Source organism: Hyaena hyaena, unplaced genomic scaffold (genome assembly GCF_003009895.1).
Source record: "Hyaena hyaena isolate Hyena2069 unplaced genomic scaffold, ASM300989v1 scaffold_42, whole genome shotgun sequence".
Lineage (NCBI taxonomy): Eukaryota > Metazoa > Chordata > Mammalia > Carnivora > Hyaenidae > Hyaena > Hyaena hyaena.
Genome location: NW_024080674.1, coordinates 789319 through 933497, shown reverse-complemented (window position 1 = coordinate 933497; position 144179 = coordinate 789319). Strand labels below are relative to the sequence as shown.

Genomic DNA, 144179 nt, shown 5'->3' with positions numbered 1-144179 from the left:
CCTCTGTGGGAGCCTCCATTCACAGGGGCTGAGAGCCATCAAAGTAGCTGGGGAGGGGCGCCTGGGGGGCTCAGTTCAGCATCCGACCTTGGCTCAGGTCATGATTTCATGGTTCCTGGGTTCCAGCCCCACATCTGGTTCTCTGCTGGTCAGCACAGAGCCCACTTTGGATCTTCTGTTTCTCTTTCTGTCCCTCCCGTGCCCCCTCTCTCTCAAAAATAAATAAACATTAAAAAAAAAAAAGAAGATGTACTGGGGAAAGGAGGGGAGGATATTTAATGGGCATTTAGCATGGGCCAGACACCCTTTAAACACTCTTTCTGTGTTAACTATGCATCCGTCCATCCATCCATCTATCCATCCATTGAAGACCTGCATCTTCGTAGCAGCCCTGGGATCGAGGTCTTACTATGTTCCCACTTTACGGATGAGAATGTTGAGGCACAGAGCCTTTAATTAACTTGCAACTAGTGAATGGCGAACACAGACTGGGACCTAAGGGAACCTGTGTCCACACAACCCATAAAGGCATTGTACGGACCGCGGTTTATGTCACCACCTGTGTCGGTGCCAGGCTGCAGGTGAACACGCATTGGTCGCCCCCGCCCGTGTCTAGCCCCTGACAAACCACACCTTGCTTTATTTCCTGTGTAAGATGGAATTCAGATGACCCTGACCTTCTGTGAAATTGACCTCATGCCAAGAAGGGGCTCATTTGTTCAGTCCTGTGACATCACAGGTGCCTGTCCCTGCCAGGTGCAGTGCCAAGGGTCCAGAAACAAGAAGGCAGTCAGGTGTGGGGCTCAGGTGGGTCACACACACACCTGAGACCTACATCCAGCCCTGGCACGCTCCGCTGTGGGGCTTTCGGTTCAAAGGCTTCCGAGCATCTGTTTCCTCATCGGTAAAATAAGATTATGATGACTGCTCATAGCTTCCCCTCCCTCCACCCCTAATTTACTTTTTGGAGAGAACTTTTTGGGTGAGTGTTTACTTCATAACACCTCCTTGGACGCCTGGGTGGCTCAGTCACTAAGCATCTGACTTCGGCTCAGGTCATGATCTAATGGTTCGTGAGTTCGAGTCCCACTTCTCTCCTTTTTCCTCTTCTCTCTCCCTCTGCCTTTCACCCATTTGCACCCTTTCTTTCTGTAGCGCAAAAAAAAATTAAAATTAAAACAAAAACCTTCTTACTCCATTTTATTCTGTTGAGTAGAGGAGTTTCTTAGATTCTGTTTGTTTGTTTGCTGATTATAAAAGTAACGCAGGCCCACAGTCTTAGGTCTTAGAACCTAAGGGCCAGATGCATTTGGCAAGTGAGATTTTTTTCAGATTTTAGAAGTGTTTTATTTATACCGAATATCAAATTAACAGTTTAATACTTCTCCTGAGAAATGTATGGATATTTGCTCCACCTGAGATCATTGAAAGCCCTCAGATACACTCAGAGGTGTCCGGATTTGCCATCAAATAACCGAGGATTCTGGAATTGTGGGTGAGGGATTAAAAAAAAGGCCCTTGCATATGTTATACTAGAAAACTTAGGAAAACACAGTGTGGTACTAAAAAGAAAATAGTCATATTAACAAGAGGTAACTACTAACATTTCCATGTGTCTTTTCTAATTCATTGAATTAATTATTCGACAATGTTATCAAACATCTATTAGATATTCCAGGCTAGCGGTTCTTGATGGGGCAATTGTGTCACCCAAGGAACATTTGGCAATATCTAGAGACATTCTGGTGTCACAACTGGGTGGGGGGAGGGGTACCACCGGCATCTAGTGAGTAGAGGTCAGGGATGCTGTTAAACGTCCTGTGATTCACAGGACAACCCCCACAACAGAGAATGACCCAGCCCCCATGTCAGTAGGGAGGTGACTGAGAATCCCTGGCCTAGGTTCTAGACATACGGCAATAAACAAAACAATAAAAAATTAATCTGTTCACTTTGCATTTATAAAATACATGTAATATGTATACACACAGACAGATATGTGTTTTTCAGATTTGGTATTATTCAGTGTACAGTTTTTTCCTTAACATTGCTTCATAAACGTTTTATTATATTATCAAAAATTCTTCAAACACATGATTTTTATGCCTATAATACATTCCTTCTGAAAGACATAAATTTCCTAGCCATGCCTTTATATTAAAGTGTATTCTTCCCATTTTTTCCTGTTATTTAAAACAATAGCATGATGAATATCCTTACGGCCGCATCTCTGATTATTCCATTAGATTCTAAGGCTTGAGGCTCATTCTAGAGGTGGGGAGATTGAATCAAAGCGTATGTGCTTTTAAATCATCCTCAACGTACATGATGAAATTGCTTTGCAGAAAGGTTATCCCAATTCTACTTGGTGTAAGAGTTTACATTTAAAAATCAGGAATCTTATGGTACTAAATAACAAACAGAGCTAATTTAAGTTTGCAATAGCATTTCTAGAAAATTCTGATAGCTGGGAGAGGCCTTCAGAATGAGGAGCATACAGTATGTTGGGTTCAAATTCTGTTTGCCGTTTGAACCTGAATGGGCCGGGTATGTTTCCTCTCAGTCAGTCGCATGGTACTCATTGCATTTTAATCCTCCCAGAATGCAAACAGATTGGATACAGTTCAAAGACTGGGCAGCAAAACATAATTCAGAAGTGACTGACTTATGGGAAAAGATGAAAAGAGCTCCAAGTCTGAAAGCCATGCTGTAGAACCCCCTGGAAGGAGGTGATCACCATTTCCAAGCATGGAAACTCAGTAAATAAAAGACTGGGAGAGGAACTTCTGGTAGAAGGCCAGGAGTTCAAAAGGTAATGGGATCTACTCGAACAATGAGAATTCCAGAGTGAAATCTCAAGAGGAAACTTCCCTGTGGCTCTTTATAAGAATAATCTGTCAAGGAAATGATAGAATTCCTTTCAAAGAGTAAGTTGGTAAACCAGCAAGGGAATGGAGGTCACTTAGATAGTGGGATTTTTTTCTCCAGAGGGTGTTGCGTGAGAACCTTCTAGATCGGGAAAGATTCTCCCTTCCTCAGGAGGTGAATGAGTGTACACGGTGTCTGTGATAAATCACGGTTGAGTGGAGAACCTTGATTTGAAGGGAAGAGAAGGCACATTGCTTCTGAGGCTAAATACGAGCACCACCACCCACAAAACGCTCATCATTTAGCGCAGGGGTAGGCCAACTTCTTTTGTAAAGAGATGGGTCATAAATGTTTCTGGCTGTGTGGCCTCTGGGCTCTGTGTCACCTGCTGTACTCTGCCTATGTTGGCTGAAAGCAGTAATAGATAATATGTAAATAATATGCACGGCTGTGTTTCCATAAAACTTTATTGACAAAGATAGTGCTCAGGGAGCATGGCCTGCTGACCCCTGACCTAGAGATGTGGCAAAGAGGTGGTGTAAAAACACAAGGAAGTTCTGGAAATGTGAGTTGAAATGCCATTTCTACGCCCTCCTGGCAGTGGAGCCCCAGACAAGTTAATTGACTTTTTTAAATATCACTTTCAACTCCAAAAAGTGGTTAATTGGAGTATCTACCTTATAAATTTGTTCTCAGAATCAAGTAGAACAATGCCTGTATCATATTTAGCAAAGGCCTGAGCACAATGAAGTACTGTAATGAGAAGAGGGGAAGAAAAAAGAATGCAGGTTTTACTGAGGCCTTCTCCATGGTATTTGAGTTTGTGTAGATGTTTCCTCCAAAAGCATAATTTCCTGAAGTTCATCTTATTTAATGCGTGTCCCAGTGTCTACGCCTCGGTGCATAGTGGCTGATTTGACTTGCAGGGCCTCTGAGAGCAGGGGAGGGATGAGAGCTGGGTGATCACGGGTGGCCAGGAAAAGGGGCCCGGAGATGGGGAATGAGGGGAGCAGAACAGGGCAGGGAAGAGACGAAGTCCAGCCCCAGCCTGACCCCACAGCAATAGCCTCACCTGCGGGCAGAGAGGTTGGCCTTTCCCTCTGGGACAGTCGGTTCCTGGAGGTAGGCAGACCACGTTAAGGGTGAGGGGCAGTCTCCCAGATGCATGGGTCCCATTGTGCCAAGGGCAACTCTGAGAACGAACTTGGCTACGGTTTTGTTAACCGTAGACCCAAAACAGCCCGGGAAGGCATTCTGCCCATTTGGGGGGGGGGGGGCATATGTGCCCAATTATGGCAGCTTATGTAAAAGCCTATGTGTTCTGAGGTCATGCTCCAAGCCACCCATGAGACATAGCTGGCTTCTAGAAAAAGAGAGAAGGGCAGAGCCAGGGTGATGAAGTCATCATCTGTCAACTCCAAAGACACATTGTTTGGCTTAGAGGTTGAACCCAGGGGTGATGAGGCCCTTGATGGTGATGTTCTCATTCTGCAGGAGCAGGAAGTGGCTTCTTTCCCAGTGACCTGTGGCATTTCCTTTGCCTGGAGGAGTGAGTGGCATCACGCTGATGATCCAACACTGCTTCTTGGCCCAAGAGCACCAATGTCACAGTTAACACTTGCCTGGGACCTTGGCAGCCAGTGGGAGTGGGGTCACATTCTAGCTCTGCCACTTGAGTCATGTGACCCTGAGCCAATTCCGTAGCATCACTAAGCCTCAGTTTCCTCATCTATAAAACAGGAATGACAATCTTTCTTAATTCATAGGGTTTTTGTGAGGATTTGAGTTAATGTTTATAAAAAGCTTAGTACAGTGCCTGGCACCTAATTAATGCCTAATACATGGTAATAGTTTTCTTTCTCACTTTGTGGTGATGGCGTTTTTGTTTGTTTGGGTTTCTGGTTTTCTGCTTTGAGAAACGGGATTTTCTGGTGCACCGCCTCTCAATTATATTCCCTTGGATTTTAGCCATATCTGTGGCCACCTGTACTATTATGTCTTTAATATACAGTAATTGACTCTAAACAAAAGAAGCCTTAGACACTGTACACTTGCAAATGAGACCAGTGTAGGAGTGGCTCAGGTGAACCAGTGCCTGGCACATGGCAGGTTGGCTATAAACGAGAGCTACCGTCACCATTAACATTGATACCCGGTGACTACCAGTTTTGTAATTGTTTTCTTAATGTTTATTGATTTATTTTGAGAGAGAGAGAGGGTGGGGGAGGGCCAGAGAGAGACCGAGACAGAGAACCCCAAGCAGGCTCCGTGCTGTCAATGCGGAGCCTGACACAGGGCTCAGTCCTACAAACTGTGAGATCATGACCTGAGCTGAAATCAAGAGTCAGAAGCTCAACCAACTGAGCCACCCTCCAGGCGCCCCTAGTTTTCTCTTCTACCTGAGAACCTGCGTTGACCCGTTTCATTCCTTCCTTTTAGAATCAACTCTTTCCCTCCACGGAATGAGGTCACAGCTCTGCTCCTGCATGAGCTCATTGATGTGTTCTTATACCGGCTTGCTTGGCTAGGGAATTTATGCATAATATCAGGGTTATTTTTTTTCCTTTTAAATATCTTGGGCTCTGACATATTATAAGGAAGTGGTTACTCAGAGCGGAGTGCTCACGACTGATTACAGGGAGCCATGGAAATCCCCCTTCCTTGCCTAAAATAACTGGGACTGCAACACGACAATATGAGCTTTGTCCAGGCTTGAAACAATATCCCTTCCAAGTGAATTTTGTACGGAAATACTTACCAATCTATGGTGGTAGTTCTCACTGACAGGCTAGAAAAAGGTTAGTCATTCCGTGTTCCGTAGCTAAAAGGGCCATTGTTAGTAGAGATGAGTCCCAGAGGAGTGAAATTTAAGTAGGCGGACACGGTAATATTGGATTCACCCAACTTCTCCCTGCCCCTTATCCCGTTTGATTTCTCTACTATTGCAAAACTCTAATTCCAGAAATCGACGTGCTCTCCATTTATTCAATTACTTTTATTGCAAATCTGTTGGTGACAACCTTTCCCCGGACACTCCTGGGCAGATTCTGAGGGAAATGAGAATAGGAAGTGCCCATGTTCTAAGGGTACAGCAGGGTTCAGAGTGGCTGAGTCAGGACGAATGTCTGTGAGTTCAAATTCCACAGCAATCCTTAATCTCACGTCTTGAGGTGGATCAGAAGGCCCATAACCAGAATGAGGGCAGGTGTCCAGCCTGTGTCTGACTCAGGATGGAAAGATGTGGGATTTGGTTTGGATGAATATCCTGACACTGACATGCTCTTCTGACTCTGGCAGGCTTAAAAAAGAAAACAAGAAAAGACTGGGCAGGATCTCGAGAAATCCTTCATGCTCTGTTTTCTGAAAGTTTTATTTGTTATCGTTTACAAAAATTCATGTCAGTCTAAGAGGAAAGGAGGGACAGGAATAAAAATGGGAAACCATAAATAACCCCTTTTTTTTTCTTTTTTGGGCTCCAAGAAAATTATTGTTGCTGGTCGTATTAGCCAGTGTTAAAGAGTTTCTCGAGGCCTGAGCTTCTGGCCTGTGATTTATGAAGACAGAGCAGTTGTATCAGGGAAGATTTCCTTCTAAAGAAGGAAGGAGGCAGGGTGTAAGGTCTTTTTGACTCACTGTTCTTGGCTGAAGTCTCTATCTGTCCACACTCTCAACGCAGGGAGGGTCCCCCTCTCACAGGCTGGGATGGTGGGCGGCGGGGTTGGGGCGGGGCGGGAGGAGGGGGAGAAGGGCGAACGACATGGATTTTCTCCTACCGTGCCAGGGCGGGGGGATTGCAGAACTCACTCAGCTTTTGCTTTTTCCCCCCTCTCCTCTCATATTTTCTTTCCAATGCAGAGGAGTTAGATCGGTATGCACATTGAGCTTACAGGACCCCTACTCTGCATCCCAAACTCGGCCAGGGGTAGTAACAGGAGAGAGAGAAAAACAATAAGGTTGGTGACGATGGTGTCTGCCCATTCTGAGTCTCCGAAGAGCCTGAGTGGGAAGACCCGCCTCCTCTTTCCTTAGTGCGGAAGAGCCGTCTTGCCCCTTAGTGTGTAAACAATGTTCACCAATTCATTTTTCCCCCTTAAACCTTGGCACCTAAATGTCAGCCAATGATTGCACCCTGTATTCAAAGTAATAGTCACCTCTGCATTCCAGAGTAATCTGACACAAATGCTGAGGGAAACCTGGAGATTTATCATGGCAGCCTGGTTTGTAATAGTTGAATGCTATTGAAACAACTGAATACACATAAGATGGCCAACTAAGAGAGAATGTATTCTGGGTTGGGTATGCACCCTAAGAATAGTCAGTGGAATTCTTACCTGGGACTTTTGTTAGGGCTATTGGGAAAACTCTGTGTGTGTGTGTGTGTGTGTGTGTGTGTGTGTGCGTGTGTGTTTCCTTTGGACTCATAATCCATGAGGATCATCTCAGCCTGAAGCTACAGATGATGATTTTGCTGCAGTCACATGGAGAGAGTGTACCCGAGAATACTGCCAACGTGAAGGAACAGAGAGCCAAGGAATGGAGAATGACATGCTCCTACTAACTGTATTTACACCTGGATCTAGCTATGCCTGAAGTCAACCATAAGTTTGGATGCTCCAGTTACATAAGATGATAATTTCCCTTATAATTCTTAAACCAGATTGTGTTATGTTGCTGTCACTTGCAACTAAAGTAGTCTTGGCTATTACATCATCCTTTTACTGATGTGCACTCTAAATAGATAGGTAAATAGTTATCTGGGTTAATGACCAAACTTTGCAAGAGACAAAATCCACTAATCCAAGAATCAAATGCTTATTCTCATCTAGGCTCAAGGTTAGACTTTTAATTTAAATAATTGGTCTGCTTCAATTACAGATGGTTTTTCCAAGGGGAGAAGAAAAGATATTCTAATTGTTATTGAATAGCCATTTATGGAATAATTTAGGATCAGTCAGTGCTATCGAACGTTGGTATCTGTGATGAGTTCAAAACATTTCTTTAATAATTAGTTTTTTTAAAGTTTATTTATTTATTTTGAGAGAAAAAGAGTGAGTGAGCAGAGGAGGTGCAGAGCGAAGGAGAAAGAGAGAATCCCAAGCGGACTCCACACAGTCAGCACAAAGCCTGACGCAGGGCTCGAACTCACAAACCATGAGATCATGACCTGAGCTGAAATCAAGAGTCTGACACTCAACCAACTAAGCCACCCAGGTGTCCCGAATAATTAGTTTTTATACAGAAGTGTAAACTCACCCATTGAGTCTCTGGTTGGCTAACAGTTCTCCCCACCCCCTCCTTTTGAGATGGCTACTCACTTATATTTTAAGTTTACGACCAACACATACTCCCAGATATCTGTCCTTAATGAGTCTCTATGTAATGCTCCGGCATGTGGGATGTTGCCCCGTAATCCTGTGGCTTGGGTCTAACCAGGCACCCATTTCCCATGGCTGCCCACGGAGTGAGTGGTGATTTCACCATCAGGGCCATAAGCCTTTGACTTGTTTTTCTCGTGGAGATAATGCTTCGTGCCAAGTCATCTACAGGACAGTGTGCAACTAGGGACAGAGCTGAGCTGTCGAGAAATGCGAAAGGAAAATTTTGTAAGCTGGTTGCATAACCATTACCTCCTGTTAAAGCTTGTGCCTGAGAAGACTGTCTTCCTCTCCCAGTCTCCCAGAGAGCTGTGTGCTCCCAGGGGGTGGGGATGATGAGGATATGTCTTGCAGAGTGTGCACACTAAACAGGGACGGGGCCCCGGACCACACAGAAGCTGGGAGAGGCCCTTGACATACCTAATCAGTGAGGCTTCTGCTATCTCAAGATACAAAAATGAAGAATTTCTAAAACAAGGGTTACCAAAAATTACGGAAGTTTTTCAGAGTTTACACTGAGCAAAATAAGAGCCTGAACACACACAAATTACTGGTCGCTGTGATGAAATATTGCTTTATACAGGATTACAAGATTTATAAGATGTATTATCTTACAATGAATTGCGGGCAGCATGATCTATGGAGGGGGCCGCTTACCCGGAAGGCTTGCAGTCTTCTTAGAGATGGTGTTAGAAGGTCAACACGAGGCTTTGGCCAAATGCCCCCTAGACCCCTCTCTGCCAGTCCCACCACATGACATTAACATTAATTTTAAAATGATTAAGTTGTGTCTTGTGCCTTTTACTTTCTTAGCCTTGGAAGCGAAGGGCATTATACAGCAGCAGAGCCATTACTTGATGGGGACCCGAAGGAATTCAGTGTTTGCTCCCTGGCTTTGCCCAAACCAGCTGTGTGACCTTAGGGGAAGTCACTCAACCTCTCTGGATTTCCCCATCTATAAAAATGCAACTGTTGGATAATGACCTTGCAAGTTCTTTCTAAAACTTTATGATTATATCCGTTCCATGTGAACAGTCTAGGTCCTAACAATATGGAAGTGGGAGTGGGGGGGACCAAATAAAGCTAAAGCCACTCCACGCAGATCCAAGGCCCTGCTTAACAGGAGCTTACCTACTATGTGGGGTTGGGGTAGTGCGTGAGGATAGGGATGTGGGAGAGGCATGTGTATATGTGTGCCTGTCGACAGTCAGCAAAGATGACAATGATACAATGCCAGGGAGAATGCCCTGAAGGACAGCAGAGTGAGGAATGGAGAGAGAGTGTCAGGGACAGTCTCCGTGGGGACAGGACCATTAGTGCTTATTACCTGATGTGACACTGTTTTAGCAAGACGCTAATGAAGGATGTGCAAAGAGGTGGGTGGAGGACTCAGTGGGCAGCAGGACGACTGAAGGATCCAGTGGATACAGGAAATGACTTCCCGACAGATGAAGAATAGAACGCAGAAGAGGAAGGAGAGAACACTGACAATCAGACCCGGGCTCCTGGAGCTCTTCTGAGCATGTCATCAGGCAGGTGTGGGCTGGAATCCTGACCCTAACCATTCACCACTGGCTATCCCTACCCTCCTCCTCTCTGGGGCGGGGGGGGGGGGGGAATCAGAAGCCCCGCCTTCTGGAATGGAATGGAATAATGTCTCCAAAAAAGGTTAGCACAGAGTCGGGCATTACTAAATGCTTAACCTATACTTAGCACACTGCTTGCTAATATTTACTGAGCCTCAACCACATCATGCTTAGTGTGTGTCACTTCCTCTCACCTCCTCCAGACAAGCCTAGGAGGCAGGCACTAGTATGATCCCATTTTATGGAGGAGGAGGCTGAGATAAGGCAGTAAGCCAAGGCATGAATGTCAGTCATCATTATTTGTCCTCTGTCGACACCGGAGGAGGTTATGGTGACCTGACGGCTCCACAGGAATGTCAGCATGGACAGGCAAGAGTTGCTGAGGCTGGCACTTTTTTGGTGGTGGAAAGTGAAGAAATATCATCTTTGACAAAAGTGCATTTTCTTTCCATCCAGCAGTCAGTGCGTTTTACTGAGGTGTAATCTACATACAAGACAGCTGACTGATGTTGTCTTCTTTTGAATTCTGACAATCGTACACAGCCATGCACCCATTACTACAATTATGACAATGACTGACTTGCATTCTGTCTCTAGAGTTGTGCCTCTTCTAGAATTTCACAGACACAGAATCGTGCACTTTTTCCCCCGAACATGTTTCTGAGATTCACCCACATTCCTGAGCATTTGAGTAGTTTCTTCCCTTATACTGCTGAGTGGTATTCCATCATAGGGATGGACCACCATGTTGTTTATTCATCTACCCATTGATAAACATGTGGGTGACTTCTAGTTTGGGGCTTTTATGCATATGGCTGCCATGAATGATTGAGCACAAGAGTTTGTGTAGACATATGTGTTAATTCTCCTGGGTAGTGCCTCACAATAACATTGTTGGGTCGTATGCTCAATGTTTCACTTGATAAGAGACACTAAATTGTTTGGCCGAGTGGCTGTACCATGTTGTGTCCTCACCAGCATTGTACAGCAGTTGCAAATGCCCTACATCCTCGCCAGCAGCTGGTATTATCAATTTTTAAAACTTTAGCCATTCTAGGGGGTGTGTGGTAATAGCTCGTTGTGGTTTCAATGGGCATTTCCCTAACAGCTGATGACACTGAGCACCTGTATGTGTCCTCATCTGATTTCTTTTTTTTTTTTTTTTAATATTTTTATTTATTTCTAGGGGAGAGAGAGAGAGAGAGAGAGACAGCATGAGAGGGGAGGGTCAGAGAGAGAGGGAGACACAGACTCTGAAATAGGCTCCAGGCTCTGAGCTGGCAGTCAGCACAGAGCCCGACGCGGGGCTCGAACCCATGAACTGCGAGATCATGACCTACGCGAAAGTCGGACACTTAACCTACTAAGCCACCCAGGCACCCCTGATTTCTTTTTTTTTTTAAGAGAGGGAGAGTCCGCCAGTGCAGGAGAGAGGCAGAGGGAGATGGAGGAGGGGGGCGGGGGAGAGAGAGAGAGAGAGAGAAAGAAAGAGAGAGAGAGAGAGAGAGAGAGAGAGAGAATCTTAAGCAGGCTCCATGCTCATTGCACAGGGCATCGCACGGGGCTCCCCATCCCATGATCCTGGGGGGGTTATGACCTGAGGCAAAATCACGAGTCAGATGCTTAACCGACAGAGCCATCCAGGCGCCCCATTATTTGATATCCTTATTATCTTCTTTTGTGAAGTGTCTGTTTAAATATTTTTCCTATGAAAAAAATTGTCTTCTTATTGTGTTGTACAGAGTTCTTAATATATTCCCGACACAAGTTTTTCATCAGAGATATGCTTTGCAAATATTTCCCCGATTAAAAAAAGGTTTTTTGCACCTTTTTATTTATTTTTGAGAGACAGAGCACAAGTGGGGGAGAGGCAGGAGAGAATGAGACACAGAATCCGAAGCAGGCTCCAGGCTCTGAGCTGTCAGCACAGAGCCCGACATGGGGCTCAAACTCACAAACCTTGAGATCCTAACCTGAGCCGAAGTCAGATGCTTAACTGACTGAGCCACCCAGGTGCCCCTCCCCAATTTTTGACTTGGCTTGCTCATTTTCTTCCTCCCTCCCTCCCTTCCTTCCTTCCTTTCTTCCTTTCTTCCTTTCTTTCGGCTCCATGTTCAGCTTGGAGTTTGAACTCATGACCCTGGATCAAGAGTAACAGCCCTACTGACTAAGCCAGCCTGGAACTTCTGCTTGTTCATTTTCTCAATAGTGTCTTTCGAAAATCACATGTTTTTAATTTTATGAGAACTAATTTATTCAGGTTTTCCTTTATATGGATGATTGCATATCTTAAGAAATATGTGCCTAAGTCAAAGTCACAAAGATTTCTTTTTGCCTGCATTCTTCTAGGAGTTTTATACGTTTATCTAGGTCTGTTGGTGCTATGGCCCATTTCAAATTAGTATTTCCTGTATACTGCGAGGAAACGGCTGAGGGTCATTATTTCTGCATATGGTTATCCGATTGTTCCAGCACCATCTGTGGAAAAGATCACCATTTTCCCATGAATGAACTTGGCACCTTATTATAAAATCAACTGATCATATTTGTGTGGGTATAAATCTAGATGCTCCATTGATCTCTCTCTCTCTCTCTCTTGCTCTTCCCAGCTGTAAGGCATTGCCTTGGGTACCATGGCTTTGTAGGAAGTCTTAAACTCCAGTAGCTGAAATCTTCCAGTTTTGTTTTTTTCTCCAACATTCACTTATGGAAGCATCAACTATGCATGCAGTCCTGCTCATTTGCTCACAGATGCACTCAAGAAATATTTCTAGAGCATTTATTGTGTGCCAGGCTTGGCGTTAGGTGCTGGGACACAGTGGTGATAAAATGTTTCTAAATTCCTGCTCTCATGGAGTTTACAATCTATTGGGGGTTGGAGGGTGGGGAGTTGGAATGATAATCAGAAATATATATATTTCATTTGTCAAGTTCGTATGTATATAAAATATATATTCATGCGTATCAGTCAAATGTATAGTGTGTGTGTGTGTGTGTGTGTCTGTGTGATCAGACAGTAACACGTGCCATAAACAAGAAAGGAGGGAGGGAAGCAGTGAGGCAGAGGCTCTCTGAGGCTGAGGGTTGAACATCACTCCACGCTCCTCAGTACAGAAGGGGAAAGAAGTTCCCAGCGCCTGAACAGACAGGGAGATGTTCCGATGAGGCTTCTGCACTTTATTTGTGTAGCAGAAACAATCCAAGGGATAAAAAATTCCATGTAGTGGTCATTTCTATGAACAAAATAAATAGAAGGAGCTGGATGGCAGTTGAGTTGAGACTTAAATGAGGAGCTGCAGGCAGTTATGTGAAGCGCTGGGCAAGAGCTTTTCAAGAGAGAGAACAGCAGGTACAAAGGCCCTGAGGTAAGAACGGGCTTGGGGTGTCCAAGAACCAGAAAGCAGGCTAATGTCAGTGAGTCTTGGAGATGAGCTCCAACAGATAAACAAAGACTGCATGCCCACAGGGTTTTGTGAGCCGGGGTGAAAGTTTGGATTCTATTCTAAGGGGCTATGGACACCTTTGGGAAGCTTTAGGGAGGGGAGTGGCAAGACCGATTTCTGTTTTTAAAAAGGCAGTCTGTGCTTCAGTGTCACTTGGTGGCTTTTTTTTTTTTTTGGTCTTTTGTAAATTTCGTAAGCCTGTGAACCCGTTGGGGTGTGGCTGCACCACCCGGCAGCTTCCTGGAAATCCCGGAATCTGGGAGGATTTGTGAAACTCTTCAAGGATTGATGGACTTCACATTGTGACTGTTGAATTGTCTTGGATGCAGATAGGAGCTCTTCCTTCTATCGGAATGAGGAATGAATTTTGATATATAGCGTGTGTGCGTGCGTGTGTGTATGTGTGTGTTTGGAATTCTTAATCCTGATGAATCAGGAGGTATATTTCCACATTTTAACTAAATGAATATTTGTTTACTGTTCATAGATGTTCTCTGTCCCCAGCTTTTAAAACATTTTTATTTGTACATCATTTTAAATTTACCGAAAAATTTGCAATCTAGAATGATATGAAGCATACCTGTATACTTTTGTCAGATTTGTCTATTAATATTTTGCTCCATCTGCTTGATTGTGTGAGTGCCCTCTCTTTCTCTCTCTCCATGCACAAACAAACACAAGTCATTTTTTTCTGAACCATTTGTGGTTGTTATATTCATCACGGTCCTTGACTCTGAAAAACTTCAAGTTCATTTTGGCTAAGAATAGGACAGTCTCCTACCCACCTCCACCCCAAGGAGGGTTAACTTCATACATTTACACTGATGTACCTCTTTGATCTAATTTATCATCCATATTCCAATTTCATCTGTTAACTTATGCTATTGTTTGTGGAATTATCCCTTCTGGTATAGGTATAGTCCAGACGTAGGATTTGCATTTAATTTTATTTTATTCTTTTTTTTAATGCTTTTATTTATTTCTGAGAGAGAGAGAGAGACAGCGTGAGTGGGGGGCAGTCAGAGAGAAAGGGAGATACAGAATCTGAAACAGGCCCCAGGCTCTGAGCTGTCAGCACAGAGCCCGACACGGGGCTCGAACCCACAAACCGTGAGATCATGACCTGAGCCGAAGTCGGACGCCTAACCGACTGAGCCACTCAGGCATCCCCGTTTAATTTTAATTTAATTTAATTTTGGGCTTCTTTGACCTGGAACATTTCCACAGCTTTTCTTTGTCTTTTGTGATATTCACATTTTTGAAGAACGTAGCCCTGCCTCTGTCCCATTACAATAAAATGTTCCTCATTTTGTGTTTGTCTAACGTTTCCTTACAATGAGAGATGAGTTATGCCTTCTGTGCAAGGTGGGACACAGAATATGTAGTCTGCTGCTAGTTTATCACCTCTGGAGGCACACCATGTCTCTCTCTCTGTCTTTGGTGATGTTAAATACCCCCAACCTTTGGCCCAACACTTGAGGAGGTCACGAAGTAGGGAGGGAGGAAGAAAGTTCAAAAATAAAAAAAAACAACAACCAAGGAAGCGCATGACTCAGCATTAATTAAGTTCCTGAGTCATCCGTGTTGCTGATTTAACCACCCAAAGCAAGGTTTTGTATAATCACGAGAGGGGAGCACATGTGTGCACACACACCCAAGCACACACTTACACACGCATGCGTGCTCAGATCTAAGCTAAGTTCCACTTTGCTTTTTCTTTTTTTTTTTTTTAAGCTGACCAGCAAAGTTCTGTGTTAGCACATGGAGCATTGGAAGAAGTCATTTGGAGAGATCTTTACATTCTGAATTAAGGCTTCCCCTATCATTATTACTTCCTAATCCTCCAGGCCTTAAAGGATTTGGGGTTATGGCTAGGACGTTCGTGGGTACCAGTCAAGCATATGCGTTAGCGTCGAGCTGAGGTTTTCAGCCCTGGCAAGACATTAACTTCTCCTGGGTGCATTTACCTGCCTCTGCTGCTTGGACCCAGCGCCAGATCAACTGAATCAGAGTCTCTGAGGGTGGGGCACAGGGATGGGAGACTTTTCAAAGCTCTGTAGGAATCTTTAGTGTCCCGTCGAGGTGAAGAACCACCAGCTTACAGGCGCGGTTCCAGACCTTCAGTGATCCCGCCTGTAACTTTTGGTTAATGGCTAAAGTACATTGAGCATTTACTGCGTGTCACGGTCTTCGTAGATTTGGTTCCTGCAGCATCCATTTTCGCTTCTACTGGTGAAGGTGAAAAGCTCCCTGGTCTTCCTCTGGCTAACTACCATCCCCACTGACCGCTCACGTGGTTTTGGAGGCTGACCCTGAGTCCTGACTTCGGGAATGGCCAGTTGATTCCTAGGCTTGGCAGATGGACCAGTTCACGAATGGTCTTAGTTAGTCAGATGAGGCTCGAGCCAAAACTTTTGCCGGCATTACTGGCAAAGAGGTGTTTTAGCTCTGGTGGGACCGGTAAATGTGAAGTTACCAGGGACTGCTCCGGAAAGGGAACCTACCCAAGAGTGAAGCCAAAGTAGAAGAAAGCAGGAAAAGAGACAACTTCAGTGCATATGTGGCTTGGACCCCAGGCCTGGATCTAGCCATGCCTGAAGTTATCAGTTTTGGCTTTCTAAGTTAGAGGAGCCAACAAATTCCCCTTTTTGCCTAAGTCAGTTTAAGAAGCAGGTAAGACAGATCTCAGCCATAAAGACCTGATAACTTGACCTGAGATTGAGTTATCAGAGGCAGGAAAGCCTTACAGAGGGAGAATCCGAGCACTGGTTCTCTGGCTTGTGGCTGCGGACGTCACAGTCATTGTCTATAAGGGTCCAGCTCCCTCTGCAGTGGGGCAGAGGGTGGGATAGTGGGGCTGGCTGCACACTGCTGCCTCAAGATTCGAGCACACAGCTTGCCATGGCTGGCCCTGTGCCCTGGGTGGTTGTGGGTGCCATTTTTAGAAGCCTGTGTAAAATTCGAGAAGAATTTGGGAAGTTGCTGCAGCAGGAGATGTGGACATTTCTAAAATGAAAATGGCCTCCTTTGGCCACTGCTATCTGCTCTGTTTGGGTCATGTGTGTGCAGGACACGGGCAGGAAATTTGGGGGGTAGGGCCGCTTTCTGTGCTCTGTCTCCCCTCCCTTCCTCCCTCCCCTCAATTTAAGCAGAGGCCAGTGGTCCATCATCTTTGTCTCTGTCACATGGTGTGCGCCCTCCCCCCTCCCCCCTACCTGCCTGGCCTGCTGTGTAGCCAGGACATTAGGGGAGCATAATCTAGTAGCTGATGGCAGCCTGGGCCCTAACAATTTGCAAAGCCATCTGGGAGCCCCTCATGTACCGATGGCATCTTCTCCCCAGTCCCAATGATGTTCAAAAGAAAAGAATATTAAACCAATAAATGGAATTATAGTTTTTGAAATGACACACAGCATTATATGCTACAGTTATTTTCTTCTGAGATAGATGCTCTCTTCTTTTCTTGGGGAGGTGAACCCCTTCCCAGTGCCTCAACTGTGCCACTAGTTGCCTGGTGAGAAGCCCCAGTGACTTGTCTACCCAGCACGGCACCTAGTCAGCTCCTCGGCCCGGAGACAGGTGGTACTCGATTCCTGTTTTCCAGATGAAGGAGTGGAGACTCTCTTAATCTTCTGTCTTTCTAACTGTATCCATCCATCCATCCATCCATCCATCCATCCATCCATCCATTTATCATCTATCTACCTACCTACCTACCATTTATCATCTATAACAACTATCTATCTATTTTTGGTTCTTACTCTTGACTTTGAACTTACTCAGATCTGTTACATTTTTTGTGGCGTGACCTTATTTATCATCCATTAGGATACTGTGGCGAGTAAAAGGAAGCACAGGTGGCACTTAGGCATACACTGGCGATGCCCAGGCACCCCGGGACGTGTGGTGGGGTAGGGGTGCTCACCGAGCCTTTCCCTCCACCGTCCTTGGCTCACCTCAAAGGCTCTGAAAGGCGTGTTGAGTGTGTTTTATCAACAGTCTCAGAAAGGAGCGGTAAAGAAAGCTTGGGTGTTCCCTTCAGTCAGAGAGGAAATCACAGAGAGGAGGTCACAGGTGAGGTGGGGCCAAGCCTCTCGCACGCACAGAATGGCTCAGTTCAGGTGCTACAAAGCCCCCTCCTCAAGCATCGGTGTGCAGGGACAGAGCTCCTGGCCTCCTGGAGGGAGCCTGGTGCAAAGAAATAAGAAAATAGCAATAGCTGGGGTTCACCAAGCCCACGCCTCATGCCTTCGCTAAGTCTTCTATGCACATTGTCTCATTTATTCCTCAAGGAAAGTGCGGTTATCACAGAAAAGGAAAATGAAGGCCCACAGATACTGGGAACCAAGAGACCGGTGGACCCTTGTCTTTTCCCCAAAAGGTGGAATGGAGTAATACTAGGTGTTTGCCATTTGGACACCCCTTCCAAACGTTTTTCTGAAAGAAGAGCAGTGAACACTCACTTAGGAAGGAGCTGTTGGGTCTCAAAAGCATGTTCAGTGTGCCCACATAGGCCCAAGGAAATAACCCCGGCTGGTAACGTGGCCTCCCCACCTCACCCCTCAGAGACATACAAACAAATCACGAACTATCCTCAGGAGTGAGTTAGCAGCACTGAGGCGCCGAGAGCAGGAATCCAATCAGCTGGGGCTCCAGCCCCCTTCTATAGGGGCAGGAACTGGGCGGAGGGGGAGGGGGAGGAGGGGGAGGGGGAGGCAGAGGGAAAGCAAGAGAGAGAAGGACACAGAGACTGAGAGAGAGAGAAAGAGAGAGGAAGGGTGTGACAGACAGACAGACAGACATGGGGTGTGGAGCCCGGCGGGGAGAAGGGCGGCCGAGCCAGCTGTGTGAAAGTCCACCTCTGGCGCCTGCAGCCACCACCATTTTGTTGCCTGGCAGGTGTTTGAGATGCAAGGCAGTGTCCAGAGCCCCACACGGTGCAAGGCTGTGGTCACAGATGCCTCTCGGGGGCGGCCCTTTGACAAGCAGTCCAGGCGTGGCCCCGCTGGGCGGCACAGATCGTATCAGACCGAGTTTAGACCCCCCCCCCCCTTCTCAGGAGTTCTGCAAAATGGTGTCTGTCGTGGTGACACCGGGTGGCTGCGTCCTCTGCAGTGTCTCCTGGGGTGGGCGGTTCCCTCACCAGCTGGCTGCCCGCCAGCACCGCTCTTATCTCCCTGTTTTGATGACATATCGTTAAGATGACCTGTATTAGCTGGCACCTCAGATGCCGCTCACATGCACAGAAGTATCACTGGAAGAAAAAAAAATCCCTAATGATTGTGTAAATATTCTTCACCCAGTACTTTAAGCGCCGACGCCCTCTGCTGGGCAAGGCGGGCAGGGGCGCGGGCCTCGGGCTGGTGGCCCTGCACAGAGCCAGGGAGAGCCTCAGGAGGCCTGCCTCCTTCTTGGGGGACCCACGGGCGCCATTCAGGGCCCGGGGGCCCAATGCGAGCTCCTTCAGGCAAGGGAGATCAGAAACAAACCTGAAATTGCATAGAAGTAAATCACTCACTTGGACACATTTCTGACCATTTCTTCCCCTGCATTTGTGTCCCTGTTAACTAATACTGGAGGATTTGACAGGTGGGAGAGAATCGGGAGGAAAAGGCAGGGGCTGACGCAACGGGCCGAGACAAAGGGCTCTGGGTCTCAACAGAAGTCCTGGCGAGGATGGTGGCCAAGTTCACTTTCATTGTTCAATTGTCTTTCCCAACCAGGACACGGGGCATGAAAGAGGGTGCTATTCGTGATTATGCCAGGTCAACGGGTGCAAGACAGGGGTATTCATGGCAAGTCAGATTATCAGTCCAGGACTGTCCAAAAAGAACTTTCCACAAAGGTGAATATGTTCTAGATTTGTGCTGTGGGGTACGGTAGCCACTAGCCATATGTGGCTATTGAGCACCAGAGATGTGGCCAGTGCAACTGAGAAGATGAATTTGCAGCTCCCCTTAATTTTTGTTACTCTAGGTTTAAATCTAAAGAGTCGCATGTGGCTCGTGGCCAGTGTATCAGTGGGGCGCTGGTCCTATTATTCGTGGGCAGAGACTCTGACCCTGGATGTGATGGCAGCTCCTCAGGGCTTGCTGAGACAGGTCCTCAAAAAGAACTTGTTGAATAAATTAAAACTCCATAAATCAGTCATTTGTGATTTGTGGAGCTATCTTGAATTTTCTTCAGGAAAAAAAGATGATGAAAATCCAGAATGTCCATGGGAGTGCCTTCAAGTTGAGTCGATAAGGATTTGTTGAACAAATGGAAACTCAATCATCAAAAGTCACTGAGCCCTGTCTCCACAGTGGTGGGAAATTTGGACCACTTCTTGGAGTCTTCCAGGAAGTTCGAGAAACACCGCTTCTCTGCCGAGAGGCAAGAGCCTAGGGACCGCTTTGGTGTCAAATTTCATGGCGGCCCTGGGATCAATGGTTAGAAAGAGTGCTTGTCACTTGCTTGCGGGGCTTTTCTGGTAATGTCTCGAGGGCCAGCAAACTTGCTGCCTGGTCAGAAAAGACCTCTTTCATGTGCGATTTCACCAGCAACTTAAAAAATGTCTCCAATTGTCTCCTGGTGTTATAGATTTGGAAAGAGGCGTTTTTGTTTCTAATTATAAATGCCTGGGTGATGTCATTCAGTCCCCAAGCCCCCAGTGGGGCCGTGCTGAATAGGGAAAGACAATATGCTAACAAGTTATCTGGAGGTGTCAGAAAGAAATAATGAAAACCAGTATAGTTTGGGGAAATGTTTTCCAGCCTGCTTTTTGGTTTTAGCAACTGCACTGGAAAAGATAAGATACACATGGCTTTTATAAGGAGGCCATGAGATCGCCAGGGGATGTGAGGCAAGAGAGAAGAATCAGGCTGAAAACATGCAATCATCACATATTCACTGAGAAACAGATTACAATACAGCAAAGGAAGCTCTTCAGGGAAGGGCTTCTGCATGGACCGTTGGGGCCAACATTCTATGCGGCTCTGGGAGAACTTGACTTCAGCTTGATGGTATTTGAATAATCTGCCAGAGAGAAAAACAGAGATAGCCCACCCGGTCACATTTAGCGTTGAAACTCTCGGTTTGACTGAGTAATGTTCAGCCATGCCCAGGGGTCAGGCCTACACTCACTCAGAAACAAGTGGGGAATTGAAGCAATTATTCAGATATCCACAGACGCAGCTACTGGCCAGTGCTGCCTCCCTGATTTAGCCCGGAAACAGTAACACTATTATAAGCTGTTTGCGAGTTGTGGAGCTATCTTGAATTTATTAAGGAAAGGAGATTACAGAAAAATCCAGAATGTCAATGGGAGTGCGTCCAAGTTGAGTCATACGGAGCGGGGTGGGAAATTGAGGGCCTCCTACCACTGAAAGGAACATCTTGCTTTCGGCCAAAATGGAAATAGAGATTTGGGTTTAAAGTTTTCAGATGGTTCCGTTCTCCACAATCACTGTTTATTATCTGCACAGTTGATAAATTTCATGTTGCGTTGCATTTGGGCCAAAAGACAGAAAATGGCAAAAGTACATTAAAAGTTCTTTGAGATACTATGACTAAAGTCATATTATTTACGATTATCCTTGGAGTGGACCCTTCCCATGATTTTCGGTAGGCTGGCCAGTGGGGGAAATTGCCTTCCCCACGCACACCTTGTTCAAAATAGATTTGAATAGACCACAGTTTACTTGCCTGTAAGAGAAAACCTAATACCAGCAGCTTAAATAAGATTTATTTTTCCCATTTAGTAGGAAACCCAGAGGTAGGTGGCTGCTGGTGTTGGTATCGTATGGATTTTAAGGCCAAACTTGTTATTTTTCTCATGATCACATGGCTTTTCAGGTAGCAGAAAAGAGAACATCTACGTCTTCTTCACCTACCACATCCTTCACCTTCCCCACAACCTTTAAGGAGGCTGTGTGGCTTAGTCGGTTAACTGTCTGACTTAGGCTCAGGTCATGTTCTCGAGGTTGGTGAGTTCGAGTTCAAGCCCTGCGTTAGGCTCTGTGCTCACAGTGCGGAGCCCACTTCAGCTCCTCTGTCCCCATTTCTCTCTGACCCTCCCCTGCTTGCACTTTCCCAAAAACTAAGTATTTTTTTTTTTAAGGAGCTTTTTGGGAAGGCCATCCAATGGCTTATGGCGTTTCATGGGCCAGAGCCATGTTAAATGGCCAAGTCTAGGTGCAAAGGAGGCTGGGAAATGTAGTTTTTAAAGCTGATGTTTTTAAAGCCCTCCTCCCAGCACCTCCATTAAAGCTGATACTCTGTTAGTAACAGAGAAGGAAGACTGTCTGTGGGGTAGGCACTCAGCAGACTTCCTCACTTCATAGAATCGTAAAATGAATTAAAAAAAATTTTAACTCTAGTTTTGCAAAAATAATCCTAACTCCATAGTTTCTTTTTTTAAGTTTACTTATCTTTTTGAAAGAGAGAGGTGGGGGGAGGGGCAGAGAGAGAGAGGAGGGAGAGAATCCCGAGCAGGCTCCACGCTGTCAGTGCGGAGACCGACGTGGGCCTTGAACTCCCCAACCGCAAGATCATGACCTGAGCTGAACTCAAGAGTTGCATGCTTAACTGAGTGAGCCACTCAGGAGCCCCAGTAACTCAGTAGTCTTTATAAACGATTTTTATTTATAACCAATTACTATGTAATAAAATAATGGCCATGCATATTATTAAATATGTATATCGAAAAAGGCAGCGAGTCAGTGAAGTGTTAGTGTTTGCGTATGCGGGCATGTTCTCGGCGGGGGCGAGCCGCATTCCTCCTGCACGATCTTTTGCACGTTTCTCCTGGGGGTAGACGAATTAGGCGCGACTTTGTCCATCAGCAGCTCAGTCTCCCTCTGTTAGAATCCGAGGCTGAGGGAGGATACTCCTGAGAACTAACTAAAGAGCTTCAGTAGGAGTTTCTTAAACCTGAAAACACTGTCTAGGGCAAGTTCAACTTCATTAGTGATTTGAAGAGAGATTTATTGAGCTAGAGGGAAGCCGTCTCTGAACAGAGTGTGTCTATCTTGATTTAAGTAACTAAAACAGCCACAGCATTGAGTGGTGGTTACATTCAGGTCTGAAACAATTTCTTTGTGAGTCGGCCATTATTAGCGGTGGGAAAAAGAAGGGAGGTGAGGGGGTGGGCTGAGAGGCGAGGCCGGGGCTGGGCAGAGGGGCCAGAAGTGTGGGGACTGATGTGCCCATTAACAGTTGACTTTCAGCCTGTGGCCAGATAGTACCATGGGTACATGACCCTGGCCAGGGGAAGGAAAAAGGTGACAGAGCAAGGCTGTCCCTATGGTAACAGTCACTGCTGGGCTCTGGCCAATTGCTTCCATGAGAGATAGCAGGCCCAGTACTGCTAGCCAGTTAGATCTTTCCGGAAAAGCCCAATATCTGAATGCTTATATTAAATCAGATTTGATAGTGTCGGGTCACATTTCATAATGCTGGGGCAAGTGTGGACTGAATGTGGCCACAGCGGGCAACTTTGCTTCAGGGGCCATATGGCCTCGGCAGGGTTGTCTGAGCAGAGAAGCAACACGGATACTTCTCCTCCTCTCCTCTCTCTCCATTAGCCATGGTGAGAATGTTCTAGAATGCAGAGGAAGGTAGTACAAAGGCAAGGGCAGGGAGGTATCCACTGAAGGCAGGAGACTTGGATAGTACGTTCCAATCACAGCCAGAATGTGATTTGGTGAGTGTGGGAATTAATGCAAATGGCAGTTAGGATAAAGGGGTAGGCTAAATTCTGGAACACTTTCTCAGGCAGCGTCAGAACATGTAGTGACTGAGTGGATACAGGACAAGCCCCAGATGGGAGAGGGGGGATTTGAAGAACAGAGTGATTTTGTTTGAAGTAGAAGTTGCAGTCTGGCATTTGGCAGGAGAATGTGCCCCAGAGGTATGTTTTGTGGGTCATGCGGGATTAAAATTTCTTTTATATTAATTTCCAGTTCTTGGGACTCCTGGGGGGCTCAGTTGGCTACGTGTTCAACTCTGTGTTTCGGCTCAGGTCTTGATCCCACAGTTGATGAGACTGAGCCCCACGTCAGGCTCTTGCAGAGCTTGAGATTCTCTCCCTCTGCCCCTTCCCCACTTGCACTCCCTTTCTCTCTTTCAAGATAAATAAACAAGCTTTTAAAAACATGAACATTTACATACCAATCTAGATTTCTGACTCCCTTTGCAAAAAAAGAAATCTGAGAGTATTAGACACAGATTCCAATAAAGCAACAACAGTTGGCGCTGGGCCAGGGTTGGGGCTGGCTGGGGCGCTGCCTGGGCTCCCCTCTACTTATTTTTACCCATCTGGCTCCTCTACGTATTCGAGTCTGTGACCCCTGAGGGAGCCAGTTGTGCAAACCGAGGCCAGCCCAGCAGAGCAAGAAGTGAAGTATTCCAGGCCACAAGTACATTTCAGGACAGAGTAGGGAACACCGCATAGGGGTTTAGAAACCATAGACCAGAAGGGTGAGGATGCACCGGGAAGGGAAAGTGGATAAGAAATAGAAGCTGCCTGCCAATGGCGCAACGCTACCAAAGAGCTGGTAGTAGAAGACTTGAAACAGACTGTCGGTGAAACGTGTGCCACCATCTTGGATGGGGTGATCTGTCAACACCCAGTAATGTTGAAAGGGAAAGGGGGACACCCAGTGGCCTGGGGGTCTGATTCTCTGTATCTGCTCCAGAGACCCGAAATTCCCACGCAAGTGCACAGAGAGACAGGGTGGGATGTTCTTCGTTTCGTTGTTGTTTGTTATAGAACCAGGAAGAACCTCAAAGTCCATCAGGACAGTTACAGGTAAGTAAGCCACAGTCCACGGTACCTCTGCACCTTGGTGACCCGAGGAAGAGCTGGAAAAGCAAGATGCAGTGAGAAACTTCCAAACAAAGCAAAGCATCGCGTGAAATCCCTCTCTCTGGGTCCGTGCATAGAAGTAGGATCTGAAGCCACCTTTCCTTCCTCCTGCCACACTGACACCACCAGACACCCGGGCTGAAGGAGAAAGCTTCCAAGGTTTGGGGTTAAGTGCGTAAAGGGGAACTACCGTTATCTTTAAGCTATTAATTATTTTAACTAGACAAATGCATTTCTGTGCCAGTCGTGCAATTAAAAGTTAATTGAGAGCATAGGACAATGGGTGTGACGTGTCCCAAGGAGACGCCGCAGAGCAGGAGTGGAGAGGAGATCACAACATCTGGAAGAGTATGTGGGAGGTAACCGGACAGAAACCGAAGTGGGGGGAGTGAGGCTCCAGAAAGGCTCAGGTCAGGGAAAGAAGCAAGGGAAAGTTCTTTGTTGGTTTGCTTTTTTTTTTTTTTAATGTTTTATTTATTTCTTAGAGAGAGAGAGTGTGAGCAGGGGAGGGTCAGAGAGAGAGGGAGATATAGAATCTGAAAGAGGCTCCAGGATCTGAGCTGGCTGTCAGCACAGAGCCTGACGCGGGGCTCGAACCCACGAACTGTGAGATCGTGACCTGAGCTGAAGTCAGATGCCCAACCGACTGAGCCACCCAGGCGCCCTTTTGTTGGTTTGCTTTTAATGGGGTGACCAAACAGCTCAATAAAAAGACGTTGGCTTCTCCTGAGAGGGCATTACCGCTACAGGAGAGCATGGGTTTACTTCTGACCCCGATCGCACCTGTAATTTAGTTCCTGACTCTGCTGACGTAGAAGAGTCTAGAAGGATTTTGATGGGAAATTAAAGTGGTTTCCTTGGTGGGATAGGACCACAATACCCCTATGAAGATGAACTATTCACATGGGGACAAGATTGCCTAAAATAGGGTGCAAAGGAATATCCGTTTAGATTAAATGTAATAATAATCTGGGGGGCAGGTTAAAATCGGGGTTTCCAGGTTTTCAAATTTTAAAACAGAGTGAAAGGCTGGTAACACAACATTTGGTTTTAAAACATTCTGTGTGGCTGAGTCTAGTTGTACTTACAAAACTGAGGATAGAGGCTTAAGGAGAAAAAGAAGGAAAGCATTCAATTGTCAACGATGCTTTCCTCTGGATGATGGGGAAGTTGGCGATTTTACTTTTCCTGGATTTCTGTTGATGGGACAGTTTTCTATTGAAAACATTGTTGCTTTCATCATTCCCCAAAGGAGCTGTTTTTAAAACTGGAGTTGAAAATCATGTATGAGGGAAGACGGCCAAGGAAGGATTCCTGTTTGGCAAGGAATCAGGCAGGCAGGCCCGAAGCTGCCTTTTGGAGACTTTTTTTTCCCCTTTTACCCAAATGTCAAATGTCAGGCTTCCACACAGTGTGAGGGAACCTAAAACGATCAACTTCCCCAATGCCGGGCGACAAATGTCAACTCCTCCCCACTCCCAACCAAAGGCCTGTTGTGTGTTCTTAACCCTCAAAGAGAAAACACAACTCAGGGGGCTGGGATATGAGCTGGCAAGAGAGGGCCGACCCTGAACGAGTTATGTGACATAAAAAGAAAAGAAGGCCGCTCCTCTCCCTTACACTGAAGCCCCCCTCCCCACCCCCCACCCTTTCCCCCAACATGGCAGGAAGCAACACAGCCTCATGATTAAGCCTGTGAACTCTGCCATCAAACAACCCATATGAAATCCTTGCTCTCACTGCACAGCTCTGGGGCTTCCAGTAAATTCTGTGACTTTTCTGTACTTCTGTTTTTTCTCCTGTGTAGAAAGGAGATGAAGATGTCCCGCCTCACTGGGTTCCTTTGAAGATGAACTGAAATAATAAAGTACACGAAGCAGCCAGGTAGAGATGGTTGAGTCCGTGGTTTTATTCTCAGGGCTGTCTGATTTTATTTTCTTCTCATGCCACCTTAGGGCCATAATTTCAGGGGACGGAATAAGAAAGGACAGTTTGGGGAGGAAGATATGCTTTTTCATCCTCAGGTTTTCCTGTGAAAATAAAGCCTCCAGATTCTAGGCTGGTATCCATTTGGAGCCAATGAGCAAATTTGTTGAGCACTATTCCCTTCCAGGCAATGTGCCTAAACCCCCTTTCAGGTGTGTGACTAGGTGTCACATTGATTATATAATCCTGTCGTGTTTTGTTCAGATAAGTCCCGAAGACAGCCACTTCTTGCCCCCTCGTCAGTAACCATGCTGATTGAAGCTGATGTCTCTCTCAAGAAGCAATGGCGATGGACTTCTACTTGGCCTCTTCACACTCATTCTTCCTGATTCCAGTGAACTCTGGAATCAACCAGAATAGGAAAAGAACCAATCCAGAGAGAATAGGCTTGTGTGTGGACCTTTTGGAGGCAAAGCTGCTTTTCACGCTCATGGCTGCCTGGCCCCAGAGACCCCAGGCTCGCAGCCACCCATCATTGCTCTGGGAAACACCAGTGACTGTCTCTGCCTTACTAGGTAAGTGCCTCTCATTCAAATCGAGTGTTGTGATTCACCTTGCCCCATGCTTTCCTGTCACCAGGAGGGAGACATTTATCATCCCACACACCATCAGATGTTGGCGCTGCTGCTTCAAGAAACATGTGTAGATCTGAAAATCTTTCTCTGCAGCTCTTTAAAGCCAACCTTTGAATTAACCAGAGGTCTGATGAGATTTTTCCTTACGCATATATATCCACTAAGGGTGACTTTGCTGTTGTTGAGTTTATTGCTGCTTCTTCCTTCTATTGATCTGTGCTGGGTGAATTGCGGGTGTGAAAACAACTTTTTTTTTGAAAGCGTGAAAAGCAATCCTTCAAAATGATAATAGGTTCACCACATGATTTTATCATCTCACAGAGTTCATTTTATTACAAGCTATACTTATGGAAGGAATCCCATTTTGGTTTAATCTTTTGGGGTTCCTTTCTCAGCTAAGCAAAAGGTTTAGTTTGGAATGTTCAATTTGGTGTTCCATTGTCTGATGAACTTTTATTACAAAAAAGGCAAAGTGCTACATAGAGAGCTGTTCACTGTGGTGAAGTCTGAAGAGTGTGGCCTGTAATAATTTCTTTTGTTCTGTACAGCAGCGCAGAGAAATGGCTATCCAGGGTGTGCACATATCCAAGGGTTTGAAATATCTAAGATTATAATCATGAAACTTATGAAAAAACATACAGGGAATATATATGACATAATTATAATCATAATCTTATATAAGATATTAGGTACCCAAAGCATAAAACAAAGTAGTTTGCATGGAATTGGACAGTCAGGCAATTAGGATGCATATATTGATTACCTGCTATATGCCAGGTACTTTCAAACCAATGACATAATCAATATAAAAAAATATTTGAAGGTACCATGTAAACATAAGATTGAGTCAAGGAGATGGGATTATGACAGACGCATACTTAGAAATGTTTTTTAATGTTTATTTAGTTTTGAGAGACAGAGACTTAGCATGAACAGGGGAGGAGCAGAGAGAGAGGGAGACACAGAATCCGAAGCAGGCTCTAGGCTCCGAGCTGTCAGCACAGAGCCCGATGCGGGGCTCAAACCCACGAACTGTGAGATCATGACCTGAGCTGAAGTAGGACACTCAACCGATTGAGCCACTGGGTGCCCCTAGACTCTTTTACTTTTATTCTCTCCTAACATCTAAAAAAATGTTATGGTTTCATGATTTTAAAAAAGGAAAGAACTATTTGAAACAGCATACTGATAAAAGTTGCAAATGTTAATTTTGTGAACTTGATCCCAAGCACTGCTCTGAGCAGGCTCTGAATACTACCTGATCTACCTCTATAATGATAGTATCATCAAATAACATTACTCCCACGTTACAGTGAAGAAACTGTTTTATGTCGAGCCCAATGTCTTAGAGACAGTTCAGAGGAGAACTGAGTTCCAGAATGTTCTCAACTGCTACTCCAAACATATCACATGACGGTATATGTTGCAATTATGTGTGGGAGTTCCTACAGTACTTCCTTGATACTTGGCTTTTGGAGTGGATGCCTCCTCAGTTGTCCTGGAATTTTCTCTGCTTTTCTTGTTTGCCACTTTTTTTTCTCTGCTTTTCTTGTTTATCACTTTCCCAGACCCAAAATCACAGCTGATACTCAGTCAGCAGATGAATAAACCCAATTCCACGTTGATAAGAGAGGACAGGAATCGGGCTGTCCACTTCATTTCTCAGAAATGGCTGTCAAGTCTGTGGGATTTTTATGGAGTTTTTGCTGTATGCCTACCATTGCAAACTGAAACAGATGATGCCAACCCAGTTCATAAGGCAAACAAACATGTAAACTGGGAAGACGGTGATAAAAACAGGAAATAACTTCACCCTGGGAATATTCCAGAAACCAAGTTTGAATAATTGCTTCATGTTCAGTTGGACACAGGTTCACTCCCTATTTGACTCACACATCTAAATACTCCTGACTAACTTATGACTGTTACACACACACACACACACACACACACACATACACATACACACACACACACACCCCTACACACACCTATAGATACCACACCCTTATCCTTCCAAAATGCTAACTGTGTAGCATGAATCAGTCACTCTGAACTTCAGAGCACTGGGTCCTTCATCATCAACCTTGACTCCTCTCTTTGTCATCCTCACATCTAATCTATCAGCAAACCCTGCCCTGCCACCCACTTTCTAAATTCGAGACCTACTCTGTAGGCCAGCACATGTCAACTTGAGTAAATTTTCCATGTGCTCTTGAAAAAGAATATGGTTACCAGTTACTTTGGTAAATGTCAGTTAGGTCAAGTGTGTTAAATAGCATTCGTCAAAATTTTTCTATTCCTATTGATTTATTTCTGTTGGTTTGTCCATTATTTACTGATAGAGGAACGTTAAAGCCTACCACTATGATTGTGGATTTCTCTATTTCTCCTTTTAGATCTGGTGGCTTCTGCCTTCTATGTATTGAGGCTATATCAGAGATGTTTCTAGATTTAGGATTGTTCTATCTTTCAATGTTACTCACCCTTTTTGTTATTATAAAATACTTTCTATTATATTGTTTCTTACCTTAAAATTGACTTCATCTGATACTAGAGCAACTAATCAGCTTTCTTTTGATTAGTGTATGCATCCAATATATTTTCCCACCCTTTATTTTCATCCTGTCTGTATACTCATATTTAAGGCTTGTTTGTCTCTTGCAAGCAGAAAATAGTTGTTGTTTTATTCATTTAGTATGATAATCTCTCTTTTCATTTGAGTCCATTTACATTTAGTCCATTTACATTTAATGTAATAATGTGTCACTAACATAGTAATACTAACACATTACTAGCTGTTTCAATTAGTTCCACCTGTTGTGAGTTCCATTTGCTTTCCTTTATTATGAACTTTTACATTAATGACATCTTTTTTTAGGTCATTCTCCTATTAGCTTGTTATTTCCATATTTTTTATTATCCTACACATTATAAGTATGATCCTCGACTTACTATGGTCTAATGAAATAGTGTTTTTACTACTTCTCTGGCAATGTAAGGAACTTAAGGTATGTTTAATTCCCTTTTCCTCTTACCTATCTTTGCATTACTGCTGCTATAAAGTTTAATTCTACATATATTTTTAAACCCCACAAGACATTATTATCTTTTAATGCAGTCAATATTCATTTAGATTTAAGAACACATTTGTTCTTCTGCTGCTCTTCATTCTTTCCTAAAATTTTAGTCTTCCTTCTGAGAGTATTTTCTTTTTTCCTAAAGGACTTTCCTTAGTCTTTCTTGTAGTTAAAGTCTGCTGGTAATGTAGTCACTCAGTTTTTGTTTGTCTGAAAATATACTTATTTCATCTTAAATTTTGATGGATATTTTTACTGGATGTAGAATTACAGGTTGGTAGTTATTTTCTTTCAGGTCTTAATTTTAAAAAGGTTTTATCCTTTGATTTCCATCAGTTTTTTCAGTCCCCTTGCTGTTTTCAATAGATGTGGAGCACTGTGGTTCTGTTTTAGGATGACTTCATACCAATTTTCTTGTCTAGCTTTTGTTTCTGCTAATAGGTGAGATGGTCTGCAACTAGCTATCTGGACATCTTTCCAGAAAAAAGTTTTACATATTAAATGGCTTTGGTTTTCCCTAGACAATGTTGGAGTTAGCATCTGGAGGTTGAGGGAATGACAGAAGATCAGAGGGAGAGAGAGTTTAAGATAGACAGAGTAACTTTACTTAAGAGGAGTGGACCCCAGAAGATTAGCAGCTGTCTACAACCAAAGGAAAGATATAGGGGGACAGAATGGCAATTCATGAATATAAATGGCCCTAGAACCTGAGAGACTATGATGGCCAATATTACATTTTATATTTCTCTTTATTATGTTGTCCATCCCTGAAGTAATGGAAATTCAGAGAAGTTAATCGATATGTGTAATCTCAGACAGCTAGTATACCTCTTGAGATTTGAACCCATGCTGGTAGGCTCTAGAGCCCACACTTTCAATTTTTTTAATGTTTAGTTTTGAGAGAGAGAGAGTGACAGAGTGTAAGCAGGGAAGGGGCTGAGAGAGAGGGACATACAGAATCTGAAGCAGGCTCCAGGCTCTGAGCTGGCAGCACAGAGACCATTGCTGGGCTTGAACTCACCAACTGTGAGATGATGACCTGAGCTGACAGGCCACCCAGGTGTCCCCAGAGCCCACACTTTTAACTATTAAGCTGCAAGACCAGAGGCTTCTAAAGTTATCTGATTATAAACTAAAGTGAGAAATACCTCATGAATCTATATGCACATATTCTAATCAAAACTAAACTTTCACTAATCAATATTAGCCATATTATGTGTAATACATCATGAAATATTCTATTCTATTCTAGTCTAGTCTAGTCTATTCAGTTCGGTTCCATTCGCTTCCGTTCCATTCTATTCTATTCCATTCCATTCCATCCCATCCCATTCTATTTGCTGGGTCAACATTAATGGGCTGGTCCCCCATTTCAGACAAAAATCACTGCTAAAGATAATGACTTACCTTAAGGATTAGTAAAGTACACAGCTCTGATTTGCTGGGGAAATTTCCAAAAGCAAAAAAGCCACTTATATTGTCATTCAGAGATTTTTAACAACAGAACAGCTTCGGGTCAGCCACTTCAGATTCTCTGGTAGGCGGCCTCCAATAGGCATGTCAACTTTCTACTGGCACTGAGCAAATGGGGACATTATTTTGCTTGTTTGGAAGCCCATCTTAGTTCTCTCTACACAGCACAAGGGCAGACTAGGTCACTCAGTAAATGTTTGCTGCCTGAGTCAAATAAAGGGTCATCTCAGAGTTTTTCTCCTTTAACGTTCTGTATTCAGCTCTGAGTGAAGATGGCTACAACATCTCACTTGGGGTCAGAGTCAACAGTAAAAGAATCTCCTAGAATGGTCACTTTCCCAAAGTTGCTGTTTTAGTCTGCTGTGGCACTAAGGGATTAAAGAAAAACTACCATCCCCTCCCTTTCCAGAATTTCCTGTCCTGTCTTGTGGTTGACTTAAAATATTTCAACTCCCACCTCCCTCTTTCTCACCATTACTTCTTCATGGTTAAAGAGGTTATAAATTTGCAAAGGAAATGATTAAGCAAATCCAGTGCTCTTGGCCAGGGACCTGATTTTTCAAGGCCCTAGTTTTGGGGAGCTGAAGAAATCTGTATGATGAAAGGTTTGCATATGAGTTTTTAGCCTTAGTCAGGACTGGTGCATAATTTCCTGTTTTTGTATCCTCAAAACTGCTAAGCTCCTTGTGAACAACTGGCCAGCGGCCAGAGGAGATAGGGAGGGGGTGGGAGTTTCGGGGAGAGGGCTGGGAGTCAAGAGGGGAGGAGAGAGCAATTCCTCCATCAGCACTGGCAGAACTTCAGTGAAAGTGGAAAGATTTTTTTAAGGCAATGAAAAAGAGACTTGCGGCAGATTCTAGACATTGAGGTTGAGGCTTTGAGTAGTAAAGAGGGGAAGAAACAAGTTTGAGCAAGACTTTTAATGGGCTTCCAGACACTCAAAGAGAATCCGAATCTCAAAATGTTCCAATGAGCATGAGCATTTATTCGACACTTATGTGCCACGCACAGTGCTAGCTGCTTGGCGTGGGGTAGATCATTAAAGCCACCTTGCATCTCCACGTGGTAGATTCCATTGTCATCTCTACTTGATGGATGTCAAAGTGAAGTTAAAGAAGTTTAGTGAGTTGGTGTTACTGGGATCATTCAAAGACATGTTCATTTCTTTAGATACAGGATAGGTGTAGGGCCCTAATCAATGTTGCTTTCTCATTTTCTTTTTTTCTCTCAAACCAGGGCTTGAGGTAGTGCTGGGCAATTGCTCATTAATACCTCTTTCCATGTTTCCCTTCGAACTGCATTTCCCATGTTCCATTGCCAACTGGATTCTATTTAAGTTCCCAGGTATTTTTCCTATGCCCTCCGGTCAGCGGAAAGGCAGTGCTCCCTGATGGCCCCACTCTGGTCCCAGCTACCCTCAGGCAGCATTTCCCACCCCTATGTGGTGCTCCATGTCCCCCAGAGTGTCCGGATTCTCTTGCTCTGGTAGTATCGCCTCTTCCTTCTGTCTGTCTGGCCCCAATGGCATTGCAACTTTCTTCTCCTGCGTCTAATCTCTGGGTGGCCTCCTTGTCACGTGCTTACTTTTTCAGCTCTTCCAGCACGTATTAACTCTCCTCCACTGAACTACATGGCACAAGGACCCTAAGTGAGATACAGATGTTTGTGCTTTAGACGCAGACACTGAGACAAGAGCTTGGAGGCAGGGAGTTTGGAAGGTGATCCCAGGAAGCACCAAGAGGGAGAGTATGTTCATGAGTATGTCACTACTGTGTGCAACTAGGATTCAGTTTTGCTGGGGACCTTGAAGAGCATTTAGAAGACCCCTCAAAAGTATCCCTCTGCGAGATGGGGAAGCAGAGATATTTATCTGCTCTCTCCAATCCCTCATTGCTTGAAAGCTGTCCCTAGGGGCATAAAATTTTAGACATTTCCAGAATGCCCTGCATGTGAGTTGAACACGTTCCCATAGCCCATGGAGAAAACCACCAAAAAAGAAAAGCCAATTGTGGAGGGATCTTTCAGGTGGAGAGCCTTCAGTGCTACAGGCAAACTCTGAAGTGGGCTGAAGAGAAATGAGGTGGGCCACCCACAGCGTCTGCTACCAAGGCAACCTGGCTACTCTTATAAGAAGATACAGTCAAGGAAAGCCAAAGGCAGACTTGAGTCTACTCTCCAGAAATTCTATGTTACTTTAGAATGAGATGGATATCAGGGAAAATCAATATTTTTCTTTTTCTTCTTTCCTCTTTCTTTTCTTTTTTTCTTGGATGAGCCAGCCAGCCACTGGTTACCAGGATGGAGAGAGCCTGGCACACAGTTTAGACCTAAAGATTGGGTGGCCTTTGAGCCCATGAGAGTGAAGACATGTGTTCTGCCTTGGGCAGATATCATCTGTGTCCTCATCAATATTGCTCACCGAGCGCTTATTATTTGCCGGGCACTCTACTTACAAGCTAGAAATGTGTTGTCTTATTTACTCTTAGCAACTTTCTGAGTTAAGTACTATTATCATTCCCATTCTACAGAGGGACAAATTAAGGCTCTTATATGCATAATAACTTGCTCACAGTCTCTCAGCCTTGAGTCGCAAGTGCAGATCATCTGGGTGGATCAGGGGCCAGATTCCAAACCCTTATTTATGACACTTGGAAATGAGCATTTAAGCATTCTTGTAGGGACCAACCCTATTGAGAGGTATTATCTAAACAGGTATTTCTTATGCCTTTTAAAGAGGCTTAAGAATAAAATAACTACATTTGTAATACTTAGTAGAGAGTTCAGGTCACTCAGTGAATATTAGCTGAGTTGAGTTTACATTAGATCCTACCTACCACCAAAATACAGATTGGATTCTGCCACCCTCCAGCTCATATATTTTCCTTCCTACTTCTCAGGAAAAGTTTAAACTTCTTGTTATGGGCTCCTTGTTTCATGTCCTCGATGATCTGGTCTGTGCCTCCTCTCCAGTCTCCACTGTCTTATCTGTCCTTCCCATGGCCTCAGGCTGGTCATGCGGAACTACTTGCCACGGTCTCTGTAGACCCAAAGCTTCTGGACTTCCTGTTCTGCTGAGAACCCTTCTGGCCAACTCTTATTCATTCTTTGTGAATCCCCTCAACTGTCACCACCTCAAATGGCCAACCTCCATCCCCTATAGTCTTGTAGCAGTGCCTTCCTCTGAGCTCCACCATACCCTACATTTACTTATCATACATTATATTATTATTGTCCTTTGGCCTGACTATCTTTCCCACAGGCATAAAAACCTGCCTGTGGGAGCTTAGGTTGGGTTTCAGCCTTGACTCTGACATGTGTGTCCTTGGGCAACGTTGCTTCTCCTCTCTGAGCCTTTGTTTCTTCATCTGTAAAATGGGTAGTAAGCAAGGTCATTTATGTGGCACATGATACCTGGCATGCATCTTCAGGGCTAGTTTTTTTAAGCTGATGATCAGTGGAGTGGTAGCTCTATCTAGACCCGTGCTTTTCAAATTTCTGTGCATCAGAACCATCTGGAGGACTTGCTAAAACACACATTGCTCGGCCTCACCCTGAGAGTTTTTGATCCGGTGGGTCTGGACTGAGGATTGAGGATTCGCATCTCTAATTCATCCTCGGGTGCTGCTTATGCTGATTATTAGGGGACGATGCTCTGAGAACCCCTAGGCAGGGCAGCTGGGGAGGGTGGATGTCTGATTAAAGTGATCGAACACTTGGTGCTAAAATAAACTCATACCAGAGCATAAGGCAACCCACTGCCCACTGGAGGTGGCCATAGGGTTTCTATCGATTACTACATCCAGTCAGCCAGTATTTGTTGAAAATCTACTGCATCTGGGCATTACGCTAGACATTGACAATAGAGCTGTGAGTGAGACGCACAAGAAAGTCCCTGGTGCTGATGAGCTCAGTCTCATGGCCCCGTTCTGGAAGGGCAAGGTGTCACAAATGCCCAGATCCCGTCAGTTGGAATCGAAGGGGCATACTTGGGCTGAGGCATGGCTAATTTTAAAGATACTGATGCCAATAATTGCCTGTTTATTGCATCATTGGAGTTGCCTCTAAATATCTATTTCACCAAAATGATAAATCAAAACTGATTATGATAATCCCATAATCGCCTAGTCTGGAACTGCACCTATCATGTGGCACTGATCTCGGGGCGAAGTCAAGCCATGGAGCACGGCAGAGTCCAGAGAGTCAGAGCAAGGCTGTGATATAACATCTCTTAAATGAAATGATAAACATCCTTGCTGCTATTATTATCGCTATTAGCCACTTTGAATGGGACTTTTCTGTTACTTGGTGCTGAAAGTTTCCCATGACATAACAGCTCTCCTTTATTTCGTGTTTATTATACACCAGCCACCAGCTCCACAAAATAGGCACTAATACTGCCCCTTTGTTTGGGGAGGCGACTGAGAAGTTAAGTCACTTGCCCGCTAGGTGCGTGCGGAGACGTGAGAGGTAAGGCTGTATTGTGGGGTATGAAGAGCCGGTGAGGGTAATTTATATGCTTTGCAGTGACACCAACCCAAATGGTTTGCAACACCATATCGTTTCTTAAGCCTCTTTTCAAGACTGAGCTGTTAAGAATGGAAAAACCAAACCAACGAACTTTATCTCTGCCTGACAGACTGGGAATCACCCAAAGCAGCTGACTTGCCCAGGCTGGCCCTCTTATTCTAAACTTGACTGCTTTCTAGAAGTTAGTCAACAAACATATTCTTAAGAGCTTTTTCGGCCCAACCTTCTCATGAGGGAGTCAGGGAAAAGGGCTTGGCTGGAGATGGTAGCACCTTACGTTCTAGAACTCCCCCATGTGGCCAGACTTAAATAAAAACATCCTTGAGTGAGAGCCCAACACAAAAGCAACGAGCTCCTTCAATGGCAGCCATTGGCAGAAATGCAGCTGGGGGCCATTTTGTCAAGAAGTGCTCCTTTGGAGAAAAAAAAAGGCATACAGGTGCATGCCAGTGTCCTCATAATAAAATATAACAAAGGTGGCAATTAAGTTCCATTAGGGGCATACAGCTTTAAATTAGATAATGTATTCAGAAAGCATTCTATAAACTGCAGAATGTGAGAATGTGAAGCATTATTATTATTATCCTTATTTCTGTAAAATTGCCTGGGTTGCTATGTCTGCCAAGGCCAGTTAAAGGGCCAGGGGAGGAAGAAGATAAAATGAGTAGCTTTCTGGGGAGAAGAAACAGAGGCGAAAGGGTTAAACTCCCCAGAACACCAATTTATGCAAAAGGCTGGATCCCAACCTGTTTTCAGGCCAGCGCTAAGATCTGAATTACAAATTTACAGAATTTGCTGCTCAGTAATTTTTTTTCTCCCCTAATGGAGCCCGTTAATTTCCAGTTGGCCACTTTGTGTTCACTGATGGAGTGAGGACGATCTAGCCTGCGGAGGAGACATTTCTACTCCCCATGCGGACCCCCTTTTAAGAAGGCTTCAAAAGGGAGGTGGAGAGGATGCTTAAAACCACCCCTTATCATTCTTACCATTCCGCAAAGCGCCTGCCCTGCGTCAGCGACTTGGGTGAGTTAATCATTGAAATCATCTTCCTTTCCAAAATTGTCTTTCAAGTACGAAGGCTAGCTGATTTTCTTTTTTGTGGCTTAAGATCCACGTGGGACTCTTTGGCATTAGAAGTGGCATTTGTCAGGTCCGGATTGTAGAAATCTGTTCCCTTCTGGGGTGGGGGGGGGGGGGGAGGGGGACAGCTGGAGAAGGAGCCAGCAGAGTAGAGATTCCAGTCTCTTGCATCTGGACTGTTTGAAAGCAAACAAGGACAGTCCAGCTCAAGTGTGTGCGATTGTGTGTGCGTTTGTGTGTGCGTGCGCGTCTTGAAATTCTGGATAATTTGCTCCAAGGGAAGAGCTGGAGGAATGCAACAAAACCCGAAGAACTTAACTTTCTTTCTCTATTCCCTCTGTTTTTTGGCATTTCTTTAGGTATGCCTCCCCTTCCCTAGATGATGAATTCACGAGGGACCTGGCGGGCTGCTGTGAACAAGCGGGCTTTGGAATGAATTCTTTTATGGGTATCAGTCCAATAGTCACCATCAGCTGCAACTGGGAAGCAGAGTGGGGTTTTTTTGTTTTGTTTTGTTTTTCTTTTTGTTTTTCCCCCAGTGGCGGCCGTGGCGGCTCAAAAGCTCAATTCTTGGAAGGGCCATTTCTTCTTGAGACTGGAGAAGACACACTTCCCTGTGCACCTAAAAATAAAAAGTAAATAAACAAGTGAGTTGGTAAATTTTTAACGAGGCCCCTCTGGCCCCTCCTGCAGGCCATAATTCCCTTTCAGTTTCAGAGTGTGTGTTTCTTGTTTCCACGGGCACAGCTCTGCCGTCCAAGTGGCCTTTCTGGGCTCTGATTTTGAGGAACTTCAGTCCCTCAAGGCTCTTTGAGACTGAGAGCCTTCTCCTGAGCTCATCTGGGGAGTTTCTGCTCTTTTTCACAGGAGTTCAGGAGGAGGTATGGAAGTTAGTATTGTCTGTAAATAAATGCATCAGGAATGAGCTCCCAACTAAAAAACAAAATAACACACATTCCCCCCCACCATCAAAACTCAAAAATGGGGTTTTAACGTGCTTCTGAGGCTCCTACTAGATTTCAAACCCCCCAAATAAGTCATTTTCTGAGTCTACTCTGGCTTCAGTTTTCTTGCCTTTTGAAAATGCCAATAACAAAAAATCCAAGAAATTTCATTAATGATTGCTCTCTTTTTTTTGGCCAGAATGATTGAAACTGTTACAGAAAGTGTTGGCTTTGCAGGGAGGTTCTCAGCAAAGAACTTCATTTAAGATTTTTAAAAAAATATGCCCCCCCCACCCCCGCCCAGGGAGGTGGGGGGATGGGAGGAGGGCTCCTTCTGCATTGTGACTCAGTCTTGCCTGGGGGCATTTCTCATCAGGGCAAAAAGCCCCTGTGCCCAGCGAGGTGAAACTTGCAAATGAAACTGTCACCTTTCTCAATGGACTAGTATGGCCCAGAGCTCACCAAAGGTCACACTAGGCGACCCCCCTGGTGTTTGGGGACAAAGGAATAAGCAGCTGTCTGGTTTCCTTGAATCGGGCCGTGTTCTCTGATGGTGTTGGTGGAGTACAGTCACCCAGCCAGCAAGGGCTTCCCCCAGGGGACTTTTCCCTGATGTGCGCCAAGGTAAGCGCTCAGACATGAAGCGGCGTGAGGTCATCCTCAGCCGGGTGAGTCACAGACACTGACCTCCAGGTTGGAGCCGCAGGTCCGGAGAGGCTAAAGGGAAACCTGCAAGGAAGAGACCTCTGATCTGTGTCTGAAACCTAGCAATGGCCACCCACGCTGGGAGCTCACTGGCCGGAGCGACAGCGGACGCCACGCCCCCTCCCCATCTGCTTCTTTAGGGATACCGTTCTTTTCCTGAACATGTGTTCCAAATGCCTTTTTTTTTTTTTTTTGCCAAAGCTATGGTTTTATTTTCCTAATGTAAGACTTGTCAGAGGAGCCGAGTCAAGGTTTACTTCAGATCAACGCATGACGGCTTTGCAAGAGTCAGCGTGATGAGCGAATCTGTTTCCTGCATGTGTCTATGTGTGTGTGTGCTTGTGAATATGTGCGTGCATCATTCCTGTATGTAATATATAAGTATGAATGTGTGCGTGCATTTCTCCATTTCTGTGTGTAAAGCGGGTTTATATGTATGGGTGTGTCCCTACGTGGGAATGAACACATATCTGACTATCCTGTGCGTTTGTAGTGGACACTGCCCAGGCCCTCAACCTCTACCTGTTAAGGGACGCCAGCTTCTCAGCTTAGCGGGAGCACCTGGCGCGTCCCACCGCTTCCCAGGGTGGCCCGTCACTCATCAACAAAGGTACAAAGGCCGGCCCCCTTGGCTCAAAGAACCCAACTGTAGGGTGCAGTTGAGGCTCCAGAGCTCCCTGGGAGATCAGGATGAAACTCAGCTCCAGTTGAGACCAAGCCTTGCCCAGCGCCCTCCCTGCCCAGGTGTTCACTTCCACTCCCCGCCCCCTCCAAGTCCTCCCTGGGTGACGTCACATGCTTCTGAATCCCTGTCTCAGGCTCTGCTTCCAGCAGCCCGGCCTAAGGCAGTACTTTTATAGAAGTACGAGTGTGTGTGTGTGTGTGTGTGTGTGTGTGTGCGCAAATACATGTGTGTACACATTTGCATGTGCGTGTGCCCATATACAAGGAGAAAACTCTAGGAGCACCTGGGAGGGAAGAGGAGATGGAGAAAGATGGCTGTTTACACCGTGGAAGGTGGGTTATAAAGCCGTCTCAGGACAAGAGACCTGCTTTAAAAGTTGAAAATTAAAAGATGCTTTAGATGTAAATGTATTTTTTTATTAAATCAGAAAAAGAAAGATACAGTATACATGATATCAATCAATCATATGCTATTTTGAATTACATTTTAATAGACTCCTGGTCCTATTGACTAAAAAAAAAAAAAAGCAACGTCGGGTATTTGAATAATCTGCTGGAGAATTTTTATTAACTGGGGTTATGGGGAGGGTTTTATCAGAGCACATCCTGAGAACATTAGGAAATTACAGACAGACTTTGAGATAAGTGTCAGACAGAACAGATGAAGCGAGTCCCTCAACCATCTGAGAAGCATTAATAATGTAAGACTGCAGAGGCCACATCTTTGTTAGGGCTACAGGATGCAGGATTAAAACGGAGACCTCGGTGCCCCCTTGTGTCGCAAAGTAAACTTGCAACTTCATTTATTTTGCGCCTTTTTTTTTTTTTTTTTTTTTTTTTTTTTGTTTTTTTCTCTCTGGTCCCTGAGCGCAACTGTTTCCCCAAATCACTTCAAACCCTCTGCGGTCAATCTTTTCCTTCTCCTCCATAACTTTCAAGGACCCTATTCGAAAAGCAACTCTTACCCATTTCTTTTTCATTCCCCACGCATTCCATTCCAGGAAACTGGCAACTTCCCAGCATAGGGCCCGTGCTGTCCCTCCCCCAGACGTGAACTTAAACGGATTTTCGTCTCTCCTCTTGGAGCTCAGAAGAGGAGTGTGTGTTTACTACAGAGCTTAGTTCCCTCTGCAACTTACTCAACACTGCCATTTTCATAACTTCACCAGGACGCATTCCTCCGCCCTCCACTCTCCGCTTGGCTGCCTTCAACTCTTCCAACCTAACCGGTTAACCTGCTAAACCATCTTTACAGTTATTTACTGGAAAAGACTGGACCCGAGACGTAAATAATACACCTCAATATACAACAGCTCAGGCTTAATTTGTAGGCAGATTTTCATTTGATGGCCATTAGAAGACTATGTACATGGAGTGGGCTGGGGGGCGGGGAGGGAAACGGAGCAGGGAGAAGACATCTTGCTGCGGGACAACTTGGTGGGAACTGTAGTGATTTGTTTACTTGGATTTGCCAGCCGGTCCGATGGATACGGGGTCTGTCTGCACTTGAGCGTCCAACATCCGCTTTGGTCCCTGGAGAAAAATATAAAGAAGTTGCACCCTAATGAAAGTCTGAACTATCAAGAGTAACCACTGCTATTCATTTAGCACTGACTCTGTGCCAGATGTGGAGCTAGATAAATACACTTTTTTCATGAGTGGTGGATAAAAGAGTAGCCTTCAGTCAGATGCTGGAGTGCAATGCCCAGTTATATTCTTTCTGGCATTGTGAAATCACAGAGAAATTGCTTAACTCTTTTTTTTATTTAGTTATTTGTTTTATTTAGTTATTTAAGTAATCTCTACACCCAACATGGGGTTTGAGTTCACCACCTCGAGATCAAGAGTTGCCTTCTCTCCCGGCTGAGCCAGACAGGAGCCCCTTATTTAACTCTTTAATTTCAGTTCCTTCATCTTTAAAATGGGGAAGATACAATACAGTTTCTCAGAGAGTTGCTCCAAGATAAAGTGAGTTCATACCCATAATTATAATAGTATAATATATAACAACATAATTATAATAGAACACTACCTGCGGTGTAAAGAACCCTCCACAGTTGTGTCTTGCTTTAGTTATAGCCTGTCTGATCATTTTTGAACCACACTGCCCTGTTTAACTTTTTATGAAACATAATCACCATCTGAAATTATCTTATTGTCTAAGCCACTGAGCGTCTGTCTCCTCCACCTGCATGGAAGCTCCGTGAATTTCGTCTGCTGTGTTCTCTGTGACTAGAAGGTGCCTGGTGCCCAGGAGGTAGATACTCCTTAGTACTCACTGAATATGGTTGAATAAACTCTGTGAGTCAAGTATGATTATTACTATTGCTGTTACTATTATTTTGCCTTTTCTGTCCAGTATAATGTATATAAAGTAAAATCAACCTTTTTGTGTACAGTCCTAGGAGCTTTGACCAACACGATAGTCATGTGACCACCACCAAAATCAAGATATAGACTAGTTCAGTCAGTCCTCAGATCCACTTTGAGCTTCTTTCCAGTCAATCCCTTCCCCCAACCCCTAGACTCTGGCAACCACTGATCTGTTTCCATCCCTAGAATTTTGCTTTTCCAGGATGTCATATCAACAGAATCAGAGTACACAGCCTTTGAGTCCAGATTCTTCCATACGGCATAATGGATTTGAGAGTCATGCATGCTACTGTGTGTGTCAGGGGTATTTACTGTTGGCCCTGTTTTACAGTTTATTATATGTAGTTTAGGCTAATAGTAGTACAATATAGGATAGTACATATAGTTCAGTAAAGTGTGTATGTTTGTATATATATATATGAGATAGTATGATATAGCAAAGTATATATAGCTGTATAGTATAGAGTACTATATTATATAGTATTATAAAGTATATATGGTATAGTATATATACATGGTACAGGCTAGCTTTAATTAATATAGGATAGTATAATATAGGATAGTATGGTATATATTGTATAGTATACATATAATGAAATCTGGTGTATTAAATGTAGCATGGCATATTATAGCCCAACATAGTATAAATAGTATAGGATATATTATATAATACAGATGAGATATATATATATATATATATATATATATATAGGGTAGTACAGTACAGTAAATATAGTATGGTATAGTATATGTAGCACAGTGCAATATACTATAGCATATATACTACAGTATAGTATAATATTGGGTAGAATAGTCTAATATGCTATTATAAAGTATACATAGCATAGTAATACATAGTATTAATAATAATACGTAGTAATACATAGTATCACGTAGTAGAGTATATACAGTATAAGATAGTACAATACATAGTGTAGTACAGTAGTGTAATCTAGTACAATAAATATAACATGGCTTAGTATAGTACAATAGATACAATGTACACATGATGTGTATATAGTGCATGTATAATATAATGTACTATGTAGCGCATGTAGTATTACATGTTATATACATATAGCATATGTAATACAGAGTAGTACATGTAAAGCACGTTCTGTAGAGTGCAATGCGATGTAGTGCAGTTTACCATTGGAATCAGATTGCTGGGTTTTGAATTCCAGATCTGCCACTTCCTAGCTGCTTGGCTTTGGTCAAGTTGCTCAACCCTCTGCACCTCAATCTTACCATTGGTAACCTGGAGCTTTGCAGGGAGGCGGTGCAGCTCAGATGTGAGTGCATGTGAAGTGCATTCACATAGTAAGTGCTATAAAAGAGTTATTGTGATTGTGTTTTGTCTTGTTGGACAACATGTATGGACTGCCTACTGTATGCAGTGCATCGTGTTCATCGGTGGGAGGGCTGAGAGGAGTGGCCAACAGGGAGCAGTGAAAGCTGGGAGTCACAGCTCTAGGACGGCTCCACCCTCTCGGGTTCCCGACCTCTGATCAGTGCCTTGTCTGGAAGCCTGTTGTCTCATTCGTGTGGTCACCCTGGCCCTCCCAGCATCCTCTGGGGCTGACCCCGTCATCCCTGTCACTATCAACTCAGAGGAGAAAGCTCAGTGAGCTCAAGTCACTCGTGTCCCACCAGGAAGTGGTGGGCCCGAGCTCTGTGTCCCATGTGCCCGAGTCCTGAGCTAGTGTCCTGCGCTCTAGATGGTTCCCAGCCAGTCCGTCTGCCTTGAGCCATGAACACCTAAGTCACGAAGTGCTGGACGCTTGGTGGCATCTCACTCATCCTGCATCTTTACAGCTGACAGAGGGGCTGACTGAATAAGAATCATAAAAATCCATAGACTGCTCTCAAGGATGTTATATTCAAATATAACAAGACAGTTATTCCTTCCTGACAAATTAACACATGCCAGGCATAGTTGTAAGGATGCGATACCTGATCTCGTTTCATTTGTGCGAACTCTGTGATGCCAGTACCATTAGCACATTGATAAGCTACCTGAAACTCAGGAAGGTGACTTGTCCAAGGTCACGCAGCCACTAAGTGGTAGCGCTGGGTGCAAATCCAAGCTTCTTCTGGGGTTTGAGGGCCAGACTTGGGCTGGCCCCAGGAAAATGTTCCATCCCCACTTCCCTTGTCACGCCCTCCACTGTGCTGCGGTCTGTCCTGGTTCATATAGGCCTCCGGCCTGACGCTCACTTCCCCAAACCTTAGCTTCCAAGGGTTGTATTCCTTTAGGTATTGAGGGTCTTTTAAAAATCTTTTATTGGGGCGCCTGGGTGGCTTAGTCGGTTAAGCGTCCGACTTTCGCTTAGGTCATGATCTCGCGGTTCGTGGGTTCGAGCCCCGCGTCGGGCTCTGTGCTGACTGCCAGCTCAGAGCCTGGAGCCTGTTTCAGTCTGTGACTCCCTCTCTCTCTGACCCTCCCCTGCTCACGCTGTCTCTCTCTCTCTCTCCTAGAAATAATAAAAAAAAAATCTTTTATTAACATTTTTTTAAAGTTTATTTATTTATTTATTTTGAGAGAGAGCGCGCACGAGAGAGAGCGAGCATGTGCTGGGGAGGGACAGAGAGAGAGGGAGACAGAGAATCCCAGGCAGGCTCCCTGCTGTCAGTGCAGAGCCCAACATGGGGCTCAAACTCACGAATTGTGAGATCATGACCTGAGCCCAAATCAAGAGTCAGACACTTAACCAATCGAGCCTCCCAGTCGCCCCAGTACGGAGGGTCTCGATGGGCAAGTGCAGCAAACTCAGCTCCCAAAGTGCCTGCCCTGAGCTGAACTTGGCTGTAAATGGATTATGACAAACAGATTTTCTTCTTTAATTTTTAAATGTCAGCATTTAATTTAAAAACTAAATGTCTTGGAGCACCTGGATGCCTCAGTTGGTGGGCGTCTGACTTTGGCTTAGGTCATGATCTCCTGGTTTGTGAGTTTGAGCCCCACACCAGGCTCGCTGCTGTCAGCACAGAGCCCATGTCAGATCCTCTGTCCCCTCTCTCTGCCCTTCCCCCACTGTGTTCTCTCTCTCTCTCAAAATTAAGTAAAAAACATTTTAAAAATTAAAAAAATAGGGGTGCCTTGGGGGCTCTGTCAGTTGAGCAACCGACTTCAGCTCAGGTCACGATCTGGCGGTCTGTGAGTTTGAGCCGCTTGTCGGGCTCTGTGCTGACAGCTCAGAGCCTGAAGCTGCTTCCGATTCTGTGTTTCTCTCTCTCTCTCCCCCTCCCTGCTCATGCTCTGTTTGTCTCTCTCTCTCTCTCAAAAAAAGAAATCTTTAATATAAAAAATAAAAATTAAATATTTTACATTAAAGTCTGCACTTTCGTTCTTCTCTCTTGAAGAGCAAGAAGACCTGCTATATTGGGCCCATAAACCTGCAAGGCAGCAAATGGCTGGTACTGAGTGGCCCCCTGTAGATGGGGCACCTGCTTTTCCAGTTGCCACAGACCCCTTCCAGCTCCCTTCACACACATATACCCCCTACTGGCCCCATTAGGCATGGACTTTGGAGATCAGAGGCATTAGACCCCATCTTTGTCTTGCTCATGTCTCTGGACTCTACTGCGTGGTTTACAACCAGCCGAACCAAATTTACTCTCATCTGGCCCCTCTCACCAGCCCAGTGAGGGGGGCAGTGATTTGTAACCATCCTCACAGATGTGCAAACCGGCTCCAAGATAAGCCAGGGCCAGCTTAGATAGCGATGGACTGGCCACCGGCCTTGGAATCTGGGCCTCAGATCTCCCGTTGTCCAGTCTCCATCCTGTGCACCATTTGCTCTTTCCAAGCTGTGGGTGAAGTAACTGAGCTAATGGTCACAAGCCTCGGTTCAGCCTGTGCCCAGTGGGGAAGGACAGCGATGACACGTAGAGAGCTCTGGGGGAATAAAGGATAAGCCCTGCTTCTTTCCAGTCTCCACTGGCTCGTCTAAAATGTGCAGACTGGACTGCATAGAATCCTGTAGCACTACATAAAGGTGTCTCGGGGGGCCCCCTAGTGGGAGAGATGAGGGGGCCATCAGCTAGGTGGTTCTTGGGCAACATGGGGTGGGGAACCCACACTCCTTCCAAGTTAATCAAGTAGATATGTTTCTATAGCCACATTTACGCATATACACACACGCACACATGCACATATACACGTGAAGGGTCTCACATTTTCTTTGTAAACGAAGTCCCTCTGCTCAAAAACCAAATGCTTGCAAACAGCTGTACCTGCGTGTTCTAAAGGCTTCCTTCCAGTTCTTTTCACACGTTGCATGAACTGCTCAGGAGGCTGCTCCCTGTTGGAATTCAGGCCGCATGATGGAGGAGGGGGAAGGAAGGAGCCGAGCAGATACGACCTCACCCGGAGGGCAAAGAGCAAGCAGGGATTGGCTGGCAGTGAACTTGGGAAACTGACTGCCGCAGAGGGTCTTGGGGAGGGAGAGAGAGAGGTGGTAGTGGAGGAAGGGAGAAGGAAATGCAGGGAAAGGAGTCCCATGGAGGCTTTAAGGTGAGAGCAATGTGGGCTGATGGGCCCACTTTGCTGGGGGTTAAGCTCAGTCCACACAGAAAGTCCCAGAAAACTTGCTGGGGAAATGATAGCGTCCACCGCGGAGCTCCTGCTTTGTGCCGCGTGCTGGATCCAGCAGGGTGTGTGTGTGTGTGTGTGTGTGTGTGTGTGTGTACACGCGCGCACGTATTTAGGTTTATTTGCTTATTTTGAGAGAGACAGAGTGCACAAACAGGGGAGGGTAAGAGAGAGAGGAGCCTAAGCAGGCTCCACGATGTCAGCACACAGCCCAACGTGGGGCTCAAACCCATGCAAGGAGAGATCATGACCTGAGCCGAGGCCAAGAGGCGGACGGACTGAGCCACCCAGGCGCCCTTGTAGGGCATATATTCATTTGATTCTCATGGGAACCCTCAAATGGTAGCTGTAATTATCACCTCAGTTTTGCATAAGGCAAGCCAGGGCTCTGAGGGGTTAAGTGACTAACCCCAGGTCACACAGCTACGTACGAAGTGGTAGGCTTAGGACTCGAGTGAAGCCGCCTGCCTTCACAGCACACCCCCCTCGGCACTGCTCCGTCCTTTCCACTGTCCGACATGCTGTTTGGTCACGTCTGGGCTCCTCAGGCCTGGCACCACGGGCACTTGGGGCTGGATGCCTCTTCATCATGCAGGGCTGTTCTGTGCACTATGGGACATTTAGCGACATCCCTGGTCCTTACCCACAGCATCCCGATGGCACCGACTCCTAGTTGTGACGAGCAAAATGGTGTCTGGACATTACCCAATGTCCCCTGCATATAAAATCACTAGTTCAGAACCACCGGACGAGAGCCATCCTGTCAGACAGGGATGTGTGGGTAAGGAGATGCGCAGAGAGCACCCCCCGAGCCTCTGACCAAACCAACCAAACAAACAAAAACCAAAGCAAAACCCCAAGAATCAACCAAAACCAACAAGAAAGAGAGGAGCTGACTGAGCCTGTGAGCTCAGAACTTTCCAGAACAGCACCCTTCCCACACCATGTGCCGCCCGGGCGCTGTGGTTTGGCAGGGAATGGTTCATCCATAACTTTGGGCAGAAGAAGTAGTCGGTTTGGAAATGTCTAGAAAAGTGTGAGTAGGGTTTGCATGCCTCTCCAAGGAGCGAGAGCTGACAACAGACACAAATTTTCCCGCAAAATCACCCGAACGTGATCAGTCTTTTAGACACCACCCCCTCCTTTGATGGTGGGTCTCCTTCATCTCTTAAGAACCAGACAAAAGCTTTTCACCAGAGGCTCGGGAGTGAGAGAGGGACTCTGGGCCAGGCTGCCCTTTTCCAAACAGCCTCAGAGCTTGACTTTGGGCACTGCCTCACATTGAGGTTTTATACACACACTCAGACACACAGACCAGGTGGAGATATGATGACATTTATCAGAAAACTTTAAGCTTGGGGCCCGAGACTCTGCATTTCTAACAGGCTTCCCACAGATGCTGTTTGGAGACCAAACTTGGGCCCAGGGGAACCACTGGACTCCCCAGCCTCCAGCTATCACAGGTCACCAAGACCTACGTGTATTCAGGGACGGGGACAATCAGGAACGATCTAGGGCAGTTTGCTTCACGTCCCTCCCCCCATCTCTACCACAACACGAAGGTTAAGCCCGGTTAACTCCGGCCCCGTGGCTAGTGTCAGTGTTCTTTCCTTGCCCTGCTTTCGGGGCTCCAGCCACAATCTCGTGGGTTCCAGGTATGACTCCTAATGGATGCTTGATCACCTTGCTTATCATTCGATTAATGACCTTCACACTCGCCTTGTTTGCCAGGATTTATATAATAAAACATTTAGCGGTGTCGCATTTCACTTCATCCATTCGACAAACACGTAAGGGGTGTCCCCTACGCTCTACGACTGCGCTGTGGAGGACGGCACGCCTGCCCACGACCGTCTGGTCACAGCTCTCCCGAGGCTAACAGTCTAGGGCAGGGTACGGAGAAGAATTAGATAGACACAAATAAATAACCCAAAGGCTAATCAATTATTGAATGCCGGGCCTCCGCTCACCCCTGTGTAGGCCTCTCTGGAGGGAAGGGGCTAACTTTTAGTCGCCTCTGCGTCCCCAGCACCCAAGATCAGGCTCGCAGCAGTTTCCTGGTTCAAACGCTTCAAGGCGCCCTTCGGCCACAGACCGACCCTGAAGCGCCTTATCACCACCTGTGCCTGCCTCTTCGAGCCAGGCTGAGCCTCGCTTCCGTGCTGTCTCTCCAGCAACCCACGCACCTGCTGCTCCGTTGGCAGGAACGCGCTGCACCTTCCCACCTCCCCCCGCCCCCTCCCGCACAGGCTAACTTGCGGCCCCACCTTAGAGCTCACCTCCTCTGAGAAGCCTTCCCTGACACTCCTTTCCACCCCAGGGCAGGGCCACGTCCTCACACTCAGGCTCCGTTCAGCTCCTGGCTCTTCCCGCACTCGGGACCCCTGCCCCCATCAATCAGCACCCCGGTGTCCGGCCGGTTGGTGATGCCTGTGTGCACCTTGCTCTCCGTGCCTCGCTCAGCACCTGGCACCGCGCAGGTGCTCCACCATACTTGTTGGACCGATGTCCAGGCCGGTCCCTCCTTGAAGGCAGGGACCACACCTCTGGCCCTTCAAGGGCTCAGAAAGAAGAGATGCACGATCCACCTACCAGGCCCTTAAAGAAGCCCCCGAGGGACTGTCGCCGCTTCTCCGGTCTCTTCTGGGACTTGTCGCCGTTCTGCAGCGAGTTCACCTCCGCCGTGGCCGGCTCCACGCCCTGCATCGGCTCTTTGGCTTCCTGCTTGCTGTTCTTCTGCTTGGTGCCCTCAGCCGCCCCCTTCTTGTCCTTGGAGGAGCCCTCCTTGCCCTTCGGGCCTGCCCCTGCGGGCTCCGGCTCCGGGGGCGCGATGACCTTCTCCGCGGAGTCCAATGTCTACAGTGAGTTCAAACAAAATGCATATTTAGTAGCTGCAGGACAAGGCTCAGGTGAATAAACATGTCAAAACAGAGGTGTTCCAATGTTGGATCGTGTCTATGTTTTCAGGAATCCTGGGTGAACTGAAAAAAAAAAATTAAGAAAAATGTGCAAATGCTTATTATGGTTCAAGGTCACAGTAGGAGACATTTATTTGTTTATCTAATCATTTATTCATTTATGCTTCCTCAGCAAGCATTCTTTCTGGGACTACAACTTGCGTTTTCCTTGGGGAACCACCATTGTCTCTCCTCTTTCATGTCAGACAAGCTAATTCCACCCCAGGACAAAGGCATGTGGCTGGGGCCTGGCCAATCAGAGCCCTGCACGAGATGGGGCTGCTGTGTCTGGTTCAGGATGGCTGAACGCAGATTAAAAACTGAGCTAATTTCAGAGCTTTGCTAAATCAACTAAGAGAGGGGTCTGTCTTCTTTCTGTTGGATTTGAAGGTGTAGCTTCCAGGGCCGGTGTCATCTCCAGGAAAAAAATCTGCTTGAAAAAGAAGCCGATAGAAAAGCAGAATTGAGAGAGGAAGAGAGAGGGAGGGAGAAAGAGCCCATAAACTGAGGGTATCACATGTGCCCCTGGATCTAGCTGTTCCTGAAGCCCTTTTGTGCTTAAGCCAGCTTTGAGAGAGTTTTTTCCACTTACAACTCTTTTCTTGGTGATGCCTATTCTTCCCTTCCTTCTGATTATGTCTACCCTAGTTTCCCGTGTGAAAGTGTTCTTTCATTTATAAAACAGTGGTGAAAGAAGAGGAGTGTTTTATTTTTAGTTTTGAATGCACATCTTTCACACTAAAGAGAAATTTTTGCAATCCTGCTTGGTTCCTACAGTTTGGAGGGAGGAAGCTGTAAGATCCAAAATTCTAGAGGATGCTACGTAAATTACATATAACAAAATATCTGCAAAGTAAAAGCCTTTTTCCTGTAGTTGGGGGCCACACAGATGAAATAAAAACATGACAGAGGCCTGGGGTAAGAAAAATCACATGGAGACCTTACGCCCCCGTTGGGAAAGCAACATCAGAAATATTTTTCTAGCCTAAGAAAAACACCAGTTTGAGCAATGCCGGCTTTGATGTTGGGGAGAAAATTGGAGTTGGAGGGGATTGTGGTAAATTGTCACATGTCCTGTTTAAAGGGGCAACAGCTGCTCAGACCCAGTGAGGACACTGTACAGGATTATGGCCCCCGTGCTGTGAAGTCTTCTATTTTTCACATGGAAACTTGAAAAGGAATTGTTTTAAATGCAAAATATGTCAAGTTTAAGATACTGACTTCAAAAGTTTTAAAGCCGAGGGAATGCAAACTGGTGCAGCTGCTCTGGAAAACAGTATGGAGGTTCCTCAAAACATTAAAAATAGAACAGCCCTACGACCCAGCAGTCACACTACTAGGTATTTATCCAAGGGATACAGGAGTGCTGATTCGAAGGGGCACATGCACCCCAATGTTTATTGCAGCGCTATTGACAAATAGCCAAAGTATGGAAAGAGCCCAAGATGGATGAATGGATGAAAAAGATATGATATGTATATATATATATATATACACAATATATACATACACACACATACAATGGAGTATTACTCAGCAATCAAAAAGAATGACATCTTGTCATCTGCAACTACGTGGATGGAATTAGAGGGTAACATGCTAAGCAAAATTAGTCAGAGAAAGACAAATATATGATTTCACTCATCTGAGGACTTTAAGATACAAAACAGATGAACATAAGGGAAGGGAAGCAAAAATAATATAAAAACAGAGAGGGGGACAAAACGTAAGAGACTCTTAAATAGAGAGATCAAACAGAAGGTCACTGGAGGGGTGGGGGGAGGGGGGATGGGCTTCGTGGGTGAGGGGCATTAAGGAATCTACTCTGGAAATCATTGTCGCCGTATACGCTAATTAACTTGCATGTAAATTTTAAAAATAAATAAATTATTTTTGAAAAAGTTTTAAAGTCCTGCTCACAGAAAACCACCACAGCACCAGTACCCCTGTGGGCCACAGGGGACCCACAGAAGGTCACAGCTTGTGATTTGTAAAAGTTTTCATATTGTCCCCCAGTTAAAAAGTTCTCGGGCCAAGATGCAGTGTGATTGACAAGGCAATAAGCAGTGAAGACTGTCCTTCACCTCAGTACCAAGAACAGCCCTTAGAAAGAAGCAAGAAGACAGAAGATTCCCCAGTCCCGAAAGTATCCATAGGTCACAGCAATGTGGGGGCAGGATTCTTTGGAGAAAGGAAACATCAGACACCCAGCGCACCCCAAAGAAGTTGAGTAAGTCCGTCAGACCCCATTTGCCAAAGTTGTAGCAAAAGCTAAGATACAGATGTCCCAGGGTAACAGAGAGCCATGAGCAGATGCCCTTGTATGGCGGGACCATGACGCTCTGCAGAAAGGCCACAAACCACTTGCACCCCATGACGCTCTGCAGAAAGGCCACAAACCACTTGCACCCCATGACGCTCTGCAGAAAGGCCACAAACCACTTGCACACCTCATTAGCTGTTTTTGTTGTACAGAAGATTTTAAGACCCACTTATTGGCTAAGGGTTTAGTGTCTGGAGTCAAAAGAACACGGTGTGGTTCTGGTTCCCATCACATCCTTGCTGGATGACCTGGAATAAATCGTTGGCTCTCTCAGCTTCCTCATCTGTAGGGGAGTAGCAGAAGAAATCCTACCTCTTGGTGGTCTGAGGAGTAAGTCAGCCAGTCACGGAAAGCCTCTATCACATGGTGTCCGGCCCATGGGAAATGCCAAACATAAGGGGGCCAGTCATCTTGGTTTGTCTGGGGGAGCCGGGGTTCCAGGACATGCAGATTAATTTTAAAACCACAGAGTCCCAGGTCGACTGAGAAGAGCCCATCATCCTAATCCAACATCACCAGCGAATCTTCCTGACTGATTCTTTCTGTGTGGATCCGAGAGCTGGGTGCAGACGAGGGACTCGGGGAAATATTTATTGAGTGGAGCATCCCCGTGCCTCTTCAATCTCGTCTCTAATCCCTTTTTCCTCTGTTCATTCTGCTCCGGTCACACAGCATCCTCTTCTTCCTTGAACAAGCTTATTTTCAAAACAGGGCCTCACGTTTGCTGTAATTTCTGCTCAGTGTTTGCAGGGCTTGACGTGACAGCCACTTGTCTCTTATCAAGTCTCGGCTCAGATGCCCCCTCTTTGGGGAGGCAGTCCCCGTTTAGACAATCGACCCCTCTCTTACAAAACACGGCTGTGTTCCCTTAATGCTTGCATTAATCTTGGGGATTTTTTGGCTCAGTTGAGAATATTCTGTCTGCCTCCCTCTGCTGCAAGGGGAACTCCAGAGAACAAAACTCTTCTGTCCTCCATGGCTTTATTCCCGGCACCTCCTCTGACACATAGTAAGTCTCTACCAAAACGGGTTGAATGAATGGCCAGCAACTCGCCTTCCAGATGTTTCTACACTATTTTCCTCGGCAAATCATTGTGGGGTGGGGAGTGAGAAGTGCCCACACATCAATAGCTTTCACGGGACATTGATTTTTTTCAGGAGGGGCGCTTTCAGTGGATCAGGTCCATTTACCACATAATTACACCATTGCTATTAGGCTTAAATGTTCTTTTTAATGGTTTAGAAACTAACTTCTGAAAATAACAGATGGCCAGTTCTTTATATTTGAGTAGGCTGAGAATCTAAACTGCGCGATGATTGCTTTGTCATTAAATGTGGATGATTTAAAAATCTTTGCTTGGGATTTGACTCTGTCTCAGGATTTATAACAAAAATTATTCTTGTCTGAATCATCTTGTGTGTATCCTCCCGTAGAACTGAGTGACGCTGGCTGGAAGTTGGGGGACAAGGTCGTGGGAACGTCCCGTTTGATTCAGACCCTGAGGCACACCTCGACCAGGAGGTGCCTTGGGCTTCTTTTCCTAGAATCGTCACCCAAGACTCTTTATAACTCTGAGAGGACAAATCTGAAGGGGATAGAGAATGTCTATTCCCACCCACCCCCCAAATTAAACTAAGCATTTATCATTCTTTCAGAATACACATCGGTCTCCGCAAGTCTGCATCCAAATCGATTGGCATAACTGTTTCGCGTTCATATTCTAGACAAAATGTACCATTATATTTAAATTTTTCACATGGAATAAAGTAAATCTATCGTGTTTCCAAGGTAGTCAACTTGAAGAGTTTTGGTTCTGAAGTGGTCTGGAGAACGAGTTTGGGGCAGGCATGGCAGTAAGTTGAAAAAGAAAAAGAAAAAGAGTTTGAATGCAGCAAAAAGCAATATATTCCCTGTTGAAATATGTAGGCTAATTCAATTATGATGGAAATGTTAATATAGTAAATGATAGTCATTGCTCTCCATTTTTGTGTGTGTGATATGAACAAATAGTGTAGAATGGTAATTGCCATCAGCGGCATAATAAGTGATAGTAAGAAAATAACAGCAACTGCTACGGCTTCCTAGATTGAAGCCCTAACCACCAGGGTGAAAGCATTTGGAGAAAGAAGGTAATTAAGGTTAGTTGAGGTCGTAAGGATGAGGCCCTGATCCAATAGAATTAGTGTCCTTACAAGAGCCGCCGTATGAAGGCAGCTGTCAGAAGGCCAGGAAGTGTGCTCTCCTCACGAGGAACCAAACCATTACTGGCATCCTGACCTTGGATTTTCCAGCCTCCAAAACTGTGAGAAAATCAATTTCTGTTGTTAAGCCACTCAGTCTATGGTAGTTTTCAGGGCAACCGGTGCTGAGTCACACAGCAGCTAACATTCATCGTGTATTCCAGGTACTTTACATACACTGACTCATCTAAATAGGACAGTGCCTGGACACAGTGCTTTTCCTAGCTCCATGATGTAGGGGAGGAAACTGAGTCATGGAGACATTTGGTCATTTGTTTTCAGTCACCCAGGTAAAAGATGGTGGAGCCAGGGTTCAAACGTAGGCAGTCTGCTCTTACCCAGTTCTCTGTATTGCAAAAATTAGTTGAAGAATATTTGTTGAGATTTTCATGGAGGTATATTTTTAAGTTAAGAAAGAGTACAGGTTATAAGGTAGGATGTTGAGCATGAGATGATCCCATTTAAGGAAATGAATATGTGTAGTTATAAAGATGTCTTAGCTATGTTTTTTTTTTAATATTTTATTTATTTTTGAGAGGGAGATAGAGACAGCATGAGCAGAGAAGGGTCAGAGAGAGAGGGAGACACAGAATCTGAAAGAGGCTCCAGGCTCTGAGCTGTCAGCACAGAGCCTGATGCGGGGCTCGAACCCACGAACCGTGAGATCATGACCTGAGCTGAAGTCGGATGCTTAACCAACTGAGCCACCCAGGCGCCCCGTATTAGCTATGTTTCTCCAGAGTGGAGAAAATAATGGCAAAAAACCATGCCATCCCATGTTTCTTCACTCGTTTTTCAAAGAAATTGCTCCTACTATATGCCAGGCACCATGCAGTGTGAAGGAAAAGTAGAAGAGGCTCCTCCCTTGCTCCAGACACAGAGAGGAAGGAATGGAGGAGACAGAAAACTAATAGACAGATGACTTATTACAATGTGTCATAAATTCTATGAAGTAAAAAAACAAGATACAACCATGATGGGTGGAAGTAGAACATCTCTTTGAGGAGGTGACACTTAGGCCAAGACTTGAAGGATGGGAAGGGATTTGCTATGTGGAGAAGAGTTGGGAAAGCAAGTGGTAAATAAGAAATAGCTGAGAAACTCTAGCTTGTTCGTGCATGTATCTGTAGAGCCCATGATAGTGCCTGGTATACAGCAGGTGCTTAACCTAGAGATAAATGAGTTGCCTGTGGTTGAGAATTGCACTGGAAACTAGACCAGAAAGAAGTAAGAGCATGCAAGCTAAACCCACCACCGAACAGAGTTGACAGGTCACTTACTTGATAGCTGGAGTCTTTCCCATTTATTTCTTCTGAGTGGGTGATCCCTCCATCCCCTTTCACTGACTAAAATAACAAACAGACAATGGGCTTTCAGCTACCGCAAGCACAGCAACATGGAGAATGCAAGGGTGGGGGGGGGTTGAAATGGATGACCTCAGTCATTCATTATTGGGATTCAGGGTCAAGACGAATGGAAGACCAGCTAGAAATGTGTTCCCCATGAGATACATGATTTCCATGTGGCTTAAAACCAGAGTCTGATTATATTCAGGTGTTGGCTTCCCCAAATCACATCAACAAGTCTTAAACCCTGGGATTAGGTAACTCTGGGATAAATAAATGATGATCAATATGCTATTGTTGGAACCAGGAGGTGGCTGAACATATTGCATGAACAATTAAAACCACTGGTAGGCTTCTCTTTGTAGCATGCAGGTGGTGATGTTTCCTTGCATTTTTCCCTCTAGCAGAGACATGGGGTATGGTGAACATCCTATTTTCCATTTTAGCGATCCCTGTGGCCTGTGGCATCAGTGACAGAGCTGGATGGGTTGAATTCTAGGTTTGGCTCCTTAAAACACACTCCCAGCGAAAGGCTCTCAAAGCACGTTCCCGGGACCACAGCTTTGGCATCACTTGGGAGTTTGGTAGACATACCAATTCTTGAGAAACACTCCAGATCTACAGAGTCAGAAACTCTCAGGGCTGGAGCTGAGCAATCTGTACTTTAACAAGCCCTCCAGGGGACACTGAGGCACATCTCAGTGTGAGCCTCACTGCTTTCAGCTAATGGGTAGAGACAAATGTAAACCAATACTGGGGACTGCAGTTTCAACCACGGATTCGGTAAGGCTCTGTGCCTGATGCCTGATAAAGTACCTAAGAAATCTGGTCATGAACTGCTCTGTTCTTATCAGCAATTTTGATTAGGGTTTAATTCTCACGTGAAACCACTGAATCATTGCTACTCATCTCCTCCTCCCCTGCTGGAGGGAGGGAGTGGAGGAAACAGGTTAAGCAATGGGGGTCAAACAGGAAGACTTGAGATCCCACTGTTACTTTCTTAGCTGTAGTAACAGCAAGAATCCCTAACACCTGCATCAAAGAACAGTTAAAAACATCAAAGTCCCTCAAATAATTTTTTGTTCGATTAATAGTATATGCCTCTGTCATCTGGGGTATGGTACTCATATTAGTCAAGATAATAAAAATTACTATTTATGAAGGCTAGCTTTTCCTGGAGTGCTTCCTAACAGTTAGGCACCTCAATGAGGTAATAACCCTCAGTAGGTCATTTATTCATCATACAGAACCTCAAGGTAGAAGAATAGTTTTCTTTTCCTCAATTTACAGGCAAGAAAATGGAAGCTCAGAGAAACTGGCATGGACCATAGAACCAGCATGTTAGGGAGTCTGGATTTGACACCAGGCACTGATTCCATTCTACCTTCTTAACTGCCTCCTCTACAAGGCAGGAGGCAGCATTCAATGAACGCATATGTATCTATCATCTACTATGAAGCTTCCCAATTAGGAGAAACGATAGGAGCTTGGCTAAGATGGGGGCTGATAAATTTCCAATAGGGAGGTCTGTGAGACACACCCATCCTCAGAGGTCAATCATGCTCATCTCTAAATATTACTTGGGACAGGCATGGAGGAGGGCACTTGTTGGGATGAGCACTGGGTGTTGTATGGAAACCAACTTGACAATAAATTATATTGAAAAATAAATATTACTTGGTACTGCTCTGATTCAGAAGTCTCGGCTAGAACTTCTAGTCAAGTATGGGAATTTCTAGGTCCTATCCCACCTCAGAAGCAACATTTAGAGAGCTTGGCATAGTGTAGAACCTTGATATGTGCTTCTTCATGGGTTAGGAATGGAAGAGATCTTTCTTCAGCCTGAACCTCTGGGATCTGGAAGTTCCATATACTTTTTCTCGGGACATTATGTCATGGACTTCATCAAGGTGTTCAACGCAAAGGCAAAGAAGGATCTGTTTGTCTTCTGCATAAAGTTTAGATCCTTGTAGATGGAAAGTGGTTTTTTATTCCCCCTCTGAGTCTTTTGCATTGGTCAGAGAACATTTAGAAAGAGGAATGGACTTTCATGCTTATGATTCCTCTCTCTGCAGGCAGCTCAGTTAGTCTCCTCACCGCATCCAAAGGTTTTCCCACTTTGGGATTTCCTTTGCCTCCAGAATGCAGGCCGTTGTTAAGAGCTCTCCCTACCCAAACACATTCCCTGGTGTCCTTTGAAATATGGCGTCACAACCTCGGTAGTTGGCCTTCGGCTAATGCTGAATGGCAAGACCCACCAGCCAAAAACACACAGTGGCTTTTTAAGCTAACCCTGAATAGACATCGGGAGGCACAGCCCTGGTACCACCTTCCTCCCTGAGAGAGACTTTTAACTTCTCTTCCGTGGTTTCAGTTTGGTATCTGTTAGGTCCTCCTCTGCCAGTTTAAGGTTTCCATCTGCTTTCGTTCGCTCCCTTTCCTTGCTAACCCTTGGAGGAGAAACTGGATCGAATCAGGAGGCTTTCTTGGCAGCAGTGGGTCTAGGTGAGCCTCCTTGAGAACAGCCCCTCGGGCTGCCAGGGAGATCATTGCGAAGAAGTTCAATTCTTTAAAAAAGAAAGGGAGGGGGGAATACTTCAAGCTTTTCTATGATTTTTCTCTATTTTCTCTCATTTTGAGGCATATAAAGCTGTTGTTTATGCAAAGGTGACTATGGTGAGTTTAGATTAAGGGTCTTACGAGGTCCATTTGAGGTACTTTCAATAATAGCAGTTATTAACAATTTCCTCCTTCCCTCCCTTCCTTCGTTTTCTTTCTATCCCTTTTTTTTCTCTTTGCTGAGTTTCCTCTCAGAGACCAATTCAAATAGTTCATGTGGGGCTTTGTAGTCAAAAGACCATAACCACAGATGCTCATTTTCCCCAACTGTCAAAAACAGAGTTACTGTTTAAAGAACCCCACATTTTTTTCAGGGACTATCTAATACTTTAAAGAACAGTTTGAAGGCCACCAAGTAATTTCAGAGATTTTCTAGTTCAGTACTGAGCAGCTTTCTTCAGGGCTTTATTTTCATTCACAAGAGCCAAAGGTTATCGCACCGCAGGGCATCCAGCCTGCAGTGTTGGGATGGAACCTGGTTGTGACATCTAAGCTTTGCATAGTAATAAAGTCGTTTTTATTTCTTTCATCGTGCCACGCATTCCTATAGCTTGATGCTCTAAAGAACATTTGAAGCATCTCCAATGTATATTACTTAGATAGGAAAAATTCTAGCAGAAATGTTTGGCGGTCAGTTCACATTTCTTTGAAAGGAATACAAGTGTATTTTGATGGAGATCTAATCCAACTGGAGTTGAGAGTTAAAAGAATTTGGAAATGGAAGTGCCTGGGTGGCTCAGTTGGCTAAGCATCTGACTCTTGATTTCAGCTCAGGTCATGATCTCACCATTCATGAATTTGAGCCCTGCATCGGGCTCTTCACTGACCATATGGAGGCTGCTTGGGATTCTCTGTCTTCCTCTCTCTCTCTCTGCCCCTCCCCCACTCATGATTGATCTCTCTCTCTCTCAATCTCTCTCTCAGAAAAACAAATAAACATTAACAAATTGGGAAGATATTTTAATTTAGTGTGAGTCTATCAGCAAGATTGTTTACTAGCTCAGCATCATCGGAACAAATCTAAGGAACTAGACCTGCTAGAAATTTCCAGAAACAACAAAGGCTATCCATCCAACCTTTGTGTTTTACCAAGATGCTCACTTGAAACGGAATTGGACAATCAGACAAAATTATACAGCCAAGGTAAATTCTCACTTTAGTGACAAATATATTCAGAAAACGTACATCTGAGCTTTACGTGAATCATGTATTAATTTCCCCCTCCCTTGCCTTGTTGTAATTTCAGATAAGCCCAACACAGAAAAATGTTTCCACAGCAAACACTTCTAGGAGAATCACAAAAATGGTGTGACAGTTGTTCTACGTCCTTTTACTCTCAAAGAAAATCATGTGTGAGGAGCATAGGAAGCCACAATAACATGAGTATAAGAGTGAGCTTTAGAATCAACAAAAACTTGAGTTTGAATTCTGGCTCTGCCATTTACCGGCTCTGTGACCCTTATCAGATCACTTAAAACACTCGGAGTCTTCATGCCCTTCTTGGCACAGAGGGGCAGGAATGTGTTGCACAGAGTTTTTACGTTAATAAATGAGATAATGCACGCAACGTGCTAGCATAGAGCTGGCCATGCTGTCTGCACAATAAACAGTAGCCATTATCATTATTTATTATTAGTAACTGAGCATGCCAAATGACCACAGAATCCCCTTTCAGTGTAGAAAGGAATACCCGCTCCTGTGGAGATAGGAACTGCCCAAACAAACGCTACTTTCAGAAACCTTTTCCCAAAGAGAAACTGTGTATTCCTAGTTCAATACTCAGGGAAGACTCCGAGATCAAGAACTTTAGCTAGGAGAGTCCTGTTTTTGGTTTTTGGTTTTGTTTTACAATTACTATTACAAACCATCTCCTTTTTCCTCCAGAGGGCAAATTTCAACAGGCTTTATGAGACTTATAGACTTAAGGCAAGCAACAAAAGTCCATAAATGCATGGCTGTCCCTCATTCGAGTCTTATATTTGCCCAATATTAAGGCTCATAGTCTTTCTCTGCACCTGAGAACATTATTCCAACAAACAGCTTCTTACAAAACTAATGGTCTAAAGAAAGAGGAGGAAGATTAAATGAAACAGTATGTGATAATGGTTTGGAGGAGAAAAGCACTTTTCAAGGACAGGGTGTGATTAATATTGACAAATTATAAATCTATATCTCTGTATTTCTATCTACCACCTTTATGGATTCATCTGCCTACATGGTTTGTGGGCACATGAATACAGTTCTCCACCCACCCCCTTTATAAAAATACACTGGCACTTCAAATACCCAATTTCTTGACATACAGTCGAATTAATACATATAAGAATCTTTTTCTATGTAGGGCATGACAGATGTCTTAGCTACTTCTTGCAATTTTTTTTTTGAAAATCTGTAGGAGCCCAAAGGGTTTTCGTGAAGTGGTGTGTCAAATGCGGTGCAAGGACTTTATGTGACTCTATTTTTCCTGAAGTGTACTTATTTGAAAAATGATAGTCTTTCCATTTCTATTTTTATGAGAGGTTAATTTCTGGAAAGAAAAACATCTCTTTAGAAATGAACTGGGCAATGCACTTAGTTTTAAAAAAAGTATGCAACCATGAGCCATGAGTCACATTGCCATAGGGCAGCAAAATATGTTTTCTGAGAGAAATTAAGGGAGGCAAAAACCGGAAGGTGGAAAATCAATGATCTGCTGAATGGAGACATTGATTACAAAATAAGAGTGATGCATTTGCAATTGAGTTTCCTATTCTATTAAATCAATTATTTTTTAATTTCTTATTTTTAAATAAGCTCCACACCCAACATGGGGGGCTCGAACTCACAACCCCGAGATCAAGAATCACATGCTCCACTGACTGAGCCAGCCAGGCATCCCTTAAATCAATTATTTTTTTTTTAAAAACTATATTTTGCTAACAATATCTAAAATCAATTTGACACCTTAGTTTATTTGGCTCAAAAAATATAAAAAATAAAGAGCTCAGTGATGAGTCAGATGTTGTCTCTATTTTCAACCCCAGCAGGGTCTGGTTTGGTTTGGTTTTCTCCTGCATAAATCTGGACTTTAGATTAGTTTGGAAGCCATGAAATGTTAGCTAAAAGTGTCTCCTGAAAACAATTGCTGAAGCCAATAGCCAAGAATGCATGCTGTGGGGATATTAACACAATGGCATAAAGCTAAGTGTATGAGGATGTTCACGCGGGTTAGTGGATCACCTAGGTTGCGTGTGTGAGACATGCGCTTGGATTAAAATAAACATCTGGTTTCCTCATCAGGCCTTATTCTCTATGAGGACAGGGGCCACTTCTGTTTTTCGTCACTGTTGTATCCCAATGTCTACAATACAGTGGGTACTCAACAATTATTTGCTCAATAAATACATAAACGAAGTCCCACAAGTTGGAAACAAATCAAATGTCCATTGAGAGAACAATGGTTAATCCAAGTACGATCAATCGAGACGATGCGATTCAGTGAAGTTGTTAAAAAGAACGAGGTGGCTCTACATTGGGGATACAAACCCGAATACCCACAGGGCCAGGGCCAGTGACATAAATGAGTGAGTTGGGCTGGGTGTGACAAGAGGAAGTGGTGGGGATGTGGTGAGCTAGAAAACCCACGTCTTCTGTGTATTTGAATTATTTACAATGGTAATGTATGGTTATACCGAAAACAAAACAGACTGCAAGACAAAAGGCATGAAGACATCTGGAATTTTTAGGAAAAATCCCCCAAATCATGGAAGCTTTGGAGTCCAAACACTGATAGACAGCAATAACAGTCAGGCTTCCAGGCACAACCTTTTCTAGGCAGTAGATACCAAGAGCCATGGACATTATAAGACCTGATGCACTAAGGATTGCTTGGGGGAAAACGTGTCTTCCTCTACTCCTATCCCTGTCCTATGGAGAATTAATTAGAAATGACTCTTTTGTTTCCAGTTTGTTCCCCTAACAGTTCAGAGGCACCCAGTCTCTTTTGCTAGAAAATACTCCCGAGAAACCTCTAAAGTCTAGCTCTGGAGGATGAATTTAAGTAATGTGAGACCTCATTAGAATTTAAGGATTTGTTTTGAATGGATGTAGTGAACGGCTTAGATGTCTTTTGTGCTTTATTTGGAATCTCTTGCATTTTCTTCTCTTTTAAGTAAAGAAGTCTCAGCCTGGTTATTTGGAAGAGAAAGTCATATTCTTTGGTATTTTGGGGGGAGATATATCTCAACTCCATCCAGAAATGGGAAAGTTGGACCACTCTCAATGTTATGAGGAGCTATTTGGGGATCCCATTTGTAATGTAGACGGGTTGCCAGAAACAGGCCAAATGTTCTTTTCTTTCCTGACATAGCATAAAAATCGGCTGAAAAATCTCAGATCTTGATCCCCATTCTCGGGGCCGAATTGCAGAGTATATGATGAGGAGTGTGGATGGCATCTGAACCACATAGACTGCTTGCTACTCACTGTATGCTTCCTACTCTCCGAGAATTCATCGATAAGAGAAGATGATTCCTGTCAACAATGTGTAACAGAGTTCTTTCTAAGATGCCTCAGCTCCCATTGGCAAGGGTTTTGTGTTGTGTTGTGTTGGGTTGTGGACTAGAAAGAATTTCTTAACTGGCTGAGCCTGTGAAACCAGAGAGTTGCTTTCTCAAAGGATTAAACTTCCAAAGACTCCTGAAAAGAACGGCACACTATAATGAAATTCTTGTTTTTCATTAAAAGAGAATTAAACCAATGACCTTTTACATGGGTTTTTGTTTTTGGTCTTCCAACCAAGTTGGGTTTTGTTGCGTTATATTATGTCAGTTTGGGGATGTTTACTTATTTAATGTACATGACACTTTATAGACACCAAAACACGTCTGCCCACATTCCTTCCATTTTATATAAGCTAAAAACACGGCATATTCACTGAATTATACATGTTTGCTATTAGAAATTACGTTGCCACTTTATAATCGGAATTATTTATATATCAGCTTTGTCCAAATTTGTCTGACTTGCGTGTCAGTTTCAGAATTTTTCCAACATCAGCATATAACTTGGCCTATTTATTACCTGGTCCTTTAAATGATGCCTTATGTTCTTTATGTAAATAAATGCATTTTCAAAGGGAATGCATGTCATTACCATAAGGAGAAAACCAATATCATTTGCCATGCACAGAGGGAAACTTAAAAAATAAATTAAGATTAAAAGTGAACAATAATATTAACTTCTGGGTGGGTGCTGTTAGGTGCCACAGCTCAGGACCCGAGGCCGGCTCTTCCTTTGTTACAAAGGGAGTTGGCAGGAGATAAGGAAAGAGTAAGGAACATTAGCAATAAACTGAGACTTTTTCTGTGGTGGAGTCAGGAGGAAAAGGAATTTTCTCACCACACACTTCAGATTTCATTTATATCCCGTCTACACCACCCACTGTTGTGTCTCACCCCACCTCTGATGCGGGTCCTTCAGTTTCGGAGGCTGATCTGGGTATTTATTTCAGTTTTCCTGTGCTGGAAGCAGGTGGCTTACCATTTGTCTGAGAAACGCCATCAGGGAGGTTCTCGGTGGTTTGGGTTCTTCTCTTTTGAGTTTTACTGCTGTGAGTTCAGGTGTGGCATCTCCTTCTTCGCTGAGATCCACTGTTTGTAAGGTTGATTCTACTTCCTCGGACTTTACAACCTCTACTGGTGAGTCACACACCACCTGGATTATTTTGCCAGGTAATAAGACAGTGAAAAAAAAAAAACATTCCCCCAAAGAAGCTTTATACAGTGGGGTCCTGGTCTCCCCCTTGTTTGCATAGTAGCTATAGGCTTGAATCAACGATCAGTTCTACACAGGCACATCTTCCAGAAGTAATGCTCATGTCATTTGGTGTGCTTTCTTTTCTTTTTTTTTTTATGTTTATTTATTTTGAGAGAGAGAGAGAAAATGTCAGCAGGGGAAGGACAGAGAGAGAGGGAGAGAGAGAATCAAGCAGGCTCCTCACTGTCATTGAAGCTCCTGATGTAGGGTTCCATCTCACAAACCATGAGATCATGACCTGAGCCAAAATCAAGAGTCAGATGCTTAACCAACTGAGTCACCCAGGTGCCCCCATTAATGTGCTGTCAAACAGCCAACTTCTAAAAAAATGCCAAATCCACTGACTTGGAAGTAGCAAAATTCCTGCTCTCTGAGGTTCAAGGCTTAGACAGGAAGCCCCTCTTGGCTACTGCCATCTACCCCATGCTCTATGCCCATCCCTTCCAGGAGGCCCACCTCTTTGGTCTGTTATCAAGGTGCCTTACACCTGGCCTGTGTAAAATCAGGAGTAATCATGTCCTTCAGGGTCCAGCTTCAGAGACGGTGACCATGACAACCTCCACCACGTGCCCTACATTCCCCCACAACTGTGGAGAGTCTGTCCTCTCTGCAGAAAGGATAGCGTGATTTAATGGACTGGGCTTCCTCCTAAACTTACTTCCCGCCCCACCCCAGGGCCAGTCATCTGCCATTGTTTCCTAACTGAAGTTCTTGCTTTCAGAAGGAGACCAAACTTGGCAAGAAAACTGTGGTCGAGCTCCTGATGGCCCCCAGCAACGTGCCCTAGTGAGCTCTGTGCCTCCTGAATGGGGGGGAGGTTTGAATGGAAGATCCGATTCACCTGCACTCTGATTCCAAATGCTGCTCTTTGCATTGCCTCACTGCATTTGTGCTGTGCCCCAGTCACATCTGGAACAGTTTCTGCTTTGCACTGATCCCTGCAACAGATTTGATTGGCCTGGAGAGGGCTTCATAATTTCTTTTTTTGTTTCCTCCGGCAGGGGCTGGCAAGCTACTACCAAATCCATCCCAGAGACTGTTTTCGTATGGCCCCGAGCTACAAATGGATTTCACATTTTTAAAGGGTTGTAAAATGCTTTTTTAAAAGATGGAAAAATAGCCAACAGAGACCACATGTGGTCTGAAGAGTCCGAGATATTTACTGTCCAGCCCTTTGCACAAGTTTGCCTTCCCCTACCTCCGAGGAAGGCGCTCTAGAGCCAAAGGCATCTGTGCATTTGTCTTTGCTGGTGCCAGACCCCCACTCCCTCAGAGTCTTGTTCTTGCTGTCAGGGAGTGGGAGGAGGGAACTTAGGTATTTCTAAAAATACAGCATGCCTGCGGAGAAATCATTTTCCTTCTGTTCATACAGAATATACCATTGGTCCACACATGACCCCAGTGATCCAAATTGAGAAGGACCCTTAATTTCTCTATTGTCAACTGAGGCAGGAAGGTTCCCATTAACAAATCAGCATGAGGGACCTCCCTGAAATATGGCAACTGAATCACAGCCATCTCTCCCTGTCTTCCATTTCATAACACATCAGCACGACTTCTAGCATCTTCCATCTGTAGACAAAGATATGGGGAAGTCATCAATTGATTTGGGGGGTCATCAGTTCAAAAGTCTGAAGGAGGCAAAGCAGGGGAGATCTCATGGATTGACCATAAAGAGCAAGGAGCAGCAGGGGCTAGGGTGAACACAAATCAAGTTGTCCCATCTAAGACATCGAAAGAATGAAAGCACTAGAAGGCCAGACAGCAATTGTTTGGGAAGAGGCTTCTCCTGATGCCGGGCTGCCTGGCTCTAAACCAAGGCCTGTCTTGGGAAACCAGGATGAGACTGAAGCCAAGTGACGGACTGGGATTCGCGGTCAGATGGGGGCATAGGTTTCCATATCTGGGCCTGATTCAGTTCAGTGCATTTCTGAAAAAGAACCTTCAGCCACAAGAGTCCTGGGGTGAGCCTGACATGCAGGTGGTCTGACTTAGCGATCATGAGAGCAGCCTGGAGCACCAGCCTGACTGGCTCAAGGTCTTGACTCCGCCCCTTATGGAGGCTCTAAACAGAAGTCCCTACTCAACACCCAGTACCTGGGGTTTCCATCTTCTCGACGGGGATGGTATACACATCGGAAAGTTGTTTGCGAAATCAAATCCAGGCAGTGCACGTGAAATTCTCAGAACAGTGCCTGACACATAACCAGCACTCAGGGAACACTACTGGTTGTTGTGCTATTATGAGAGTTGTTTACCTCATGGGCCTGAATCATGTGGAATCACCTACCATGCTCATGCCCACTTTGTAGAGATGATATTAGTAACCACCTCTTACTATGCTTGACATCATGCGAAGTATTTTCAATATATTCCCTCAATGAATAGTTATTGAATTATAAAAGAGCTCAGAGTAAGGTAACATTATCCCTATCTTATAGATGAAGAATGTGAATGTTGAATGGCTTGGCCAAAGTCATGGCACAGGTAAGTAGCCATTTTAATGAGGATGGGGTTGTGTACCAGTAACTGAATGGCTAATAGTGACTTAACCAGTAACGATATAGAATACATTTGAAAGTAGGAAGGTCTAGGATTGGTTCAATGGCTCCACATGTCTTTAAAAACATGGGTTCCTTCTATCTTTTGGCTCTGCCGTCTTTGGCATGTGGGTTCCTTTTATTTGTTACTTCGTGGATATAAAGTAGCTGCCACAGTTCCAGGCACGACATCCTCAACCCGATGTCTTAAAAAAGGGAGGAAGGTCACAGCAAAAGCTTGCCACCAAATGAGCTTCTGTATTTTGCTTCCCTGCCTTAGCACACATTTCACTGGCCAGAAGCTGTCACATCCTTACCCCTAGACAAACTGTTGTTGAAAAAAGTGGGAGTACTGCTTTAGACTAATCATGATCAAATACTTTGTGGGGGTGGTACTGGCCAACCTTGCCTGAGATCATGGGGAAAAGGGTGGAGAAATGGGAAATCGCCCTTAGGTCGGTAACAACCAGAGTCTGACTCATTGAATCTGGGTTCAGAATTATTCTGTGTCTGAAGCAGCAAGTTCCTTTTTTTGTATGTAAGGGCCTGGAGGGAAAATTACATAATAAAACCATCAGACTGTATGGCAGTAACTTCATCAATCAACTTTTTGATTGCCAATGGTTTTCGTGCTGGGTCTTTACAAATGGTGAGTGGTGTCGACTCATAAATCCTAGGCCAGAGTCTGTTCTTCAAAACATAACTATTTCAGCAGGAAAAAAAAAAGTCTGATGTGGGGGGTACTTCTAGAGAGTCCAATTACCTTTGAAGTCAGGCCAACAAATTGGCTTTCAGCAGCCAAGAAAAGCCAACGATTTCCAGTGTGGAAAAATCCAGAAGGATCTGAGCTGAGAGAGGAGCTGATTTGCATATACAGACATAGCATTTGATTTTTATTTGGATAGTTTTCCGATATCCTTCCAGCTGGGGCTTTGGAAGAAGTTGTCCCTTATTGAGAATATATATATATAATTTGGGGTATGATGGATGCAATGAAAATCAGATTTGTGCGAGGTTTGGCATGGATTGGCTTGACTTCAGTATGGGATAGTATACTTTGCATGAAGAAGGCAAGTATATTTAAGACAGAACATACACATTTCAGCAAGTTTTCACTTTTTGCCTCAAATATTATACCATCCTTACTCTTGGAATTTGGATTATACAGTTTCGTAGAACTGTGAGTCCTGGAGACTGATTTATAGCAAAACAGATTTCCTCCACCTAACCTTCAGCCATAATCCAACAATATTGATATTAACAGTTTTTACTTTAGAATCTCTTTAAGATGCTGTCTGATGTGATTTATAACATGATGATTTGATTACAAAGACCTGGTGAAGATTTTATTTTTCATCCCAGGAACTGTTCTCCCTCATTCTCTTCATAGAACCCCCATTTTGCTTTGGGGGAACAACGCACCTTAACATTAAGACTGTATAATTGGGATGAAGTTGCTTGAGCAGATCTAAGCCAATCCACATGGTCTAGCTCATTGGCCATATGAGTTCAGGGATGAGAGTAGGTGGCAGAATGTATTATTCTCCCATTTTCTCACTCTGGCTTCCTGTAAAGAGATTATATACCTGTGCCCATTGTTGTGTGACTTGCTTTGGCAAATGCACCATGAGCAGATGTGATGTAAAGCCAGATTGAGTGGAAGGTCCCAGAGCCATTGCATGGTTCACCTCTGGCACTGGCTTCTCTCTGTCACTATAATTGCACAGTCTTGGAGGGGCTGTTTTTCTCAGTCTGGATCTCAGCAGGAAGGAGTCCCAAGGATCAGCCACAGACCACCCATAGCGACCATGTTGCAGGAATGAGGAAAACGAGAATCTTGGCTATTGAAAGCCACTGCAATGTGGGGCTTGGATGTTACTGCAACAAAACCTGGCAAAAGCTGACTAATAGAGCACATGAACCCATGTGGGTCCAGGGAAGAGAACAGATTCCAGGACATGCAGAGTTTCTACTGGGCCAATTTCTCCTTTAGTCAGAACTGAGTGATGTGGTTTTGGAAGGTGGAAATGGAACCAGGCCAGGAAGGATGAGCCACAGGAAAGCCCCGAATCAAGACTTATTTAAAACCATTTCAAGAGTTATCTCATGATTTGCTGAGAACAAACTGAGGGCTGATGGGGGTGGGGGAGAGGGGAAGGGGGGTGATGGGCATGGAGGAGGGCACTTGTTGGGATGAGCACTGGGTGTTATACGGAAACCAACTTGAAATAAACTATTTTTAAAAATTAAATAAAATAACAATTGGGGAAAAAAATAAAACCAATTCTGCTTCCTAGTGATGAGTGCCAATAAATTTCTTTTTAAAAACAAATCCAGATTGGGTTGGGTTTTCTTTCACTTGCAACCATGAGGTTACTTACTAAGAGAGCTAAAAAACAGAAGTACCTATTGCCTTGATGTTACAGGTCATTTGGAGGGAAAGATTTTTTTCCCCATTAGTTAGAACATTAACTGAGTTAATCAACAGTCAAAATATTCTCAGATTACAGAGGATTGATTCTTTCTTGTCCATAATAGATTTTTCTTTCTGATAGGACCAGAAGCACATTCTAGGAAAAGCACTAAACTCCTGCAGGTTTCAAAACCTTATTTTTCTTTTCCTGAAAAACTTGGAGAAATGGTGAAATTACTCTGTCTTTTGCTTTGCATTGGTTGATGGATAGGTTATGGCAACTGGTGGTAAAGAAATTAAAAAACCAAACCAAACCAAAGCCAAAACCAACCATATTCTAGCCAGATGTCACTAGATAGGATTCTTATAATATGGCTAATCACACTTAATAATTCTGTTTTGAAGGTTTAGAATACTGTACGTTGTTTTGATTAATGCCATCTCTCTTATTTGAGAGGAGGAAATTAAACTAATTATTTCACACATGCCTTCACTTGACGTGGGCTCTGAGAGATGTGTAGTTTCTCCAGGAAGTACAATCTCTGGTCACTGGGAAGCACTCACTCTACTCTGCCATTAAAGCAGGAAAGCAGCCACAGATGGTATGCACACAAATGAGTGTGATTGTTCTAATAAAACTTTATTCATAAACAGTAAAATGTGAAGTTGGGGAAATTTTTATGTGCCCCCAAAATATTATTCTTTCAGTTTTTTTTAATCTTTCAAAATGTGAAAAACAATTTTAGCTCGTGGGAATGGACTTGTGAGCTGCTGTTTGCTGACCCCTGAATTACCGAATTCTTTCTATTTTTTGGGCACTGAAACATGCACACTACAAGCATTGTTTTCTTAATTCTTGCAAGAACCCTAAGGGGTAGGTAATATCATTGTGGGCATGTAAGAGATGAGTAAACTGCAGTCCAAGAGGTGGCCCAGCCTGGGGGTTAAGGGCTCAAGATCGTTACTTTTAGCCTCATTCCCTCCAACTAACAGGCAGACAAAGAAATGTTGGAGGTTAAAAACAGAAATGTTCTTTTGAGGGCAAAGTAACTTAAAGCCATTTTGATAATGCATCTTTATTTTCTTGAGAAAATATTTTGCTTTCTTTGATAGCTTCATCAGCTTTTTTGTTCTCTTTTGGCATCAGTAATTTGACTTTAGTTTACGTTTATATTTCTGTTTTGAATTTCACATCAGAAAAGGGAATACTTCCTCTTTGTCAGAGGTCAACCGTGCATTGACGCAGAGTTCCTCAAGCAGGTAATTGCACACAAACATCCAAAAAGAAGTTTCTCTTCAAAAAATCTCATCAGAACTCAAAGCTAATTGGTGCCTCAGGGTTAACCTGCAGCTTTTAAATTTAAAGTTCATGGGGGGAAAAGACTCACATTGTTCCTCCCTCCTCACAGGTTGCTGAAATAGAGGCTTTGGCTTTATAGAAAATAGCTGGTAAATTCATGAGAATTTTTTGAAATTATGAAATATCTGAGCTTTGCTGGGCTAGTAAGTTTGGCTCAAAAGAGAGGGGGAGGAAGGAAGGAGGGAAGGAGGAAGAGAGAAAGAGGGAGGGGGAAGGGAAAGAAAACAATTATAATAACAAAAAAGCAGATGTGAAAGACCTTTCTCCTAGCAAGAATTTTAACAGCCATTCTAATTTCCATTCCACATCACAGACAACATTTCTGGATCATACTTGGATTTTCAACATCAGTTGAAGGCCGACAATTAAATAAAAATGAAAACACAAGCCCTACCCAAGACTAGCGAACAAGGGTCACCTAGAAAACACCAAACATATTTTGTCTTGGCAAAACAATAATGATCGGTTTCTATCTCAAGGAGCTGTGAACTCACTTATCCCCTCTTACAAAAATTTTCCAAAGGTGGCACTCCATTCAGAGCAGAAAAGCTGCTGACTCATGAGCACAATATATTAATCTCCCTGGAAGATGTTTTTGGAAAACTGCATTTTTGAGGTGCCTCCATAGAGCCATCCCCTTCAGACGTGAACACAGTGTCTTGAAAGTTTGGACAGTGAGGTTCAACCTATGTCCCTCAGGTGTAGATCCAAGGAGTCGGTTCTCCGGCCCAAGACTAACAGTCTTAGCCTCAAATGCAGCAAGAAGCTCTCATGCTTGATGCAACTACCTGTCCTGGGTACCGCCCACAGTTAGTAGAGAATCTGGGTTGCCATGGAAATAAAGAGCAATCAAGGTAGAGGAAGCGCAGTGTGCAGCATCATTGCCCCTTAAGGAAGTGTAAGGATGTTCTTATGTTTGGTAGAGTCTTTCAGCCCCTTAATGATAACAAATTATAAAAACGCATGCTCTGATTTTGTGTTTCGTTTGCATTGATTCCATAGGCATTACAAATATTCATCCAATAGTATTCCCCAGTCGTCCCTAAGCACATGAAAGGCTGAAAGAGTCTACAGCAGAGGGGGGACACTTGAGGCATGCAAGAACACAGGACCCCGGAGCTGAAATGCCCAATGGTCCAGCATGCGGAAATGAGAATGGAATGATTCTGCCATTTAATGCATAACTTACATTCTCCTCTGCACCTGCGGGGACTGAATCCTCTTTAACTGACTAAAGGGAAGATAAAAACAAAAGTAAGAGTCAGAATGTTACCGAAAAATGGAGAGTTCTTTGGGCTGACAGCCCTCTGGTGCCATTCCTGGACCTTGAATTGCTTACGCATACCTGGTTCCAAAGAGAAAGTGAAGGAGACTGACACAAGATCCCTCGATACAACAAGATAATAAATAGTTGTGTATTTTAAAATGCAATGAAGAGAAAATAAACACCCAGACGTGGCCAGGACATGAATGGAGTGGGGGAGAAGGATTGCTACAGAAAACACAAACCACAGCCTTGGCTGTGGGTCAGCGACACGTCTGCCGTTATATTTTCTGCTTGTTGATGAAAATCACAGTCACTTTCAGCTAAAAACAAATGAGCTGCTCAGGAAAATTCTGGCAGTTAGGTCCAGAGACGTCCATCCGTGGTACTCATAGAGCAAACAGGCACTGAGGTAACGAGCAGGGTCTTTGATCTTATCCTGACCACAGTGCAGTGGCCAATGGAAATACAGTACCTGCTTCGGTCCCCAATATGGGCCAATGTCATCATTGGACCCAAGTTCAATCGGCTAAAACCCTTCTCTGGAGGCCCAGAAGGCCAGGGTCCAACACATCCAACTTCCAACTCTATTTCTTCTTACAGTAATTCTGTCATACACAGACTGCCTCAAAGAGGGGAGCAGTTGCCCCAGTGCTATCAAAGGTCAAGGTCACCGTTACCTGACATCAGTTTGCTAAGCTTCAACTTTGGAGATGATCTTTGCAGTTGTTCTTAAATTTGGTGGGTGGGGGGCGGTGGTGGTGGGGTGGTGTTTACAGACCACTTTGAGACTCACTTGACAGATCTAGACTCTCTTTCTAGAAAAATAAATACAAACCAAATATTTTGCAAATCATTTTAGAGTGTCCATAGACCATCTCTTCTCTTGAATTCCAGGCTAAGAACTCTTCCCTATGTTCATCTTGTTCTAAGTCCTGTGATTATGTTTATGTTTAAACCATGCAGTAGGAGGGGAGAAACGAATCGACCTCCCCAAATACGTCTTCTTGCATTGTGGACACGGATCGTGTACCTGTGTCTATCTTGTACGTGCACGGGCTGTGTACACGCCATCTCACGGAAAGCGGCCCCAAGTGGTAAGGAGGGTGGTCCTTATTTACACAGACAGAAAAGGAGACACAGGGAAGTGAAGTCACTTGTTCAAGGTGGTATAGCTGGGAAGTGGCAAAAATAGTTCTAAGAACCAAGAGTCCCCCAGCCAGCCACCCACCTCCGCCTCCATGATGATGTCAAGGGTCCAAATCACATTTTTTAGTAACTGTGTGACTTTAGTGACTTTAGTAACTTCCTTCTCCACAGCCAGATTTGCTTTCTCTCTAGATGAGATGTTCAGCTTGGACCATTTATCAACACTATCTCTACTGAACTCGTTCTCTGAGCCAAGCCTGGATCTCACATGTAATGTTTATCTGCACCGATGCTCGACACACAGTGAAGGCCTCAGGTAGAACTTCTCTTCCCTCCTTACGTTTCCCACCTAGTAGAAAGCCTACGGGCAGAGGAACCAGCAGCACTGAACTGTAATTCGCTCTCCCCACTGCCAGGGGGGCCAGTGTGATAGATGGATGGCAAAGGTCTTGGTTCTTCCACATTAGAAATATACTCGGGAGGGAAATCTCAGAGATGAGAAAACTGGACAGCGCTCCTGATGAAATGGCTCCCTTCAAAGCAGACAAAAGAGGATCTTTAAGTGCAAGTTCCATTTCTGCAGACCGGGAGGTGTTTATTGGGTTTGTTCCCAGGCTCTCCAGTCAGAACAACATAATAGGGTGTGGGGCCAATTGGGAAACACATGGAGTGTGGGATTCCCATTCAAATCTCAAAACTAGAAACTTCTGATCTTCAATGAACTGGACATCTGGCTGTTATCTGCTGAGGCTACAAACTGTCCAGCCTCCTTCACCATCACAGCAAAAGCCCAGTTTGAAACAAAAAGATCCTGTTTGGTCATTTATATTGCTGAGCAGGAGGGCCGAAACAGCTCCTGAGCTCATCAGTATAAACTTGCATAGCAAAGGATCCTGTCCTTTGAAGGGCACATTCATAAAAGAATGTTTCTTTAAAATACTGTCACATGGTAGCACTTAAGCCAACAGACATCCCATGGCTAGCAGGTCTTCTGGAAGCATCATTTTGATCATGTGACAGCTGTTCTGAGTTCACTGGTTTCACAGTGGCCCTAAGACCTTTCCTCAAGCCTAGACATTTCAGCCCACCTTTCAAGTGCTTCCATAATTGTCCGGCCATATGCCAGACTCTCTTAAGCAGGATTCCCGTGGATTCTGGGATCAAATGCAGGAATCTGTATTTGAAACAAATAACTCAGAGGATTCAGAGGATCTTTAAAGTCCTCTTAGTCTGTTTTGACCTACTTAGACTGCTCCCTTTTCTAAATACTCACAGCATTTGTAACCTGCACCCCGCACATTAACACTGGATTCCAACATCATTATTTTGGAATGGGGCCAGTCACTTTGCATTCATTCTCTGACTCAGTCCTCCCACTAGCCACAAAAGGTAGAGGCCACTGCCCGTTCCCAGAGCTGAGGAAAGTGAGGCGTGAAGGATTTAAGTGACCTGATCACATTCAAACAGCCAGTAACTGTCTAAGATTTGCCTTTAGAGCCCCCATTATTTTTCCACATCATCATCTCTCTCCTCTGAAGGAAAGCTGGAAAAGCACTCATGTGAAGTTTTCCAAATGTTTCATTTACTAATTGTGTGCGCGCACACACACACACACACACACACACACACACTTGCACGTGCAGGCATGTGTATATACCTTGTTCCTCCAAATAGACTTTAGGTGTTTCAATAGCGGTACCTAGCTGTACTGTTGGCACCAAATGCCGCACATGGATATTTAGATCGTAACCAGCAACTGTTCGTACTGAAAAACTGATAAAACTCTTCGTGGAGCACTTACTATGTCCGAGGGTCTCTCTGTGTACAGTTATTGGACAGTCGTAACAACAACACAGTGAGTTAACACATCCCTATTCACACAAAGGAAAATAGAGGCTTTCAGTGGTCAAGCGATTTGCCCAAACTTTCTGATTCTGTCTGTTACGCAAGACTTGCCACATACCAGAATTTTTCAAGATCATCTATTTCCTTTCATAATCAACCCTTTCCTTCATCGGATGAGGAAAGAGAAACTCAAAGAGGTTGAGTAACTTTGGGGAGCTCACAGAGCGAATGGAAAACCAAAGAACGCAGAACAATAAAGAGCACGGGTAGTCCAGGTAATGGGATTTGAAACATTTTTTGGCAAATCCGACATCATTTGGAATTAATTTTCTCAAAGGTTATTTTTTAAAAAATTTCATTTTATAACAAGGACCACAGCAATCAAGCCTATAAATCAAAATAACTTATAATTCCATATCCACAGCATGTTTGGGGAGAATTTTATTTCTGGTGTTCATATTGCAAACTCATACACTTCAAAGTCAGTTTGTGTAAAAGCTTCTCAGTTACAAGAGGAGAAGAAAGAGAGCTTGGGTTAGTGAAAATGTCAAAATTCTCTAGCATTTCTCTTTGTTTGTTTTCCAAAAATTTTTACAACGGTGATTTTATAACCAAGGCTTATCTAATTTAAAGAAAGCAAAGGTCTCCATTTTGTTTTCTACTAGAGCATAAATCCCCTCGTGAGATTTTAAGCTACCAAAGGGGGGCAATCCGTCTGCTCTATCTTTTCAGTGCCTTAGCATCCAGCACTGAGCACCGAAAAACTCCTCACAAAGAAAGAGACTAAAAATACTCTTGCATGAGTGAATCCTCACTATGTTTTATTTCCATCTAGAGCTGCTCTTTCTGATTAGGTAGAAGAAAGAAAAACACGATTTACGGGTGACTTGGGTTTTAGTGTCCTTTCATTATTTTTATAATTTACTAAAGAAATAAAGCCGGATAATAGAGAAAAAGAAAAAGACCAGTGAGACTATATGAAGTCTGACCATTAGGAGGGTGAATGTCAAGTGGTCCTGTTTTGTTTTTTGTTTTTGTTTTTTTTTTTTTTTTTGGTTCTTTTTCCCAATGGAAATAGCTTGAATTTAAATATATCCCTTAGAGACCCCAAAGGTAAGGAAAAATAAAGTATTTGAGGCTTAGTTGCATAGAAGCTTCTCCAAACTGGGGGGTTTAGAAAGATGAAGTGGGTCCTCTCCTGAAAAAAACAGGAGATAAATGACAAAGGTCAAAAGGACAATTCATTGGCCATTTTTTTTTAAAGTTTATTTATATATTTTGAAAGAGAGACAGTGCGTGTGCATGAGCGGGGGAAAGGCAGAGAGACAGAGGGAGAGAGAGAATCCCAAGCAGGCTCTGTGCTGTCAGTGCAGAGTCTGACCCGGGACGTGATCCCACAAACCGTGAGATCGTGACCTGAGCTGAGATGAAGTGTCAGACGCTCAGCCGACTGAGCCACCCAGGCCCGCATCACTGGCCACTTTTGTGCTAGGCATGGTGTTAGGAGTTTTGTAGGCATTATTTAATCTTCATTTCTATGACTGGGTACCATTATAATCTGCATTTTACAAGTTAGGAAACTGAGGCTGCTTAACCAGTCTCATCAGACTCCTAGTCAGATCTGCTGCCAATCAGTGTTCCACAAACTTCTGTCACTTGCCAGCCTCCTCTATGGTCTTTGCCACATTTCATGTACCATCCGTGGCAGCCACGGAGTGCGTGCTCAGATTTCCCTGCTAGGAGAGCTTCGGACCCACACCTCCCTGGCATCCGTTACAGAGTTAATGTGGACACCGTGCTCCCAGGCAATGACTGAGCACAGTTGGGTACTGGGCCATTCTTGCCCAACATAGGACTCCTCGTGGGCAAGCTCTGCTCTGGGATTCCCCATTGGCTCAACACCACCCTTAGTCTGTGGCTTCTCTGACCTCCTCCGCCTTCCTTCCCTGTCTCTCCTCTCCCATGTCAGACACTCACTGTGATCTGAAGTCTTTCTCTACCTACTCCTTTCCCTTGTTCTTTTTCCTTGGTGTTGCTTTCCTCCTATAAATCTATTGCACATCAATTCTGCCTCAGTGTTACTCCTCGAAGGATCCAAATTTATGATTAGGTGCTTAACATCAGTACCATCAATCAGGTAACACTTCTCTTTTAATAGGATTGCTTCTGAAACTAAATATATACAGTCTCACCTTGAACAAAATATATATTAAATCTTGGGTTTAATGTGCTGGATCCAGCTTTCTAATGCACTTTAAATATATACCATTGTTTAAATAAAAATGTTTGAGTACGGGTTACCTAAGTCATCTTCCTGGCCACCAATATGCACGTACGATTCACTCGGGAACTGTTCCCTGCATTGTGTGGGTGATAAAAGATTTTTAAAAATAAGTAACTGGCAGTTGGGAAGTAAGGAGGACCAAAACGGGATGCCAAATGACATCACCCAAAGTTTTCATTAAGTATTAGAGTTTGTGCTTTGGGCAGGACCCAGGAGAAAGATATCCGTGCAACAGGCAGCAAACGAGAAAGAGTTCCAGCTGGATTCGGGGCCCAAGAAGAAAACGGACGCCATAGGGGGCATCTGTATTAATCACCTGCCTTGCATTGTGTGCCAAGTGGCATGGGTGTTTTGATGAAATTACTAATCAGATTTTTTCAGCTTTGTGACAAATTATATTCCACTTTCTCACCCATGGCTTTTTGCTCATCTTTTGGCCACATTTAAAAGAGGAAAGAGCTCTGAACATGTGCGGCAGCTGGGGTTTGCTCAGCAGCGATGACCAAGGCATAGCTCTCAGACTGACTCAGCCCCACCCAGCACACTCCCTCGCACGCTACCTTAATTCCAGAGGTACAAAGATCACATGGTGGTGTGAATGCCCCAGTCACAAAGCACGTGTGTGCTTGCCCTGGGGAGGGGGAATGGTGGATACCTCGGCTTTCTAAAAGGAGAGTGAAACTTAGTGGTTCGTAATGACTGATTATCTATCTTGCAGGGGAAAGAGAGAGGGAGCGCAGAGGTGGCTCAGCTCTCTGGGGTGAGAGTGCTCAAGGAACCCAGGAAGAAGCCAGACTACTAAGCCATTTTAGTAAGAAAATGAAGTCATGAAATACCACAACTGTCTGTCATGAACCGGAATAACTCCAAGAATGAAAAAATCTACTTGTTTATTTCCTTTCCTTCCTCCTGAAACATATGCGTATAACACAACAGGCATTTCATTCTTCCCAGGAGTAAATTACAAGTCTTCAACTCAATGGCGAATTGAGTCATTTGGGGAAAGAAAAATAAACTGCATACTTTGTGAACACATGGATTAGACCAATTTGAAATCATTTCTCAAGTCATCTCAGCCCCAAAGGCTCCGCAAGTCTTGAAAAGAGAACTTACTTTTTTCCAGAACAGTTTGCTCAGAGGCAGAGAGGTGGGCGCCCCCTTGTCTTTGGTGGCTTCCTTTGCTGTTTCTGTGGATGTAGGGTTCTTGGCCGCCTCTCTGGTCTCCTGGGATATAAAGTTAGCTCTGTCTGACTTGACATCAGATGAAGTGGCAGGTGGCTTTTCAGCACCCTATCAAGCGAAAAAGGAAAAAAAATTAAAGTGATGTCAGGATTTCAAAAGCATAAGATCTCTTTTTTATAAAATATAGGCTGGGGTTACGCATGTTAGTTTTCTTTCTTACACTTTTCTGTACTTGCAAATACTTTATGTGAATGTGGATTTGTGTTACAATTTTGGAAATCGCCAAGTTATTTTCCTTTTGCAAAACAAAAAATATATTATGTTCGTGTAAGTCACTAGGAATCAGGGTGCTCATAGGAGGCACTTTGCCGTTAGAATGTTGTTAGTTCATATCGAGGCCATTCGTTGGTCTTCAAATGGTTTTGACCACGTTCCCACCAATAAAGACATCTTGAACAAGCACCTCCAATACATCTTTGTTCCTATTACACACGTGTATTATCTTACTAAGTCCCAATTAAAATTAAAGGAGGTTAAAATAAATATAAGGGACAAAATCTCCCACTTTTAACTTTGGTTTAATAAAAGGCACCTGTGGCAGGCACTGTTCAAGGAATTGAATGCTCTCACAAGAGCTCTACTACGAAGGAACTAACTACTATGTTCACTTTACAGTGAAGGAAATGTTGGTCTCAGGTTGTTAAAAAAAAAACTTCCCCACGACTATACCTATAAGGGGGCAGAGTTGACATCAAAATCCAGGGAGTCTGATACCCACACCCACACTCTCACCAGCTCCCGTATAATACACCGTCTCTAATGAACCAAGGTGTCCCCACTCCCTGTGCGAATGTACACATCCAGGGAGAAAATGTCTAAAAAAGCTTCATGGCCAGAGGTGAGAATGACAAAAAGGGTGAGAAACACATCTATGCTTCTCAGTTTCATTGGGAAACTGATGGGCAATCCTCTTCTCTCTGCACTGGGAAAATACCCAGAGACCCTTGAGAAACAGTGCAAGAAGATAACTCTATTATATATAGAATAACACAACGGTAATGTGTTTGCATAGTTGTTTTTTGAATATGCGTCTCCCTGGCCAGACCAGGAGCTCTGAGGGTAAGAGCCATTGCCTCGGTCACCTTGCTCCCAGACCCACTGTCTGGCACAATATAGGCATTAAATAAATAACTAAATAATTGTCTATAAAGGGCTGGAGAGAAATGCCTACACCAGACCCTTCCATGTTGTGTTTCTACCCATCCTCCCCCTCCTTACTGGGGTATGGGGGTCTCAGACTGCCAGGAGACTTTTCTCCATGCCCACCCATCTCCTCCCTTCCCAGAGAAGTGCCCCAGATGGTGTTCTGCCAGCATCATCTAAATTAATACTCTGTCTCCGTTACGGAAGAGATTACAAAAACTGTGTTTTTTGGAGTCAATCTCATGGATAGGTTTGGATATGCCGGATAGAGCAAATACTCTCAATAATGAGAATATAAGACACCCTGTTCATTTGCATTTCAGATCAACAAAGAATAATTTTGAAGCATCAGAATGTATGTCCCGAGAATTGCCTGGGACATATTGATATTTATATTGAACAATTACTTCTGTTTGTCTGAAGTTTGAATTTAACGGAATGTCTATATGTTATCTGGCAACCCCACGTATGAAATTCTAACATTAGATTTGGAGATTGCATTTCAAATGACCTTACCTTCTTTCCTAATACATTTTTATACTTGGGTGTGGAAGACGGGAGGGGTTAGTAAGATATAAACATTGCACTGAAGAGGAAAACAATGAATGTATGGCAGAGCCTTATGAATTAAATGAGCCAGCTACTAATATTTTAGCTCCCCTGCAGGCAGGGTGGGCATGGGGAAAACCTGAGCGGGGAGAGGAGCATTCCTGGGCACGGCGAAAAAAGTCCTGAAACAATGCCTTGCTTTGTGTGCCTGTTGTCATGTTCAATGTTAGAAGAACATGTGAAAAAGTTTGATTCCAAAGCATAGCATGTGATTACGCCAAGAGAAAAAGATCCCGATTCAGCAAAGCAAAGTGGACGCTCTTATTATTTATAACAATAAGCTTATTTCACTTATTAACTCCAGGCCTCCCTACTTTTTTAAACCAAGAAAAAAAATTTTTTTAAGAAAGTTCTTCTTATAGAAAGAAATATTGAGCTACAGAGAAATGAGTCTAGGAGTTGATCACAACTGGTAACCACTGCAGGTGTTTGTTTGTTTTTAAATAGCAAACCATAAGGTAATAGTTTGTCCCAGAATTTGCTTGGATTTCCTCTTTTCTGTCCTAGGTTCCAAAGAAATTGGGGATGGGTGGCATAGCTCCTGTAATCATGCCACAATCTGGCTGGCCGGTCTTAATGGCCCGATTTCTCTATCTTTTGGGATGACAGACTGATCAAATGAAGAAAAAGGAGGTAAAAGCCGGTAAGTTCTACCAAACTCCTGCATAAATGAGAACATCTGGGAATTGTCTCCTTACTTTACCTTTACACGAAAAATAGACTGAATGTAACTCAAAGCCAAATCTTAAAGTCCCTGCGTCGGTATAACGGAATCCCAGGAAAGGACACTTCTTCTTTCCGGTATTTCTGGAATCCTTTCTTTACCCAAAATGCAGTGCAGTGGCAGGATGTGAGATCAATGATGGCGGGTGGGGGAACTTTAGGAATACTGAGCTTGGGTGGTCCCCTTTGTGTGGAGGACAGAGGTTCTGGAGATATGAAACTTTGCTGTGCATGAAATGAATGCCATAATGAAATGCAGACAGGAGGGAAAACGTCACATGTTTTATAAACTTTCAAGGCCCTCCTCCTCACAGAAGCTCCAAGGGGAAATTCAGTTAGATTGCTTTGCACAAGGTCTACGACTCACTTCGCTAGCAATTACCAAATTGTGTTCTACATACAGTAGTACCACTTTTTAATCTCCACACCCCACCCCTGTAATTTTTATCACTCTACTCTCTGCCTTTATAAAACAAAATAAGCCTGTATGGAAATTCAAGAATGGTTTCATAATACAGTTTGCTTATGCAAATATAGATTCAGCCAAGAGATCTGTCTATGGGGTTTCTTTGCATACACAATCCTGGGACTCTAACATCCAGCTGGGGAAGTTTTTTAAATAAGTTCAGTCAACCTAGTGGAGAATGGTTGATATTTTAAATGCATGTCTAAGCACACTGGCCCGATTTAGAGATCCTAACTGAGGGTTTCAGACAAGCACTGGTGTCTTCTTAGATACTGAAAGAGTGAAATCTTCAAAACTAACTTCTACGTTGCCCTCACTTCCCAAGGATATGGAGATAGAAATTGCTCTGCCTTCATTCATTGTTTCGTTATGTCTGGGCTTTTATTTGGGTTCAGGATGGGCTTAGTTAGTACCGAAAATGGAGGGAACAGGCCACAGAAAGATAAAGTTATTTTCTTGAGGCTAGAAGAGTATTTCCCAAAGTGTAGGAAGCATACCATTGGTGGCATCATGGGTGGCTGTAGACTGTGCAGAGATATAACGCTAAATAACATGAAAATAATGGAAATACTTTTCCTTTTTTCAACTCTCATTGGATCTTTCTAAAAGCATTCAGGAAAAAGCTCAGTCTGGTGCCATTATATCTTTAACATTTTCCTATTGGTAGAAAATTGCATTTTAATAAAGCTAGAAAGGCCTTAGATTCAGAGCTTAACACAAACAAGGTAGCTAGAATGTCATTACTTTTTAATTAGCCACATTAGTCGTTACCTCTCTGTGAAAAATGATTCCAGTTTTCCATGTATGGTGTAGTAAAAGTTTTCTTTAATGATACCTTTACATAGGAAATGAGTTTATATGTAATATTAAAATGGTTTAATAAAAAAGATCCACTGAATCCTACTAAATCTGACAAAAATGATTAAGATGGTATGCGTACTTTTGACATTTGGGAAACACGGAGTTAGAAAGATCATTCCAGAACCCTGGTCTGCACTAGGCAGAAACGAGTCAGATGTTTATTTATCATCGTGGAGATTTAAAATAATCGTTGAAATTTGGTTCACATAATCTTTAATGCCCTCTAATGATCCCAACCACACCAGGCTGTCTTCCCTGAAACAGAGCAGAGGGGACATGGGACACAGGACAGTCAACTGTACCATGTGGTGTGGTGAAGACCAGGGTTCTCTTTTCTTTTTCTTTCTTTCTTTTTTCTTTTCTTTTTCTTTTTTTTTTTTTTTTTTTTTTTTTTATTTAACAAGGAACAGACCTTATGCCTTAAGAACTTCCTAAAGGCGAATCCTATCCTGGGGCTATGCAGGTGCTTTTTCTTGGTGGCTTTAGCTTGGATCTCACAGATCTTCTGCCCGGCCTGTCCGTCACAGACACTTTCTGCTTTGGATGCCTTTTGGGCAACAGTGGTCACAGCTTAGAACTTCGTTTTTAAACAAAATCCATTTTTTTCTGTTGTTTTTAAGTGCGCTGAAACACTGACAATTAACTGATGGGACAGCACCCCCATCCCCGAACCACAACATTCACATCATGTAAATGACTCTCTTTTTTAAAAATGCTCAAAGACAATTTGCTACACAGTATATTCACAGTCCATTTCAAGTACACCTTGATTTTCAACAGGGCGACTTATTTAAATGACCCAGATTAACACGACTGCATTTGCTAAAGACACTGACAGGACATTTAAGCTCCGTCTATATGATACAAAATATTCAGATGAAAAAAAAAAGATACACAGCCTCTACTTGATAGTTTTAAATATCTAAATGCTATTGTCACATGAGAAGGAAAATAAAACACCTGAAGACAAACAATTTATTTTTGCATCCTGGAGTCAAGGCAAACACTGCCTTGGGTGGCTTTCTTTCCCCAATTGATCTTTTATTCAGTATTAGAAACCTCAGGGAAGCAGTATCATCCACAAAAATTTCAACTGACTTCTAGATGGGCAGATCTCCCAGACAAAAAAATTATCTACTGTGCTCCAGTCCACAGAGCCAAAGTTGGGGCGGGGAGATTGGAACTGAAATAGTGCAGCAACAGCCATTCAGAATTGTTTGACTCAAGCTACAAATGGCGGGGGATTTTGTGTGGGGTGTGTAGTGTGCTAAAAATCGTCTGGGCCAAATGGGAAGATGGACAAATGGTGTAGATGTTTCAAATATAAGGGTCCAAGAACTTCAGTAGAAAGGATATTAAAAAGGCAGGCTTGTAGAAAGAGATCTGTTTGTATCACAGACAACCTACGTTCCCAAAACTCTCTTTCTGAGACACAGGTCTACTACCAGTGACCCTGACCTCTCTGAGCAGCATAGTGAGAGTTTATCAGCTACGTACATGCAGTTGGGACCACATTCTAGGTGGGGAGAGTCTTGGGGTATGAGCAGCTGAAGAGAATTAGTGCATCAGGTCATTTGAGAAGCCACACAATTCGCCCACATACCCCACTGTTTTTAGCCTATTGTGCTGACTATGTGACTTTAAACAACGCAAGACACAGAATCAAACGAGAAACATTTGGATGCAGCTATTCATTGAACTTGACCCTAGCTGACTTGCAGCACATGACTAATTTTATAGGAAAACACATGTAGATGCCTCATATATACATACACACACACACACACACACACACACATATATATATATATATACACACATATATATGTATATGTATTCTAATGTAAGAAGAACATTCTGGAAGGACCAATCAATAAAATACCAATGTAATCATGGTGTTCAATACATCTTGCAGTGATTATGGAAATAGTGATCACCTACATTTGAACAGAATTCCATGGTTTACCAGGCATGGTCATATTTTCATTCAATGCTGTGGCGGGGGGAGAGATGGAATTTTTATTGTCCTGATTTTACAGATGTTGACATTTGGATTCACAGAGGTTAGGATCACATCACACAGCTACCACATAGCAGGACTGGAGCTCAAACGCAGATCTTGAGACAAATTCTAGGATCCTTTTCACAACCCAGCCCCTTCAAAAATTGGTAACAGATGTATCGGGCTGGCCACGCCATTTATTTGGTCCCAGTGTCTTTCAAAGTAGTTACCAAAAGAAGAGCCCAAGACACTTATCTGTCACCAAGTTAAACTTTCCTCCCGATTCCTGTGAAACTTAAACCATGTGTTCCATTAGGGATAATCAGTTCTGTCAAGTGTAAAGGAAAACATCTCTAGAAAGTACTCGATCCAAATGAAATTTATTTTGAGGGGAATTGGTTGAATCTCTTAGGAAGACAGTGAAAAAACTCAGGCTCTCTAGGGCATCCTAACTCTAAACATTCCTTCCTTTGGCAAGTGTCCAATGGTGACTATTTCGTTTCACCAAACAGCTGCCTTTGTGGTGGAGATTTATTTTTTTCAAATTACATGAAAAACACAGAATGTATTTTTTAGGAACCAAAAATATGGCAGACCTCAAATAGGGTCTCGCCTCTTCCTCATTTCCAGTGGCCACTCTGTACTCTATTCCTATATTCCCTGGGTCTGTCTACACACAGCTAAACAGGCTAACATAATACATGGTTATTAGTATTCTGTTCTTACTTTATATAAGAAACTGGTTATTGTGGCATTATTTATCCAGAGTTAGCATATATTTCAAGCTTTCTACTAAAATTTTCATTAAAATATCATTGATATGAATGAAACATTTTAAAGACAATCTAACAGCACTGTTAAATTGCTAAATACGTATATAAGTATACACATACCTGCACACACACGCACACACACATATAATTCAAGACACAAAGCAGCAGAGACAAACACAAATCCAATTCTATACCCAAACCCAATAATGAACACACTTCAAACTACCTACCGTATCTTCCAGATCTTTTTTTGTCTCAGCTTTGTTTGGTGAAACCTTAAAATTTAAGAAAACCAAATATTAAAAATATAGTTGGCTCTTCAGGTAGGGTGATTTGATTTCATAGATACATGTTTCTGTTTGTTTGTTTGTTTTTTATTTTTTGTTTTGTTTTTTGGGGGGTGGTGGTGGAGTTCACTCTGCTGGTAAAGAATATAATGAGAAGTCCTTTTCAGTAGAAAGGAGTTCTACCCAGTTCAGTAGAAAGCCATGGACTTCTTGATAATTTCTAGGTATAGAAAATTTTTAAAAATTAATACTTTAAAATGAAATGCATCAGATCTTACACATTCACTAAGGGCTTGACCACATTCAAAACTGTCTCCTGGAAGGCTGTGGATTTTCCATGAATCCTACCACCAATCCAAACAAATGCACAACTCTTTGGTATTTGTGGCACATTCTGTTGACTTCTTTTACCTTTTGAAGTTAGTCTTGGGCTTTGGAAATAACTCAAACACATCTGGAACTGTCTGTTTGATCATTCATTCATTCATCCATTCAGCCCTCTTTTGTATGTCTGACATGTGCCCTTGGGTGGCTTCCTTGAGGAGTCAGAGATAAGCAAGCAATACAAGACATGGGTCCTAGGCTCTATGCAGTTAAGGTAGATTTAGATGTAACAAGATAGGGAATTATTCCTATAGTTTTATTTGCCATGTGGGTGGCAAAACTACGTTTATAGGTCAGCAACTCAAGGAGTATTTACCAAGTATGTCTATGATCAACGACCATAACCATAACATAACATGCAACTGTTGGTGAGTTCCATTACAACACAGCTCATGTCATACAGTTTGGGCACCCACTGATCATACCATGGTCCCCAGCTCTGAGGGCTCCCTCATTGACAGCTTGATGGGACACAATCCCCTTGCAAGGCACCTCTCATCTTCATTCTCCAATGTCCCAATTGCACCATCATGGTGCCCCATTCCATACAAAGATGTCCAAGTATGTGTTATTCTTAGAAGTAACAAAACTTTTGAGTAATGGGATTAAGGAAAGTAAGAGGAAGAAACCACTTACCAGAGTTTTAAAGAAGCTCATGATGGGATTATAATTCTCTGTTGAATCTGTTGCCTGGGGATCTTCCTTTGCAACTTTCAGTTCCTCTGGGTCCTTGGGGACAGAGCAACTCACAGTCAGGATCTGTTGTCCGTCTTTCCCCTTGCTGTCAACTATGTCCTAGGTGTCAAACAGAGTCGTCACAGTTTCCCCTTGTTGAATGTGGACTTTCACAGCAATATTTTTGCTTCGCACCCCTCTCTCCCTTACCCCCTAATTCCAGCCATACTTCTTCTGCCCACGGGGATGCAGAACAATCAGGAGCTTATGAGAATCACTCTTCCTTCCCCTCCTCTGCTTTCTAACATATTCAGCATTTGCAGTCAGATGGAGGGACATTGTTTGGAGCCAGAGGGAAACAAACACAGCAGTGCACGTTGCATCCTGAACAAAACCTCTTTTCTCCCAATTCTACAAAGAGGCTGTGTATGATGCCAATATTTCCCAACTTTGTGGTCACCTAATCTACCAATCCATATGTTAGCCCCAGAGATGGCTCCGTATGGCTACCCACGAACCCCACAGTATGAATCAAAATCAGCTTTTTAAAAGTACTGCTGTTTAATTTTTTATTTATTTTTTCTAAGGTTTTTTCATTTGGAAAGATAGAGAGATTGAGCAGGAGAGGATCAGGGAGAGAGAGATAGAGAGAGGGAGAGAGAATCCCAAGCAGTCTCTGCACATTCAGCGAGCCCGAGGCGGGGCTTGAACTCACAAATCATGAGATCATGACCTGAGCCTAAATCAAGAGTTGGATGCTTAACCGACTGAGCCACCCAGGGGCCCCCACGCCTGTCCTCCTTTCCCCATCTCTATAGCCATGACCCTAGGCTAAGCCAGGTTACTTCAAGCCCATCCATTCTTTAGGCTTGGCCTAGAGTTTCCTTCCCTGCCCGCTACCACTGACATCTCTCTGAGTCTTGCCAGCCATGGCATCTGTTTCCTTCTCTGAGTTTCTATGCCTCTGTTCTCCTCTGCACTCACTTCAGACGTAGGTTATGTATGTAAGATTAGCTTAATGCCAGTGGCCGGGCCAGAAGAAACTGCCTTAAAAATGGGGCTTTTGTGGGATGTCTATAAAAATACAAAAACACATTTTGATGAATATTTTAAAAGGTAATAATAACCCACATATTCTGTGAGCTTGGGCTAAGCCCCAGCACTCTTTCTAAGTGAAGAGGTGCCGCTCATGACATGTCTTATAAAGAGCTGGAACTTCTTAAAACTAAAAGCAGATAAAAGCCATGGTCTCTACAAGTGTGTTGGGTTTTCTAGTTACTTCCAGGCAAAAACTGTTTTGCTTTGGAAGAAATGCTCTTTTATTTATTTATTTTTCTGAGAGAGAGAGACAGCGTGAGCAGGGGAGGGTCAGAGAGAGAGGGAGATACAGAATCTGAAGCAGGCTCCAGGCTCTGAGCTGTCAGCACAGAGCCCAACACGGGGCTCGAACCCATGAACTGTGAGATCATGACCTGAGCTAAAGTCAGACGCTTAACCATCTGAGCCACCCAAGCACCCCAGAGATGCTCTTTTAAAAGAAACACGCTCTACATGAGTTGAATTTTTTTAATCCCAAGGTATAATTTAGTGATAGCCAACATTATTTAGTCAGTTGATAAGAAGAATGGCTGAAAATGCTGCTTATAGCAGATGAATGGCAGGACACCTACTGGTGTGGGGATTGGTGTGTGCGCATACACACAGTTATTGTTTCAGTGTGCTTTAGAAAACTATTCCTGGCACCAAATCTTTGGTACTGTGGATATTTTTGCTTAGGTGAAGCTGAATAAAAGAGGGATCTTTTTTTTTTAAAAAAAATTCATGTTAGTTAACATACAGTGTCTTGTTTCCAGGTGTAAAAAACCCAGTGATTCTTCTGTAACATATGACACCCAGAGCTCATCCCTAAAAGTGTCCTCCTTAGTGCCCATCCCACATCTAGCCCCTCCCCCCACCTCTCCTCCAGCAATCCCCAGTTTGTTCTCTGTATTTAAGAGCCTCTGATGATTTTCTTCCCTCTCTGTTTTTATCTTATTTTTCCTTCCCTTCCCCGATGTGCATCTGTTGTGTTTCTTAAATTCCACATATGAGTGAAATCATATATTTGTCTTTCTCTGATTGACATATTTTGCTTAGCATAATGCCCTCCGGTTCCATCCATGTTGTTGCAAATGGCAAAGTTCATTCTTTTTCATTGCCGAGTAGTATTCCATCTTCTTTATCCATTCATCATCCCTATCAAAGTAACACCAGCATTCTTCACAGAGCTAGAGCAAACGATTCCAAACTTTGTATGGAACCAGAATAGTCAAAATCATGTTGGAAAAGAAAACCAAAGCTGGAGTCACCACAATTCCGGACTTAGAGCTACATTACAATGCTGTAATCATCAAGACAGTGTGGTACTGGTGCAAAAACAGACACACAGATCAATGGAACAGAATAGAGAACCCAGAAATGGACCCATGAATATATGGCCAACTCATCTTCGACAAAGCAGGAAAGAGCATCCAATGGAAAAAGGACAATCTCTTCAGCAAATGGTGCTGGGAAACCTGGACAGTGACATGCAGAAGAAGAGAAAGAAAATTTTAAATAAAACTTGAAACAAAGAATATTCCATCAGTAATCCAACAGGTGTTTTGGGTAATGAGCCATTATGAAAGTGGCACAAGGAAAAAAATCTAACTGAGAAATGCCCCCTGGGTCTGACTTATGGTGTTGGCTAGGAGAGAGTTATCTCTGTTCACTCATGTACTATGTGGGGGAACTTGAACTGTGCCCGGGCTTCAGAGAGATCGCGGAGTGTTTGCATGGGTTCTGGAGCCGGTGGGTCACATCCACTCCTTGCTCCACCACCCACACCTGTGAGATCCTGGGCATGTTCCCTAACATCTGTGCACTGGCTCATGTGTAAAAGGATAATGAGTAGCACCTGCCTCTTACAGCCGTTGGTGGGGAGGAAATGGGATAGCCCACTTACAGGACCTAGAACGTGGCATAGCACCTCGTAAGCATTCACTGAATGTTAGCTATTCCATTAGGTCTTCCCACTGCTGACAGTCCTGTGGTAGCTAATGGCTGAGAGAGAGGACAGTCCTCTGATAAAAACACAAGTGAGCCTCTCTGGAGCGTGGACTCCCAGTCGGACTTCACATAACCACCCAGGCAGTTGTTAAGCCAATGCCCATGCTCAGACCCCACGCTGAGCAATTGCATGAGGAATCCTGGAGGGCTGCAGAAGCCCAGGGGATGGCAAGGTGCCCAGGGATTGAGAACTACTGGAGTGGAGGGAAGGGAAGGCCTGAAGATGAAGCAGCATTTGTCCTTGGCCATGGGGCCTGACACGGGTAGACGTACGGAGGTGGGGAAGGAATTCTGAGATAGAAGCATGAAAACTGTAGAGAAGATGAGGAGCATATATGGCTGGGGAAGGTTTGGGGTCAGCTTACTTAGCTCAGTTAAGATGGAGTGGCATGACAGTCACAGTGGTTAGAAAAATACCCCTGTGAGTTGGACTGAGGAAGTGCTGAGTGCGAGCTTCAGGAGTAGGTGATATGGAAGGTTCTGGACTGGAGCAGCCTTGCTGTTTCTCACCATGAGGGTGTAGAGAATTCACTCTGGGAATTTGAAAGTAGAGAAGGCCATGCCTCAGCCAGAGAGAGAGAGAGAGAGAGAGAGAGAGAGAGATGTCTACAGTTGCTTAAACCAGAAAAAATGAGAACAGTCAAGAAAGGACAATGGCAAAAAGAACAGAGCCCTTTTCTCTCAATCTTTCCTCCTTGAACTCACACACCTGAGAAGTAAAAGAGCAAATCCTATTCCTTCCAGATTGCAAGTCCAAGGTTGCATCAGAGCTTGGCTCCAGAATAATAAAAATGGATAGAAGATAGAGTTTCTGAATTGGACTGGGGTTTTGAATCACTGCAAGGTTTGGGATCTATGATAGCATAAGAGTTAGGAGGGAAGCTATTTATCAGACATCTACTGGGTGCTTCAAGCGGACAAGGTCACCGGGAATACCGCGGTGAGACACACACAGCCGTGTCCTCAGACAGCTGACATTCTAGCAGGGGCAAACCAAAACCCACCAAAAATACGGAGGAACCAATAAATGAAATTCATGACTCAGGCAGTGAAGGCTGCAAGAGAAAACAGGAAGAAGATGAAAGAACAGAGGGTGAATTAGTCGCTGGGTGGACTCTCCCAGAAGGTTATGTGTGGGGGTGGGGGAGGCATCTACTCTGGGGAGGGGGCAACTGCTCTGAGCCCCTCTGGCCCCACAGCCCATGGGCTCCCAGTGCTCCTCGCAGTGAGTGGAAGGGTCTGCATTGAGACTACCACCTGCTCCCCAGTGGGCTCTTCCTGCAGGGAGCCAGAGGCACTGACTCTTCTCCAGGGAACATTTACTGAACATCCTGGAGATAAAGTGGAACGCAGTGAAGTCAACTGAAGGGGAAGCGGATTGGTAGAAGGTCAAGTGGTGCCCATGGGTCTAGGTGGCCATCAGGGAAAGCCTGCCATGGCGGCCATCCTTGAGGAAGGCAGATACCCATGTGTACCTCCTTACCCAGGACAGAGCACTCTGAGTGGAGAAGATGCAGTGCGACTCAACTCCAGGAATGCAGGAGTACTCCCGCTTGGTCCTCTGCCCCACGGCATCTGCTCCAGACATCTCTGAAGAGGCTGACCTCTGCCTCCCTGATTTCCTAGGGGCAGCAACGTCTCAAGCCCCAGGCAGCAGCTGAGAGATAAGACCTTCTAGACCCTCCTGCCCAGTGGGAGGAGATGGTTTGTCTGCTGGGGGCTCTTCCCCAGTGAGAGTTTTATGGTCTTTCAAATTGAAATCCTGGACTTGAACTTGAGCCCTTCTCTTGAAATAATTTTTTCTTCTTAGCTTGGTTTTTAAAAAGAATATGACTTCTGCTTCCAGAGAGATGGAGAATATGACTTTTTCTTTATCCTCCCAAGAAGCGCAGTGGAAAATCAATCCCCGGGTTCTCTCTGCGAGGTGGAGGGGAGCAGGCAGGCCAGCGAGAGAATGGAGGGGCCATGCGATGGGGAGTTCCCTGGCGCTTCTTTTTGCCTCATAGATCCTAGACCTGGAACTGGAACTGGAGCCAGCAGTCTGGAGACACCAAGAGTCACCGACCAAAACAAACAAACGAAAAAGGCTGGCGAAAATGAGATCGCACACACCTTGCTCGCTTGCTGGTGGGCACATAAAATGGTGCAGCCTGTCTGGAAGAGGATTTAACAGTTTCTTATTGTAAATACACAGCTACAATACAACCCAGTAACTGTACTCCCGGGCTTTTTCTCACCAGTAAAATGAAGACATATATTCACACAAAATATATGAAGACCTATATTCACACTTTCCTGCACAGGGAAGGTGATATAGGAACTTTGTTTGGAATTGCCCCAAACTGGAAATAACCAGATGTGGTTCAACGAATGAACGGTTAAAGATGATGCGGTCCATCTGCAGCATGGAATAGCATTCATAATAGCTATATGAATAGCAATAAAAAAGGAAGGAGAGGAACAGTGTCACTTCATAGGCCCCGTGGTCTTGTGAATCTTTGGAGAATTCTGCTGAAGGAAAGGAGCCTGTCCCAAGAGTTTACATACCGTTCTTGAAATGACCTACCTATAGAAACATAGAACAGATGAGTGGTTGCCAGAAGTTAAGGGAAGGGTGGATACGGTAGGGAAGGGGCTGTATCTGCAAAAGGGCAACATGAGGTGTCCAAGTCTTGGTAGAAATGTTCTCCATGGGATGCACGATGCACGATGTTCTCCGCATCAATGCAATATCCCGGTTATGTTATGTATCGTAGTTTCACAAGATGTTTCCGCTGAGGGACCCCGGATGAAGGGATTTCTTTGCATTATTTCTTACAACTGCATGTGATTCTATAATTTCAAGATTAAAAATTTTAATACATTGTTTTAATGTTTATTAATTTTGAGAGAGAAAGAGACATAGCGCGAGAGGGGAGGGGCAGAGAGAAACAGAGACACAGAATCCGAGGCAGGCTCCAGTCTCTGAGCTGTCAGCACAGAGCCTGACGTGGGACTCAATCAAACTCATGAACCATGAGATCGTGCCCTGAACCAAAGTCAGATGCTTAACTGACGAAGCCACTCGGGTGCCCCAAGATTAAGAAAAAATTTAAAAAGCATTGTGGGGTAGTTCTGGAAGAGTAAGAGTGAAGAACCAATAAAAAGTCCAACAATTCTGGGATAGATCAATAAATTAGCCTGTGGTATTAACGTGTGAGATTAACCTCTAAGCTACATTAGCCTACATTTCTACATGTAGGAATTAATGTGCATTCCGTGTGATGGAATATTTTGCAGCCATGAATTCTTTAAGGAATGTATAATGAGGAGAAAAAATGCCTATGGTAATAATAAAAATGACCAAGCTTTATGTGTCAGGCCCTGCTAAACTCGCTAAAAAGGTCCCATTTAATTCTTATGATTTATGAAGTATGTACTATATGCAAAATTTTTTTTTTAATGATGGAAAAATTGATGCATTCAAAGGATAAGTAACTTGTGGATGGTCATAGAGTAGAGCTGGAATTTGACTCCAGGCCCAAATTATTCCAGAGGCAAAAGAATGTGTAAGTTCCATTCTACATTGCCTTAACTAACTCCCCTCCTTCCGGTGTTTACTCAAATATCTTTCTACCAAGGGTTTTCCTAGTTTACTTTCTCTTGTCTATTTTTTTCCCCTGGTGTGCATCAAAATTTACCCAAAGATATATGAGAATGTAGTGTATGATAAAGATAGCACCTCAAATCTATCTGAAGTGAAAGATTGTTCAGTAACAATGAGGTGGTCATCTGAAAACAAATTAATGTGGTGTCCTAACTCAACCCTATGCCAGGACAAAATCGAAATGGATAAAAACACTAGAAGAAAGCACCAAAAAATTTATATTTTATAATTCTGGATTGAGAAGACTTTTGTAACTATGACTCAAAATCCAGAAGCCATAAAAGGAAAAATGGAGAGTAAAAAAAAAATCCAAATGTTTGAAAACATTCTGATGGGAGGCTGGATTGAGAAGCAGGCACTTTCATACACTGCTGATTAGAATATAAATTAATTCTGTCCTGATCCAGGACAATTTGGCATTATCTACCAATATTTTTAAAAAGAACAGACTCTTTTCCCCAGCGATTCCTTTTCTAAGAGCTGACTCTTAACCTCAGTTCACACACGTGTGAATACACAGATGCACGAGGCTGTGTACTGCAGTGAGGGACAGCAGATGTTCAGAAACCAGCCCAAACTTGTTCCTAGCATCCAGGTGAAATGGATCATGGCACATCCACACAGTGGAATACTACACAAGTGTTAGAAGTGAGGATGCTGGGGTGCCCGGGTGGCTCAGTTGGTTGAACATCCGACTTCGGCTCAGGTCATGATCTCAGAGCTCGTGAGTTCGAGCCCCACATCAGGCTCTGTGCTGACAGCTCAGAGCCTGGAGCCTGCTTCGGATTCTGTGTCTCCCTCTCTCTGCCCCTCCCCTGCTCATGCTCTGTCTCTCAAAAATAAGTAAACATTTAAAAAAAAAAAGGAATGAAGATGCTGTGCATATATTTATACAGTGTGGACTGAAAAAAATGGCATGGAATAGAACAGATTATGTATTATATTATCTTCTGTGTAAAAAAAAAAAAGAAAAGGAATATGAATTTATGTTTGTATTTGCTTATATATATCCAAGGAAACCTTGGAAGGAAACATTCAAAAATACAAGCAGCAATTCTCTATTGGGAGTGGCACTGGGTATACCACTTTATTATAATTTCTTATTTTGAGCCAGGTATTATTTATAACAATCAAAACTAAAATGTAGATGGCTAATTTCCAAAAACCAAAAAACACCCAGAGGGTGAAACTAAACACAGTTGGGAAGATGATGTCTTAAATATTGAGTTATTTGTAGAATGATCTTTGCTCCTAACTTTGAATATGTCTTGGCTATTCTCATCAGGCCTCCAGATCATTCTCAGCAAATAGACATTTTAAACCAAAGCACAGACGTTCCTCAGGAAATATCTGAAAGCTTCTTTTATGCAAACAGGTGTTCGTGCTGTCAGCTTGTTTTTCATCTGTGTGGAAGAAGCCTAGTTTCTCCCCTTGCTGGTGGCTTCAAAGGGCAAACAGACAAGAACACTAGTTAAGCGATCACAATTTGTCATGTTGAAAAATAATGCCGCCTTATCATAATTTGATTGTCTATAATAAAACCCATATGGAACTTCTGGCACCTTCCTTCAACTGTAAATTGTCAACGGGATTTCAGCCTCTTGAAGCAAGGTCTATGTTGTCAAAGTGAAAACATAAGGCAGAACGGTCAAGGCCATAAAAGCCTTGTCGGGAGCTATCAGTGATAAATGTCTCCCTCTTCTAGTTTTACCTCTGATGATGTGTCACTGGTTTGGGTTTGAATGTTGTACCCAGAATCAGCACCTAGCGAACAGTTCAACACAGGAAAATTTGTCTGAAAGATGCCGAATGGTGCAGAAACCCATTACTCCATTCCTGTCCATCTGTTAGAAATTTGAGCCACATGCTGCCTGGGATGAAAGGGAAAGGTCTCTTCCCTCTCCCACTCGGATGCGCCAACGGCACAAAGGGCATCGTGTGCTGGGCAACAATGGTCTCCAGACCCTCTTCTTCTGGGGGCCCCGTCACCTGCATGGGGCCAGCGTCAGATGGAGGGAGAAAAATGGAATGTGCTTAATTCTTGAAGGTAGAATTTATCTTCCCTTTTGTCTAAAAGGGAAGATAAATTAATCAACAAGCAGGAAGGAATTCCAAAACCAAAGTCTGCCAAATACGTTTTTGTGGAACTTTGAAATTTCCCAAGCTGGTCAGGATACTTACATATTGCATATATTATATACGTATATATCACATATTCTTACTTTGTGTTACTACGAAGCTCAAAACCACCTAAGGAGAGTTTATCATTGTAGCTAATTTTTATTTTTCCCACTATTCCTGCCCAAATTCACATCAGCTGATAAAAATGCATTCACATCATTTGAGCTTTGGCAAAACTAGGGAAAAAAACACAGCGCATAAGAAATGCTAATTATGGAAGGATTTCAAAGACAGCCCATCCACCACAAAAATTCCTCTTTCTCATCCCCTACTGGAGGTTACTACACACTGGTTATAAGTGGCTTTAATAAGTCAGGGTTATTTCTGAACAAGGAATTGCCACACTGGCTCTGAATTGCATAGTTCCGGAATTACTGTAAAGAAAAAATAGCCTGGTGGAAACTCACTAGCAGCCTTACTGGGGGCGCCTCCAGCCTCACAGCGCACTCTAGTGTAGGGATCAGGACATTTCCTAGATTGTAGTCTCGCACAACCTTACCAGGCAGTGCTTTGCGCTCGCTCCTTTTATAAAAAAGAGAAAATGTAGATGAGCAAAGAGTAAAAATGTAACGTGCACCTGTTATCCCATTACTTAAAGTGACTGACTGCTACTAACAATGTGCAATTTTTCGTTCCACACCCCTCTTTGGGTTTCCGAAGGATGACTATGTGGGGAGGTGGGCAGACATGCTTTTTATCCTAAAGGGATCTTTTCCTATTTTGAAACTTGCTCTTCTCACTTAACACTGCTTCCCAGGGCGCTCATTCCATCTCTATGTCACACTGGCTTCTGATGTTCAGGGTAAGGGTGCACCATGAGCAAGAGAACAACTCTTTTACTGGAGCTTTTCAATCTTCCCAACTTTCCCCTTATAGACATTGCTGGAATTTTTAAAAAGGGGTGGGGGTGGGGGCTCCTGGGTGGCTCAATCAGTTGGGCGTCCAGCTTCAGCTCAGGTCATGATCTCACCTTCCCCAGTTCCTGCCCCGTGTTGGGCTCTGTGCTGACAGCTCAGAGCCTGGAGCCTGTTTCTGATTCTGTGTCTCCCTCTCTGTCTCTGCCCCTCCCCTACTTGTGCTCTGTCTCTTTCTCTCAAAAATAAACATAAAAAAATTTTTTTAAAAAAGTCTTGTGGATAAAATTTTGCCCCTTTTCTCAATAAATTCCTACATGTCAAATTGCTCATTCAAAATGCACGCTGCTTTGAGACTTTAAAATTGTGTACTGTTAAAGCAATGGTTGAAGCAAGCTTCCTCGTGATCTGGGTAGTTGATTAAGAAATTATTGAAGATGTCAGAGGGTATATAATATAATATAAAAACACTGAAAAGTGAAAGCTGTCTTTTCTTTGTCTTCTGGCATGTTTTCGAAGAGGGGAATTTAAGCTGCATGACACAGATCTAAAAATGCTCCACTTATCCATTTTCCAACCCCCTTTTTGGGAGAAGAGAGGCAATGTTGTTCATTTTATCTGCTTATACTAATTGAATCTGACTAAGCTGATCTAGCATGATGCTTTTTATTGTAAATCGTAAGATCACTACCTGCTTTAATACTCTGTAGACCTAACCTCAGGGTATTAAGGGCTCATCTCGTATCTCGGCAGCAAAAGCCAAACACAGCACCTATATGTGGTACAGCCTCATTAATCCGTGGTGTTGACTGATGCAGAGATATTGTATTTATAAGATTAAATAAAGCGGTTGTTCACTGTGGTCAGAGATGGACTGTGGAAAGAAATCTCTCAAAGAAAGCAATTCACACTTGCTTCCTATGAATAAGGGTTTTCCATTTTCTCTCTCAGAACTTCTCTCTCCTTGAGGGGTAAGTGAATTTGTCAACTTGATTTCCAATGGCAAGTGAAATGTGGGTAGAGAATTAAGCAATGAAATGGTCTTTTCTCGCTTCTTTTTTTCTTCCGCAGCAGTCATTGCTTTGGGGATATTCTTAAGGACGCACAAATTGGCATCCACTTAAAGTCCACTATGCATGATATAAAATGGAAAAAATACATTTGCTGTGGGCAAAGAGTGTGTGGGGAGGGATTCCCAGGGCAAGTCACATCGGGCAAAAGGGATTTGTGGGTGATTCTTCTGTTCCATAATCAGTTCCAACATGTATGAGTTCCAGATGATCATGGCGTTTCACATTTATTACAGGGAAAACATCCAGCTTAAAAAAAAAAAGGTATTGCAAAATCTAAAAGCTAATGACCCACAGCCTAGAATATGTTTGTCATCTGTTTAACAAACACTTCTCGGTAGTGAGAAAACTGTTTTGCATGTTGCCAAAATTAGGTTGTAGACCTTCTAAGAATGGTTTGGCCTTGTGCAGAAAAAGAAAAACAAAAGTCCCATCCGTTTCCCTGAATTTCTAGATTAGATCAAACTCCCGGGCCCTACCCACTACCCATTTAATTATCTGCCACCTCTTTACTCTCCTTTCTGTCTCCAAACTCTATTGATTTCATTCATAGCTCTTTTCATATCCTTGGAACTATTTACTTGTTTATTTTCTTACTTGCTGTTGCTCCCTTCATTGGCATGAAAGCTTTCATGAGGTACATTATTCTATCCCCCGCCTATAATCACTCCTGGCACAAAGAAAGTACTTGGATGTTTGTTGAATGAATAAATGAAAGCATTCACGCCTCCTATTTATGATACAACGCCTGCCAACAGATTGGCTCTCAGGCTGGATTTATAGTTTATTAACCAGATGTTACCTAAGGAACTTTATTTGTTTAAAAATTTTTAAATGTTTGTTTATTTTTTATTTATATTTGAGAGAGAGACAGAGAGACTGAGCATGAGCAGGGGAGGGGCAGAGAGAGGGAGACAGAATCTGAAGCAGCTCCAGGCTCGGAACTGTCAGCACAGAGCCCAATGCGGGGCTTGAACCCATGAGCAGTGAGATCGTGACCTGAGCCCAAGTTGGATGCTTAACCGACTGAGCCACCCAGGTGCTCCCCTAAGTAGTTTTAAGTTGTGATAAGTGCTAGGAAGGCAGGAAAGTGGTCTGTGATGGAGATATTTCACTTTACTCTCAGCCCTGCTGCAAGAAAATAATAATGCAAACATTAGAGCAAAGGACAACCCCCATGCCACACTGTAGGAAGCAAGAGAGTGTTGGGGACTGGATGGCCTGGAGAAATAAATGCCCCATCCCCAAGGGCAGCCACAACTCACATCCTGTCTGGGAACACAGGACGAAACTTCCCACTTTCCAGAAATGTCTGAAACATGGATCTGTATTGAAATTTCATAACTTTAAAATATTGTCAACTTTGTCAATTTCAAAATGTTATCTATCAATTAAACTGTTATCTAAAACACTGTGAGGTTCACGTAGAATCTATCTGTGGCTTGCTGCCTCCTACAAGAGACCATTTTCCAGCTTGGGTCTCCACGCCGAGATCAGCATTTCCGAGAACACTCCCTCGGAAGGTTTGCCCCGCTGGTTAGACCACCAGCAGTTTTACAGAAACTTAAATTTGAGAAATGCTCAGTTAGACAAACAGAATCAGGTCTGTTTGCTGCAGAACTTCTCAGGTCTTTAGGAAGCTGGTATCTATTGTGAGTCTTCAGGAGAGAAGATAAGGCAAATAGTATTTTCTTTTTTTTTTTTTAAATATATTTTTTTAATGTTTTATTTATTTCTAGGAGAGAGAGAGAGAGACAGCGTGAGCAGGGGAGGGTCAGAGAGAGAGGGAGTCACAGACTGAAACAGGCTCCAGGCTCTGAGCTGGCAGTCAGCACAGAGCCCGACGCGGGGCTCGAACCCACGAACCGCGAGATCATGACCTAAGTGAAAGTTGGACGCTTAACCGACTAAGCCACCCAGGCGCCCCGGCAAATAGTATTTTCTTTTTTCCTTTTCTTAATATAATTTATTGTCTACTTAGCTACCATACAGTGTACACAGTGTGCTCTTAGCTTCGGGAGTAGATTCCCATGATTCATCGCTTACATACAACACCCAGTGCTCATCCCAACAAGTGCCCTCCTCAGTGCGCATCACCCATTTCTCCCTCTTCCCCGCCCCTCCATCAACCCACAGTTTGTTCTCTGTATTTAAGAGTCTCCTATGGTTTCAAATAGAGAGGAAGGCAAATCCTAATCGTGTTTTTTAAAACTATTTGATGGTGAGCTCTGCATCTAGGTACCTTTCATTGGACTGATGTTCTGCAGAATTAGCTAATGTCCCAAAGTATTAGCTTCAGAAATCTTTTAAAATATAAGGGGGTTCAAAAGGTTCACAACGTTCCCTGTTTTTGAACTTCTAGGCACAGTAGCCAAGCATGTGGGCACTGGTGGTGAACTCCAGTTCTGATGTTTTCTAGCCAGACAACCTTCTGCAAGTTACTTCTTCTCTCTGTGAGTTAGTAAATGCCCCATAAATTAGGGCTGCTTGGAAGGAGCGTATCAGACTGAATAACACCAAAGGGAAAGCTAACGCAAAATCTGTTTTGCAAGTTCATTGCAAAACAGCATTCCCTTGACATTTGACCATGATGATTAACACCATAACATGTTAGAGACTGATTTAAAAATACTGAATACATGATACAGATATGGGATTCTACATAGCTTATCTCAGTGAAGGCATCCATATTATGCATATATTTTGAAGTCACTTCCTACTTCAAGTTGTGTTAGGCTGAGATGATAATGAGACTGGGAGAATATATTCTAAGATTCTTTGCAAAGCGTGCGCCATCTTTATTCTTGTTAGGTTCATCTGACAAACACCACTGCATGCCAACGTGTGCCAGGCACTGGGACTACCTAGCTGCATAAGATAGTCACATCCCTCAAGATCGCTGTCTCCGTATACGAGAAGGGTGATTATGGCAGAAGAAATCTTTTCCAACTTCATATTATGACCAATAGTGGATTGGAAGACAATTCGGTGGGTCAAGACCAGCATTAAAAGCATCAAACAACATAGAATCAAAAGGAATACAAAATACCAGCATGTGTTCCGTGCTGTGAGAACAGCACTGCTCTGTGAATCTTTGACGCATTCATGTGCATGGACATCAGGTCAAGATGCAAAATCTATTTCTTACCATGGGTCATGGTCAAATGAGACAGTAGTGCAATGAGTTAATTCAAGTAAATTACCCTGAGGGTGGGAGATATTGGAGCAGCCTCTGTCAGCTCCATTCACGTGCTGATTTCCTGAGAAATAATTCTTATTATGCTCAAGAAATAATAAATTCTCCTCATTAACTTTGCCACTAGTGATTGGGTGAGTTGTTGCTGTTGTTGTTGTTTTTTACTTGCAGCCAAAGGTATGGGGAATGATATACTACTCAAAGTCCGTCATACTGGAAGACCGTTTGAGCTATTTCACAATTCTTGATTTCTAACTTTCTGAGAACTTAGAAAATATACCGTCTTATTTCATGTCATTTCTACTGACTGCCTCTATCATCGTCTATCCTTCCAACACCACCTCAGGGAGGCAGTATCTTCCTTTTCTAAACGAAAACACAAGGTTTTGAAACGACTGAGTGATGCATGCTTCGACGACTGATGGATCTTGATTATGGTTTTGACCCTAAGTTAGTTGTGTGGTCTTGGGTAAGTAACTCAGTTTCTCTGAGCTCTAGCTTCCTCATCTGTTCAATGGTAATAAAAATATTTACCTTATGGGGCACCTGGGGGGCTCAGTGGTTAAGAACTCAACTCTTGATTTTGGCTCGGGTCATGATCTCACAGTTTGTGAGTCTGTGCCCCGTATCGGGCTCTGCATTGACAATGTGGAGCCTGCTTGGGATTCTCTCTCCCTTTCTCTCTCAAAAATAAATAAATAAACATTAATAAATTTTAAATGTCTACCTTGTTGTATTATTATAAGAATTGAAGCAGATAAAATATGCAAAATACTTACTACTCAGCCTATGAATAATGAATTGTTTAAAAGTGAGCTGATTATTATTATTGACTCCACCACACAGCTAATAAGTGGTAGGATCTGAACTCCTACCCGAATCACTCAAGTTCCTTACATTTGCACATCACCTCTGCTACTGAAAACATTTCATATCAGATGTTACATCAAGCTAAAAGCATGCCATTTATACAAATTATAGTCTCAGAGCAAAAAGCCCTGCTTACTGCAGAATTTACGTGGTTTAGGGTGGATTTTCCCACTGTACTGACAAAGTCTTTGGAGTAGATAGTTCTCTTTGCCTGTTGGAATGGCCTGGACTTGTGACTGTCAGGTAGGCAAAACAGAATAAAAAACACAGCTTAAAATTCACTTAGCACTCAAGGAATTAAGTGATTTTCAAATTTTTTAAATTCAGATTAACTTATCATTTCCAATGCTGCACACCCTAACATTAAAAAAAAAATAAATCGAAATGTCCTCAAATTAATATTCAATTTCACATTGTCACAACACTATCGCACAAGTTTCAAAAAATTGGTAAAAACATAAGGTGGAGTGTGGAAAGTATGGGCTTTGGGGATGGGCCATTGTCTTTAGCTATGTAGCCTGGAGTCAATGATTAGGTTTCCCGAAAGCTTGGATTTCTTCATCAGTAAAATAGTAAGGATCTAGAAATTCTCACTTAACGTTTGATGTTTCAAGAAGATGATTCCTGCGGGGCGCTTGGGGGCGCAGTTGGTTGAGCGTCCAACTTCAGCTCAGGTCATGATCTCAGAGCTCATGAGTTCGAGCCCTGCTTCGGGCTCTGTGCTTACAGCTCAGAGCCTGGAGCCTGCTTTGGATTCTGTGTCTCCCTCTCTCTCTGCTCCTCCCCTGTTTGCATTCTGTCTCACTCTGTCTCTCAAAACTAAACACACACACATAAAGATGATTCCTTCAAAGTGATTTCACGACAAAATGTAATTTAATATATAATATAAAAAATAAATACTGGGGAGTTCATGTCACCAGAAACCACCCAGGAGTGGTGACATAGGGCCAGCCTCATGAAGAACTTGGCACTTGAAGGTGAAGTGAATTTTTGATAAAGAGAGAGAAAGGGATCCAGGAGGAGAAAATGCAGAGAAGCAAGTCTGTTCTGACTGGGTACATTCAAGGAAATAGTGGGAAATATAGTTGGAAATTTAGGGGAAAGCTCTAGAGGTCCTTGAATGTCAGGCCAAGAAGCTGTGGCTTGTAGACAAGGACACTGAACTCCTATCATTTCTAAAATAATTTTACAACTCCTGCACCTTTTTGGTTTTTAACCCAAATCAGGACTTCGGTCTTTGGTGATTTAGCTTTCACATTAGATTCACCTGTGCTATCTCAGTGAGGTCTGACTAAGGACTGTGGTAGGGCAGGGTAAAAAGACAAAAATGTTGATTCATGGGGGGGGGGGGGGCGGGGAGAAGCCATGATGCTAATAATAGCTCAATTTTCTTCTTCTCAAAATGCAGTATCTCTGTGCTCAGTTCACTCTACACGGCTTATCTTGTTTAATTTTCTCAAGTGCGAACGACATGAAATTGGTCTCAAAACTATCATTATTTCCATTTTACAGATGAGGAAACTGAGGCTCAGAGAGGTGTAGTCGCTTGTCCAAGAAGGTGACAGAGGCCGAGTTGAAATTTAAGCTGCTCAACTGCAAGGCTTATTTACACCTGCTTCACACCATGTAGGATCCCGGAAATTTTGGTTCTTGCATTCCAATGCTACCACTAAATAGCAGTGGCAGAATGGAGTGTCCATTAAGTGAGATGAGGACGCCTGTGGGTCACACAGTAGGCGTGTTGTTGCTTGTTTCTGAGTGTGAACGAGGAGCTCAGTTTGGCACACAGTGGGGCCGGGCGAACCTTCCACGGAGATGTCGAAATTCAAGAATACATGTTGAGGGGCGCCTGGGTGGCTTAGTTGGTTAAGCGTCCGACTTTCGCTTAGGTCATGATCTCGCGGTTCGTGGGTTCGAGCCCCGCGTCGGGCTCTGTGCTGACTGCCAGCTCAGAGCCCGGAGCCTGAGAGCCCGGAGCCTGTTTCAGAGTCTGTGTCTCCCTCTCTCTCTCTCACCCTCCCCTGCTCACGCTGTCTCTCTCTCTCTCTCCTAGAAATAAATAAAAACATTAAAAAAAAAAAGAATACATGTCGAGAGGCAGCTGGATATTTACGGCTGGTCTTCAGGGGGAGGTGAAGGCTACAGACATGAATTTGGGGCATGTCAGCCGGTGGCCATATTTAAACCCTTGAGACTGGGGGCGTCTCTAAGGAAGTCAGTCGTCAGAGTCGATGTCCAAGAATTCAATTCTGGGAATTCCAACATTTAGAAGATAAGATCCAGCAAAGGATATTAAGAAGCTGCGGCCACCGAGGGGGAGAAACTGGTAACTAAGTGAGGGTGATGTTTCCAGAAGGGAAGGGTGGCGGATGTGGCTGACAAGTCCAGCAGGATAGGCCTGAGATGTCCGGGGCTGGGCAGCCATGTTGGGGGCTGGAGGAGGCACACCATAATGGCCGCTTTGACATGAACAGTTTATGTGGAGGAGAAAAGCCTGAATGGAGTGTGTCCAAGACAGAAAAGGACACAAGGAAGCAAAAACTGAGTATTTTTCTTACTATCTGTAGCCTGCATGGATTTGGGGATCAGTGTACTTATCACAACTTCTCCTAAAAAATTACGTCTCTTATGGGGCGCCTGGGTGGCTCAGTTTGTTAGGATGGTTAAGCATCCGGCTCTTGATTTTGGCCCAAGTCATGATCTTGCAGTTCATGGGATTGAGCCCTGCAGCACACGTTCCTGCCTGAGATCTCCCCCACCCCCTGTCTCTCTCTCTGCCCCTCGCTCATGTGCATGCATGTGTACACACATACATGCACACGTGCTCTCTCTCAAAATAAATACATGAACTTAAAAAAATCATGCCTCTTACTAGATCTTTGAAGGACTAGATTGTGATTCATCTTTGAAATCTTTGCAAAGGTTGGTGTTTAAATAACACTTGCAGGATTTAATTAAACTTTAGAAGAAAGGCATCTTCTTGTTTAAATCCCTTGAAATCTGTGCTTGGTAACACATTAAACCCCTCCCCGTCCTCCAATACAAAGATACTTCTGGAACTACTGGCTGACAACAGACACGTAGTGTGTTTTTTTTAAACTGATGATCAAATTTTCATTATATGTGTGTGTGTTTACAATGCATCTCTTAAACGTGCATCTTATGGCTCTGGTTCCATTGTTGAGGGGATGGAAAAATTAAGAAAAAACCCCCTCATCCCTGCCAACACGGTTTGTGTGAATTGCAGCTCAGTGAAACCTTTCAGGCATATAATTTATCTTTTCTTTGGCCTATGTACTAAATGCTTCATTTGTTCATGAATTCTGGCCTTGTTGTAATTATGCGATGCTCTGAATGTAGTTTTATGAGGCACAAAAATAAGACTGTCGTTCTGAAAACACAGAAGATTTGTGTGCTTCTCCCGGAACGCAGTGGTGGTATCGTTCTCCCAATTCACGGCTCTGCAGGTTTGCGGCTGGAATCCCGGGCCAGGAAGAAACAGGCAGTGAAACAGGGGAAAAGGTTCATGTGGGTGGGTGGGGAAGGGACAGCTGAGTGGTCGAGCCCAAGGCATAATTTACGCTAAGAATTCTGAATCAATACATTGACGGCCATTTATGCACAGTGTGGTACTCCCACCAAGAAAGCCATTGATGGAGAAGTTTCATTCGTGTTACTTTCCAGGGGCTGGATTCTCTCATTACACTCATAGAACAATTGAGTCCTCCCTCCACCCCCCCCCCCCAAATACAGACCGTGCAGCCAGGGATCAGATGAGAAACCTTAATAACCAGGAGGCTGTGTTTTGTTTACAACCTTTACAGATGCATGTGTTTGAGTGTCCACACGTTCACAGGCTAGGGGAGAAATGAATGGCTGTAGCCTAGCTTCCCCATGTTTTACATGCAAACAGTGCAGGTGGTACTCAATATTCAAATTCCAATGATACTACCAATAAAAACACAGACATTTGTAGTGTAACAAAACCAAATGCAAACTCTGTTGGTGCATCTAAGGGAATTAACTCACTTTTTCTGACCTTTTGGGGAGCTTCTGAGAGGTCACTGTGTCTTTAAAATATCACCCACGGGCTTGACTCCGTCAGATACCTGCCATGTTCCCAACACAAGCCCCCATTTTCTAACTTGAATCTCATTTTGGAACTCATTCCTCTCAAATCGAGGTGCTGCCCCAAAGAGCCTCTAGTAACAAAAATCTGGGTTAGTAAAGTACAACTCGAAACCTTCCTGTGCTTTTCCTAGAGTAGGAGTGGATGGACCGCATTGGAGCCTTATGGCTAAAAACGTTCAAGGGTCCGGTATCAGATGCTAAACTGGTTTTCTTAATTAAGGTGAGGATTTGGAAAAGTCACTAGACACCAGTCTCAAGATGGGCAAAGCGAAGTCCTTCATCCTTGTCCCATAAATAACTCAATCTTTTCCTGACTCCAGTGATAGGTTGGTTGGCTTTGGATGCCTACGTGAATGAAACATGCGATTATTCAAAAAAAATCACAACCTCAGAATGGCCTTAGGAGCCCATGACAGATAATGAGAACTCAACAAGAGTTTCTAGTCAGAGTCAAGTAGTAAATCATTTCTCAAATATTCATGAATATGGATGACCAGTTTCTAGCCCCAAGACAAGTAACATTCCAACTCCGTGTTTATACATTTGATGGAATGTTCTTTGAGCCATGGAGGCCAATTCTCCTTGTGTCTGGGCATCCTCTCCAACACGCAGCCTCCCCAGCGAGAGCACTTGGCATTTCCCATAATAATGGCAGGGGGTTTGTACCTCATTTCTTGCTGAACCAAAGTCCCCGAGGACAAGGGCTGTCCCAACTACCACTGTAGCCTTGTCTCACCGGCACCTGGCAGTGTCCCACTCAGTAAAGAGTTGATGCCTGCACGCGTTTGAAAACTTACTCTGAATTATACAGAAAGCTATTCAATTGGCATCTGAACTGGTACATTTGGGGAACCGGGCATTTGTGGGACAAGATTTTTTTTTTTTTTTTAAATATTTTTTTTTTTATTTATTTCTAGGAGAGAGAGAGAGACAGTGTGAGCAGGGGAGGGTCAGAGAGAGAGGGAGTCACAGACTGAAACAGGCTCCAGGCTCTGAGCTGGCAGTCAGCACAGAGCCCGACGCGGGGCTCGAACCCACGAACCGCGAGGTCATGACCCAAGCGAAAGTCGGACGCTTAACCGACTAAGCCACCCAGGCGCCCCTTGTGGGACAAGATTTTAAACTTTTGAAAGAAAAATTGAAAATCAGTTCTTGCAGGAGAAATTTACAGAAAGATCAAGGATGATGCTGATAAGAAGAGCCTGATGACCTTTCCCCAATTTTAACTCTCCAGAACTTATAGCTGATGCCTAACCTTTTACAATATGATGCTTGACTTTGTCTTGTGTGCATTAAAACCACGGACTGATGTGATACTCATTTTCCTTACAGAGAATAATACATATGTACGGCACTTAGAACAGAGCCTGGTATACTGTAAGTGCCCAATAAATGACAGCCAGTGTTATTAGCCACTTGGCAACACACTTAGTCGTTATTAAGACAAATCTATTGACAGCCATGATATAGGACCACGTAATGAAAAACTGAGCCCCTCTCATCTTTTCCAGGTTTTGACTTAACTAGAGGCACTTGACTTTATTCCCCAATTTTGAAAAATACTGTTATTTAAAAGTCCATTAACTAAAAACAAACAAGTCCCTTAAAATACAATGTATCAACTTTTATTTCCTTCTTCATGGAAGAAGGAGTTCTTTTCTGGATGAATACAAACAAAACTCAAGCTAAAAAACAAATGCTCTTTTTAAGATCAAAAGAACTCGTGTTTCTTTGTGCAGGAAAAAACGCAGCTGATTCAGGATACCTCCTTTAAAAACATCTAGTTTTTACAAAGATAGTCCCCCAGCTTGTTGGAAAAGAATTAGTCCATAAAAGAGTCTGTCCAGAGCTATAAAAAGCTCTTTATTTAAACCTACACTTTGGTGCAAAAGATAGTTAAAGATCAATCCAGGCTATAAAAAGTAAGAAATGAAACATATTCCAACAAAAGCTTATAAACATACTCGTTGGGAAACAAACTACTGAGACCGGGCGGGGCATTTAAGTCTTATAGGAACCATTTTTATCCTCAAATGTCTTTCCCTCCAGACTCCATTGATCATAAATGCAACCTGTCTGCTTCTACCTTTGATAAATGGGAGGCTGAATCCATCTGTATGTAACTCACCTCCTCTCTCCTTTGACATAAAACAGATGCCTCAGCTGGTATTGTTCTTCCAACAGATGTTTCTGTCCGCCGGAACATGGGGGACACTACAAAGCTATTTGTTCTAGAAAGCTCGATACCTTCTCAGGGCCCCTCGGTGACTGGAGAGCAATATATGCGCCAGCCTCTTACCCCATCAGAGCCCCCCCTGCCCCCCCCCCCCCCACCAGAGCTGGTGTTAACAAAAGGGATTGTCCCTTTTCAGCACTTACCCTCTCTGCAGGGACATCATCGGGCGGTCTTGACAACCCAGGGGTTTCCTCGGCCTGGTCTGGACGCTCCGCACTCTTGGCTTCCTGTTGGCTGTCAACCGAGGCCTTTTCCCGTCCCTTGTCCAGTTTGAAGAGTTTGTCAAAAAAGCCGGAGTCCTTAGGCTTGGAGGGGGTTGCTCCTCCTGACTCAGGTGGGATGGACGCTGGTCCCCAAGTGGCAGAGACGTCTTCGTCCCCGGTCGGGTTCTGCCCCGGGGTTTTATCTGGGTCGTGCCCCCATGCAGCTGCCCCCGGAAGAGTCACGCTCTCACTTGGTTCTTTGTTCCCTAGAGCTTCATTGGAGCTGACATCAAGCTTCACTGACCCAGTGGATGAATCCGTGGCTTGGTCTCCAGTACGTCCTGGTACAGGCCGAGAGAGTGTCAAGAAAAAACGAGATTTAGCAGCTGGTGCCTCGGCTTTGGCCTCGTTCCCAAGATTCTTTCCGCTGGCATCCGCAACGGCGCTTATCTCCACTGTCTTGGGGGAAGAAGTGGCTGCATTATCCTCCTTGACACTTATTCCCAAATCAACTGTAAACACAAAGATAGACAGCAGTTATTCAACCCTGCGAGGAAATTCAAGGATTGGTAATGGACTCCAAACATTTGATATACAAAGGCCAGAATGAAGCCGGGGCTCAGTTGCTACTGCAAAGCAGAACCTAGCTCCCGGGACCTCGCTAGGAGAAAAGCCAGTTAGCAGAGAGCCCACGCCAGGCGCTGTGCTAGTGACACCCATGCTCATTCCCCTGCTGTCCCTTTTTGCAGGAATCCCGAGACAAGTGGATGTCATGTTTTCAACTGGGAGGCAGCACAGAGGTCGGGAGCTTGGTCTCTGGAGCTGGAACAAAGTCTCTCAACCTTGGGACTACCGGCATCTGGGGCTGGATCGTTCTCTGCCGGGGGGTGGGGGGTTGTTCCTTTTGTGCACTGTAGGGTTTTTAACAGCATCCCTGGCCTCAACCCGATAGATGCCAGTATCACCCCCAAGTTGTGACAACCCCAAATGCCTCCGTATGTCCCCTGGGGGCCAAAAATCACTCAGGTTTGAGGACCACTGAGCTAAACTGTCTATCTGCCTCACTTTTCTGGTAAATTCAGGCAAACAGTAGAACCTACCTCCTAATTTTGTATGAAGATGACATGACTTACTATGCCTAAAACACACAGAACAGTGTCTGATGCATGTCGGCCATTACCATTATTCGGAGTGAGACACCTCCCCGTGGCTGCCCAGGGAGCTGGGGAGCAGCAGCAGTGCATGGTTAGGGGCAGAAACCTGACTCCAGAGTTTGTGCTCTGTCTTACCGTAAGGCCTATGTTAGCATAGGCTGGTAGGAGATTTTAAAAAGCAGCACTCGGAAAGTTTCCGGAAGACTGGAAAACCAAACGTCCACACAAGAAGGCAAATGAGGCTTCAGGTGGCCTGGGGTTAGCTTGCAGATGGATGCAGGCTCCGCCCCTTCCGGAGAGGGGCGCTGTTGCGGGTTTCCAGCTGTTTCTGATGTGACCCCTGCCTGGGTCTAACTGAACTGCTTTCTGTCCTCACTGCGTTTTATAAAACAGTGCAATATTCCGGGGCGGGGGTGGGGAGGAAATACACCACGAATTTTGGAATCAAAGGTAAAGATCAAGATTCTCTACTGATAAGCTGTGTGACCTTGGGCAAGTCACCAAACATCTTTGAATGTCCTCATACATCAGATGGGCACTATAGTGGCTCCCTGGCCGCATTGTCGTGGTGTTTAAGGGACAAAGACTACTTAATGCTTGACAGGGACGGTGAGGCTCTTGAATGACTCTCCCGTGCCTTTGGCAGCATGGGGGTTTGCTTTACACATTTGCAGCCAGCCACTGTTTGCAGGAAGAGAGAGAGGAAGAGAAAAGGGAGAATCTTTTGGTTTGTTCATATTGCTTGTTAATATGTGTGAGAAACACACACACACACACACACACACACACACACACACTTTCATTAACAATTGTTTTTGCCAAACTCTGGTAACCCCCAGTGACTAGAGTCAGGAACAAACATAAAGGAGAGAGAGAGTCAGAGAGCCAGATTCCTAGGTAGAATGACCGTCTCTGAGGAACACGGGAAAGACGGTACAGGGGACAGTGACAAGCACTAGGGGTTCCTCACAATCTTGGACCTCAAGGAAGTCACCCCGTAGGGACACCGGGCATGTCACCCAGCTCTTCTGCACCCTTTTCCTGTGCTCTCCGAATTCATAACCGTGGCAAACACTGTACTCAGGGAGAGAAGGCGGAGGGAGAGCGGGAATAAGGAAGTGGTGGATGTCAGGAGGCCCAGTGAGCCAGTCAGGCAGCTGAAGTATCACAGTGAATATGAATGAATGGTGGGCATGCTCGATGCCAGGAGAAGAGGAAACAGTTGACAAAAAGGCAGAGACTGAGATTCAAAACAAGGAAGGGCTTTTCGAAATGCCAAGAGCATCAGCCCATCTCTTTCCCTTTTCCCTCTCTTCTTTACTCTCCAGCCGGGAACCGAAAGAGCTAATGGCAAGAGAATAAGCCTTAAAAAAAAATCTTCTCAAGGAAAGACTTTTTAAAAATTGAGCTAAAATTGGCATATATCATTATCTTAGCTTCAGGCGTACAACGTAATAATTCGATACTGGTAAACACTACATGCCGTTGATACGTAGGACCGTAAGTCTGGTTACCATCTGCCATCACGTGGTTCACCCCCTTCACCCCGTTCTCCCACCTCCCGACCCTGCTAACCCCTCATTCTGTCCTCTGCATCTACAAATTGTGCTTGTTCCTTTGTTTTGTTTTTACATCCCACATATATGTGAAACCATATGGCATTTGTCCCTCTCTGGCTGACTTATTTCACTTAGCATAATATCTTCAAGGTCCATGCAAATGGCAAGACTTTCTTCTTTCTTATGGCCAAGTAGTATTCATTTTATTTTGTTTTATTTTATTTATTTATTTATGTATTTATGTTTTATTTATTTCTAGGAGAGAGAGAGTCAGTGTGAGCAGGGGAGGGTCAGAGAGAGAGGGAGTCACAGACTGAAACAGGCTCCAGGCTCTGAGCTGGCAGTCAGCACAGAGCCCGACGCGGGGCTCGAACCCACGAACCGCGAGATCATGACCTAAGTGAAAGTCGGACGCCTAACCGACTAAGCCACCCAGGCGCCCCAGTATTCGTTATATATATATATATATATATATATACACACACACACACACATATATACACACACACACACACTCCATTATATATATGCATATATACATACTTTATATATATGTACATATATACCCATATATATATGAATAGATGACTCTTTACCCATTCAACTATTGATGGACATTTAGGTTGTTTCCATATCCTGGCTGTTGTCAATAATGCTGCAATGAACATGGGGCTGCAGATATCCTTTTGAATTAGTGTTTTGGTTTCCTTAGGATAAATACCCAGAAGTGGAATCTCTGGATCATATACATGGTAGTTCTATTTTTAATTTTTGAGGAAACTCCATATGGTTTTCCAGAGTGGCTACACCAATGTACATTCCCACCAATGGTGTGCAATGGTCCCCTTTCTCCACATCCTCACCAGAACTTGTTATTTCTTGTCATTTTGGTAATAATCATTCCAATAGATGTGAGGTGATATCTCGGTGTGGTTTTTATTTGAATTTCTCTAATAATTATTGACATTGAATACTGTCGCATGTGCTGGCTGGCTATCTGTATGTCTTCCTTGGAAAATGTCTATTTAGATTCTCTGTCCATTTTTTTAATAGTTTATTTATTTTTGAGACAGAGAGAGACAGAGCATGAGCAGGGGAGGGGCAGAGAGAGAGGGAGACACGGAATCCGAAACAGGATCCAGGCTCTGAGCTGTCAGCACAGAGCCCGACGCAGGGCTCGAAGCCACGAACTGTGAGATCATGACCTGAGCCGAAGTCAGACCCTTAACCGACTGAGCCACCCAGGCGCCTCTCTCTGTCTTTTAAATCAGATTTTTTTCTTTGCTATTGAGCTGAGTTTTTATACATTTTGGATATTAATCCTTTATTGAATACATGATTTACAATATTTTCTCCCATTCAGTGGTTGCTTTTTTATTGTGTTGATGGTTTCCTTTGCTGTGCAGAAGCTTTTAGGTTTGACGTAATCCTTGGATAGACTTTTTAAAAAGTGCTAATATATTGCTTTAATATAGGATAAATACCTTACGTTCAGGCATTAAGCTAGACCTCAGTGAATTTACACATTATAATAGATGAAAACTAGATAGCTCTTGCTATTATAGTATGGGGAAAGTATGTTTCATAACTAGTAAGAGCTAGGACTCTCTAGATTGGACATTCCATGATAATGAAGGTCTGCCCCCCAAACTTGGGTGAATGTATACTCAAGGCCATCGCCCAGAGCTTTGATTTCCTTTACTAAAATGCTTCCTTCCTAGGTGATCACATGATCTAAGCTAGAATAATCCTGTGGCTTCTGCTGAACCTATTAGAACAGAGGTAGACTATTTATGCCTGGGTTGGCAAACCAATGGATGTACGTCTGTTAGTGGTGGCCTTGGGCATCACATTCACAAGTACTTGCTTGAGAACCAACACAGATGAAAGCAGAGTCAGAAGATTCAGGGAATAAATGCCCGATGAGAACAGTTGAACACCTGGATCCAGCTATGCCTGAAGTTGAAATTTACCATTACCAAGTGGTCAACGAGCTTTTTTTCACGTATGCCAGTTTATATTAAGTATATTCTCAGTGACTTGGAGAGAATTTCAGAGAATTGGCCAGTACCTATTTCACTTGTGGAGTAATAGCTCACAATCCTCTTCTTGGGAAGTTGTCTCTAGGCTCTTCAAGTCTGTCTAGGAGGCATTTTGTTGAGAGGAAGGAGGGTAAAGAGAATGAAATGGGAGGAAGTAAGTTCCAAGGAGCTGGATAGAAAAGCCATCAACACTTTGTCTTTGAATTAAAAGGGAAGGGGGAAAAATCCACTTTGGGAAAGAGACTGCAACCTTTTGAGAACTTCAATAAACTTTAGAAACAAAATATGTCCTAAAAAAGAGACTTAAATGCACTCGCGCGTGTGCGCGTGCACACACACATGATCTGTGAATGAATAGGAAGAAAACCCATTGGAGTTACAGGTTTTATACTGTTGCAAATATAAATATTGTTTACAGGGCATCCTCACATTATTATGGAAAGAATTAAACAGTGTCTTCTAGATAATGGGAACTCAGCTTTCAATTCCTATGAAAAATCTTGAGAGAAGCCCATCTTGAATCTGGTTTCAATAAAAAGTTTTCTCCTAAAGCAGACAAACAGATGACATACCAAAGAGATTTTACTTTCCATGAAAAAAAATGCGTAAGAGTTTAAGGAAGATAAAAAGGAATCAAGCAGGCATGCAAATGACAGACCCGGAGTATCTAGAAGGGTTGAAAATTTTGATCTCTTCACTGCAGAAAATACATTTTGTGTTATGTGTGTGGCTTTTAAGAAGAAAGCCATCGTGTGCAGACATGTGATTGAGAATGTATTTCCCCAGTGGCTTTTCAGTGTAACTGTTAGCAACTTAGATGGGGGAGCAGAGGACCTCGATTTGACTCTAAAATATTAAATACAGCTGGTCCTTGACTCGCAATGATCAGACTTGTGTTTTTTGACTTTACAGAGCTGCAAAAGTGATTCTCATTCAACAGAAACTGTACGTAGAATTTTGAATCTGGATCTTTTCCTGGGCTAGTGACATGGAGGGGCACCCGTCTTCTGATGGCTGGACAGCGGCAGCTCCCAGTTAGCCACGCGATCACGAGGGTCAACAACCCACCGGCCGACAACCATCCTACCATACAGCCACCCCAAATCTCCCTCCCACTGCAGTTTTCAGTACATTTCATGTCATAGCCAACACTTTATTACCAAATAGGCTTTGTGTGAGGTGGTTTTACCCAACAGCAGGCGAATGGAAATGCTCTGAGCACATTTAAGGGAGGCTAGGCTAAATTATGATGGTCGTAGGTTGGGTATAGTAAAACATTTTCAATATACAATGGATATATCAAGAGGTAGCCCAATCTTTTCTTTAAGTTTATTTTTATTTATTTTGAGAGAGAGAAAGAGAGCAAGCAGGGCAGGGGCAGAGAGAGAAGAAGACAGAATACCAAGCAGGCTCCATGCTTCAGCACAGAGCCTGATGCAGAGCTTGAACTCATGAACTGTGAGATCGTTACCTGAGCTGAAGTCAAGAGTTGGGTGCTTAACTGATTGAGCCACCCAGGTGCCCTAAGAGGTAGCCCCATTTTATTTTATTTTATTTTATTTTTAATTTTTTTTAATGTTTTATTTATTTCTAGGAGAGAGAGAGAGAGAGACAGCGTGAGCAGGGGAGGGTCAGAGAGAGAGGGAGTCACAGACTGAAACAGGCTCCAGACTCTGAGCTGGCAGTCAGCACAGAGCCTGACACGGGGCTTGAACCCACGAACCGCGAGATCATGACCTAAGCGAAAGTCGGACGCTTAACCAACTAAGCCACCCAGGCGCCCCGAGGTAGCCCCATTTTAAATAAAGGAAGATCTGTCTGTGATCTGGATGAATTACTTTATATCTCTATATCTCAACTTTCTTATAAAATGGACAAGAAAATAATAGTGCCTTCTTTAAAGGGTTTTTATGAGGATTAAATGAAATACTTCTTACAAAGTGCCTTACTGCTTGTGGATATGTGGTGGGTCCTCAATAAAAAATTAGGTTTTGGTGTGTGTGTGTGTGTGTTCTATATATATTATTACTACAATCACTATTTCATATTTCTTAACATAAGTCATAAGAAAAAATTATTCCAGTGGTTTAACCTACAAACTTGAGTGCACTGGAAAGACATTAAAAAAAATTTTTTTTTTAATTTTTTTAGTGTTTTATTTATTTCTAGGAGAGAGAGAGAGCGTGAGCAGGGGAGGGTCAGAGAGAGAGGGAGTCACAGACTGAAACAGGCTCCAGGCTCTGAGCTGGCAGTCAGCACAGAGCCCGACGCGGGGCTCGAACCCACGAACCGCGAGATCATGACCTAAGTGAAAGTCAGACGCTTAACCGACTAAGCCACCCAGGCTCCCCCCCAAAAAAATTTTTTTCACATTTATTTATTTTTGAGAGACAGGGTGAGACAGAGTATGAGCAGAGGAGGGGCAGAGAGAGAGAAAGAATCACAGAATCCGAAGCAGGCTCCAGGTTCTGAGCAAGCGGTCAGCACAGAGCCCGACACGGGGCTCAAACCCACGAACTGTGAGATCATGACCTGAGCCAAAGTTGGATGCTCAACCAACTGAGCCACCCAGGCGCCCCTGAAAAGACTTTTAAAAGTAGTAATGATATGGATGAATTTCTCTTCAGAAATCTAAGAATCTGGGCCAGAGAAGTTTCAGGAACGCTTATCATTTTCTTAGTATCAAGTATTTTCAGTCCAAATAAACTGCTTCCTCAAAGTTTTACAATATATTTAAACACACACACACACACACACACACACACACACACACAGCCTCCTTTCAGATCTTCTAAGAAAGGATTATCTTTTGGGTATTTTTTTTCATGTGCCAGAATTTTGAAATTTTCACTTGCTACCACTGTAAACACTATCACTAACATTTATTGGATGTTTCGCATATGCCAGGCATTATGGTAAATACTGTATGTAACAAGAAGCATTTTATTTATGTATTACAGCAAGGGTGTAAGTTGGGTACTATCATCACTTCCCATTTTACAGACCAGGAAAACCGAGGCTCTGAGAAGTAAAGTCACTTTTCAAGTGGTATTTCAGTGTAACTGTTAAGAACTTAGATGGTGGAGCAGAGTTTCGAATTTCAAGTTTGACTCTAAAATATTAAATGCAGTGGAGTATTAAGTGGTGGAAGCAGAACATGAGCCCATGTTTTGCCTGATTCCAAAGCTCAACCCCCTGACATGCTGTAGTAGAAACAAGGACAGAAGAGAGGGAGGGGAGCAAAGCCAATCTGGTTAATGGAATTAGTGGATTTTCAAGACAACACTATGTACAAGAAAGAAAAAAAAAAGCAAACAAGCCTGTGTTTCTTCACATCTGGGAAACATTGGTGTGTGATTCTGTTTTGTTTTAAATAAAAATTAGATCATGTCATTCATCTACACGAAACTATCCAAAGAGGGCCTTCCCACAAGTGAAATCCAGCCCATACTCTACCAGGGGGGACACCATCTGGAAACTCAGCTCATCCCGTCTTCCTCCGATCCACACACCAACCTCATCCCTACCTGAAGCCTTTGGCACTAGTTGGTCTTTCCGCCTGGGAATGCTTCCCCTCTGATCTTCCCATGGCTACCTGGTTATCATTCAGGCCTCGGGTCAGGTCTTCCTTGACTACCTGCTCTGAAGTCCCCCTCCTACTCACCCCCATTCTTTCTCTAGGCTTTGCAGAGCTTTCCTTAGTCTCTGAAATGATCTCATTAATTCATTGTTTACTTGCTTCTTCCTCACTAGAACGTAAGCGCAAATAGACAGAGACCTGCTCTGTCTTTATCATAGCTGGGTCTCCATTGCCTCCAGCAGTGCGAGGGACCTAACGGGATTAAGTCAGGGAACAGGTAAGGCAGCAGCGCAGAGCCCAGGGCATACCGAGCACCAGGGAGCCCGACTATAACAATGGCAAGAATAACAACCCTTGTAATACTAGCGGTGGTGGAGGTAGACTTCTCTTCCTCTAAGAATCCATTATCCAAACCCTCCTAGCAACTGTTGGGGTCAAAGAGGGAAGCAGAAACCATCATCATAATGTCACTCACACAGTGTCCACTTATGGAGGTCATCTCCCACTCAGGCGTCCCTTCTTGGGCAATGCTGTCCTATGTGTCAATATCCCGATCAATTAGAAGAAAGGATAAGTATGATGCACACCAACTGCAAAGGGGAATCACACACCTTCCAGAAGAGACAGGAGCTGCTGGAGTCTTGGAAAGTACCACTCAGATCACACACGTGGTTTTGTTGGGTGAGAAACAGGCAGAGTTCAAAGAGTTCACCAAAAAAGACAGGAAAGTAGAAGGGAAACTAGGTGATGACCCACTAAGCTCTTCAAAAGAGAATTCTATTTGAAAATCAAAGGACTACGAGAGGCTCTGGGTGGGCGGGGGAGAACTGATGAAGACCTCAAAATGTTTTGCAAAAAGACCCTTCTGCGGTCTTCTTGCAAGAGTCAAATGACACATCAAACGACTGTGGCTTTCTGTGTTGTGCAAATGCATTTGTTGTCTTATAGGTCTTGAAATAAGGATTCATGTGGCAGATACTTATAGCTTGGAGGAAGATGTTAGATTTGAACATTTCATGGAATGATCAGATTTCATGCTTTGCATCTCAATATGAAAAGGCCAGGCTGTCTTCACCAAGAAATCCCAGCTTAAACAAAAGAAAGGAATGGGCTAGGGGGCATCTTAGAGCTGAAGGTTCCCAACTCTTGGTGTGATACAGCATGTCTGAACATCCAGTGATGTAAATGTTGGGTTGAAATGTTGGGGTCCAATATTATGTTGGGCAGAAGATAACTCTTCATCCCGTGCTCTCGCAAAAGGCAGCAATGATCGCCTGTCCTGTGGTGGAAGACCGTACTAGTGAGGCTCACAATCTCCACTCTCCTCTCTACTCACAGATTTCTTAGCATTCATATGCTTCAAAAGTCTGGAACACACAAAGATCATTCAAGTACAGAACGACCTTCGTTCCAATGGGAGCCGATATTGTCACTCAAACACACATTCAATGTTTGATTTTGTTTTTTGTTTTTTATTCTCAGTTTGGTAATAAGACACACTTAACCTGGGTTTACTATCCAAAACAATTTATCTCTTAACTCTCTTTTTCTGTCTAGACCCTCCACCCTCAATGTAACTAGCATCTGCAACCCAGCATGGCTCATCGAGCTTTGTCCGTGCTCATATAAATATATACGAGCATTCCCGATGCACACACACAGGGGCTGTATTTGTTCTTTTGGTTTGTATAAAAATTGGATTGCAATAGATCTAGTTTTTGATTGCTTTTATATATCATTGTTACGGAATGAATGTGTGTGCCCCTGCGAAACTCATAGGCGGAAATCCTAACCCCTACTCTGGTGGTGCTAGGAAGTGGGGCCTTTGGGAAAAGATTAGGTCATGAGGGTGGACTCCTCATGCATGGGATTAGTGTCTTCATAAAAGGACAGAGAGCTCTCTTGCCCCTTCCACTACTTGAGGATACAGTGAAAAGATGGCCATCTGCAAACCAAGAAGATTTTACTAGACAAAGAATCTGCCAGCATCTTGATCTTGGACTTCCCAACCGGCCCAACTGCGAGAGACAAATGGTTGTTGTGTAAGCCCCCAGTCTGTGGTATTTTTGTTAGGGCAGCCTAAATGGATCAAGACAACCATAGTTATCTCTCAGAGCCAATATGTCCAATTATATCTTACTTTTTAAATAACTGCCTAATATTCCTTAGTACGCATACACCAAAAGATATTTAAGCTATTGCCCTAATTAACGAACATTCTGATAGTTTTCAAATAATTGTTTCCGTTTCCATTACAAACAATACTGAGATAAACCTCCAAGTTCAAAAATCCCAAATTAGTGCTTTCTTTCTTTTTTAAAAAAACTTTAATGTTTATTTATTTTTGAGAGACAGAGAGAGAGAGAGAGAGAGCGTGAGTAGGAGAGGGGCAGAGAGAGAGGGAGACACAGAATCCAAAGCAGGCTCCAGGCTCAGAGCTGTCAGCACAGAGCCCGACGCGGGGCTTGAACTCATGAGCTGTGAGATCATGACCTGAGCTGAAGTCAGACGCTTAACTGACTGAGCCACGTGGGCACCTCACTAGTGCTTTATTTCTATAGAATGTAGAACTGCTGCTCCCAAATCAATGTACATTTAATTTTTAAAAATAGACACTGCTGGATTTCTTCCTCAACAAGGGCTCTAGAGGGCGCCTGTGTGATTCAGTTGGGTAAGCATCTCACTCTTGGTTTCGGCTCAGGTCATGATCTCATGGTTTGTGGGTTGAAGCCCCTCATCAGGCTCCAGGCTGACAGTGCAGAGCCTGCCTGGAATTCTCTCTCTCTCTCTCTCTCTCTCTCTCTCTCTCTCTCCGCTCTCTCTGCCACTCCTCTGCTCTTGTTCTTTCTCTCTCAAAATAAATAAATAAACTTTAAGGAAAGGGGGCGTCTCCTGAGATTCACAGTTCAGCAGCAAAGTGATTAGAGCGTCTCTCTCCCACCCCCAAGGGCAGCAGGGATGTGAAGCAGCAAGAACATTGATCAGATACATAACACAAAGCACATTTTAAATGGTAAAAGACATATTAGGGAAGGCCACATATTATTCTATCACTACCCGCAGCTATCAGAACACCAAAGGTCAGCCTCAGACATGGACGGTGAGGTAGGTAAAATTCCTGCCACATAGAACACTGCTGAAGACTGACCATGACTAGCTGGGGACTCTGGTTCACTAAGAGTAGCCAACCAGAAAGCACTATGAGACGAAAGGCTCAGGGAAGAAGAACGGGAAAAACAACCAAATTCAGAAGACGTTACATCCTCCAGGGTAGACGTACAAATGATTGGGAAGCATATGAAAAGATGTTCCACATCATCAGTCATTAGGGAAGGGCAACCCAAACCACAACGCGGCACCACTTCACACCCACCTGGACGTCCATAATCAGAAAGACGGACCGACAGTGTTGGCGAGAGTGTGGAGCCATCAGACCCGTCATACGTTGCTGGAGGGAACATAAACTGGTGCAGTTGCACTGGAAAGAAGTTTAATAGCTCCTTCTTCTCTAAGTTAAACATAGAGTTACTGCGCGACCCAGTACTTCCTCTCCTAGGTACATAATCAAGAGAAGGAAAACGTACGCCCACACAAGACCTTGTACACAAGAGTTCACAGCAGAACTATTCAAAATAGCTGAGAAAGTGGAAACAGCTCCAAACCTCAATCATCTGATGAATGGAAAAACAAGATGTAGCCTGATGGACAGTGGAGTCATATGCAGCCATGTAAAAGAATGAAGCATGACTACATGCTTTTGACGTGTAGTCATGTGCCTTAAAGTAGGACGCTAAGTAAGAGAACCCAGATATAAAATACCACCTAGTGCAGGATTCTGATTACATAAGACATCCAAAAGAGGCAAATCCAGAGAGATAAAAGGCAGATTAGTGGTTGCCAGGAGCTGGGGGGAATGGGATATGGGGAAAGGATGCTCAGGGGTGCAGGGTTTCTGGTTGGGCTGCTGAGAATATTCTGGAATTAGATAGTGGGGATGGTTGCTCTACCTTGTAAATACACTCAAAAGCACCGAATTGTATACTTTATTTCTTTTTTCAGTTTATTTATTTATTTGGGGGCTGGGACATAGAGAGCAGGAGAGAGAGAATCCCAAACAGGCTATGTGCTGTCAGCACAGAGCCCGACACGAGGCTCAGTCTCATAAACTGTGAGACCATGATGTGAGCCGACATCAAGAGTCAGATGCTTAACTGACTGAGCTACCCAGCACTCTGAATTGTATACTTTAAAAGGATGAATTTTGTGGTATGCGAATTATATCTCAATTTTGAAAAAGGAGACATATAAATAAACATCAGACAGTGGAGAACGGAGTGGGCAAATGAACACCAAATGTGAGCACACAATTAAGAGAAAAGACACACAGCTGGCTTTCAAGCTTAGGAAAAGATGCTCAACTTCATGAATAGTTAAATATGAGCAAAATAAAATTATAACGACACTCAGTTTTCCACCTACCAACCCAATAAAAAAGGAGACATTTAGTAAACCGCAATGGGGAGGGGGAGAATATGAGAAAAACAGCTGCATATGTTGTTGGTGGCAGTGTATTTTGGCGGTCTCCTTAAAGGATAATTTAGTAATATAGATCAACATTTAAAAATTCACACACTCTGTGAACTCAGAAGCTCTAATTTTTTAAGTCACCTAGAGCTGTTGTACCCTTCAAAGGTCATTTTTAAAAAGGAGTCATGGGGGTGCCTAGCTGGCTCAGTTGGTAAAGCATAAATCTCTTGACCTCAGGATTGTAAATTCGAGTCCCACACTGGTGTAGAGATTACTTAAAAAGGACTCACGAAGGAAGCGCATAGGCAGCATCAAAGGGGATGGAGCTACTGTGACCTGCAGCCCACACAATCCCTCCCTGTGGCAACATATACAAAGCGCGCTGTCAAGGACAGGGGGCCTGGTGGGCCCAAAAGCCAAGCAAGCACACTTAGACTTGGCTATAGGACTGGCTATTAAACATTTAGTTGCTTCAAGCTGGGATAGCCTGTTGGTGATCATGATTTTTTTTAACGTTTATTTATTTTGAGAGAGACAGAGAGAGAGCACCAGTGGGTGAGGAGCAGAGAGACAGAGAGAATCCCAAGCCGGCTTTGCTCCAAGCCAAATGGGGAGCTTGATCTCATGAACTGGGAGATCATGACTTGAGCCAAGATCAAGAGTTGGATGCTTACCCAACTGAGCCACCCAGCCACCCCTCTTTGTTCTTCCAGATTACTTATTTATTTTGAGAGAGAGAGAGAATGAAGGAGGGGCAGAGAGAGGGGGACGGAGAGAGAGAGAATGCCAAGTAGGCTCCATGCTGCCAGCATAGAGCCAAACACGGGGCTTGAACTCATGAACCAGGAGTTCATGACCTTAGCCAAAACCAGGAGTCAGACGCTAACCAACTGAGCCCCCCAGATACCCCCACCTCTTTTTTAAAGTTATTTTCGTTGACATATAAAAAGCAGGGAGAACAACTTAGCATTATCAGAAGTTGCCAACTACGAGATCGGCTAATGTGGCCAGGACAGTGTTTGCCCAACAGAGTGTTTCGATCTTTATGAAATGGGAAATTTCTTTTGAAAACCCTAAAATAGGGCTTTCCCTGAAACATTTTATTTGCTGAGGGGCTTCCGCAGGGCAACTATGCCTGAAGCTGAGTGGAGGCACCAACAGCTCTGACTCACAAGGTGTGGGCTGGCGCCCTAGAACCTGCCGGTCTGACTGGTTCAAGGTGCTGGATGCGGCGGGTCTGGGCATCTGAGAGTCGGTCCCACATCACAGCTTTTGCACCTACAAATGGAGACAGACTGTGCTGACGTTTCCCGTCTCTTGTTCTCGGAAACGTTTGGTCTTTGAGGTCTGCTCTGCACATAGCAGGCCTCACGCCCCTAGTACGCTGCTTTAATTGTTCAACTTCTAGAACTGTTAGGGCTTCTTAGCATTTCTTTGGTCTCACTGATTTTTCTAAGTTTTGTTCAGTGAAAAGTGTTGGCCAATTCTTCCTAGTGGAGTAAAAGGATATGAACAGAAGGTATTTAGAAAAGTCCCCTCAAGGGTGAGAACAATGGTGGACGCATTTATTCTGCTTCACAATCTGGTTCAAATGCACCCCGGGGAAGAGAAACAAAATAAAGTGTAGCTGCTCCATGATGATCTTGTTTCTGTTTTTTGCTGTTTTTCATGCTTTCTCTGGGTCTCATTCTGGCTGTCTTGACCTTCCCTTCAAGAGGGGGTCAGGTTAACATGGCTCATGCGGCTGAAACCACATCAATGTTTCTATGTTCGGAGCATAGCGTGCCGTTTGGGCTCCTTCGCGGTCCAGAGAGGCCAAGGGCAGATCGTGTGTTAGTTGGCAGCGGCTGCTTGGACGTTAATGAAATCAGACTGTAGGAGCCCTGGGACAAAAAGTGGTGTCCCGGTGTCAGCCACCGTAGGGACAAGAAAGTCCTAGAAGCCTTTAAAACAGGAATGCCCGTGTTTTAGTTTTGAAACACATGAATAAGGAATTTTCTATGTGAGTGCATTCTGAATGGTTTCCAACCATGGTTGAACATTAGCTGCCTGCAAAATACTTATGCCCACAGGGAAACTTGGAAAAAGATTTATGTCTGGGCCCTACCCTCCAGAGCCTCTGATTTGCTTATTCTAGGTGGAGCCCAGTAATGGGATTTTCAAAATTCCTCTGGTGATTCTAATGTGCGTTAAAAATCGTGAGCCACTATTTTCAGGCGTCTACATAATTTTAATGGCCATCATTTACTGTTTCAGGCATCAAGTAAAGGGATTTGCAAGTGTTATCTTATTTACTCTTCATAACACCATGTGAGGGAGGAATGAAATCTCTTGTTTAAGCTCCCACATCTGCTCAGAGGTGGGGCGAGACTTCAGATTCAAGTGGATTGGCCACAAATCACTTGCTCTAGGCATACATTGTACAGCCTCTCTCTCGAAGAAACTAAAATGCAAAGGATAAAAAGACATGCACAAGAATATTTACTGCAACATTGTTCCAAGAAAAATAATGAATGCCCAACATCCGGGTAATGGTTGAATGAATTATAATATACATGTGCCTTAAAATATTTTGTAGCCCTTAAAAAACAATGGATCAAAGATTGTACCAGTTGAATGAGAGGAATTTGTACATGTTTGTGTAGCCCAGGGATTTGTCCTGGGCTGGGCCGGATGGACATTTGGGGACTCGCTGGAAACTGTTCTCTGTCTTGTCGCATGGCTTCTGGGCGGGACCAGTTTGGGCTCCCTCACTACCCCCATCCCTCCCGCAGGGCAGTCTCAGAGTACTTGGACTTCTGACCTGGCGGCTAGCGTCCCCCAGAGCTACCCCCGCAAGAGACAAAGGCAGAGGCTGTAGGGCTTCTTAAGGCTTAGCCTTGGAATTCATGTGTTCTTCTTTCCACTCTGTATTCTTGGTTATGCAGGCCGGGCCAGCCCAGATTCAATGCAAGAAAACATGGAGGCAGGGATTCTTTGGGGCAGGGAGGGGAGGAAGTAGGGGTGTGCATATCTGGAGACTGTCTACCACAGCGGTGTAATAGGGAGAATAACTTTATCCAACAGAAATTCTCCACTGGAGTTTTTGGTGAGAAAAAGCACTAAAGATTAGACCTCCCCAGGGCATGCTGCCAAGGGGGAGGAGGGGCAAGGAACCGCTGGGCCACCTGGGAGAGCCAGTTTTCCCGAATGTTCTGTTGCTGCCATATATGGAGAGGTGATGCAGTGCAGGGCAGGGGAAGGAGAAGAGAAGTGCCCGCGTGGTTGGGAGCAGGGCAGGATCTCAGATGCACAGCTGAGGAGGAAGAGCTTGTTGGGGGAGATCAACATGAACTGCAACCCAGAACAAGCGACTTTCCCCATGGAAAATGCCAGGCACTATTATCCGTATTTCATGCATATCGACTCATTGCAGCCTCACAATGGTCTTAGAAGCTTGGCTCTACCGGTAGTATCGTTCCCATTTTGCAGATGAAAGGACAGAGGCTCAGAAACTTGCCCAAGCTCACACAACCGAGTCACAATTTAAATCTAGTGCCCTGGCTTCCTAGGCTGGGCGCCTGGTCACCCCCACACTGCTTCTCAGTAAGCCCTCACAGGAAACCTTCCTGCATGGCGATGAACTGTTTAATCATACTAGGGGGGAAATGGGGGAAATGTAGGTAAAAAGAAAAAAAAAAAACGTCACTCAGAACCCCATCCATCTATTTCTCTGGTGACTTTTCTCTATGTGTATGTGGATCCACCGCCAGAGATAAATACTGATGTCCCTCAAAAGATATGGTCAGAGAATTCTGTCGAAAGGATAAAAAGAAGTCCCCCAGCATCCTACTTTTATACTCCCTTAAAAACTGCGTGGAAAATTATAACTCAGTTAATAACCTGGGGAAGACAGCCAGAGGGGGGTGACAGGCTGCTTTCCTCATTAAATGGGATAATCACTCCAAAGCGAGTTGTGCAGCGGCTCAAGTTGTCAATGAATGACAGGCAGAATTCGGCCCTCGGAGGATTAATCTAAACTCTACAGAGTCTCCAGCGGATGCCAGATAAGTTGAAAGGAAGGCTGCAGGGTGATGGAGCTAAGTACGGCCAACTCCTAACTCACCCAAATGCCATTCTCTTTCCCTGTTTCCCTCTTCATGTGTAGGTCACAGCCACATGCTATTCCGGACTGCCACTGCCATCATGTATCTCCGTGACCGGTTTCCTTCTGTGTAGGAAGACTATGTATTTGTTGGGGGAGGAAAGCAGAGAAAGAGGTAGAAAAGGAGGGAGGGAGGGACTGAGGGAGAAAAGTGGGGAGGGGGGACTTCCTTAATTCCCAAACACTGTTCTCTTGTATTCTTCTCCCTACACACTCCTTGACCCTGTGCCCTATTACTAAAAGCAGAAGAATGATAATTATGATTGAAAAAGTGATTTCTGTGGGGCACATGATATTTTCAGTGCCTCTCAGCTTCTGGAGAACAAACATCTACAGTTTGTAAATTATGTAAACAGTTTGATTCTCACTTCAAAGCCCATGCAAATGGCCAGCTTGCATATGGGTCTCGTCAAAGGCTGCGGCTGTATGTGCAGTCCGTTTTGTGTACATCAAAGTGTGAGTTTGACCCACAAGGTTTAAAGGCAGGAAGAAACTTGGGACATGGTCTCCACCGGTGGTTGCCAATCCTGACTGTGTGTCAGAATCCTCTCGAAAGCTCCCAACCTTAGGTTAATGGTGGAAAGAGGCTACTGGAGGGGACCTGGCATCTAAGCTTTTGAGAAACTCCTCAGGAATGATACTGCGATATAGAATAAGAAATCCACATTTGGTCTTCATCTCTGTTCCTGGACCACGGAAAACCTAACTTATAAATGATAAGAGCCACGGAGATGTCTTTTGTTATTCATAACAAGTCAGCCCCTTTTAACCACATCTGAGTTTATGCTAATGAGGAGACTTTGGAAAGCCCCTAAGGATGGGGGCCCTGGTTGCCATGGGAACCAGCTTTGTGATTGGAGGGTTGGAACTTTCAGCCCCATCCCCCATCTCTGGGGAGGGGAGAGTGGTTGGATTATTGAGTTCAATCACCAATGGCCAATCACTTAATCAAGCTGGAGTTTAGTGCACAAAACTCCCTAAAGTATGGGGTTCAGAGAGCTGGACTGGTGACCACATGGTGGGGGGAAGCATGGGAGGTGGTGTGCCCAGACAAGGCATGGAAGCAAGCTCCCCCCGCTGCTCCCCCGGAGCCCTCCTCCCTTGCCCTATGCATCCTTTCCATTGGGCTGCTACTCAGTTGAACCCTTTTATGATAAACTGACAATCTAGTAACTAAACTGTTGTCCTGAGTTCTGTGAGCCATGCTAGCAGATAACTGAACCTGAGAAGGTGAGGAGGGGGTCGTGGCAGTCTGTGATTTGCAGCCAAGGACTCCAGTAGCCATGGGTAGCCTGGGGACCTACTGCTTGCAATTGGCAACGGAAGTCTGGTAGGAGGCTTTTTAGCCCCTGGGGGCTGATGTGAACTGTAGGGAGACAGAGTTCGCACTGCATCGACATGTGGGATACTCACCTGGTGTCTCGGAATGGCTTGGAATGGAGACTCCACACTATAGATGTCAGATGTGGGATGAAGAGTAGGGTATAAAGGAAGGAGTTTTCCCTCGCACACTAGGAAATTCTAAAACCTCCAGAACCAATAATAAAACATACTTCCTCATTGTGCAGAAGAGGGAACAGGAGCCGAGAAACTTACATGCAAATGACAGCAACCTTAACCATAAAGCGATGATGACCACGGCACTGAAATATGTGCTTTATTAAATCTGATACTTATATTGGAGGGGCTCTTGCGATCCCACTTTACAGATATGGAGACTGAGGTTCAGAGAAGTTAAGTAGCTTGCTTAAGGTCACACAGCTGGTAGGTGACAAAGCCAACGGTTTGATTCCAGAGTTCTTATCCTTTGCTGCTTCTTATATAGTTAGGTGCGTATTCTCTGCACTGTAGAACGCAGCCACTTTTGATGCACTGAATGTATAGTCTTACATTGCAGGATGAAATAAAATAGATCAGTATTACCATCCCGTTTTAAAACTGCCCTTGTGTAGAGAAAATCTTGTTGCCTTGTATCCGTCTGCAGAGTTCCTAAGTGCTGGGTGATATATAAAAGCTTCATGGACAGTCTCATTTAACCCTTTCAAGAATTTTGTGAGGGAGGTGTTCTTATCCCCACAGGAGAGACGAGAAAATCCAGGTTTAGAAAGTCAGGTGACTTGGGGCGCCTGTGGGGCTCAGTAGGTGAAGCGTCCAATGTCGGCTCAGGTCACGATCTCCAGGTTTGTGAGTTCAAGTCCCGCGTCGGGCTCTGTGTTGACTGCGCAGAACCTGCTTCGGATCCTCTGTCCCCCTTTCTCTCTGCCCCTCCCCCCACAAATAAATAAACATTTTTAAAAAAAGGTCAAATAACTCCTCCAGGTCGCAGAGCTAGTTAGTTACAGGCAGGGATTTGAACCCGGGAGTGTCCAACTCCGCACACCCATCTGTCACTGTTTTCCCTCTTGCTTTTATCTTATCTGCTGTAGATCCGCGGCCTCGTCCGGTGGTTATGTGTACTCAGAAGGGGTGGGTGCTGCTCAGAGTGGAACTGTATCCCCCAGTACCTGTGACTTCATTGGGAGACAGGGTCTTTGCAAATGACCAAGTTAAGATGAGGTCAATGAGGGTGGACACGAATCCAAGGTGACTGTGTCCTTGTGAAAGGGGAAGTCTGGACACACAGACAAACACGCGTAGAGAGTGTCACCTAGAAGCCGCCGCACGCCTGAGGCTACCAGAAGCCAGGACAGGGACAGAAACAGATTCCCCCTCTGTGGTGCCCGGAAGGCGCCACGCTGCCGATGTGGTAATGCTGTGGTAACGAGGATTGTCCGCGGCCTTGAGGACGGTCCCCTCGCCGGGGTCTCCGTCACTGTGTTCACGTTCTTTCCCACCTAGCTGGTCCCCACCCCCTGCCCGCCCCATCTCATTGTTTGTACATTCATTTTTGTTTCTGTGGTTTTGCTTTTTAATAAAAGCGAATAAACTCAAAAGAAGAGGCTTCTGGCCTCCAGCTCTGTGAGACAACACATTTCTGTTGTGTAAGCCAGCCAGTCTGTGACACTGTCACAGCAGCCCCAGGACACGAATACAAATGTCTTCAAAGCCAGCCTGTGGCTTCAAGTCTTGTGTTTTCTTTTCACCATGCACGGGACTGGCAGACCCTTCCCCCCTCCCCCTGCAAGGGAGCAGCCCGCTTCCCAGCGTGGCACTGACCTTCATCATAGCAGGGAACGTCGCGGGTCGAGATGATCACCGGCACCCCGTTTTGTGCGCACCTACTTTCGGACGCCTCCTGGAACAGAACATTAGTTCTGGCCTTAGTAGTCAAGTCTTTTGGGAAAATCAGAAGTCAAGGGAGAACCGCACGGCCATAGGGGGCATCGCCAAATTAAACTTAATTTAAAGGCTGTGTTTTCAGAAATTACCCAGCTTCCCATCATGCCTCAGAGAAGCTACATAACCCGTTCATTTCGGTGAGCCCCACAGACACGGCCCCCAATGTACAAACGGGACGCCCAGGCTAATCGGGGCCACTCATCTAACCAGTAGGGAACAAGAATTTAACACCCTGATCCCTCGCCCTGTGAGGTTAACCGCACGCCACTTTCCCTCCACTCAGCGCTGTCCCCAGCCGGACCTTTAGTCAACAAACTCGTTAAATACAGGAAGTTCGCTGTTGCTTTCAGGTCTGCTCCACATCCGCTCCCTTCATCTTCACTGGAAACTCTTTCCAATCTTCGGCCACTGCCCTGACGGTTTTTCCTCTTGTTACTTATTGCAAATATTTTAAAAGCTTTTATACTTACATATATATGTGTATGTGCATACATGCTTATACTCAGATGGAAAGCAAAATGTTACAAGAGAGAAGGTAAGTTATCTGATGCTATTTAAGTCATAAGATCATCTAGATTACACCACTCATGGTTGACATTAGTTGAATATTGATTATGTGCTAAGTACTCTGCATGTGGTATGGGATTTGGCTAAGCCTTTCCTATGTATTGATAAGTGCACAGAAGAAAAACAAAAGACTGAATGGCAGCTCCTGAGGGTGGGAAAGTCCTGGGGTGGACACGGAAGGCTTTCCCTGTCCTTATGTGTTTGCAGTGGTCTTATTGTTTGAAATAAGCCTGTGGTCTTGAGTCATATCATCAATCTTCCCAAGAAATCACAAGAAACAGGGGTGCCTGGGTGGCTCAGTTGGTTAAGCACCCGACTTCAGATCAGGTCATGATCTCATGGTTCATGAGTTCAATCCCAGTGTCGGGCTCTGTTCTGACAGTGCAGAGCCCACTTCGGATCCTTGGTGACCCTCTTTCTCTGCCCCTCCCCCACTTGTTCTCTCTCTCTCTCTCTCAAAATAAATAAATAAATATTTTAAAAAAAAGAGAAATCACAACAAGGAAACATCTAACCTATGTCACTGCTTGGCCCCAAGCTCACAACTGGCATCCCTTTGGGGCAATGCTGGATATGCCGATTTGATTTATTTGGCTTACAGAGTTTTTGTTTTCAAGTCTTTGGAAATCAGTTGCCAGTCTTTAAAATTCAGGAGCTTTCTTTCACACTGTTGTCTAACTACTAATGAAAAGCAAGACTCTGGGAACATCTGGATGATACCTGTTGGCCAGAGCCAGCCTTCTGCAAATAAACCCTTGGTCTCAGGCCCCCCGGGACCCCTGCCTGCCCCTTTCACTGACTGTTGTCACTGCAGAGGCTCCCAGACCAAGAATCACTTGAGAGCTTGAGAGACTCCTGACGCCTGAGGCTCGGCCAGATGTGGGGTTTCAGTTGCTGTCGCTGTGGCCGGGCAGTGGGAGTTTGCAAATCTTCCCCAGATGATGTACTAAATAGGCAGGCTTGACACTACATGGACAGGCACTAGAATTTTTAGCCCATTTCTCTAAATCCAGCCTTCTCTTCCAAGCAGCGATTCTCCAACGACATTCTCAGCATTAGTTCGTAGGTATTGTCTGCCCCTTACAGGGGTTTCCGTGTTTAACTGGGCTCCAAGTCTTACATGGAATCGATTTCAGGTGCACTGGATAGTAGAAATGTAGGCTTTCTGCCACCGGGTCGTGGAAGATCCAAGGAGCGGTGACTGCGTGTCCCTGGCCTCCGCCGTCCAGAGCAGGCTCCGAAAGGAAGGGTCCTAAGCTCGGCGTCCCCACCTTGGCTTCACTGGCAGTAGCTGAGATGCTCTAAAAATGTGGACGCCTGCCCTCACTCCCACACGGAAGCTCTGATTCAACTGGTCTCAGGGGCTATTCCGGCCTCACAATCTTTCAATGCCTCACATGATACCAATGTGCAGCCAAAGCTTCTAGCTACTGCCCCTCACCTGGTTTCCCATCCTCAGCACCACTGACATTTGGGGCCAGATCATTCACTCGTTCTCTGTTGCGCAAGCTGTCCTGTGCACTGTGCAGCAGCATCTCCAGACTCTTCCTACTAGATCAGCAGCACTGAGTTGCAACCATCAAAAACGTCTCCAGGAGCGCCTGGGTGGCTCAGTCGGTTAAGCATCCGACTTCTACTCAGGTTGTGATCTTGTGGTTCGTGGGTTTGAGCTCCACAGTCAGGCTCTGTGCTGACAGCTCAGATTCTGTGTCTCCTTCTCTCTCTCTGCCCCTCCCCTGCTCACACACACACACACACACACTCTCTCTCTCAAAAACAAACATTAAAAAAAATCTTTAGAAAAACGTCTCCAGACATTGCCACATGGGCCCTGGCAAAATCACCCACACCTGACAACCACCTGCCAAGAGGTACAAAATTAGCCCCATGGGATGCACCTTGGAGGTCCTTAAAGACACAGGTTGCATAGACTCCCAGTCTTGCAATTTTGGATTCAGTAAGCTTAGGTAGACCCTGCCATCTTGAACAAGCTCCTTGATGGGTTCTGCAAGCTTGACTCCAACTGAACTTGAATATGACTGTTGCATGGGAATAGCAGCACCTCATCACCATCATCAGTAATTTCTATGTCATGAGCAGTGAACAGGCCATTTATTCCATCATCATTCCCAGATCTACCTGCTAGTAGCTAATGACCCAGTGAGCATAGTTACATACCTTGTTAGGGTCTATCTCTGATTCATTCTCTTGGTCTTCAATTTTTTGTGGGACACTCAATTGGTTGCCCATTATTCCTGAGTGAGCAAGTGAGAGGTCGAGAGAGAGAGAGAGGTCGAGAGAGAGAGAGAGAGAGAGAGAGATTAAAACCTAAGACAAACAAAAGCCTTCTTCCCATCTATGAAGTAAGGTAGCAGAGACTTGACAAGTTACTCTGGATATGTTACCACAAGCCCCAGTTAGGTCAATTGCTTCTATTTATTTTGAGGGCTGAGGAGATGTTTGGGACTCATCTATTCAACAGAATTTAGGTCAAATGCAGCCCCAACTTTCAACTGTATTTCATTGCCAAGAGGAGACGTTTATCATCATGAAAAGTGTATTCAGTACAAATAACATTTTCTTCCCTCTTAGCCAATCACTACTATTGTATCAAGGGGACTTTAGAAAGAGGATAATTAAAACAATACTTAGAATTTTTTAGTATTCTCTGATCCTCAAACTAAATTAGATCTCTTGCTAAAACCTTCCATAGCACTGGTGTTGTTTGTTTGATTTTGTTTTTCACAACACTTAGCGCTACTGGTAATTGTATATTTACTTGACTGTGTTTTCATTCATTCACTGATTCAACAAATATATACAGAGCACCAACTCTATACCTTACTCTGTGCCATGCATGAGGGTTAGGGCTGTGTATTAAACAGACTAGGCCCCCTGACTTCACAGAGCTAAAAATCTTGTGGGGAGATAATAAGAAGACAATAAATTAAGAAGCCAGGCCACTTCCGATAGCTCAAGGCAGCATGGCTCAGTGGTTATGAGCACGGGCCCGGAGCAAGACAAGCTGGACTTGAACCCTCTCCCTGCCTCTCCTTGCTGTCTGTCCTTGCATAGGTTAATTAAGCTCTCTGTGCCTCACAGGCCAGCTACAAGGACTCAATGATTAATGCTTGTAAAATGGTCTGGCTCAGCGTAAGGAATATCTAAGTGCTTTTTAAACCCAAACACGTAGGGTTCAATGCAATGAATAAAAGTAAATTGGTAGTAAAACAGAAGCCAAGCTAAGGGGCAGGAGGTGGCCGTGCCAGGTAGGATGGTTCTGCAATGAAGTAACAATTGATCCAGCCTGGAAGGGCAAAACAGAACACTTAGCTTCTGTCTCTCCTCTCCCAGCAAATTGTGAGCACCACACGCCAGACACCATCTGTCTTCACCGGTCGTCATATCTTCTGTTCTCACCATGGTGTTTGCATTTATCCGATGCTAATTTATTAGTTATTGGTTTGATGGAAGGAACAATTACTGATAACTACTGGTAGGCACTGCACTGGGCGCGAGCTCATACCGTTACTGAGCCTTGCTTTAGTAATAATGAGAAAGGTCAACAATCATGTAGGTTCTCCATTCCCAGCACTGTGTTTCAAGTGCGCTCCCTGTATGGTTCTATTGAACCCGCAGCAACCCTGAGAAATGGGCGTTCTCATCCTCTCCTTCTAGATATGAGGAGGCTGAGTCACAAGGAGACTGCATTATTTTCCAAAGGTCAACCAGTTAACGATGGCAGAGGCAAGATTCAAACACAGGCTGTCCCTGCCGATAATCACCGGGATGTTCCACATATCATTATCTTCCTCCTTCGACAGGAGGCAATGAGTTCTCCAAGACTCACCCAGGACAGACATCCAGAATACAGCCACGTGAGGGTTTGACCCAGAGTATGCCTGCTCCTGGAAGTAGAGCTCTTTTCAGACATGCCAAGGACCTGCTGCCTTGCTACCTAAAGGTTTCTTTTTCACAAGCAGAATAATGTATGTTTGATGAGCTGCTGGCTCATCAGCTTTGGTAGCTTTCTGAATAAAAGTGGGACTTTTAATTTCTGGTTGAAAACAGCCAATGCATCTCCAAGAATTCCCATGGGCATCTGGCCCCTGGTAGGAGGTTTCCTGACCTGGGAATAGACACATTGAGTCATTAGAAATTTCGGAGGCCCAAAAAGGGTCATAGATCTGAGCACCTGCTCTCTTGGGGGAATTTGGAAGATAATAGAATCCGGGGATTTTATGTTTCCCAATCATACCAGGTAATACAGCTAAAACCTTCAGGATTCTAGTTATTCTGCAACATCTCCTATTTACAAAATCCATGATGCACATGCTTATAATGGACGCTCACTTCCATCTATAAACGGGACATTATGAATATAACATTGAATCCTCAAGACTGGGTTGGCGAACAACAGCTGTGGGGCCAGTCCAGCCTGCCACCTGTTTTTAGTGTGGCCAGTGAGCTAAGAACGGCTTTACATGTACAAGTGGCCGGAAAGGGACACCTGGGCGGCTCAGTCAGTTAAGCGTCCGACTTCAGCTCAGGTCATGATCTCGCAGTTTGTGAGTTCGAGCCCCGCGTCAGGCTCTGTGCTGACAGCTCGGAGCCTGGAGCCTGCTTCAGATCCTACGTCTCCCTCTCTCTGCTCCTTTTTGCCTCATGCTCTATTGCTCTCTCTCTCTCAAAAAATAAATTAAAAATTTGTAAGTGGCTGGAAAAAAATCAGAAGAAGAATCGCAGATTGTGATATATGAAAATTATATGAAATGCAAATTTTGGTATCCATAAGTAAAATTTTACTGGAAGGCAGCCACACCCACTCTTTCCTTTGTGGTCTCCATGTGGCTGCTTTCATGCTACAAACACAGAGCTGCATAGTTGCAATAGAGACTCTATGGCCTGAAAAGTTCGAGATATTCACTATCTGGCCCTTTCTGGAAAGTTCATCAACTGCTCCTAAAGATTACCCTGAGCAGTGTATACCTAGTTTGCAAAAGAGGGGACAGAGGCAGCTGAGGGACAAATGTTGCCAGTAGTAAGAGTGACCAGGAGTTGGACCTGCTATAGATAAGCATCAGGATGACAACTGTAACAACCATTGTGCTGATAAAACAGCAGCAACAATGACGACGACGACGACAGCAAATTTGGTGAGTGATGACCGCGTGGGGAGAAACTATCCAAAGGGCTGGACTGTAATCAACTCACTGAGTCATTGCAGCAAGTCAGCGAGGCAGCGGTAACATCGTTCCGATTTTGCAGATTATGTCAGTGCCGGAACCCGGCTTTTTCCAAAATCGATAAACGATTCACCAGTGGCTTGGCAAGCGTGTAAAGCTCTCATTGTTCAATTCAGATTTCGTTTGGGGGCCACTTTCACAAAACGTCTGAGGCTTTCGAAAAATCTCAGGGATCGGAGAAGTGTGATGTGAGCAGGCAAATCTCCTGATCTTGGCATATTTGAAGTAGCCTCGCGGCAGATGCAGGGCCAAGTGGACTGAGAGAAGCACAGCACATTCGCCCGTCTTTTGCAGGGACAACCTGGATTCAGATTGCTTCCCACCCACAGTTTTAACACAGGTGTTGTGAGAGTGTTTCCCCCTCTTCCTTCAAATTTTGTTAAGAGCAGGAATTACATGGGCATGGAGGAGGGCACTTGTGGGGATGAGCACTGGGTGTTGTATGGAAACCAACTTGACAATAAACTATTTGTATTAAAAAAAAAAAAAAAAAGAGCAGGAATTACGTGGGATAAAAGCAAAAGGTCTCTGCCACCTACTGGCCAGTGTCATATCAGCAGAAATGAGTGCACTGGGCCTACAGGGCGGGTCAGCGTGCCTGGGGAGGTCCGGGGAGCAGTTTCGCATTTAGCGATTATATCCTCTGTTCAAAGCTGGCACGAGACTGGTAAATCCCCTCATGCCCTCGAGATGGCACATCTGATAAAACAATAATGATAATTGCATCTGATGTGCTGGGGGGCTTGCTATGTGGCTGCCCAGGGCTGAGCATTCTGGGTAGAGAGCCATGTAGCACGTAGAAGAAGGTGAGTGACCCGGGGCGCCTGGGTGGCTCAGTTGGTTAAGTATCCGACTCGACTCTTAAATTTAGCTAAAGTCATGATCTCACGGTTCGTGAGATCGAGCCCTACGTCGGGCTCTGCGCTGGCAGTGTGGAGCCTGCTTGGGATTCTCTCTCTCTCCTTCTCTATGTGTTCCCCATGCTCGCTCTCTCTCTCTCTTGCTCTTTCTTGCACGCTATCTCTCTCAAAATAAATAACAAACTTTACAAACAAAAGAAATAGAACATACCATGATGGTGAGGGTCAATCCAGACTGTCCCAGAACGAAGGTGTTTGGAAGTGCAGGACTTTCATGCTAAAACTAGGAAACCAGGGTGAACTGACGTCCCTCTAACCCCACTCAAGGACTCTGTGAGGCAAGGACTCTTTACCCCCAGTGAACAGATGGCAAAACTGAGACTCAGGGTTGTTCAGATAATAATTCCTGTCAGTGATGGAGTTTTCTCTGGTCTCCAACAAATGAGGCTGATTAATCAGATCAAGAGGTTTTCGTCATGACCCCTATATTCATTGGAAAGAGCCAGATTTTATTTGGAAATAAGAAAAGGAAGGTTTGAAGGGGATGCCCTTCTTTCACATTGTTTCTTTCACGAACCAATAGTGTTAGTTGGTTTGTTTTTACTGACCTCCTCTGACATTAAACACAAACATGAGTCAGGCCCTATGCAGGGCATTTTGTTTTTGAAACTGAACTCATGTTTGAGGCCTTAGCATTTTGAGAGCTCGGGGTCAGTCCTTGCTTGGGGGTCATTCAGATGCGAAAGTGCTTCTGCTTTTCCACGTCTGGCTGTGTCCTTGAGGCCAGACCTCAAGCTGGGTGGCACTTTAGAACCTGTGGGCTCAGGGGAAACAGGGGTGGATTTAAATCCCTGGCCTGGGCCCCAGCTGGACACAGCCCGGCCCCTCAGATTCTTTAGGGAGGGATCTGGGCACTGGTACATTTGCAAGATCTTTAAGTGATTTCCCTGGCAGCCAAGACCACTGATTTGGATATCTGGGGGGCCAGAGACCTCCCCCGATGCTGCTGCCAGTCACAGGGATTCCCAGAGGAAGGGGCCCGCCTCCAGGCCCCACACATCCCCGACAGCCCAGGCATCTGAAACCCTCCCCCACCTCATCAGGGCCCTCTTTGTGGGTCCTCTGTCTTGTCAGCCCACATATACGGGGGAACTTGAGTCTCCAGCCGTCCCTTCCCTGAGAAAGGGTGTGCAGAGCACGGTGGTCCCTGCTGGCCTCACCCTTCCAGGCGGCCGTTGAGAAGTGAGTAGCAAGGCCCCAAGGGAGGAGGGGGGAGGGCGGCCTGAGTGGGGGGCCATCTCTCCCTCCTGAGCACTCCCCCCTCCCCCTGAGAAATAAAGCTCTCCAGGCCACCATAAATCTCACAGTTGCAAGGTTTGGGGCAAGGCACTGGGCCCCCTGAATGCATTTTCCTTGCAGAAAATACAGTATCCCTAATGGGAACGACCAGCCACAGGCTTGGAGCATTCTCCCTGCACCGCGCACCCCCAATCTGCATGTACTGACTTCCCCAGCTCCCTGCAGCAGCCCCCTGGGTTGGACGCTATTCTTCCCTCAATTCTGGAGGGAAACTGAGGACAGAGAGGCTGTGGCACTTGCCCAGCAGCTCTTGCTCACCCCAGTTTTGTGGGGAACGTTTGATGAGGGAGGCATGTGCCCGGCACGGAGCCAGCACCCGACAAGGGGAGAGAGAGAGAGAGACAGAGAGAGACCCAAAGTCTGGGGCGTTTGGTCCTAATTTCCAGGACTATATATTTATATTTCGTATATTGGATCTTGTGATATTTCTTGGTGAGTTACATTATTATATGAAAATGTTCTCTTTGGAAATCGGCTTCCTCTGTTTCTCACAATAACTTGAGAGCAGTGTTTCTAGAGCTGGGGCCCTGGTGCCCTCCGGGGGACATGTTAGATGGTCATAGCTCAGGGCGGGGCTGCTGGCATCCAGGGGTGGAGACCAGAGATGCTGTTGAACATCCTTCAGTGCACAGGACTGCCCAGAGCCGAGAGTGATCTGGCCCCAAATGTCACCGGTGTGGAGGAAGCGGGATCCCGCTCTAGGGGTGGGACTTACTAGTCTGCTCCTGCTTTTGGCCCAGGGTCCCCTATGGACGCTGAGTTGCGGGCTGGGGATCGAGTCCCGGTGGTGAAACAGAGTAAACTGTCCATCCCGCGTTCACACCCTGCCTCACACTAGCTGCGTGCGTTATCTCTAGCTCCTGGTCTGTGGGGGTGAGGGGCGAGGGTGGAAGAGAGATCGTGACACGTTCATCCTCATCACTTTCATGTGAAGATCAAAAGGGTGCAGTCCCCATGGTGTTCAGCCCAGCGGCTGGTGTCCAGCCATTAAGGACTGAAGCCTAGCCATTATTATAAGGGGCAAGTAAAATGTGCTGTATCTTTGTGATAGTGATACCTGGTATTTCCATGGCGCCTACTCTATGCAGAACACTTCTCTGAATGCTTTTTTATATTGTTGTATCATATCCGAATTAGCACCCCATGAGGCAGGCAGGTATTTTTATGGTCCCATTTTATAGATGCAGAACGTGCATGCAGACCTTCCTTGCCCAAGGTCATGCTACGGACAGAACTGTTTCCCCCTCCAGGGTCACACGGTGAAGCCCTGACCCCACCGTGTCTGTATTTGTGGGTGGGGGCTCTGCGGAAGTAATTAAGGTCAGAGGAGGTTACAGGGTGGGGCCCACATCTCACAGGGGACACCCAGAGAGAGCTTGCTCTCTCTCCACCATGTAAGGACACAGCAAGAGGCAGAATGGTGACACAATTAGTCACCAAGTAAGCAGAAACACCTTTGACCAATGCAATGGAATGTAGGCAAACCGTGGGACCTCCTCACCCGCCGGGGGAGGGCAAGGCCAACACAGCCATCTGGCACATCCGGCAGAACAAGCCCTCTGCTCCCCACCTCCAAGGGCAAGATCAATACGAGTAAAGAGACCAGACCTGCTCTGCCAGTGGCACGATCCTGCATCTCCCTGTGGTTCCCAGCACAGCGCTGGGAAGGGAAGATACTCTGAGGGCGTCCACGTGCAGCGGTACAGGCTGCCTACTTCACAAGGGGGCACGTGAGGACTGAAAATCACCCTTCGATGTGCTCCCCAAGCCCCATTCTCCAGTATGAGGACCGTGCGGGCCCCGGGGAAGGGGTGCCTGTATCAAAATTGCTCTGGGTGTTTTAGGAATGCTTGGTGATCAATGTCTTCCTGTTACAACACTCAGTTACGTTTGTATAAGTGGCTGCTATTCCTAGAAGGCTTAGAGTTTACTATCTTATTCTTAGCATTGTGCCAAGCATCTTTTTTTTTTAATGTTTGTTATTTATTTCTGAGATAGAGACAGCGTGAACGGGAGAGGGTCAGAGAGAGAGGGAGACACAGAATCTGAAACAGGCTCCAGGCTCTGAGCTGTCAACACAGAGCCCGACGCGGGGCTCAAACCCACGAACCGTGAGATCATGACCTGAGCCAAAGTTGGACACTTAACCGACTGAGCCACCCAGGCGCCCCAAGCATCTTTAAGCTAATAGTGTAGCTGGTAACATTATCCGAAGGCTTACTCAGAGCCAGGCAGGGCCAGGATTAGGGTAAGGCAAGGGGGGCGCGCAGGTGCAAAACGCAAGGAGGCATTTCTCTCAGGTGTGGGCAGGTGCAGAATCCGCACTTGGCAGTGAGCTCCCACCCTGGATTTTGCCCCAGGTGTCTTGCCTGCCTCACCCTAGTCCTGGCCCAAGGGCTGTGAGCTTTACTTCTACAGTGTCTGTTTCTCCCATTACACAGATGAAGAAACTGAGGCTCTGGGACCCAGTCCCCTCACATCTGGAATGCAAACTCCATGAGGCCAGGCACCTCGCTTGTCCTGCCTATGTTTAGTTGATGTTGGTGATTAAATGCGTGAAGGGGCGTAACGCCCCCTGCCCTCCCCCACCCCCAGATCAGAAAGCTATGAAGAGGCAGAGCTGGGGGCGAACCTGGTTCTAGTGCCTTGGTCTCTTCACATCCTTAACGTGGCCCAGCGCTGCTGGGCAGAGGTGACAGAAGCCACCAACAGTGCCATGATCAGCAAATGTGTCACTCCAGCCAGACAGATGAGCCTGCTTGGAGCAGGTCCTTGACCCTCCCCCGCCCTTTCCATCCCTTTCCGTGAGCATCTGTTGTCATGGGAAACCAGCCTGGGCTGGCTGCTAGCTTTCCAGAAGCACCTGCCTTTTTGGGAAAAAGACAACCCTTTCCGAGTTTGAAAAATCTTGGGAAAAAGGACTCCTCCCAGGGAGGACTTGACTCTGGCTGGCCCCTCACTCTCCCGAAAGTAGACAACGGCTTCAGCGCGCCCCTCTCTGGGCTGTGTAGGGGCAGATCAGGTTGTAGCCACCCAAGGCCCAAGGCCAGCCTTGTCCCATCAGGCTCTGCAGAGGGTGAATGAGCCAGGCACTCGCCCTTGGTACAAAATCTAAGGGGTCGCCGGAAAACTCAAGCCATCAGGATGAATACTGTATTTTAACACATTAAAAAAAAATCCACAACGAAGCTGTCGCTGATCCTGTCTTTACTTAACATGTGGTTAATTTGCTCATCATGGATGCTTTGGCATTAATTTAAAAATTTTAAACGTCGTTTATCCTGATGGCTGAGATTTTGGGCGTCTCTTAAATTCTGCGCCCATATGAGTGCCTCACTCACCTCACTCCAATCCTGAGTGGCTTGGATCTCAGCTGCATTCAGTGAGAGTCGGGAGGATTTCCCGCACTGCCCCCCTCTCACCTCCCGGATTGTAAAATCCAGATGATGGTGGCAATAGAAGAGCCGATATTGATGAAGTACATGACTGTTCCGTGCATGAATCTCAGCCCTCACAGAATTTGCTTGGATCTCTGTAATATCATTGTGCCCATTTTACAGATGAGGAAATGAAGCCCAGAGAGGTGAAGTCCCCTGCCCCAGGGCACCTAGCCAGCCCTTGGCATCTGGCCCCAGGGCACCCAAGGCAGGCAGGAGGTTCAGAGAGCAAGGCCAAGTTCTGCAACTGAGATTTGAATCCAGCACTTACCTTGAAAGATAGTTTTGAATGTTAAATGACACAATTCCTGTAAAGAGCCAGGTTCACACCGAGTCCTTCTCCCTGTCTGCTCCGCTTCCTTAGACCATGCCCCTTGGCACAGACTCAAAACCAAAGCTTATCCCCAAATCACATGGGATACCCCACCATCCGCTGATTTTTCACTCCAAGCCTTACACTCGAAATGGCCCTCAATGGTTCTGTGCAAACCGGAGCTCTTGCTTTGTACCTGACACTGCCCACATCGTCATCTAATCCTTCTAGAACCCGTTTCAGTAAGGCTCTCTTTGGGTCCGTTTCACAGAAGGTGAAACTGAGGCTCACACACACCCAAGGCCATTGAAACTCAGTCCTCCCTGATGCCCAGCTACTGTATTTCACTGCCTGCCACAAGCAATGAGCCCCGTGCCATGCTCTAAGGAAGGATCTGGAAGCCGTTACCTGTCGAGCCCCTGGTGGGAGTGTCTTCGGTCCCCCGGTGTCACTTGGAGCTGTGCCTGCCCAGCGTGTTTTGTCCCCAGCAGGTGCTGCCTAGTGCGAGGCAGTCCACTGAGCCCCGCTTCCTGCCCTTTGCTTCCTCGTCCGGAGCCGGCTGGCTGAGTACACACAGCAGGGCAAATACAGGGCCGGGCGGGGCCCTCCTCTCCAATGACTGTCCTGGAGAAGCAGCTTCTCTTCCTGGATTCGGGGTCTGTTCTCACCTCGCCAATAAAACCCAAGCACCTGATTCCTCTGGCACTAATGCTTCCAGGACATTCCAAGCATCCTGTCTGGGACCCGCACCCACGGCAGCTGCTCACATTGACCCGGGTCACTAACTCCCTTCCCCGGTAACCACAGGCCATGGTCAGAGCAGGGAAAACACGTTCTGTAAGGCTTTGCAGTTCTGTCTGCCTTTCACCTTCATTTATTCTAGAACGCCGCCTCCACCACCACCTACCCACCTAATTGGAAGGAAATAGCATTTCACCCACTGCACACCCCTCCCTGGCCTGTACACATCACTCCCAAAGGGCTTTGGACCAGAAGGCGGGTAATCTAAGGGTGGCTTATTGTTCTGAAGACAGAGCACATGGCATCAGAAAGGATGTTTCTTTTTCTCCGCAGCTTAGAAATTCAAGACAGCCTGCTTAATTTATTTCATTAAATTAATTCATATTCCCCAGCAAGGATATTTATTAAAGTATCTCACAAGGTCATATGTGGCACAGTATGGGAGCATACATTAAAAACAGCAAATGAAGATAGAAAAATAAGAGTGGGTACGTCAGTGGAACCAAGACCGTAAATAAATACACACACGAATTTACAGACTTGCTGTGATGGCTTCACAAGTATGGCTTTGAGCTTCCTAACAGCCAATGCAAAAAGAGAAACATGGTAAATACTATTCAGTGTTCTTGAGAAAACATTCAGGAGAAACGCAAACTAGTAATTATTGTGGCTTTATTCATTAATATGCTCATCCAAGCACCCATCAGGAATACTTGTTGAGCACCAGGCTATATATAGGCCCCAGTTAAGAATGGAGAGGAAAAGAAACCTTGTCCCCGCCCTCCCTGGGCTCATTGTCATTGAACACAGAGTCCTGCAAATAAACATAGAATTACAGAGTGTGATCCTCATTATGAAACAAAGCCAAGGCTGCTAAGAGAGAGGAGCAGGGAGAGCCAGAGAAAGCCCCTTTCAGAGGACAACGTTTAAGGGACAAACATACTATTGAAACAGATACTGAATTCACAATCGGATACATCACAGTGAGGGCTGGAAACCGGATTCTAGCTCAGCGCTCTATCTTTAAAGCTGGAATGTCATAAATCTAATTATTAAGCATTTGTCACGCACACATGCTGTGCCAACAAAATCACAGAGGCAGCCTGGCCCGGAGGCTCAAGGGCTGAGGTTCAGATCGTGAATCTGATTGACCGGCTATGTGACTGGAGCCGCCACTGCCCCTTGTATCTGCTGCCCCCCCTTGGCTGTGAGCACCTTTGTGCTTGTCTTTGCATCGCCCACTCCTAGCGCTCTGCACACCGAGATGGCCATCTTCCTGCTGCAGGGCAGGCGCTTGACATGTGCTTCTTGATCGGACCAGCTCACTCTTAAGAGTCGTGACAGTAACTGCTGTGTGGATGGATTTTACTCTTTAGGGATATGAGCGACTCAGGCCACTAAGGATCGTTGTCCAGGTAGGGCACTTAGCTGTGTGTCTGGCATATTGCAGCCTCTCATCAATGCTCACTTAGTAGCCGTGGAGGCAGGGCTGGCTCTGTGACCTGCATGAGTCAGTGCAAAAGGAAAACGCAGACCCCCTTGTTCTAAAAGCTGGGGAAAGCACTGGTTAAGGTGCTGAAATAGAAAGCATTTTCCTTTTTTCCATAGACTCTCTCTCAGCTTGTCATTTCATTTGCTATTCAAAGTCATTCTCAGTAAAAATTAAAATGTTAAATTATTCGCATGAATTTTACCAGTCGACAGTATACTATGCAATGCGGGTTTTAAATGCAATGCATTCGTGGACAGAATCCCTGAAATCACACAAGTTGTATTTCGTAGCTTGTACGTGCATCTGTATTTCATTGTTTTTTTTTTTTTAATTTAAATTCAAGTTAGTTAACATACAGTGTTATAATGATTTCAGGAGTAGAATTTAGTGATTCATCACTTACATATAACACCCAGTGCTCATCCCAGCAAGTGTCTGCCTTAATGTTCCATCACGCATTCAGTCCATCCCCCCACACCCTGCTGGCCACCTTCAGTTTGTTCTCTGTATTGAAGAGTCTCTTATGGTTTATCTCACTCCCTGCTTTTATATTATTTTTCCTTCCCTTCCTTTACATTCATCTGTTTTGTATCTTAAAAAAATTTTTTTAATGTTTATTTTATTTTTGAGAGAGAGACAGAGCGTGAGCAAGGGAAGGGCAGAGAAAGAGGGAGACACAGAATCCAAAGCAGGCTCCAGGCTCTGAGCTGTCAGCACAGAGCCTTACGCGGGGCTCGAACCCACGAACTGCAAGATCATGACCTGAGCCAAAGTCAGACCCTTAACCGACTGAGCTCCCCAGGGGCCCCTGTTTTGTATCTTAAATTCCACATATGGGAGAAGTCATATGATATTTGTCTTTCTCTGACTGACTTATTTCACTTAGTATAATACATTCTAGTTCCATCCCTGTTGTTGCAAATGGCAAGATGTCATTCTTTCTGATTGTTGAGTAATATTCCATCGAATACAAATGTCATGGAATAACAGTAGGATTCACCTGCTAGGGACATCTTGATTATTTTCAAGTTTGGGCAATTATGAATAAAGCTGCTAGAATCATCCACGAGCAGGTGTTTGTGAGGACATAAGTTTTCAATTCCTTCGGGCAAATACCAAGGAGCCCAAACACTGCACCATATGGTAAGAGTGTGTTTAGTTTTATAAGAATTCACCAAACTATCTTGCAAAGCGTGTGCACCATTTTGCCTTCCTACCAGCAGTGAGCAAGAGACCCTGTCACTCCACATCCTTGCCAGCACGTAGTGTGGTCTGGCTGTCCTGTCACACTTTACTTCCACCAACACATGTTCAAAGATAAAACTATTAAGGATTTCAAAATGGTGACCGCAGGCCACTAATCCAAGCTCAGGGTCCTGAGTGTTCAGAAGTACGAACTCTTTGGTGGAAGACTTGACTTCCTAGCGTCCCCACCATGGGAGTTCATTCAGAATAGAGTTCTCCTTGGCCCTACATACTTTGGGTGGTGTTCACTGTCACACCCCCTGACTCAGTTTGCCTCTTAATCTTTGTGCTTTACAATCTCCACCCCTTTTCAAATATTGACTCACTCATAAGGTTGTCAGCTCCTGCAAGCAAACTGCTTTCCCGGAATCTGTCCTGCGCCCGTCACTGAGTCCACTGGGAATCTGAAGTCCGAAGCCACTCCAGCATCCTTTCTGGGTTTCTCCCCAGCCTTGGGCTTGTCAATGCTCCTGCCTCCTATGTGCAGGATTCTGTCTCATCCTGAGCCAATTTCAGCTGTGGGTTTGATCACTGAGTCGGGGGGCGGGGGGAAGCATGAGCCCGACATTACAGTGTGGTCATGCGTGCCCACCCTGCTCGGGCTGAGACGGAAAATCTAGTGCACACTTGTGCGTCCACCCATCGTTGACTATTTTTCAGATCCCTTTCTTATACATTATCCAGTGTGCTCCTTGCAATCCTGACACAAGAGGTGTCTATTTGGGTAAGGAGAAAACAGAGGCTCAGAGAAGAAGAATGTCTTGCCCTAAATCAAACCATGGGCTGATGCTGGAATCAACCCAGGACCCAGTCATGGTTATTAACCCAGGCCCTGGAGTCAAACTGTCTGAAAAAAGAATCCTGGCTTCAGCAGTGGATTAGCTGTGTGACCTTGGGTGGGTGATTTGCCCTCTCTGTGCTTCTTGATCATCTGTCAGATGAGGATATTGGCAGCATCCAAGTCACAGGGGTATAGGAACTAAGTGAGATAATTTATAGGGAATACCCAGCACCATGCCTGGCACCTAAGATGCTTAACAAAACCACACCGCCACTTAACGGGTAGGGTTGGGGTTTAAACACACACATTTAACTTCTGGACATGTGCTCTTAACAGCTGGATTCTCACCATGCACATATAGAAACATGCTATCTACATCCATGCGTAAAGAAACAAAAAGGCGCAAACACTTACAATTAAAGGGAAAGAAAAATAGTAACAAGACCCGCACGTGATCTAAAACCCACATGCAGATGGCAGCGAATGTTGACCATGTGGCTCTGCTCATCTGTGTGAAATCTGTCTTTGAATCATGGTTTTAACTTGAGCAATATTTGGGGAGCTATGCTGGGTGCATTCTCACATCTAACCCTCCGGCTCCCACTGGGGTGTGAGAACAGCTTGCCAAGGACAGGTCAGCAAGACGCTTCAGTTCAAAGCCCAGTTTTCTGATTCAGCTCATTCTCTGGCCATGGTGACGGAGCCGGGCTATGTTGCTGTCACCTGCAAAGGCCACGTCTGTCATTTCCCCTAATCCAGAACCATGGTGTCCATCATCCCATGTTATTGACTGGCCTGTGTGAGAGAGGGGTGGCGATTACTAGCAGAATGGTTAAGAGCGAGGCCCTGGCCTCAGACCCCAGTTTGGATGCTGCTTCCAGGCTGTGTGACATTGACTACGGTGCATCTCCTCGCTCTAAAATAGGAACAGC

At 44.6% G+C, this 144179-nt stretch overlaps 1 protein-coding gene and 1 long non-coding RNA gene across 2 annotated transcripts; both read right to left on the bottom strand.

Moving 5' to 3' along the window:
- Positions 1 to 32140: 32140 nt before the first annotated feature.
- LOC120230400 lies at positions 32141 to 36924 on the bottom strand. Its single transcript, XR_005528000.1, has 2 exons — positions 36749 to 36924; positions 32141 to 32879 (listed from the first exon to the last, which is right to left on the bottom strand). It is a non-coding gene; the product is annotated as an uncharacterized LOC120230400 (long non-coding RNA).
- Positions 36925 to 39715: 2791 nt separating this feature from the next.
- BCAS1 (brain enriched myelin associated protein 1) lies at positions 39716 to 109599 on the bottom strand. The gene is made up of 11 exons (XM_039230003.1): positions 109590 to 109599; positions 106862 to 107433; positions 85406 to 85564; positions 84329 to 84373; positions 81736 to 81870; positions 77393 to 77569; positions 70927 to 70968; positions 63149 to 63322; positions 54944 to 55009; positions 48735 to 48998; positions 39716 to 40708 (listed from the first exon to the last, which is right to left on the bottom strand). Exons 1-11 carry the CDS (start codon positions 109597 to 109599, stop codon positions 40634 to 40636), a joined length of 1719 nt encoding a protein of 572 aa, XP_039085934.1. The 3' UTR covers positions 39716 to 40633.
- Between the last annotated feature and the right edge of the window lie 34580 nt (positions 109600 to 144179).

Bases quoted from the DNA above. Each gene is read 5' to 3' on its own strand.
- BCAS1 (XM_039230003.1), bottom strand. The intron at 84,374-85,405 runs GTAAGTGGTTTC...TTAAATTTTAAG, and splicing joins TGAGCTTCTTTAAAACTCTG to GTTTCACCAAACAAAGCTGA. The intron at 55,010-63,148 runs GTAAGCCACCTG...TTGTTATTTTAG, and splicing joins TGGCGTTTCTCAGACAAATG to TCAGTGAAAGGGGATGGAGG.